Below are 120,506 nucleotides of genomic sequence, written 5' to 3' on the forward strand. Positions count from 1 at the left end.
CTGTCCAAAGTCAAATGAGTACTCAGAGAGGCCTAATAGGAAGGCTAAAATGGCTGACTTCACTCTAATATGGCCTGCTTTGTCAAGTACTGAGAGTTGGAAGTTGGTGGCATTAGTGGAAATTGAACTGGCATGGGAACAAGACTTTGCATGCAGCAATTTGCAATTTGATTTTTGTGACCTATAAACATTATACTGTATCTCTTGCACACCATGTATTTAAATGTTTTCTTTCTTTATTTGTATGTATATGGTAAATTATTATTATTATTATTATTATTATTATTATTATTATTATTATTATTATATTGGTGCCATATTAGTTATCTGTCAAAATTAGGGATTTTTAAATTTTAATGGTACTGTCTGTATTTGACACCATCTAGATTATAAAATTAATTTGTAATCTTTAATCTAATCTTTAATGAATTATTATTTTAAAGAATAGATACAACTAGAAGAAGAAAAAAATATTCTTCAGAAAATCTAAAAATTAATATCCATTTGCATTATCCATTCCTTTAGTTTATTGCATTCGATCTATGTAATTATTATTTATAAGATGCATGGTATTATCAATATCAATGTGCATTGTTTTGGATGTGTCATCGCTGGACAACAAGCATTAATTTGAAGGAAATGAGACTTTCACATTTAAGAATAGTATGACAAAGATACCATAATTCATCACAGCACTTCATTTACCATGGTCAAAATTTAGATAAAACACACATATTGCCCCTCTTTTTAGTATATATTTCAAATTTAATTTAGCAGAATTTATATATTTATTGCTGAAATATAAATGTTAAATATCCTGTTTAATTTTAGAGCTCTTGAATGTTTTATAACACATAATAAAACAACTTAAATTTACCATTAAGTAAATTGTGGGTATCCCCCTGTATTTGTGAGTCACTAAATTTGTTCATACCCCGTCTTTAAATAGGGATATTTTGAATGAGTAAAAGCAAGTGGTAAGCAAGCTCTCTCACATAATGTACATTTAAATATTTAGACTGCAGTCACTGAATGAAATCCTAGGTAGCATCATCTAACAAACATTTGTGAATTCGTAAAGTGCTCCACCGTGATGCATTTCCATTTCACCATGTTTTTCTCCAATACACACTTCCTGTTATACTACAAAAATATGATCACAGGCAAGTGTCCATCTTAAAACAAAACAAAACACACACACACACACACGCACAGGAAAAAATATACACCGTTTTCTCCATGCATATCCAGTAGAAGTGAACTGTAATTATTCCTTTGTAGCTAAAAACAGTATCATTAAGAATAATGGCATCATTAAGTACTAGAAGCTATTACTGTGGGTGAATTTGCTGCATTGATAATGAGGCTTCAGACAGGAAATGAAGATACTAATTATGGGATAAAACGCCTACTCAGTTAATTGGAAGCAAAGAGCGAAGTGAAAAGAAAAGCATTTGCACAGAAAGGGAAAAAAACTGTACAAGATAAGTTCTTGACCTTTTCTAGCATGAAGTAACGGTACAGTAGAGATCACAGCCCATGATTCAGCTCTGCATCGCAGCATCACAGGGTGACAACCTCATGTTACACTTTATAAAATGGCAATGAACAATATGCTGTCCTCAGTAAGATTGTCCTATCACTTACAGGACACATAGTAAAGAATCCCTCAGTAGTTGATGCTTTGTCATTAAATGTGATTGAGGCATACAATCTAAATTGACAGGTAATGTTAGGCTGTCATATGTAACTGGATTATGTTCATGTAATACACAATTGCTGAATAGCTATTTAGGCATTATTTTAGCAACTCAGCCTAGCTTATTCACAATCCATCCATGTATAGCTTTCATCTAAGATTTTAAACGGATTTGCATTTTAATAAAAATATAAAAAATTTTTTTTTTTTTTTTTTTTTTACATTTTATTACATTAATATTATTATTATTAGTAGGTTTTTTTTTTTTTTTTTGGGGGGGGGGGGTGGTAAAACCAAAAAAATGTCTTGCAATTTACAAATCCATAGACAAGCTCTTCACTTGTAAATGACTGATTCTGTCTGTATTTCATCTGTGCTTATTTTTGTCATCCAGGAAGACCTGTTCCTGTGACAATATCTCCAAAAACCAATGACAGGTCTTCAGTCCCCATCTGTGCCCCAGCCTCTTTAAGGTGTCAGATGCTTCAAGCAACCCAAGACGGAGAACTCCTAACCTCACCTGCTCTGCCTCCTTTCATCTTCTGTGTCACTCAGGAGAGGTGTCCAGTAGTGACACATGCCAGAGGCCATCAGTGTTCTACTTAATTTTTATTTTTTTGCTTCTGTCATATACTCAAGAATGTCCTTACAGTTGACAGCCTCAAAGATTACCATTAATTTAATGCACCATATTACTCAAGTTACTGAAATAGACAATAGATGTTCTGCTTAAAACTAAGTATTTGAATACATCAGGGTTGTCAGTTTTCATGAAATGTCCATTTTTGTTTAATTGTTCATCCCTGTGTAATTGAGGGCTATCGGAATAACTCATAATCATATCGATTTCTTGCATTCAGTGCTTCAAAAGGCAATTTTGCCAGTAAGAAATTTGCAATAAATAAAAATAGTTAGCACTGTTCCAAACTCGCCACAGACCGATGCAAAACATGGCATGTGAAATGGAATGTAAAAAAACAAAATGAGAGAAGGTCAGCCAGGAATTCAAATGGAAGACATTTGCAGTTCCAACAAGACCGGGAGTGTGAGCACACATCTGAACCTCAGTCCTTGCTGGAATAATTGCGGGAGCACATCTGGTGCACTTTGAAAATGAATTGGCCCAGCACTGCTATGATAATGACTGCACGGTAGTCTAATAAGTTAGGGAATGCTGCATTCCAAATGTCACCCTGGGTCGGTCCAGCACTTACTTAGTTCATTTACTTGCATAGAGTTTGATTCCAGCTCCCTTCACGACAAATTCGGGTCCGTTGCATTTGCGTTGCAATTAAACGTTGCAAAACACTTTTTTTGCTTTTGATTGCTTTTGCTTATTGTTTGTTTAAACTATCAGTAAACGGAAGCAGTAAATAAATAATTTTGCAACAGAAAGAAGTCTCTCACCAAGGCTGCATTATTTGATCAAAAATAAGAAGTACTACTGTGCAATATTGTTACAATTTAAATTATTACTATTTTCTATTATAATATATTTACAAAAAAAAAATTATTGCAGTCATTACTTCAGTCTTCAGTGTAACTGTCCTTTAGAATGATGACAACAGTTACTTAATATTAACTTAATATTTTCGTGGAAACCATTGTACATTTTTAAAGGATTCTTCAATTTATAGAAAGTAAAAAAAAAAAAAAAAAAAAGTGGATCTACAGTGGATTCAATCATTTTTCCCACAAAAACATGTAGGCTTAGCATAATCTCTGTGAGTAAAGGTTTTTAAAATGATAAATATTCATTGAGTCTTAAATGCATAATGTGGTCAGAGTATATACGTTAATGTTATTGCCAAATACCCATCTTAATTTAAAATTGATCTTCATTTAATTAATTAAAAAAAAAGACTAGTTTTTATTGGTGCGTTGGTCTATTTATAGGCTAAATGAGCCTATGACTGTTTAGAGTGCTGAGATGTTAAGATGTCACGGAGGACTTATTTTATTTCTTTATTCCAACTTCCAAGTGGTCTAGTCTACGTTATGAATAAATAATATCAAAACATGTATAAATGACTCATTCTTAACAAAAGGCAAAAGAGCTGTGTGTGTGCGCACATTTGAATAATGTCGGGCTGTAAACGGTTCGGGATTTTAAAAAGCTGTCAATCAAAATGTACTTGTCGGGCTTGGGCCGAAACCTGTCGGGGCTTGGGTTTTGTCTGGCCTAACTTTTATGGCCCGATTACAGCTCTAAAAAGAGTTACACTTCCACAAATTGCTCCTAGCCAATCATACATTCCTTCACATTTATTTCATATTCACTGCACCAGAGTGAATTGTATTCTATTTTCACTCGAGGCCTGCAGTTAGGGTCCTTTGCATGGCTGTTGATCTTCAGTGAGCTGGTTACGCTGTGGCGGATGCCCTAAAAGCAGTTACAGTCCCAGTGAGTCCCAGTGAGTCCCACCAGTCCGCCGCGCATTGCTTGCGCTGCCTGGCAAGCATCTTCAGCTCACTCATTATCTCGTCCACTGATGTATGTATTCTTGCAAGAAATCTTGTCAGGCTGTTACTTGCCATCCAATTAGACAGCTCATGTGCACTTACTCACCAAGCAGAAACGCTCAACAAGGCCAACATGCATGTAAGTGAGATTTGCGTGTTTGCGCACGTGTGTTAATAACGACCTGCGGCGCCACCTGCTGTAGGGAGCAGTAGCCCTGTGTCACAATGCCTTCTCTCGACAACATCTGGCTGAGCCCAAGGCGCCTGGAGAAGAGAGCACCAGAGTGGAATAAGGAGAAAGAGGGTTCCCTCGTAGCCTTGCGCAGGCCCAGGCAAGAACCCCTTCTGTCAGATAGCACTGCCATTGATGTGTCATTCCCCTTGTTGCCTCCTCGTTAGTCCATGCAGTAAATTAATACAATTAAGCACAGTTTTTCTCCAGGCCCACGTGGGTATTGTTCTGAGTGTGTGCTCATTGAAACCTCAATCCCCCAAAGCTCATGTGTTTTACAAGGAGAGAGCGAGCGAGAGAGAATGGGGGATAAGGTTAGCTGAGGAGGCCAGCCGTTCGCTTTCAATGTGACACAGATGCGTTCATTTGTAAGATGAGCATTAAGTGCTCACTAATTTATCTACATTTGGATACATCTGGCAGACATCAAGCAAGGTAAATTAAACAGCAAAGTTGCACTCACAAACTTAGCTAAACCCTCACGCTTCGCCTCATGTGAAATTGTCCACCGGTGAGGCGAACGAGCCATCGTTACGGAAAGAATTTTCACCTTGACCTTCTCGTGCCGTGCTATCGGCGTGCAAATCTGGCCATGGGAACTTTGTCTACAGTGCTTTGTAAGACGTGCAACCCAATCGATGAGGAATGACAGCACCTTTTTTCCCCCGATCGAGTCAATATCGTTGGCCACCACTCCCTGGGTACTTAGCAGATGTAAACTATCCCACGGTCAGGCTCATGCTAGCCTTAACCTTCATTTGCTCAGTGTGTATTTAAGTGTGTCTTTTTCACCCCGCCAAGAGCTATGGAAAGCGATAGCAGTCAACAAAAGACACAAACAGTGTGAAGCACTTAAAACAAGCGCTCCTTTCCAGGCGTGCACTACTTCCCCTTTGGCTAAAAGCTGCCAGGACACTGGATGTACCAGGAGAAAGTGGTGTAAATAAAAGCCACCCCCTGAAGCCTGTAGCTTGGATCATACTGTGTCAGCTCTCTCCAAGTATAATAGAGGTAGAAACCCGATAGCAGACGAGACTATGATGCCACATAAAGTGCTTTGTGAACAAACAAGACGTGCGAAAGCGGAAAACAGCGGCTGTTTAATACGGTGAAACCGGCGCAGCGTATCGCAAGGTCCTCGGAGACTATGTTGCCGTGCAGCGGCTAAACGTTGTCGGGTCTCTCGGTTGGGGAGGTTGGTCTTTTTTGTCCCCACCACCCCCTCTCCGCTGCTTCCTCTGCCCCTGACAGAGAACAAAAAGGTCAGTTGTACCCTCGGCTGCCTTTGGAGCACGCTGCGCGCCGTGTTTATCAAGCACGCTAATCTATTCTTGTTACTCTCCACTTCAGAGGCAGGCACTCATCTGCGCCCTCCCTCCGCCCCAGCCTCCACCGGTCCCCCAGGGGCGGCGCTGATGGCATCTGGCCGGCGTCCAGCCAGCGCGGGAAAGATGGCACGGAGCTGCCATTAAAATCAATTACATGGGTCAATGTTTTTATTAGAGGATTTCTACTCAAACTAAGTCATCAGGATGGCAACGCAACTGCTGTTTTCCTCATCGCAAAGCCCCCTCCTCACCCCACGACCTTTCTGTACCCACCGCTAAAGACTTGCTGAAGTGGAGGCAGGAGGAGGATCTGAGGCCATCGAAGGTTGTGGCGTTTTTTCCTTTTGTTGTCAGCTATGTGACTCTGTGACTCAGTGCATGCTGTTGTCATTAGCATGTCTGAACTAGAACTTGTGTTTTAAAGATATCATCCATCCTTCAGGATAAAATAAATGTATTATCCCTGTTGCTGCCCTTGCGCATTGGTGGATGATATTCCAAACAACTGTTGTTGTTTTTAACCTCCACCTTCAGGTAAAATATGGTACATCAAACACTATTAAACAAACTGCACACACTGTGTTATCAGAGCAGCGGTGGGGCCTTGAATTAAACATTTTACTGTTATTATAGCAACAACAGTTTTTTTCTTCTTTTTCACATACGGATGTTGAAAGCCAATTACTCGCCATGGAGTTTCAAGAGGGTTTGCGATCACCTTCCTATTGTTCTAGACATATTCACAGAAGCACACACACATACACGCCTGGTAGGTGTGAATCTAAAGAGGCGCTTTGACCAAAAGAACACTCATGGACTATTGTGGTCCCTCTCTCTTATGTTCCTGTCCCTGAAGTACTTCTGTTGAGCAGGGACAGGTAACGCCGCTACCAGTGCCTGGATTCAAACTGCAATTATTCTTCTCTTATGTGTGTAGCCATACAGTGTGATTCACAAAAAGATCAACTAGACATGTTCTTCCACACCCATGTGATATAATTGTTGTGGTATTCATTTCCTTTCGGCCCATTGTAGAGCTGTTCATTCTGTAGTCTGGGAGCGAATTAGCATTGTCGCTAAAATGAGCTTTATTCAGCTAATGAGTAAAATAAGGTCTAGCATTACTTGTTACTTGAAGAGGCTTTCACATTTTGTTCTACTAGATAATTTTAGTCAAGTAAATTTTGAAGATGTATGTTTTAAAAAGAGCTGGTGTTTTTTGGAGAACTGCTGTCAGTCTTATGCTAACTTGCTAGCATTAAGTAATTTTGCTAAGTTATTTTAAAACCCATTTGAAATTCCCGAAGGAACCCATGTTGGATTAGTTTTTAGAGCTGGCTTAAAGATTGATGACATGATTCCATTGGAATTTCTTGCCAAAATCATACACTTTAGTTCTTTCATCCAGGTACAGAAACCACTTCATGCTGAGATCTTGTGTGGCTCAAACTGGACACCCAAATAGAGGGTAGTGGGATGAGGTCAAGGAGGTAAATAAATGGCCCTGTCCGGGTCTTCCAAAGTCATCAGGGCCAGCAGCCGGGGGTGCAGGAGCGTTTCTTTCCCTGTGGAGATCACCCCTCCTGTGCTCTGCAGAAGGCCATGCTTCAAACAGACGCACTCAGAGCCCTGACCTTTGAGAGGGAATGAGCGAAAGCAAAAAGGGAGCACAGGAAGTTGTGAAAGACGGGCTGATATGTAGAGAGAGTGAGCGAGGATGGACGAAAGTGGGAAAGGAGGTTAACACCATATGAGATTTCGCAGCAGACACAAAATTTGTCAATAACTCAACATGAGAACTCTACATTCTTCCCTGAGGCGCTGATAATGGCAATTTCGAAAGAAAATACATTTTGAAGTGCCTGGTCCACAGAGTCAACACTGCCAGACATATTGTGTCCGAAATATGAAAATGCTCCCTCTAGAAACAGTATACGGATTTAGGAAGGCATTTCCAATCAAATGTTTGCATTACATCATGTATACAAAGATGTCTGGGCCCCATTCTATATCATTTTTTTATTGTGCATTTAATTGTTGTTGCTTTTATGAATTCCTGGATTGTTCTGTTCAAAACAGAGATTTTTTTCAAAGCAACATTTTTTTCCCTTAATTTTGTGTACATACAGGATTAGATGCCATTAGAAAAGCATCCCAATGCCCAGTATATGCTCAAGTGCATCACTTTTGAAACTTAAAATAATAATACTGAGATAATGAAATTATGTTATTAAAAATAATGTAACAATAACATTTAACATCTTTCTCCTTATTTTTGTCTTTATTTTCTTTTTTGTAAAGTCCAGAAATGTTGTTGTAGCCTTGCTAAACACTTTTCTTTTTGATTGCTCTCAGTAAATATCAAAGGTTTTGAATATGATTAAATGTTTACCTTTATTTAGCTTTACAAAGAACATAAATATCTTATATATAATTATAATTTATATGCATATTTATGTATTTATTTCAAAAGTTTTAAGCCTGTATTTTTTATGCATTTGCATAACATAAGCTATAACATTGCTGTCTTGTTGACAACAGATCGCTTCATTGCTGATTGTGGATCCATACAATATAACTTGATGCACTAATCAACTGAACAGCTGAGAAAAATGATCACATTAATAAGACCTAGAATATGTCAATGTATCTCACTTCTATAACTGTAAGTGACATACAAACAATAGGATTGGATCTGTTTAGACACTCACACAATCATTTGTTTTGGCAAATGCTTAAGATTTACATTTACTTTTATGCATTTAGCAGACATTTAGTTTGAAAGTATTTACATTTGATTTGGAATAATTAAAGTTTTAAAGGAGTGAGTTTATCTATGGATATCAGTTGTTTACCAAAAAAAAAAAAAAGTTTCAAATCAACTTTAGGCTTGATTTTTACAGAAACATAAGCATTTACGTTGCTCACTATTTTCTTGGTTTTCTCAGGAGGTATCTTCGATGATGGAGTGAGCTGTAATCAAGGCTGTCCTTCACTCTAGCTGAAGGCTTGTCTTTCTCTATCCTTGGCCCATCCCAGTCGTCGAGCTGCTTACAGCATATGTGACTTTCTCCGCTCTCCGCATCTGGCCCCTGACCCATTCTGTCTCTCTTTTTTTGACTCTTCTAAACAGGTGTTCGCTAAATGATTATAAATTGGTGGCTGAGTAAACATTCATCGTGGATCCATGCAGGGCCTTGGCTAATATAATTAGAACCCAAACATCAGGACAGTGAGGCCTCCCCATCTGTCCATTTTGTCCTCCGCCATGCAACTTTAAGGAAAAACGGATGAAGGGATGGAGAAAAAAGATGAGCGCCCGTCCCCTGTCGCCCTCTGCCAAGGCATTGAACAGCATGCTCGATTTGTGAGATGTGGCAGCTGGCCTATACCTGCGAGCATCTTGAGGAAGGACGGTAATTGTCTGGAAGAGTGTGTTCGTGAGAGTGAGCACGTCTAAGTGAATGTGTGTGTGAGCTGTGTGTTTCCAGAGGATGGGCAAGGAGATGGCAGGTTCCTAAGGGATGAGGAGGAGATCTGTCTCAAGGACACACAGCGCTCATCTCTCTAGCTCACCTTCCGTTTATCCCTCGCTTTCCTCCCTCATCTCAACCTCACCTTGCCTGCATTAAATTACACTCTGTCAAAAACTTATTTTGGGCCCTGTTTCCCAAAAGTGCTTGGCTTCGTAAGTCACTTTCACAACATGAGGGAATATAATTCAAACCCATCAAGCCAATTTCAAAGATTTACTAGCTTAATTGTTTGGATAAGGGCAATAAAAACAGGCCATTGATAAAATAATGTTGAAAATGAAATGGAAAATAAAGCCTAGATCAAGTATAGGCTGGTTCATCAGGAAGTCAGGCTAGTCTGGTTTTACCAGTTTAAGTGAGGTTTTGGACACTCACTAGCTCACTACCAATTAGACCAATTTTTTTAGCTACTTTAAGTTGTGCTTAAAAAACACCATAACCAGTGGTAAATAAAATAAAATAAAATAAAATAAAATAAAATTTAATTTAATTTAATTTAATTTAATTTAATTTAATTTAATTTAATTTAATTTAATTTAATTTAATTTAATTTAATTTAATTTAATTTAATTTAATTTATTCAGTATTTTTTTATCTGAATAAAAAAATCTATATTTATTCAAAAACAATTAAAAATATTTTTTTGACAGTAGCAAGAATGATTCAAACCAGCAATGTCCAATAAGAAGTTTATAAATTAATAATAATTTGAATAAACAGCTATTCTGACAAATAATATACTGAATGTTATATTTCAAGTAATATGTACACTAAGTGTACAGTTTTATGGTGCATTAATACAGAATTTGTAATAATAGATGATGATTTTACAAAAGCATGTACTGTTACTCATCCAATCAGAATTTAAGTATTTTTTGAATTTTCGTATTGGTTTTAACATGGCTGCATTGTGTGCAACAGAACTGCATAAAACCAGGAAGAGACTGGACTGGAAAACAACAATTTCTAAGCTGGTTTAAAAAATGTATTTATTTTTTTTAACAAAAAAAAAAAAAACAGAAGATATTTTGTGTTGTTGTATTGAAGAAGATTTATCTACTAACCAGCAAAAAGCACTTTGGTCTTCTGAAGGCATTTCAGTATCTATTTCCATTTGTCTCACCCTCTGTTTCTTTCTCGCACCAGAAGAAGCTCTTCTGCACTGCTGAGTCTTCCTCTGAAACACTCAGGCAGAAAAAAGTTGGGAAATGAACACCAGTCTGACCAGCGGAGGCCTGAAGGTCTGCCATCTGCCACCATGCCTGAGTCGCGGCGGCAGCCACCTTCAGAACATATGCATCAAAGCCCTGGGTGAGTGGACTGAAGGAGTCCCGCAGAAAGCCAGCAGAAGTCCCACCCCAGGGCTGAGGACCGAAACCAGGCGGCTCAGCAGAAGAGGAGCTGATGGCCATCTTTTCCATCTCTTTTCTCCAGTAAGGCCCACCAAGGTCAGGAGGACAGCATGCCGGTGAGGGCCCGCCAGCAAAGGAGGAAGAGAGCTTGGCAGCGACTGCTCACTCGCTCTGTACCTCTCTGTGTCTGTCAGGGCCTCAGGCGTTCTCCTTAACAAAAAGCTCACAGAGGGGAAAAACTGCAACTCTTTTATCTCTCTTTATCTTTCTCCTGCTAACAGAATGTAGAAGGAGGTACTGGGCATGCCATGACAGCAGTGGACCCATTTGTTTAAATTACAAAGGGATTCTGTTATTTGTTGTTAAAGGGATAGTTCGCCCCAAAATTTTAATTTGGTCATTATTTACCCTCATGCTGTTCCAAACCTATACTTTTTTTTTTTTTTTTTTATCTCGTGGGTCCTAAATGGGTAATTTTGTCAAATATTCAGACAGATATTTTCCATACAGTGATAGATCATGACCACATCTATCAAACTCAAAAAAGGACCAAAAAACTCCCCAAAATGCTCCATACGACTTTAAACTATCTTCCAAGTTTTCACAAGCAACACTATGGATTATGAGGAACAGACTGAAATTACTTATTTAATATATATATATATATATTTCTAAATAAAACTTTTCTTAAACTTTTGGCTACAGTTTTAAAAAAGAGGAAAATGTACTATGTAATGCAATAATATATATAATGCATTTTGAACATATTTGTAATATATTAATTATACTTTGTAATGCGCCCTATATAATGCATTGTATGGGCTGATGTATAATTGTAACTACAGTTATAATACATCGTAATACATATCTATGTATATATATATATATATATGTATATATATATATATATATATATATATATATATATATATATATGAGATTATACAACATCTGAAAGATTAATAAATAAACTTTCCATTGATGTATGGTTTGTTTGACCGAGATACAGCTATTTGAAGATGGTATCTGAGGGTGCAAAAAAAAAAAAAATTACATTGTGTTATATTTGCGATAGGAAATTTACAAAATAATGATTTTTGGCATAACATGAATAGGTATTATTTTGTCCATGCAATGTATTATTGGCTATTGCTACAAATATACCTGTGCTACTTATGACTGCTTTTGTGGTTCAAGGTCACATATTATAAATGTGTGTAGTGAAAATAAAGTTTTTTTAATAATAAAGTTGCATTTATAAAAAGTTATATTCATGTAGTCTTAAATGTGATACATAGAGTTACAGTATATTTTATTCACCAATTGCTGTCCAGTGATCCACTGTTAACTGGATCATCGAGCCAGTGAGTTGAACCTGAGAATTACATATGCAAACAAATCTCTATTTTCAGTCAGTTCTATTCTAAGCGTTCAGCTCTGGAATCAAACTGATCTAGACTGTGTTTACCAAAACATTGTAAGCATGGGTGGACTGTAGAAACAATTGCCACAGCTGGACTCTGTGCTTACACAATGCTTCTGGTAGACACAGTTCTGGTTCTTAAGTTCAATCTAATAAAACAGTGACTTAAGATATAATAACTGTAGTATCTAAAATTGTTTAAAGACAACACATACTTCAAGTGTATTTGTAGAAAAATGACAGTATAAAACAGCCCAGTTTCAATGTGTCATATATCCTGACAGATTTTCTCTCTCTTTGGAGAGGGTAAACTGGTATTGGAGCGTCTCCTCAGAGACAGATGGGGGTTTGTGGGTGGCAGGGCTGTGGGCAGTCCTTCCTGACTTAAGGGTTAATAGCCAGTCCACAGGGCTGATCCACCTGCTTTTTAATTAGTGTTTTCAGTGCTCACTCGCCCATGCTTATGTGTCAGGTTTGAGCTAGTATTACAGGTTCAGTGGTCAAGATTAAGTTATACACTAAATCAGTGTGACAGCTGATAATATTAAATAAACGAATAAAAAGACAAAAAATAAATATGAAAGTACTCATCATTGAGGATCGAAATGAAACACAGCATTGTGTTTTAAATAGTCCATTTTAGTATAGTATAGTATAGTATATTGTGTCTTTTAAGATTATTTGTGACATTTAAGGTGTCTTTATGTTTTATTAATTATTAATTTATCTGTTCTTTATTGATTTATCTTTCTTTTTTTATTATTTCAAATTTACAACATTAGTTCTACAGTTATGCAGTCTGTGTCAATTTGTAAATATTTTGCAGAAAAATGACAATTTGGTCATTTTTTACTCACCCTCTCTTGTTCAACACAAAATATATTTTGAAGAATGTTGTTAACCAAACAGTTGGAAAAATATACCATGGAAGTTAATGGCAACCAGCAGCTGTTTAGTTATTAAAATCAAAATATCTCTTCAAAATATCTTCTTTTATGTTGAACAGAAGAAATATATTCATGTATTTAATTTTTGGGTGAGTACCCATGTATTCAGCTTTTCTTTTTCTGCAGGAATGTATATATAATGAATATATATAAGGATCTTCAGATGCAGCTAACAGAACAGACCAGTTGATATAACACCTGCCTGCGTTTAACTGTTTTTTATAAATCACAGGAATACAGTGAATATTTTATTAAAATATTGTGGATTATTATAGCCTAAATATGCCCACAAAGCATAATCAGGTAAAATAAATCCATTGAATATGTAGGTTTTTATATACATTTGGTGTAATGTATTTTCTCAATGTCCAATCATGTTCATAACATACAGAACCTTTTTCTATTCTGCAGCACCATCCTTCCAAATTCAAACAACGATTTTCTTTTTTTTTTTCTTTTTCTTTTTTTCTGTAGAGTGCCAGAGGGGTACAGGTGAAACGCTTGCCCTATGTGGCACTAAATAAATCAGCACAACCTTTGGCTTGACCTTTTTTCATCCTGCGAACTTTTCCTGACCTTACAAGACATGCTTGGATTAAAGGCTCTTTCTTCTGGCTCACCGGTGACCCAGCACCTCCGCCCCTCCGCGCCCTACCTATCTCCCATCTGACTTCACTCCCTTCCCTCCCCTGTAGGCAGATGAAGTTCAATCCATCCCTACTTTTGTTTCATATCCTTAAGATCTATCACTTCAAAAGCCCTGGCTCACTGTGGCCACCACTGAACACCGCGAGAGGCCACTCAAGAATCACCTCCATCAACACTGTCAGGACCCTGAAGACCTTCAGCTCCACGCCGGGGGCCCCTTCGTCTGCCTCAGGGGGCCCCCTAAGCCCCGTGGCACCCAGGGGACCTGTAAAGGATATCAAAGATGAAACATCAATGGGAGCCACTTGAAGGATGCACAACAGAGCTGGAGAAAAGGCCACATTAGAAAATATGACGCCAGACATCTCGGCGGGAATCGAAGAGAGAGGAGGCGTCCTTCTTTTGAAACACCCAAGTTAGAATCCTAACACAGGAACGTCACTTACTAAAACAAGCATGCAGGTCAGCATACTGCCTGCGTTATGTCAAATGTTAATTATTAATCATTTATGCAAAATGTATGCAATTTTGTTTTTGTTTTTTTGCTTCTTTTTATATATATATATATATATATAAAAATGTATTTTACTCAGTTAGGTTGCATTAAATTTATCAAAAGTGACACTCAAATATTTATAATGTTACAAAAGAACTGTTATAACTTTTCTATTAATAAAAGAATCCTTTAAAAAGTGCCAGAGTTTCCAGGAAAACAATTGCAATACAACTGTTTTCAACATTGATAATAATGATAAAAAAATAAATAAAAAAAAACACTGAAGTAGTGGAGTAGTGACTCCTCAAAAGCAGCTTTCCCTTTACAGGAATAAATGACATTATATACATATATATATATATATATATATATATATATATATATATATATATATATATATATATATATATATATATATATATATATATTATTGTAATCATATTATTGTATATTATCGTAATAATATTTCACATTATTTTCAATCACATAAAATATACTTTTTTTTTTCTTTCTTTTTTTTTATGAAAATGTCTTAAAGGCCCAAATGTTTGTCAATCAATTAAAATCAAATGAGTTACATAATGAATCACATATACAATAGTTTAACATTCATGTGGCAGATAAAAGCAGGAATACACAAATGCCACTGTCCCATCTGTGTAATTTTTCATTGCTGTTTATACATATGCAGATTTGGGCTGATGAGTCATATCTTAAACCATGAAAATATCTATGTAATTTATAGAGACATGGTATTTTTTTTTATCAATGTAAAATAAATAAACAAACTAACTAATAAATAAATAAATCACACTAAACTATGGATTAAATTGGAAGTAATTTCATAGAACAATGTATTTTTTATTTACTTTAAATTTTTTAGTTTAATTAAATTCCAGTTTTAATTAATTAATAATAATAATAATTGAATTACATACTTGTTTTGTTAACATCTGTCACATAAAAATAAAAGAAAAGAAAACCAGTCAATAAGTGATTCTAAACATGGATTACATCTTCTGGAGAAAACAGGCAACTGTTCTGTCCTGAAAAGGCAATCCTCTCAGTCTTTTGTGACGGCCTAGTTTATCTGAAAGTTGTCCCCAAGCAGCGGCTAAAGGAGTCGGTCCAAGCATTTGGAAAGCTACTAAAGGATCAGAGGCGTCTGATTATGATCCTCTGCGCTATTCTACTCCAGCCTTCTGGGACGCCCTGCTTACTTCCTTTTTTGCATTTAGACGAGTGAACAAAGCACAGATCTGGCATTATGGACTAGCAATGTACCTATTTACCTGACTTGGAAGCTTGTAGTGGAGAATGTTTTATCTGACAGTGCTTTCCCATTAATATGGCTTCTTTTGTTTTTACAGCCTTGTGTCCTATTTAAACCGGAAGGGCCGAACGATCTGCTTGGCTGGTCGCTGCACCTCCCCACAATCCTTTGGAGGGTGCAGGAGGATCACCACAGAAATACACTGATTAGCCGATTGCTAACACCTTCAGGGGTGTCGGAGGGTTTCTCTATCTTCTACATAGTCTGCTGCTGTCGTGATAACATTGTTAGCCAGTCTGGATGTGTCAGTAAAACCATTGCTCCAAATTTGCACATCGGCTGAATGCTCTCAACACTACTCCTCAAAAGCAGCTCATGATTGAGCGAAGGAGGGGTGGAGGCCGGGCAAGTGAGCGGGCCATGTGTTTGCGAGAGGAGATGGCTCCCTTCGCACCGCCACACACACAGACACACCAGCCAGCCTGCACTGGCCAGGATGAGCGGCTTTTCTGGAGCCAACGGAGAAAACATGGCACAATATGCTGGGAAGTCTGGAGGTGACGGGAGAGCGAGCTGATAAAGGATGACCCGTGAAATCCTGCATTTGCAAACAAACACACGGCTGTTTGATAAAGCTTAGCGAAACACAGCAGGCGGGGAGAGGGAAAACAGATATTACGATCAGGCCTCTTTTTCAGTATCTCTCTTGTGATGCCGAGATAAAGCCTCGCTTCTGATACCATGCCCAAACTTCCAGCCAATGAGAGCAGAGCAGAGTTCTACACGCTGAAATTGAATCTTCTTCATTGTGATATTTCAATTGTCACCACTGTGTGTTTGAATTGGGCAGGTTTGGCCTACAGGGAAAACGGTCGCATAAAAATACAAAATAATGTCTGAAATTGCAGGAAGAGTTAGATTTAGAGGTGCATTTATGATACAAATATCATTAGCTCATCAAAAAAAAAAAAATTGTTTTGTCTGAAATATAGATTACAGCTCATTGCCGAAGAACTTTGTTACGACAGTTTAATTCCTAACCTGAATACACAGTTCAGTTACCCAAATTTCATAATCTAAACTTTGGTGTTCATTGTGTCTATGCAAATCTAATGTGACAGCAAGAGCCTTTAAGATAATGTTCGCTAAACCCAGAACATAAATTTCCCATAAAAAGGAATACACGTCCACAATCCAGAAATGTAAAATCTTAGCAGTGCCAACGATATCTTTCCTCCTCGCTTCTCTGGCTGAATGCTCCCTCAGCCAACATGGCTGCCATTCAGAATAGGCATGAGAGAATATCAATATTAGCATTCTACTACACACAGACAACCATTAGATGAGAGAGATCGAGTGTGTGTGTGTGTGTGTGTGTCCCAATTTCAGCAGTTTTAAAGTACAGTCACATTCATTTGTAAATTCTGTGGGTCTCATCCACGTCCAGCTATTTTTAGATGTACAAAACAGTTTGGTTTTTCTGATTGATATTGATAATTGGTGTGTCTTACCATATTATTTGAATGTATTACCTTAATTATGAACAAATAGTTTTAACGTTTACTGTACGTTGTTATTCTTCTCGTTATTTCCCTATAGCTGCTATTTCGGCCATAGGCATACTTCCAAATTAAAAAAAAAAAGAAACATTTCAGCAAAATTTTGTTTACAAAAGAAAAAAAAATATCTATTGTCCATTGTCATTAGCATAGTGGAGTACAGCTCACACATACATCACTTTCAAAATATAAGCAGCTTTCTTTTGGGATTTCAAATGACTTGATCAAAATCTGTGTGGGGACATTTTTCGCCTTCAAATGAATTTCTCTGATATTTCAATGGATCTCCCCCAAGAATTGGAGCAAACTTTAATTCACATACAGTATTACGATAAATCCAACAGTCCTTTTTTGCTGAATTAGCAAGGCTACTAAAATCTGTTTTGCACCTGGTGGTAAAGAGAAAGCCACATGAAGAATCATATGTATATGAATATTTTTACTTGTTCTTTTTAACTTGTAAAACCTATACCACAATTATTAATCTTTACTTTAAAAGTGTCCCAGCTTTATTTAAAACACTGCAGGATGTTTTATTATCTAATGCATCTGTTTATTCAAGAAAGGCACCTGTACTCTTTCTTATAATGATGAATCTGAAAAAAAAAATAATTCTATCCTCTTTCGTGCTGTTGTTTTAACAACAACTTTCACATTGAGACAAAATGCACGCTCCCATCATCCGCGAGGACGTCTGGAAGGCTAAAAGGCACAATCTGTTTCCCTTTGTTAAGATCGGCGTTAAAACAAAGCTGTGTCGGCCATCCACTTCACCATGGGGAAAAAACAAAACGCTGTTTTCCTGCATTGCAATTAAGATCTTTTAAAAGAAAAGCAGCAATGGAAAACAACAATCCTTCAACTGTGAGGCATCATCAAGCACCTACGATTTGCACAAATAAGCATAAAAACAAACAAATAGTCCATTATCTCCTTTTGAAATCTATAATGTGTAATTTCTTTATCTTCCTGATTATGGTACTTTGTGATGCTTGAATGGGAAGCCTTGCAACCTCCCCCTTTCTCGCCACTACAACAAACCGCCAAAAAACGGAGAGTGCATTGAAATCCACGTGGGTAGAGAAATTGAAGGGGTTAGGGCGAGGAGCAGGGTGTAATGATAACCTTGTTGGGATGATCCTTTCGCTTCGGTTCCATTTTCTCCAGCTGCATCGCTTCGCTCTCTCTGCATGAATGAAGGTAAATCTACAAGAAACCTCCCACTTATTTTATTTTCAGCTCACTTTCCCATAATTCCTCCCCCTAAAATTGTTTGCACAACAATGCTGCAAAACATCTGCAAAAACAGATAATTAATGTGTCAAGTCAAACTAATGCATTTTATATGAAGACTATGCTTCACTGGTTGTAATTATAACACATCTCTCTCTCTCTCTCTCTCTCTCTCTCTCTCTCTCTCTCTCTCTCTCTCTCTCTTCCCACACATACCTTCCACCCCTCTGAAATGATTACTTGTTTGATAATGCCTGGCATCACAAGGAAGCACTTATTCATGGAGTGTGTGTGCTCAAATGTGTTAGCCACCTCCACCTTGATTGTTCGCCGAGCAGAAAATACAGAGTGTCCATCTCCAAACCTGTGCTCAGTGGTCAGTCTGGCCACCCATCAGAGAGGATGAGCTACAGTTCCTTTTGTTTGAGGAAAACACGTAAAAGCAAGCAACCAGTGCAGACGCTTTTTAACCATTTTTGCAGTTTTCACTTTTTCTCACAAGTGAATTTTCACTGTAAGAATTTTTATACTAATAATAATTATATATATTTCTGAATTTATCTGGGGGAAAATCCTAATATGTACCATATGCCAATGTTATTTTAGTTTTAGTATTATTGAGATACTATTTTATTAATCTTTGAGATACTGTTTAATTAATTTGTCAGGATTATTATAGGTCACTAAAACTGAAATAAATAAAAAATTACTTGAATCATCTGAAATGATTTTACGTATGTTGTATTTGTATGTCATATCATCTCTGTATGTACACCACCTGTTCTTGAAAAAAGTGATATATATAATTTACATTTTTATACATTTTAATATACATCTTAATTTTAGTTTTAATTAGTTGTGCTTTTGTTATTATGTATATTTTTTATTATGCATTTCTTTTTAGTTCATTATTTTTTACTCATTTTAGTTTAAAAATGTTGACTTAGACATCAGCTGAAATAGTTAACTGATATCATTAAGAAAATATATACTTTTAGTTAACTATATTATCCACGACATATTCAAGAAGTCACTTTTAATCACTAAATCTTCATTTATTTGGATCAAAAGTACAAACACTAATATTGTGAAATATGAGTACTATTTAAAATAACAGTTTTCAGTAAAGCCATTACTCCAGTCTACAGCATCAATATGATTATATTAATATCAATGTTGTGAAGCTTAATATTTTTTTGGAAACCATGATACTTTTTTCAGGATTGTTTGATTAAAAAATTTGTATAACTAAAGGTTAAAAGAACAGTCTTTATACTTCTTTTTAATAAATATAAATATATTTAGTGTATAAACTAATACATAAAACTGCTACCTGAATTATTAAACACCACACAACAGTGTTTATATAAACCTCAGATTTTCTCTACATCAAAAATACCAATTGCTTCTCATATCGCACAAATAATAGAGTTCAGACAGAGTACAAATTCACATCTCCAGGTGTGAGAGGCATTCAATGTGTGCAGGAATCTGAGGCAGGCAGGTCCCCGGCGAGTGGCTCCTTTTCACCCGGTCAGCAGGACAGGAGCCGAGCGAGCCAGCGGACCAGCAGGAGTGAGCCCCTCCTGGGGTAAAAAGCAGCTCCTGCTGCCCCTGCCGCACAGCACGGCTCCAGAGCTGGGGGCGAGACAGGGGGAGGCCACTTCTATTGGACAGGAGACTCACCATCAGCCAATAGGACAGCAGGGAGCAGTCCTATGCCAGGTGCCTCATCTCCGACTACAGGTGGCTGCAAATACATAATCAATTCTGTCATTTCTCACCTACAACTGAGAGCTTGGATCAGTATTAGACAGCTTGAGGTTTGTGTAATGAGCTTGTTGGATGGATATTGCCTTATGTGTGTGTTTTAAGATTCTTAAAGGATATTCATCATTTTCAGCCTATAGTCCTATTCATTACTCTTCATCAGTATGAATAATAGAGGATTCAGAAAGTACAGTATCTGAATTTGACCTTCTTTACATTAAAGGGAAAGTTCACCCAAAATTTTTAATTATGAAATCTTTTAGTCACCCTTATTTTGTTCCAAACCTGTGTGAGCAGTATGGAAAAAGCATGGAAATGTGTATATTCCATGCAGAAGTCAATACCAGCAACTGTGCAAGGTTTCCAACATTCTTCAGAATATCTTCTTTCATGTTAAACAAAAAAATAAATACGTACAGTTTTGGGACAACATGAGGGTGAGTAAATAAAGAGTTTTTTTTTCATTTTGGGGTGAACTTTTTTCATATTTATTTATTTATTTTATTTTATACTGTATACATAATGTATTTAGGTTAGGTTATATTTGTAATATTAAAATGAAACAAAATAATAAGTAAATGAAGATTAGTAATTCATTAATATATATTTTACAATTTTGTTTAACTTTGCATGCCTATATATATAATATATATATATATATATATATATATATATATATATATATATATATATATATATATATAGTTTCTATAGTATTCACACTGAAAGGAAATGCTGGCAAAATATAACAAAAATAGTTGTTCCAAAAATATGGATTTCATAATTTATCTTATTTGTGCCTCCTATAATGATATTATATTCAGTTCATTATTATTAATATGCTGACTCAACCTCTTTAATTAAGCAATACATAAAAAGAAAGAAAAAATAATTAAGTGTTTTAACTGATAAACAGTGGATAGTGGCCAATTGTCAACATTTTGAATCTTAAAAGCAAGTGTTAAAAACTGAACTGGATTGTGACAACATCTCTATATAGAGTCACACTTCAGATAAGCTTTATGATGTTACAATGCTAGTATTCCTGTGGTATGATTCTCAGAATAAATCTCTATTTATTTCTATTAGTGGCCACATAATCTGCAAAGTATTTTTTAAACCAATTAGATTACTTAGATGCAGGCGAGTCACACGACAGTGTGTCTGTTTTGAAGCAAACCTGCATGTCAAAACAATTATGAAACCAAATCTTTAAATAAAACATAAGATAAAGATTACTGTTGAACCCTTTTTATTTAAAAATACTTGTCCATTTCAAATTGGTATAGGTTTAAAATGGCTTTAAACTGACATAATGTTCTCAACTGGACTGATGTCTACACATCAGGAACCACAGATTGGGCTAAATATGAAGTAACATCAAGCTGTGTTTACTGATATAATACACCGCTCACTCTGATGCCTGTCAACTAATGATCCGTTCTGCATCAAATACCCAAATACTGAGGTTACAGGCAAATTAATGAAACACAACCTACATGTGTTAGCCAATTAAAGAGGAGGTCAACCTCGAGGGAGGGCCTTTATATATTAATGGACTCCTCTGGTCTGTTGTATAACGAGTCAATAAGCTGCCTAGACGTGCAATGTTGAACTGGAGTAACATGGAGGTATAATGCATGGGAGAGTGAGATTTTTATTCAAGTACACCAGGTATTTTTAAAATATACAATGCAAAAGCAACACATGCCATTTTGAATTAGCTTCCATTTTTGTTAAAAAAAAATGAACTGTTTACAACACCTTTATTGTAGTATATTGAAAAATATAAGCATCTGTTCCCCATATATGGAAATGTTTTAAAAATGCATTATATTTTCAAGTATATTTCCAATTTTTGTTTCATAAGGGGCAGTGCCACTGGATCATTCTCCAAATCATCAGAGTTCAATGCAAAGAGAGATTTGCAATACAAGAACCTTTTGAAGCTCACTGCTGCCACAGAAAACGCTCTCCTTATAGCCATTGTCTATGACATTTTAGGTGTCCTCAAAACAAAACTTTTTAAATTTATATAAAAAAATAAATAAAATACACAACATTTTTTCTTTATTGACCTATCATTTGCAAGGGTTTCTGAATGGCACATCTGACTGGTTATATTGCTGTGTATAAGTTTCCATTCACGCCAGCATAATTCTGAATGTATTGATCGGTCACCAGGATCGCTGATCAATGTTCTGAACTACTGTAGGTTCCTGCACAATAAACGTCTCTCACGAAACAAAAACTAAAGTAAATGAAACCATAATTAGTCTACATCATTACTGCAGTGTTCAGAAGCGGCGAGGAAATCCAATGGAAGAAGGGAGGGGTTTGTTTACTGAGATTTATCATCAATATGAAAACTTTGCTATTAAACATGATGTGGGTTGAAAAGTTTTATTATTTTTTAAATGTTGGACTTTAATGGTATTTCCACAAAATGGGAACAACTTAAACATACATCTGGATGAGGTATGATGTGTTTACTGAAATTCTGAATGTACCTGTAAGTTAAAGGGTAACAGTTAAAAAGACACAATATTGCATAGTTTGTCTTTTCTTCTGTCTGGTTCACCTTAAAAGCAAGCCAAAAAAGAGAAAAATGCAACATGTAATCTGTAAAATTAGAGTTTGGGATGTAAACTAAATATTAATGATAGAATAAATAGTATAAAACTGTGTATATCTGGATTGCAATGTTCAGATCAAAAATAGAAAATGAGCAAAATCACGGCCTTGATACTGATTACTGATGTTGCACCAGCAAACTGCATTCATTAACCATTTAATGAAAATCGTTTCTAATCTAAACGAGTGTTGATCTATTTGATGTGCATTAGCCTTTTTAACACTAAAGGAAGAGACTACACCTGCGATGCTCTCAAAGATATCCCATTGACACAAGTGCTCTGAAAACTGAACACAATGAACTTTCTGGGACACTCAATTCACCAAAAGTAATTCATGACCTCTGAATTTTCCTTGGCAACACGCGAGTATTGATAATTAATATGCCTGGGGTAATTTGCAGGTGCGGATCTTGATTTATTCTTAGCCCTTTCAGGATACAATACCTCTGAAAGAGCAGGGGCAAATAATCAAAGAGCAACATTTCTGAGTCAATGAATTCAGGTTATATATAAATATATATAAAGCCATTTTGGCTGAAGAACACTTTAATAAACTAACTGTCCACCCTTTATTTGGGATAATGTATTGTGATAACAGAGGTTAAGCGACACACTCAATGTTTTATTAATCAACAATATGCAGATAGTTACCGACACATTAAAAACTAGAAGCAGTTCATTAAATCAAATTAAAGTGCATACTTCATCTGTTTTTGTAAGCTATTAACACCTCATAAATAATACATAGTACATGGGACTGATGCTCACAGCCACAGAGACCAGAGACTGAACAGACTGTGTTAGAGAGACCTCTACTGTTCTATGCTTGTAAAAGCAATTTCATTTCACTTATGGTTCATGAGGTTCATTTTCACTTGTAGAGTGAATTAGGCCTATTATAAATAATTAAAACAAAATAACAATAATAATAATAATAATAATAATAATAATAATAATAATAATAATAATAATAATAATAATAATAATAATAATAATAACTACAATCAGTAATGATTCTTGTAGAAATTTTGTGAATTTTTCATAAAATGTTAGATATCTTCAAACTGTATTTTCACTGTTTATGTATATGCATCACAGGAGAATTTGTGATTTCTCTCTCTTTTTCTCATTCTCGCTATCTCTCTCTCTCTTAATTTATTTATTTATTTACTATATATTTATTTAATTACTTTTTTTAATATGATGAAACACCGCAGTGTTGTTTCCACCTCATAATGATGTATTATGGTCTATATATATATATATATATACTAGTCTTACTAAGTAATTTTTCAAAACATACCATTTCATGTATCCTAATGCACTTTTGTATAATTTGACAAATTTCCAGCTTAATTACCTTTGATGTTCCTTCATTTTCACCGCATCTCAAATTCATAATTGTATTTGCATGCTAATATTTAATCTCCAGTTCTTCCTGACATTATTGTCTTCTTCACTTACAAATAAACATATTTTTAACTTACATATTACAAAGGTGAAATGGTATTATTTTATTATTAGAATTATATTATGATTTTTTGTAATTATCATTTAGAATACTATCCTATATTTCCTTAAAGATGGATTTAATGAAACAGCAGAACAAACATAATGTGCAAATTGCAAAATGTAAAATACCATTTCTCTAAAGTTAAATTTTGCTTTTAAAAATGCTAAAACACGATTTATAGTATTTCTAATATATATATATATATATATATATATATATATATATATATACACACACACACACACACACACAAATATACATTTTCAACACTTTCAACATCATTGGACAGTTATCTCTTAAATTTAAACTATTAAAATTTATAAAACCCATATTACCATTAAAATGCGATGGTGGAGCTATCATTGATAGTATATTCTTTGTGTAGAAGTCGAATATTGTCAAGTGATTCAGTTAAATATAGTTGCCGATGTGAGTGATATTTCATCATCTTTTTCTGTTGGGCAAAGTTACACACTGAGAGCACACATTAACCCCGAGAGCAACAAACAAAGATCACAGAATCCAAAGGGTGTATTAAATTAGCAGCAGCCCAGACGTCCTGGAAGATCTTCCAGCACCTGCATCTATCTCTCATTGACTCTCATCTCCCCTCACTCATCAGTATTCCCACACAAGAGAGCATCTCTGTTTGGGTGTTCTCCCTTCTGTCTCTCCTCAGGCTGATGTGGAGGACAGTGAACAAAAGTAGAACACAATCAGTACTGAGCAGCTGCTGGCATCCTGACCCCCGACCCACCCAACCCCTCTGTCTCCCACTCCCTCGCTCAGACACACACACAAAGCCTTGAAAATGACCACATAACCTTCACCAAACTGGGAATCTCCCTAGGCAACTGAGGGAGTTCTGCTCCGGTGGGACTCTATTCCAGTAAATCATCGGTGTCAGGAGCTTACATGCACACACATTCACCTACTCCAAGTTTTCCAAGTGTGCTCGCAGTCTCTGCACTCAACTTTACATGTATAGACAGACAGACGGATGGATGGATGGATGGATGGATAAATAGAAAAAGAGCGCATCATATGGAACCATCTGCTGTGCAAACAAATCTGATTAATCTATGCGTTAGGTTTAATAAACATTCTAAATCATAAACATCTTAAAGAGATTTTCTACATGTTTTTTTAACATCTGATCAGAGACGTATTGCAGACAAGCAAACACTCTAAAAATGTCTTCCAGATGTAAATGTACATCAGATAGACGTTTCTTGTATGTACTGTTTGTGTGCTATGTGTGTGTGCTATGTGTGTGTGTGCATGTCTGTTTTATATATTTACATTTTATAATTTAATATTATTATTATGTATTATATTTATATGGGGAAATGTAGGTACAATTTGTGTGTTTCAAAAAGTTTCAAAAGTACACCAAAAGTTCAATTTTGTTATTAAATATGGTCCAAAGAATCAGTACTGTCTAGTTTTGGTTGTGTTGTTGTTGTTGATTGTTTTTTTTTCTTGTTTTTGTTTTTTCACTACTTTCACAGATAGACAAGCAGAAGTCAGGTGCAGCTTCCTCGAAAATAATATACCAAACACGATATCTTCTGCAATAATGAAAAATAAAGAATCTATTTTGACTCAAAATATCAATTTCTCACATTATATATTTTTTATAGGAGTTATAAGAGAAAGATTTGTGAAGAGACAAATGGCAGTGACCTTAAACACTGTACTCAGTTTTATATATATATATATATATATATATTTATTGTTGTGTGCACTCTAAATGTGACTTTACTTTTAAAGACCAGTAGATGGCAATCTAACCTCATTATGGGTGTACACATATTTAGTGCAGCTCCTTGTTTATATTTTCTATTTTTTCTCGCCACCATTCTTACTCTACCTGTCTTGCAGTGGCAGTGAAGTCCTTCCCTGAAGAAGCCGTTCGTTCAGTAAACCTGCTCTGACACGCCCAAGCACAGTCACAAACAATATTTCACTGCTACAAAAAAGATACGATTTTATTTTATTTATTTGTTCAAATAAATAAAATAGCTTAATAACTAATAAAAAAATATTCATGGTAATTTCGATGTCTAATACGATTTAAAACATTTAAATAAATCCTGAAATCCAATGTCTCATGATTTCTCTGTTGTTTACTTGAGCTTTACTGGGCGGTGTGTGTGTGAGTTGGAGGAAGAGCTGCTCTGACAGCTCAATAAGCCATACATTTTAAGGCCAATGTGCTGAAGTTTTCCGGGTCTGAGTTAGGGAAAGAGGACGAAACATCTACATTTTCAGCGTCAGTGTTTCGTTATGTCGGTCAAATAACTGGATTTTATCGAGCTATGTTTTGCTAATCTAGAGCAGTCACTGCTGCAGAACACAAAAACAAACGCGTCATTTTCGCTTCATTTAGGGAAAGAAAGCTTTGTTTTTACTACGTTTTGTTTATTTTAAGAGCACATATCGCATGTTAATGGTGATTCAATTATTGATACCACGATGGCAGTGAAGGTAAGTTTTGGCACAACACTGGGATAAACACTATTATTGAAATGACTGTGGCGCATTCGTCTCATACGAACTAACGACACAGCCAAACAAACAATTCATGCTGCATCGTTGCACATTGTAGACAAAGTTCATCAGTGTACTTTATTAATGGACTGTATTTTAAGTAAAATTACCACACGATAAAAAAAAAAATATAACAACAAGAGTTGTATTTCAGTGAAACGAATTCTAACAAAATGTTCATTAGTTAAGCAAGAGATTATTTATAGATGATTTCACTAGTGATTTGAACTGTATCATACACTGCTGTACACGGTTTGCAAAACCAGTACTGATTCCCTGTTCCTAAACGAATTCAGGCCTCATTAATGAATCATTTGAACGGTTTGGTCATTCAATGACTGACCGGTTCTCGAGTCAAGAAAACAGTGACATGTCCAGCTCGTAGTGCTCGAATCGAAGATTTGATTAATGGAGTTAAAAAGTTACTTAATCAGTATCAGAAATATGTACTGGTAAATATGTAAAGTAGCCTACAACATAAGTGTGTGGCAAGTTTATGAACACACGATAGCGTTTAAAGGAGCATAAAAGGTTTCAGGCAACAGTAAATAGAGAACTGTTATTTAATGTTAATCCAAATTCTATTTAGGTTAAATATATTAAGCTCTGAACTAAACTGGGACAAACGAAACTAGAATTATGATGTAGCAAGTGATAAAGTTTACTTTTTGGAATTTATTTATTTAACAGCATGTATACAACACCAGGGTGTCAGGGAGCACGTGTTAACTTAATTACGTCACAATGTACAATAATTGCATGATTTTTTTATTATTTATATTATTATTATTATTATTATTATTATTATTATTATTATATAGAGACATTATTAAAATGAAGTATTTTATATTGTAAGTATTTTGTTTTATTAAGCCCAACCCTAATTGTATCACGTGTTCATTCATAATTTCAAACTTTACAAAACCGCAAAATAATCATATATGCAGGGGAAGTATGATTTAACAATAACCATAAAGATCAGTTAGATTAACTGAATAAAATAGTTAAATTGGTTACATTTATTTAAAGGGTGGGGGGCAGATGCCAATGAAAAGTTTAGCTAATTGTATTATGAAAGACTGTTACTTAAAGTGTGTGTATATGTTACTATTATCTCTTGGGGATTAGTACTAAACATGTATTATTGAGAAGAGTTTTGATAAAATCATCCTTTAACACTTGCTGTATTTCAAAACCCAGCTGAATTAGTAGTATTCTTGGACATTATATGCAGGTTCTTAGTCATCTGGGTACAAATACACACAAACAGTCAGCTGACTCAAAACCCACCTCAAAATACTGCCTAGGTATACACCTCACTAGGTCACAATGAGACAGTCAGTGTCGCCTGTATCCACCTGCTGTGAACAGGAACATGGTGCATCCTGTCAGAAACAGAACCCAAGGGAACATGTCATTCAGTGTACAGTGGTTGGGTCAGCATTATCATTCAAGTAAGCACGTCCTTTTGATATAGAGAAACACTCAGCACACTAAATTTGGAAGCTGAGCTTGGTTTGAGGTGGTTTGACACACAAAACCAGTTTTAATGTTTTGGTGTACATGTTGGCTGTGTTGTGTGATGGCTGGTCATGCAGGAAATTAGGTTATAAAATCTTCCTGCATATATACAGTAGTATGATGAAAAAGTGACATTGGACAGAAAATATATTATTAGTAATATTTTCATTTGGGCCCTTTGTATATGCATCAGCAAAAATGGACATGTGTTTGTATTACTCTTGGAGCAGATGAGGAAGCTTAGCTTTATTTTTATAATGTCATACAGAATTGTTAGTCTTTTTCAGTTTCAAAATGCAGAGGAGAAAGTTTTAGCCATGCCACACTGAAATATTCATGCAGTTACTGTTCTGTGTTGCCCATATGTTTGCTGTTTTCAGGCTCGGGTATTATATGACTTCACTGCTGAGCCTGGCAACAATGAGCTGTCTGTTCAAGAAGGAGAAATACTCACGGTCACTAACCAGGTAAAGATATACTGAGCTTCAGCATCAGCACTAATGCTTCAAGACAGCCACTTGGCTATAGACAATATAAAGAAAATATTATATATGCAGTACCATTCAAAAAAACTTTTTTTTTAAGAAATTGCTACATTTATTAAGCTACAATGTATTAAATTGATCCTAGGCCTTGGTGAGACTGAATAAAAAAATCTTACAGACCCGTACTTTTAAATGATATATATAGAATTTCCCCCTCTGTTTCTCTTTATTTTATGTAGAATGTAGGCGGTGGCTGGGTAGAGGCTCGGAATTCCAGAGGAAATGTAGGCCTCGTGCCTGAGGACTATATTGAGGTAAAAAAATACCCTAATCATCAGCTTTGTTTTCGATTTCACTTCTTTATAAAGAGCATTAGATGAGATTAGAACATTTTTTGTGTGATTATTTTTAGAACTTTAGAGAGGGGAAGACAAAATGAAAGCAAACTTCTGATTATCTAGACCACATCAGTGAGCAGAGTGCAATTTTTTTTTAGATTTTCTTGTGTTTTTTTTAGTAGTATCACAACATTGAAATCAAGGGAAATCATTCAGTGTGTGTGTTTCCTGAGTTGTATCCTAATTAGAAGATACAAAATGTAATGTAACTGATTAAAGATTTAATTAGGTATTTAGCATATTTAACTCCAGACAGAGAATATTCCCACATGTTCTGTGCAGTAGGTCTGTCTTTGTACCATAATTACAAAGATGTTTAACATATTCCCAGTGTGGCCTTCCTGTAGATACACAGTCAGCGTTCCTAAGGTGAAATGACATTTTAATTTTTATTTGTCATTGAAAGTTTGAGCTATGTATGCATGGCCTGCAAAAGGCATGGACTGGATATGACAAAAATATACATTATTTCATTTTTTTTTTTTTTTTTTTTTTTTTTAACATGGATATATTCATGTACCTATTATTATGTTTTGCAGATTAACCCTGGTTCAACACAAGCATCAGCAACAAAGTACATTGATGCTCAGAATCAAGGTTACAACAGCAGCTCAGCAAACACTCAGGTACCACATCAACTACCATATAATCTTTGTTCATAATCCCACATTTGGAGAAGTTGTGGTGGGCATATGTTGTATAAAGTTCTATCTCAAATGTCTGAAGTACGATAAAATATGAGTATCTGTGTGTTCCACGGTTCCTCAAATGAAATGTAAAGTAGGCCTGAGTAAAAATAAGTAGCCACAACCAGCAAAAAAACCCACTATTCAAATAGCAGTTTTGCTTCTTCATTTTCACAGCCAGCATTTACTAGAAATTCACACTCATATAATGAGAGTTCTGCTGAGCATAACATGTACAAAGGTCCTATGTGTCATCTGCAGTTGAAATTCATTTCCTGTGAAAGCAGGAGAATGAGAGTAAATGGGCCTCATTATAGCTCGGGACATTATGCTTGAGGAACTGTCTTTCTTTCTCTCTGTTGTTCGCTCTGGGGCAGTTTCTCTAGTAGGCTGTCAGATGTTCACACTTTGTGTTGTGTACATTGTCATTGCGCATGCAATAGTGTTTAAATGCTTAGCCATGTTTAGCAGTTTGCAGATAGATGAGAAGTCAGATCTGTCTCCCCATTAAACACTAAACAGGCTCACCATCTGTAGACATTTTTGGTAGAATTTTAGAAATATTAAATTCTGGACAATGCCTAATATATAAAAAGTTTATGCTTAAATACTTGATATTATTCACATAGACAAATATAAACATAAGAAATCTCTTTTTTGACATTTTGTATATTTATTTTTTATTTTTAGCATTGTAAGGAAAAGTAGTTAACATTGTAGAAAAATGTTCAAAAACTTTTGGTTGTCACAATGATGTCATTCATTTGTGTTATTGCAGTGTTTTGTATCATTATAAAAAGTTTAAAAGTTATAATATTAAAGAATAATTAAGTATGTCAAGAAAGGACTGGTAATGTATATAGATTCCCCCCAAAAAAGGTTTACTATAATCTGTGGTTTTTGTGTGATCATTTAAAAAAGATGCTTAAATTATACAATTATTTATTTCTAAATAATAATAATAATAATTATAAACATAATGATATAACTATTATTAAATAACTAGTAAGGGTTGTTAAATTATTTTGTTTTATGATTACATTTAAGGATGCACCGATATGAAAATTTTGGTCGATAACCGATAATTCCTTAAATATATTAAAGAAATAAATCTAAATCCACATTTTTACATAATATTTCAGAGCCCGATTACCAAAAAGGTCTCACCATTAAAAGGCATTAAACACTTAATGTGCATAAAGCAGCCTTACAAATAAATAAAATAATGCTTAAATAATGGAAACAAGTTACTGGAAAACATACTTATATATATCTCTTAATAATACTCGAGCGAACACAGATTCCGTCACATTATTTTACAGTAGCTAATAATCTCATTATAATGTGACACACTTGCCCTGCACATGTTGCAGTTCACTGTATTTTCCTTTTTCGAAGTGTTTCCAATGATATTTCTAGCAAAAAAAAAAAAAAAAAACATTGTGAACAGTCCGCATCTGAAGAGTCTCTGCAGGAAGTAATGCATTATTTATCTGCTCTAAGATATCGGCCAAATTCACTTATTGGCTCGATAACGATTACAGAAAAGTTAACCTTGAACAGCCGATATCGATATGGTGGCTGATATATTGTGCATCCCTAATTACATTCAATTACTCTACATTCGTCAGTAAATTCTACTGTACTCAATGGATGGCCATATACTTATTTTACCTCCATGAGAAGAAGCTGGTCAAAAGTACAGACACCCTTGCAAGAAACTGAGTGGTACAAGTGGCGAAATGACGTATCTAATGACTTAATGTTTCCTTAGGCCTTCAAAGACTTTTAGACATTTAGAGTGATCCAAAACAGCAAAGTACTAATAACAATAAACACATGAGTAATGTTGTTCTCAGGGAAAATTGGTATAGGCGGTCTTAATTGGTGAGCCCAGGAAGCGAGACAAATGGTTTTGCGTGGCTGGAAGTTAGTTTTTAGAAGCACCAAGGTCAGGTCTATTGATGGAATTGGCCATTAAGTCTTAGACTAATGGACAGAGATGGACTTCACTCAAGAGCCTTTTAGTTCTTAAAGCATATCCAGACCTTTTGTGGCAGATTTGAGATAACTATATTTTTATACCGTATATTCAATTAATTTGTGACCATTGGCCATTTATACATGAAGAGAAACTCATATATTGTTGTCATTGACTTTTCATTAAACAATGAACATAATAATGGTTTCTGCAAACATTTTCTATGTTTTTCGAATATTAATAAAGAGAGGTTTTTTTTTTTTTTGGTTCTGTTTTTAGTTGTGTGATTCATTGTTTGTAAAGTAACCTTTAAAATAGCAGGGCAATTCTCATTATTGCTGCTTTTACACTGTTAATTCAAATAATGTTTCTAATTCATTCCCAAACATGTGCTTATACTGAGTTAGTAAATATTTGAATAATTGCCTGTAGAAAAAACAGCTAAAATGCCAGCAAGAACTAATAATTTCAAGTTTTAAGGCAAATGTTAAAGTGCAGTATGTGTTATTAGTAATCTTGAAAATATCTTTACAGGAATATCTTTAGTACTGAAATATCAACACTGCGTTAGATTTAAGTGACATTGGCCGGTCTGTTTTGTATGTTATAGGTCAGACATGGTATCATGGGGTGAATGGAGATGTACAGTACAATCAAATATTATGTGAGAATTTGAATATGAACAAGGCAGCTTCATTTTCTTTATATGGCCAACCCAGCAAGAGTGAATCGCTGTAATCTAGTTGTAACATATGAGTGATAAGTATGGAAACTATAAAAGGAAGTGGGTGGAAGGAAGAACCTGATGTTCCTTAAATTGTTGTGAATTTGGTTATTCATCATTTGAGCATAGTTCCAGCACAAGTATGGGTAGGGGATTGTGGGGAAAAAACTATAAGAATCCATTTTAAACTTTAAAATAACCTGTATAATTTAGGCAACCTCAGTACCTACAAAATGGCAAAGCAAATGTTTTGATGATCAGCATGGGTGTAGATTTGTTTAAAAGAATGTTGTATTTTATGTGCCTGTAGGGGGTTAATGGAAATGAGGCCTGGACTGCTACGACATGGTCCAACAACAACCCTACAGACAACTGGAACTACGCTGAACAGGGACCAACAGGCAATAATGGTAAGTGGACATCCTTCATTAAACATTTATGATTATCTTTCTATATATGTACTCTTCTGTTCCAAAGTTTGGGGTCAGTAAGATTTTTATCCAAAGAAATGAATACTTGTAGGTAGGGGTGGGTGATATACCGGTAGACAGGATTAACCAGTAGAAATGTGTCAACCAATAGATTTTAGTCTATCGTCTCTTATGCTGTTACAAGCTCACATGACATTGCTGTGCTATGTGGTCATGAAGGTTTATCATTTGTACATGTTTTTAATCATGAACACTGTAATTTAAGTCTTAAGTGAAAGAAAACAGTTATAACAGTATATTGGATCTGGGTAGCTCTTAAAGGACAGCAGTCGTTCATGTTACTCAAAAAACAGAGAAAAAGTCTCTCACTGCTCTTGACTAAATCACTTTTGTAAATTTAATAAGAAGAACTATATATTTAATTTACACAGTGAATAATATACATTTGATTACTTTATAGAATGTACTGTATGTATCCTTTATTATTTATTAGTTTTTTTGTCCAATTGCTTGTTGTTTTTTCATATTCTTTTTTTTTTAATTGCTGACTGTTTACTTGTCTTCAGTAAGCTTGAGGTTTATTATTATTATTATTATTTAGGCTAGCATTAGTTTTCTGTGATATGGACATTGGTGAGAAGAATTATGAAATGGTATTAAACATTTTGATATCATAAGGACCTTGTTTTAAGCAAAAATTAATAGGCCTTTTGAAATTGTTATCGTGAAATAAAATTACTCATATCGTGATATAAGATTTTGGTTATATCGCTCACCCCTCTTTTTAAGTAAATTGTATACAGGAGCGGATGGCAAATTAGATGGATACCATTGCTTCCTGCTGAAATTCAGCATTACCATCACAGGAAAAAGTGACATTATAAAATATATTCTAATATAAAACTGTTATTTTTACAGTATTACTGTTTTACTGTATTTTGTAAAAAAATACAGCCTTGGTGAGAATAAGATACAACTTAAAATCTTACCGACCTCAAACCGTTGAATAGTACCCATATAACCAAGCTCAAGTTTAACTTGCTCCTGTGTGAAAGTGTGACGTATTTGTTATTAGGGCACATGTAAATCTTAAAACAGAAGCATCTCATAAGCAATGTTGCTGCTTTACTGTCTACAGCACATGGGATATTCATGTTGTCTGTGTTATCTGCTTTGTTATGAGGACTTTGAACTTTCCATAGAGCATACCATAGATAAAGTCATAAATAAGCCCTCTATGTACTTTAGGTAGCCAAGTAATGTATGTGGAAGTAAGTGGATCTTTTCATTGGTATGGGATAGTTGTCTTTGCCTGTTACACAGCTGAGTTGTTCTGAAACGTGCTTCCCACAGCGAGAGGCTTTTCTGGCCCCTCCATATGCATTCCAATATGAATACTCTTGTGAAAAAGAAGTACACCTTAGCATACTCATAAAAAATTGTGCATTATAGACATAATTCTTTATTGTTTCAACTGTCTTTTTGGAATATGGTTTAAATCCATTGCTGGATCTTCTGAATCAGTATCTTGGAACAGCAGGAAAAAGCATTTTTGAATTATGAGTAAAAAGTTTAGATTTCAGTCTGCTATTTTATTACTGTATGTGATGGTGATTGTTGTGTCATGTGACCGTAGGTTCTGTCTATTCCTTTGATGAGGAATGGGACGATGATTCTGATGATGGAAAGTCAACAGCCGGTTATGGAGGTTCACAGATGGAAGAGGGCGGAACCATGCAGCGGGGCGGGGGTCACTCTACTATGAAAATATCTCTCAACAAGTAATGGTTTAATTTTGATAAATGCCAATATTAATATTTCATTAAAGGGATACTGCACCCCAAAATGAACATTTTGTCATTAATCACTTACTCCCATGTTTTTTATACTTTTCTGGACTTTGACAGTATAACTTGCTTGGCAGTCTATTGGATAGTCACAAGCCTCCCGGTTTTCATCTAAAATATCATAAATTGTGTTCCGAAGACGAACAAAACTTTTACAGGTTTGGAACGACATGGGGATACGTGATTAATAACAAAATGTTCATTTTGGGGTGGAGTACCCCTTTAATAAAATCAACTTTAAAAATACTAATCCCATCTTTTCCCATAGGTTTCCAGGGTTCTCCAAGACCCCAAATCCAGAGGTATATCTGCTTACCAAGAGCATAGCTAAAGGAAATGACAAACTGCCAATTTATGTAAGTTATCTGTCTTTGTCAAATGATTTGATCCCATGTCTGAATATTTATTAGAGAGTTAGTTATTCTCTGTAACAGTATAATCAAACAATCTTGGGTTTGTTTTAAGTGGTACGGTGAATGGATACATTAACATGTTTCTGATTCTTTGAAAAAAAGGCTGAATGTTTATTTTGCAGGGGGGCGAGGTGGGCCCAGTATGGTTGTATCCACAAATTCAGTTAGACTGTGTTGTGGCTGATCCCAAAAAGGGGTCAAAAATGTACGGCCTGAAGAGCTACATCGAATACCAGATCACACCTAACGTAAGTTCCTTTGAAGCACCTCTCAAGACTGCTTAAAAAATATTGACTTACTGTAATTATTTTGGAGTCTTGGTTTATCTTTATGTTGAACAATTTTTTCAGACTACAAACAGACCGGTCAACCACAGATACAAACACTTTGACTGGTTATATGAGAGGCTCGTGGAGAAGTTTGCCTGTGCTCTGCCAATCCCATGTTTACCTGACAAACAAGTTACAGGTGAACAAAGCAAAAAATAATAGTGATCACTTTAGAAAAGCTTCTTGTTTTTTTAATAGTCACTAATAAACAGTGTTTTTGCCTGGTAGACTTCCTAACATCTGTCTTCTGTTTCTCTATAGGCCGATTTGAAGAGGAATTTATCAAAATGCGCATGGAGCGCCTGCAGGGCTGGATGTCCCGCATGTGCCGGCATCCGGTGATCTCAAATAGTGAAGTTTTACAGCTCTTCCTTAACTACAGAGATGAGAAGGTGCGTTTGTTAAAATATATATAATAGTAATGGACATGTAGTTTTATATACTGAGTTAAATACATAGTCCGACAAGAGCTGTACTGTCACGTATTGCCAAATGTTTGCTGATTTTGAGATCATGTCCTTTAGAAGTGTGTTATAATTAATATTTTATATTATATTTATAATTATATTAAAAGTGTTCACTTTGACTAGAGAATTGTTAGTTTCTGCATGGCAGTTTTGTGTGTGTGTGTGTGTGGGAGTGTTGCAAGTCATGTTATATTTGTTTCTTTTAGGAGTGGAAAATAGGGAAGCGGAAAGCAGAGAAAGATGAAATCGTGGGAGTGAAAATCTTCTCCACCATAGATCCAGAGCTCCCAGAGTTAGATCCTGGTCAAGTGTGAGATAATATATAACTCCCTTAATTACTTTTTTCTCAACTTAATTCAGTTAATTTTTAATTCATAATTTTTATTTTATAAATGATTATCCATTATTTACATCATATTTGAATATTAATAATTTTCAGTTGTTTTAATAATCAAGAATTATGGTCAATTATATATATATATGTGCTGCCTTTCAAACATTTGTGGTCGATCACATTTTTCTTGTCAAAAGTTACCATAAAGATGGTTATGTAATATTAATATAGAATTATAATTTTCAAAAAAAACTTCTCTTATGACAGTTATCTAAGTTTCCTGAAAAAATATATATTACGGTTTCAACAAAAATATTAGGCAGCAAAACTGTTACAGCATTACAGATTTTTGAAGAATCATGTGACACTGAAATTCAACATTTATTTCATAATCCATTTCATTACCCATTCATTATTATTAGTATTTAAAAAACATTTTAATATGTTTTAAATTGTAATTAATTTCTGTGACACACACACACACACACACATACATACATATATATATGTAAAATAGATATAAAATAAATGCAGCCTGGGTGAGCACAAGAGATTAGAGCCCTGCACAGGCCTCAAATTTAGGCCCTAGCCAGGCCCCTGTCCAACAGCTCATCAGAATTAAAATAGCCTGGTTCAGTTTTTTATACAATGTCAGAGTGATTCTGTTTTGTTTAGTTTTTTTTATTAACTTAATTTGTTTGTTAAATGTATTTTTTTTTGTTTTTTTTTAAATAACGACCAAACAGTCAGCGGCAGACAGTGAGCTGATCGTAGACTGTTTGATCAATTAAGCCTTCTCAAATCATCATGACTTGCCTAAAATAAAATGTATAGATATAATACAGTTCAAGAATATTACAGTGTTGGTTTAAATGTTTAACCTAGATAGATGTGTGCTATTAGACGCATATCAATTTTTGATATGTTTGTTTGTTCAGTGAGCTAAAGTGTGCTTTATAGGACATTTAAGCACCAGTGCGATCACTGAAAACAACTTAAAATATTTTTTGCTCATAAAGGTAAGAATAATACATCAATCGGAAATGTAAAGGGTCTGCTTTCATTTGTGTGCACTCACAATATCAACAAAACACTGTGCTTTTATAAAATAACGGATACATGCAGGATGCGCTTTCTGCGATTTCGGACAGGAGAGCATCACAATGAGCTTGTTGATGAACCCAAACTCAGCGAATACTTGCCTCACATACGTGCTAATTATATCTATAGTAAGCTTTAAATTACTACTTAAAAACGAAATAATTAAAATAAAAAACAAAAGCTCTTTTTACGGATATTATAAAATCTGTAAAGATGCATTTCGCTCTAAAGACCTATCCAATGAGGAGATGGCGAGTCGGGATCGTCATCTTCATCTTTGGCACACAGACTCAGAAAACACTAATTTATTAATAAATAATTTAAATATCTCCTTACTATTTCCCCCAACATATTCATGGTTATTACTTTTGCTGGGGCTTTGTGGCACGCTTTAGACTATTGCGTGCTTTTTTTTTTTTTTTTGCTGTCATTTGCAAGGATATGTTTGCAGATTCTGCATGACCAATTGACTCACTGTTTGCCGTCGTAATCAAAACTCTTCCAAAATGCAGCTTTTCCCGAAGCATTTGGAAATTTTAGTAGGCTAACTCCTGACGCTCCCTGATGCTCTGCATGGTCAACTGGTCCTGTATGCTAATGCATGCGTACATGTGTTGCGTATTGCAGGCGATGTCATTTCATAATTTCTTATAATGTAATATATGTATTTAATAAAACAATTGTCTTATTGATGTGATTGTAGGGAGCAAAAGTATGAAATGTATAGCCAGTTTACCAGATCTATGGACAACAGTGTTAAAGAACTACTGGCTGTTGGGCATCTTCACTGGAAGAGATGTACAGGCCGTGAGTTCGCACACTATATTTCCTCATTACTACAGTAACTCTATACTTAAGCAAGTACAGTCAAATATGTAGAAAATTTAATTATTGCTACTGTCTTGTGATTTGTCCATAGTAAAAATCTTCTGCTTTTAAACCAACAGCATTACAAAAGGAGTATCGGCAGATTGGAAAAGCATTTCAGAACCTATCATCGGTTTTCAACACTAGTGCATACCCAAGTAGGAAACTGGAGCTTTGGTCATTAAAATGCTCTCATAGACATACGCAATATTTTTGATTACCTAATGATTCATCTAATCATGTTTTGTTGATGGTTTCTGTGCTAATTTTTTTAAGGGGAATCAACTCTGACGGAAGCATTGAGCGCAACAGGAAAAACGTATGAGGAAATAGCAGAGCTCGTTGCAGACCAGGTATCAGAAGTACAGTATTTCCTCACATGAATACTTCAACCAGCCGTCCAGTCCTTGAACCTCTACCAGTGTCATTTACTCATCATTAGCAAGTTTCCTCACATCCTGTGCTGTTGAGAGAATTGTAACCAGAAGGCTACCCAGTGATAGCAACATCCATGATAGCTGTTTTTAGCATTATCCATTAGTTAAACTTTTGTTTCAATAAGATAACATTTGTTTATTAGCCAAAAAAAGATCTACACTTCCTGATGGAGACAAACAACGAATACAAGGGACTACTGGGCTGTTTCCCTGACACAATAGCAGTTCACAAGGTAGAAACCATTCTCCTTTTGCCATTCAACATTTAGTGGTTTCCTTTTTTTTCTTTAATTAAATGTACATTTTGGTTCTAAAAGAAATGAAAAATAAGATTGTTTTTATTCAATTTTTTATATTTAAATATTTTTCCCCATAGGCTGCCATTGATAAAGTAAAAGAGGCTGATCATTTGGTGACAATGAATAAGATTAGCCAACAAGATAAACATATTATGGAAAAGAACCTCAGCACCATGTCTTACGCATTGCAAGGTACGACCCAAGTGTTGACCCTGAAAGACCCTGTGTCACTTTTGTACATGCACCTGTGTGCTTAATTGTAGAGTTTGTCACACACATGTAATCTTAGACTTGCCATCTGTTTCTCTAGCGGAGATGAATCACTTCCATAGCAACCGTATCTATGACTACAACAGATTCATGCAGTTCTACCTGGAGGAACAGGTGAAATTCTATGAAACGGTGAGTGATGGGATTCTAGTTTGGATGGACACCATAAACATGACATTTGTAATGCAACATACTATGTATGTAACATTCTTGTGTGTTCTGATTGGATAGATTGCTGAAAAGCTGAAGAAAGCGCTTGGTCAATATACCACCATGTGAGGACTCGCTCTAAACTGTGGAACTTCAAAAAAGGATGCTGCTTTAGCTTTTTTTAACGCTAAATCACAATTAACCATCTTGTTTCCACAAAATTCTGTATCGTTGCATTGTATCATATATAAAATATAGGTTATAAGGGAACAAACAATGTAAGATGTGCAAATCATCATTCACCAAATGTTTTGTTCACAGAAACAAGTGAAATACAAATCTTATTTGTTACTTAAGCTAATGTAACACTCCCCAATGTTAAAAGAATAGTTCATGCAAAAACGAAAAATTTCTAAAAATTTGCTTTCAAGGTGTAGATGAGTATATTTCTTATTGGAGAATTTTTTTCAATACAGTATCTCACTTGCTTTTACTTCACAAGACATTAATTGATGGACTGGAGTCTATTTGTGAATTATTGTGATGTTTTTATCAGCTGTTTGGACTCTTGTTCTGACGGCACCCATTCACTACAGAAGTGATATAAGAAAAAATGTTTCTCCAAATCTGTTTCAATATAGAAACAAACTCATCTACATCTTGGATGGCCTGACGGTGAGTACATTTTCAGCTAATTTTCATTTATGAGTGAACTATTCCTTTAAGAATAATAATTTTCTCTGTGTCAGTTGAGGTCTCTCAGGGACTCGTTCTCTTAGACTGGGCCTTCTAAACCAAATCAGTTTATTAACAATCTTAAAATTGTCTGACATGATTTTATTTTCTTGTAGTACAGTATGTGAAATTAAATATATCCGGTATTTAGAAGTGTTATGTATTGAATAAAAGCAATAAGGACATTATCTTTTACCTGTGGTAAAATGTTCTATTCAAAACAAAATATCTCTTCGTCATGCTCTGTGTATAAAATGTGTTTTTAACTAGCCCTCCAGTGTGTAATAAATCTGTCTTTATACCTTTTTCAAGTTTGTGAGGAGAGTTGTGATGGCCGTGAATGCTCTGCATTTTTTGGCCTAGTGTCAAAATTGATTTTGCAGATCTAGCAAGAGCACAAAAAATACCTTTTTTTGAGAAGATGGTAGAAATATGAAGTATTTATGCTAGCTCAGGGTCCATATTCTTTCTTTGAAAGAGGAAACAAATTCTTGGCTTTAGAAAGGAAGATGAGGAAATGAGCATGATGACCTCAGTTCATGTGAGAGTGACCTCAATCGAGGAAACACTTTCTCCTCCTATTCTGTTTCCTTCCCTTAAACATGAGGCGGCTTGTTTTCATTCTTCGACCATAAGGAGTCTCTTGTTTTATCTTTGTTCTGGGACTTTGTAATGCAAATAATCATCAAATCATGTTTCAGTGCCACCTTCATTTGCTGGTCTGTTCCACCCTTCCTGTTAGTGTGTGATAAGCAGAAGAGTCTTCATGGATGGTGCAGATATGTTTATCTCATTATAAAGTGTCTGAAGCTTAAAGCAGAGAGGTAAAACAATAGCAGGACTTTTTTAATTGTATTGTAAAACATTAGGCATTACAAGGATGTACATTTTATGTTACATTCATTATTTGAGTACCTGTTACTGAATTACTGAGGCTGAAACAGCAAACATATTTGCATGTGCCACGTGTGGGAGGATATCTATTAATAGAGCTTTATCAAATGTGTTTTTTTTATGAAATACAGACGATGGCTGCAATAAACCCCTTAAAATAGCCTAATAAAATTCTTAAGAATATCCTTACAATTATTTATTGACTTATTTTTTAAATTATCAAGATTGGTTTTGATCATTAGTTCGATTTTTTTATTATTATTATTAAGAATTGTTTTTTCAAAAGTTTTTCTTAAAGGGATCTTGCACACACACACAAAAAAAACAAAAAACAAATTCCGCCATCATTTACTCAGCTTCCACTTGTTCCAAACCTGTATGAGTTTTTATTCTTCTGTTCAAAAGAAGATATTTTAAAGAATGTTTGTAACCAAATAGTAGACAATATCCATTTTCTTCTCTAGTATTAAGGGGGGAAAATACTATGGAAGTCAGTGACTTGTGTGCTTACCAACATTCTTCAAAATTATTCAACATTCTTTTTTAACAGAAGAAAGAAACTCATACAGGTTCGGAAGATGAGTAAACAATGGCAGAATTTTCATTTTTGAATGGTCACAAGACTTCTTTAAAAACATAATCAAAAAAAAAAAAAAAAAGAATATATCTAGACAAAGAAAGTGTAACAGTAACACCAATTAACATAAAATGTGTATCAAAATTATATAATTTTCTGAATTATTTCTAATTGAATTAATGATGATCCAAATCAAATACATTTTTTTTTAATGATCCATGATAATCTAATAATGCATGTTGTTTTATAATTTATTTTAGTTTACATTGAATGGTTAAGTGTGTCGAAGACCAAGATTGTGAGACACGTGTGCCCAAAATCTTATCTTGAACGTTCAGATGAGACTTTCCCTTTAACCACAGTTTACGTGATTGCATCAATGACCTGATGATGACACTGCAGTACTGTTTTACACAGGCCCTAAAGCTGTGTTATGAGAGAGACTGGGCCTGTAGGTCCGTGGGCGGATCATCATGCTCACCCTCTTCAAGGAATAGTAATCGGAGTCCTTCCATGAGAAGATTCTTCCCTTTGGCTGAGTAACGCCCCCCCTGGTGGTCAAGATAAACACCGAACACAGATAAGATGGCTGGACTCATATTGCATATCTCAGAATGGTTTCGTTTTTGCTTCATTTGTGTTAGACCTTATAATACACTCCATTGAGGTTGACAAAGAAGCACTGATGGTACCACCTGCCTCTGTGAGATTTCTCAGCATAGACGTCACCTGTGTCTGGAGTGCTGAAGCTTTGCTTGTCATGGTACCAGCCAAACGAGTCTTCAACTGTACCACTGAATCCTGATACATGGAGACGGTAGAGGTTGTCCTCGTTCTCAATCCTGCCAAAGCAAGAATTTTTGCTAGAGTGGTTTAGAAAAAGCACATTTGTTTTGTTCAGAATACATCACTTGTTCACCAATGGATCCTCTGCAGTGAATGGGTGCCGTCAGAATTAGAGTCTAAACAGCTGATAAAAACATTACAGTAATCCACATAACTACAGTCCATCAGTCAACATCTTGTGAAGTGAAAATTGCATGATTGTAAGAAACAAAAAAATCAAGATGTTTTAACTTTAAACCATTCATTCTGACGGCACCCATTGACTGCAGAGGATCCACTGGTGAGCAAATGATTTATTGTAAAATTATTTTAAATCTGTTCAGAAGAAGAAAAAAAAAAAAAAACTTGGATGGCCTTAGGGTGTCAATTTACAACAAATTTCCAGTTTTGGGTGAACTTCTGTTTTTATTGTGGAGCATCTGTATTGTTGGATTTTCTTGTAAGAACATTTAAGGAATGAAAATAACACAACATTTCAGACCAGGTTCAAGAGAAAAAGAAAACATAATGTACTATTAATATATAATAATTTTATATTAATATGTTATAGTTAAATAATGAATCTGTATATTTAATATTTTATAAAATATATTTAATATAACTGAATATTGCTGTATTAAAATTTTAATAATAAAAATGTCAGATATTTAAATGTTAGTGTATTTGAAGTTTAATATTAACATTTAATATTGTTTACAAATGATTTCAAATATTTTGCATTTAATATAATATTTGTATAATATTTCTAATAATAATTAAATGTTTTATTAAAGTACACTGAAAACAAAAAATAACTAAGTGTTCTTAGAAAAATTCTGATATTCTTTCCTAATGTTTCCCAGAAGTTCTGGTACAGTGCGTGTTTGTGCTTGTCATTCCAGTCCTCAAGGTCAATACGAAGGGAATACTGTCCGTGGCTGGAGATATCATGAATGTGATTGTTTCCTAGCCGGAATTCTGCACGCAGATCTCCGAAGCCATCTCTGTATTCTTTCCATTTGCAGTCGAAGTTGACCTTTCCATCCTGTCGACACTGAAACATGGTCCATCCACCTCCTGGTCCAGAGAATGGTTCTTTAATCTCAGGTAACATCCACTAATGCCCCTAATTTAACCAAAATCTCCTTTATATAAACACAAAAATGCAAACCTTGGGTCTCCATATCGATCGTATCGAAGGGACTACAGTAAAATCCCAGATCTGTGGACTCCACTGTAGTACAGAGATGCACAGTCAATTGGGCAGTTCCTTACATGCTGAACCTCTGAGGAAACTTTTGTTAAAAAAATAAAAAAAAATGTCCAGATACGTCAGCATGGGTTCTTAGATGGCAATGACCATTTTGTATTATTTTTTCTTATTTGAGGGCAACCAATTTTTTTTTAACCATATAATGAAAGTCAGTGGGGTCCAGTGTTGTTTTTGACTTTCATTAGATGAAATATATTATTTATTTTTATTATTATTATTATTATTTTTTTTTCAAAAATCAAATTTTTTGGTCAGAAAGCCATACTAGTTTGGAATGACATCAGGGTGAGCAAGTGATTGAACTATCCCTTTAACGATCAAATAACCACTAAAGATGAGTTTACGCCATACTTCTCATGCTGCCAAATCCAGAAATCAGTAGTTAGCAATTCAAAGCAGAGTGCACTTTGAGGACACAGCTCATCTATTGTTTGCAAACCGGAAAACACATGTAAAACTAACACAGCTTAGCTTAATCCAATAACAGCACTCATTTAAGGATTCGAAAGTGACCCAGCAAAACAATATTGTTCACAGGGGTATGAAAAGTAAACCTAAAAATGCATTGAAATCAAAAAGTGTGCAGCCAAAAATATTTAAAATAAACATGAACGTCTTCATACATTACTATAAAGCATATACAGAAGACATTCTCTGGATTTCTGGAATGTATTTGTTTTCTTTTTAATATCAATTATCAATAACCTAGTAAGACAGTTAAATTACAACACAAAGATTTAATAACAGAGATTTGTTATTTTCCAAGGTGTGTCTTTTTTTTTTTTTCATCATTTTCAGGTACTGCTTCGGTAGTTATTCTTATTCTATTTTACTGTATATTTGTGTTAATTTATTCAAGTACTGCTTAAACTGAATGTTAGTACTCTTAATTAACTCTTAATTTGCTCTTAATTTCTTACAGTAGGTCATTGTGACTTAACCATGTGACATATACAGTGCCATTAAAAGGTTTTTGCCCCTTACTGTTTTATTTTTATTAATTCAATTTTGCACACTTAAAAGATTCATATCATTACACAAAGATAATTCATACAAATACAAAATGAACTTTTGAAATGATGGTTTCATTTATTAAGGGAAAAAAGCTGTCCAAACCTGCCTGGCATGATGTCCAAAATGAATTGCCCCCTCCTGTTAAATCATGAAAGAACTGTGATGAAACACAGATGATGCGCTCCATCAGAACATGGCTCAAGAAAAACAAAATTAAGGTTTTGGATTGGCCAAGTCAAAGTCTGGACTTAAATCTGATTGAGAAGCTGTGGCATGACTTTAAACAGTCCATTCATACACGAACCCTTCAATGTGATGTGTTAAAACAATTCTGCAAAGAAGAGTGGGCCAAAATTCTTCCACAGTGATGTGAAAGACTCATTGCCAGTTATCGAAAAAGCTTTATTGCAGTTGTTGCTGCAAAGTGTGGCACAAGCAGTTATTAGATTTACTTTTTCACATAGTGCCAGGCAGGTTTGGACAGCTTTTTTTTTTTTTTTTTTTAATGAATGAAATCATTTTCAAATCAAATTGTTTTATTCAAGTTATATTTGTGTAATATTAAAATTTGTTTGATCTGAATCATTTAAGTGTGACAAATATAAAAAAGAAAAAAAGTGGAAGGAGGCAAAAAAAACTTTTCACAGCACTATACATACATGCATACATACATTTTCTATGTTTATTGTGTGTGTGTGTGTGTATTTATGATATTTATGAATTAATAATAAATAACATTTGTATTGAAAACTGCATATATATATATATATATATATATATATATATATATATATATATATATATATATATATATATATATATATATATATTGCAGTATACTGTATATATGCAGTACAGACCAAAAGTTTGGACACACCTTCTCATTCAAAGAGTTTTCTTTATTTTCATGACTATGAAAATTGTAGAGTCACACTGAAGGCATCGAGGGCTATTTGACCAAGAAGGAGAGTGATGGGGTGCTGCACCAGATGACCTGGCCTCCACAGTCACCGTACCTGAACCCAGTCGAGATGGTTTAGGCGTGAGCTTTCTTAAAAATGCTATCAAAGGTTTTCAAAGTCAGGAAAACAACATAAATAAATAAAAAAAAAAAAAGAATTGTGTATATGTAAATGTAAGCTGTAATGTAATAAATGTAATAACTTTACTTAAAGTTGTTATGCACATGTGCTAATAAAATGCATTCAATTCTAAAAAGCACTACTGTATAATAAAACAAAATAAAACAGTCAAGAGTGATTCTGTATTCAAAACACTTCTGATAACGCACTGGGCTTTCATGTTATGGCCCACTGTACTTCCATTTGCAGTTGTGTAACCCAGCAGCTTTAATTAACTGGTTGCTCAACTTTAACGTTCTGTTCTGTTATGTTAGAATTCGTATTTGATTTGTATGCGGCTTTGTAAGATGATTATCTAAAGGTTCACTCCATATTTATATATACTCATGTTGCCCCTAATCTATAGTAAGTTTTGATTTTGTTAATTTTATACATAAAGTAGTAATACAACTGCATTCCAACTTATCATAAAGTGCATTTAAAGAACATTTGAGTAAAACAGATGCAACTTAACAGATGCGCACATCAAGAATAAGCAAAGGCTAAAATAAAAGCCTCTGCAAATAAAAAAAAAAAAATGAAATGAATGAAAGGGCAAAAATAAATGAGATTACGAAGTTACCTTGTACCATGCAGGTAAATCCTTTTGTCATTCAGAATGTGTTAAGAAAGTATATCTTCCATTCACTCACTCACTGTTGGTAGGAAATGCTGTGCTATTAACAGTGTTACTAGGGGTTGACATCCTCCAAATCCTCTCTAATAGGATAAGATTCACTGTGCAGTGAGGGTCAACAATATCCTGTAAAGAGACCGCAAAATATACAACAAATGATATGCTTTGCATTTTAACTGATTGTATCATATTTTTTCCTTAAATTAAATATCATAATTTGTCCAAATGTGTGATATTATAATTTCCATCACCACTTTCTTTGCATTGTTTATGTTTATTTGTTATTAGCTATAGATAACACCATCTGGAAAATTACATATGAAAATGGCTAACATTTTTATTGACCACTTGCATTTTATTTATATCTGTAAATATAAGGGCAAAGTTGCTCACACACTTTTGAATCCAGAACCTTTTTTTTATTATTATTATTATTTTCCTCATTTGACCCCAGTTTTCTCTTCTGTGACTTTCTGTCTCTGAGAACTCAGTGTGCCAAAGAGACCAATAGCATAACATAAAAGCCAGCAAGGTCACAACTCCAATATAATGATGGGGACTTAATGGAAAATCAACTGCCCCTTAGAATCGTTTTGCTCCAATGTAGAAACCATGTTTTGAATGAACAGAGTCACTCAGCTGAGAGAGTGAGCCTGGTTGATTGAAATTTAGGACATGCTCTTTGACAATTTGTCAGTATTTCATTCTTAAGATCTCAAATATATATATATATATATATATATATATATATATATATATATATATATATATATATATTTGTATAACAATTGTTTTATGCCTTAAAGCAGGAATGAATATGTGGATGTTGCGGTTTAAGGCATACAAGATCAGATTAAAATGTGCACTAAAACTGACAGCTAAATATAACACATTACAGGGTGGCATTTTGATGACTGTATTTTGACATTAAATTATATAATGTTAATAAAATAACTGAGCTAATAGGTATTATTAAAATATCTGCAATTGTTTCAAATAAATGATCATAATTTACTGTAAAGCTATACATGTTGCATAGTGAAATGGAATCATAGATAATATAATTTATTTTACTGTATTTCTAATATATTTAAATAATAATAATCCAGCAGTTTTCAGGGTATTTCTTCAGTGACCATGTCTTCTAAAAAAAATATTGGCCTTGTTATGTAAAAATGTGTATAAATATGAATTAATATAGCAAATAAAACATTTAATTAATATTAATTTATATAAAAATATAAATATAAGTACTTTTTTTTTTTTGCAGTTTTTGTTTCCCATATTTCTCACATATCTACTGTGTAGCTCTCCCTGAACAGCTACCAATGAAAAAATGTCTACAATAACTTGCTAATTTTCAAAATGAGATATTATTACTGTATAATATATTTTTATAAATATATGAATTATATTAACTTTAAATTATATTAATTATATATATATATAAAATATTCTGCTAATATGAACTGTTTTTATTTTTCCATGAAGAATTTGACTTATGTTAATTGTATTTTTCGTCAAAGAAACAGCAATACAGTCTATATAATACCATGATTTTATGTTTTGTAATGTTCTGCTCAACCTAATCTGTTATTGGCATTCAGTCTGATCAAACCATGGTCATTTTGTATTATTAGCTTTTGTTCTGCTTCTACCATCCCGGATGTTCAAATCCCTCACCTTCCAATTCATTTCAACACAAGATTAGCACCTATGTGCCCTAACACACACAAAAAACATGCCCTATAACTGATTTGAAGTGAATTTAAACCTTTAATCACCTAACTCATGTAAACCGACACGTATGCCCTTAAACGTAATGAGAAAAACCGTCATAATTTGATAGAAGATCCTAATCCTGCACTCATTCACAACTGTCTTTTCACCGTCGACTGACAACCTCTGATGGATTACTCATCCGTACCTTAGATGATGTGCCGGGTTTCCTACCTGCACCACCCATTAAAAGTGACAGAGTTTGGTGGCCTTGGGGAACTGACGCACAGGTAGCTTATAAAAGATGACTAGATGAGGGTCTCAGACATCAGAGACAAGCAAACGTACACATAACCAGACAGATCAGAGATCATCAGAGAGGAAAAACTTCGGTCGGCTCACTTCTTTTTGCACAACAGGTGGGTACAACCACTGAGGTTCAGCTTTACATGTTTTCAGTTGTTGCAATGTCTGATAATTCACACATTCATGTTTATTAATATAAAGCATTATTTCACAGACATGCATTCTGTTCACAATGTTTTCTGAAATGAAATAATGCATTGCATAACTGTGTATGCCTTTAATGTGATCGAGTATGCATACATGTGAATATTGCTATTTAATTAATATTGGCATGAATGATTGTTTCAGACATGGTGAGGGGAGTGAGGATGTTGTGTCCCGCTTGGCTCTTGGCTCTGGCTGTTCTGTGTGCGGGTGGATCTGAAGTCAGAGCTCAGTGTTGGGAGGACGCCCGCTGCAGAGACCTCACCACTGACGAGAACATCTTGGTGAGTTACACTATACCTTGCACACATGACTGCTTAGCTGCTAATGTTTGTTCTTTCAGCTCAATCTGCAAGTTAGCTCGCTAGTACAATTATCTTATTGATTAATAGTGAGACTAACATAATGATTGCTAATTGTTTAGGATAAGGCATTTGAACAAACCACAACCCTGAATGAGAACTCAATTCATGTGGCTTGCTGAGAAGAGGTGTGCAGTTATTAAGTTATCAGATGCCAAAAAAGGGCAAAAAAGACTTTAGAAACATATATATATATATATATATTAGTTTTAGTATTTGTTTTATTTTGTTTGTTTGCATTTGTATTGTTCTATGGCTTTATACTGAGTATTGACCATTTTTATGAATAATTCCACCAATTTCCAGTAATGTGTTAGGGTTAGTTTTTTTTTTTACATGCCCATATTATGCAAATTTACATGCACATAATCACCTTACCTGAAGAAGAAAAAGTAATAATAATTAATGTCTCTTTAAAGCTCACCGTTCCAAAAAGCCCAGTCTGCTCTGACTGGTCAGTTGCTTAGACCATGTGCCAGAAATGTAAGATCCCTTACCATAATTGAGCTCATTCAGCTAGCAAGACTCCATAAGAAGCTTTAGCAGTATTTTACCCACTTACCGAAAGTACATAATTTTTTTATTTTTTATTTTGTACTCAATTTTTTATTTTATTTTTTGCTTACCCATTCAGAATCTACCATAGCAGTCAGAAGTTGGCATTATGCAAATGTTTAACATGGTGCAGTAGTTACAGAAGTAATGGCAGGACTATCAAACATTTTGTGTAAGCGTTTCCTGTTGAAGAAATCAACTAAATTTAGAGTGGTCCATTTACATGCACAAACAGCAGTATTACTCACTAAAGAAAAGGTTAACATAAAATCAAAACATAATAAGTGCCCTTTAAACAGCTTCTCTGATTGATCTGATTTCTCGTATTTTATGCTTAGATTAACAAAAATTATATTAAATAAAGTTTGAAGTTGAGGTTATGAAAACTGGTAGTGTGCAGGATTTTTTCCTCATGACGCTATTTAAAAACCTCTCAAAATGCTGCACAGCAACACAACAACATTCTCTCTCTGTTTTTTTTTTTCTTTGATAATGTAAAACTCTCTAGTTTCTTCTTATTTTCCTCTTCCCAAGGACTGCATACAGTTATGCAGATCTGATCTGACAGATGAAACCCCTGTCTACCCTGGAGAAAGCCATTTGCAGCCTCCCTCTGAGCTGGAGCAAACCGAGGTCCTCGCACCCCTGTCCCCAGCGGCCCTCGCTCCTGCTGAGCAAATGGACCCCGGGTCCAGCCCTCGGCACGAGCTCAAGCGCTCCTACTCCATGGAGCATTTCCGCTGGGGAAAGCCAGTGGGTCGCAAGCGCAGGCCTATCAAGGTGTACACCAACGGCGTGGAGGAGGAATCCGCCGAGACTCTCCCAGCTGAGATGAGGCGCGAGCTGGCCACCAACGAGGTCGACTATCCTCAAGAGGAGGGCGCTTTAAACCAGCAGGATAAGAAGGATGGCTCCTACAAAATGAACCATTTCCGCTGGAGTGGGCCGCCTGCTAGCAAGCGCTATGGAGGCTTCATGAAGTCCTGGGACGAGCGCAGTCAGAAACCCCTTCTCACGCTCTTCAAAAACGTCATAAACAAAGAGCACCAGAAGAAGGACCAGTGAGGGGGTTTTAATGGGAGAAGTGGATAGGGGATTGTTTTTAATATATTTTCTTCCCAGCAATCTTATCATGCATAGTAAACAAAAAGAGGGCAGGTGGTGTTACCAGTAGCACTTAATTCTTGATGCTTAGAGTTTATTCACATTGTATTCAACAATAAATTCTGAATTCTGTACATAGAAATGCTGTGGTGTTTCAATACTGGATTAGAGGCTATGGAAGCATTTTAGATTGTTCACTGAAATGTATTATACTGTAAATTTTGAAAATGTGACGATTGTTTCAAGCAGAAATGAACAAAACGGTTCATTTCTGAGAAACAAGCATTGGTTAGAATCATTCAGATGTATGTGCGGTTGCCAATAAAGCTATAAACACAGGTCAGACTTTGAATTCATAAAAGTAGTCTTTAATTTATATTCTTATTATTCACACCACATATGTACATCACTTATTGATTTCATGTAGGCAAACATTCACAGAACACAGTTCTGAAGTCTCATGATCCTTTTACAGTGGCGGCACCTAAACACATAACAGGAACTAAGTTGACTTATTACGGTCCACAGTGTTGTGATGATTCCACGTAAATGTAAAAATGGGAAAAGCACAGACAGAACACCCAGTGCATGCAGCGGCTGACAAGGGAAGACTAAACTCTGATATTTCATACATGCAAAATCACCTCACATGTAAGCAGTGTAGAATATTCCAGCATAGCCATATAAACAGAGAAGATAATACCGATTTATTTTTATGCTTGCAAATAAATTCAAGGTATCCCCAAAGATAAAATACCAGAACATGTAAACGTCCATGTTTTTATGTGGAACCGGAACAATATGAGATGACAACAGATTACACACCATAAAAGATTAAATGTAAAGTATCATAAAGTATATTTTCCAGCATACACCACATTTACACAGTGAGCATTAAAGTGCTGCAGGACAACAATATCTTGATGTAAACCTGAAATTATTTACAAATGTAAGTAAAATAAAGGACTCGTCACTGTACAACTGTCAAATAAAACACAAATCATGGTGAAAAAAGGTTTTACCTTTTTAGGGTGAGGTTTTTACTTCTGTAGCTTTTACTTTTAATTCTGCAGGCAAAATGCCATTATCTCGACAGGAATCCATGAACGAGAATTTCCTGTGAGGTGGCATGAGTCGGCCAACAGGAAGCTGTTTGGTTTAAGAGAATATAGCAAACAGTTTCAATATGAATACATACATTCACATCAGAGCAAAAGATTTCCCCAAGCAGATTTCGCAAAATGAGTTCAAATTGGTTACGCAGATTCACAGAAATCTGCTTGGTTCGAAAGTGATTTCTGTGTGTACTGTGCTTTATACATTGTGACACCATTGCCAGTAAACAATGGACTTTTTTTGCCTGTGAAATTTAGCTAATTTCACCAATTATAACATTAAAGTTACGGAAAAAAAAAAAAAAAAAATTAAGCAATCAAACATTATGCAAATAAAAACCCTTCACATATGAAACTGCATCAGCAAGAGTATAATAAATAATGATAAAGGTCTGTAACACATTCGTTTCTTATAATATCATTAAGCCATCAGTTCTGACTAAGTTTCTGAACTAGAAACTTAGTATTTGCTTAGAGTAGAGTTTTTACTTTTCAATTCAATAATTATTGCTTTAAATACAACTGTTATTGCAGCATGTAGAGACGATTTAAACATGCAAACAATGCTTGTATTTAGCTAAACTGTCCATACCCACATGTTGAAAAAAAAAAAGGTTTTGGAAACACATTTGGGACATTCTAGGACAAATGTTCTTAACTTAAGATACAAAATTTAAGGCAGCTTTACTCTTTAGTTGTATAAGAAAACGAATTACAAGAGACTGCACACACTTACACAGTAACCTAACCATGAAAACCTCATTCTGCTCTCTACGCTCTTAGACAACATACGATCATTTGTCGATAAATTCTGTCCTTTCTCGTCTAGACTAAGTGCATATTTAACCAACATATGGCAAATTCTCTTGGTTTGTTTGTCTTTGTTGCCATAAATAGACTTCAGGATAAAGTACAGCCGTAATCCTTATCTAAGTTCTGATATTATACTAGAGAACGTAGTTTAGAAGAAACCTAGTTACACCTCAACATAAGAAGCAGTGATAAAAGTGTGATGAAAACAGCTGTATATGGTGACTAGGGCTCCGGGGTCTCTCAATATACACAGAGGTCTGGAAACTTCATTTCATAGACTGGTATGGAGTGGCTCCGGCCGTGACCATTCCCAACAGAGCCAGACGGACTCGGTGGAGGCCTGTCCAACAGAGAGAGAGAAAGAGAGATGGAACAAGTGTCAGTCACATGAGAGAGAGAATAGAACCTTTTTTTCCACTGTAGTGGTTTGCTAATATTTGTATTTTTATATGGTTGCTGCATTATATATTCATATTTACAGAAAATGTAATGTCATAGAACACAGTTTTATAGTTTTATATTATGTACCTGATTGTGATTTCGAAGACTTGGTTGAGTTTACTCTGCAACAGGGAAGCCTAGAGAGAAACAGTAAAGGTGGAGGGTTCATGCACAATGAAAAATAGAAAAGAACAGATGTAGGAGCTGAACAGAAGAGCTGTGCTTTTTGATGATAACATTAGAATGTGTATGCTCACCCTCGCCCCGCAGTGGGCTGCTATCTCCTCAAACGGGGCGGTCTGAAACCTCTCCACCACCAGCCTTCTGCGCTCTCTCTCCAGCTCCTCCACATTCACGCTGTCTCCTGAACAAACACAAATACAGAGGTGCTAACTGACTAAATGCAGCATAGAACATGTCTAAAATATTATCTCAAAACTGTTTTCATTCATGTTCAAATTTAGAGATATTACTAGTAACACATTTTTTTGTACTTTGAATTACCGAATAAGGATTATTTGAAATAATATTACATAAAAATCATTAATCAGAGTGACAGTTCTGTAGCAGTACTATAATATAATAATATAATATAAAATGACACTAATACTGTACCGTAACGTAAGTATGCTGTGTATATTAAATATATGCATGTACAGTATGTGTGTGTGTGTTATATATATATATGTATAGTACAGACCAAAAGTTTGGAAACATTACTATTTTTAATGTTTTTGAAAGAAGTTTCTTCTGCTCATCAAGCCTGCATTTATTTGATCAAAAATACAGAAAAAAAATGTAATATTGTGATTTTACTATTACAATTTAAAATGATTGTTTTTAAATGTATTATACTTTAAATTATCATTTTTCTATAATTATCATATATTTCTGTGATGCAAAGCTGAATTTTTAGGATCATTATCACACGATCCTTTAGAAATCATTCTAATATGATGATTCATTATCAAAGTTGGAAACAGTTCTGCTGCTTAATATTTTTTCAGAACATGTGATACTTTTTTAGGATACTTTGATAAAAAAAAAAAAAAAAGAAGAAGCTATGTTTTTAAAATATAAATATTTTGTAATAACAATATACACTACTGGTCAGTAATTTTTGGGTCTGTATTTTTTTTTCTTTCTTTTTTTAAATAAAATCAATACTTTTATTCAGCAAGGATGTGTTAAATTAAAAAAGAAAATATATTATTAGAATATATATTATTCGAATTTTTTTTATTTTGAATAAATGCAGTTCTTTTTAACCTTTTATTGATCAAATATATTAGACAGTAGAACTGTTTCCAACATATCAGAATATTATAATGATTTCTAAATGATCATGTGATAGACTGGATGTCACATGTGACACTGAAGGCTGGAGTAATGATGCTGAAAATTCAGCTTTGCATCACAGGAATAAATTATTTTTTAAAAGTATATTCAAATAGAAAACTATTATTTTAAGTTGTAATAATATTTCAGAATATTACAGTTTTTTCTGTATTTTTGATCAAATAAATGCAGGCTTGATGAGCAGAAGAAACATCTTTCAAAAACAAAAAATAGTAATGTTTCCACACAGTACACACAGTAAAATGAACTTTTATTTAGATTAAGTGATTTGACAGCGCTAGTAACAATGGAACTTTTAATCAATTTAATGTATCCTTGCTGAGGAAAAGTATTATTTACTTTTCTTTTTTTTTTTTTTTACTGACCCCAAACTTTTGAACAGTAGTGTATATACAATTTTAATGCAAGTAGACTTTCAAATTATGTAAGACTTACCAATGGCTTGTTTAAGAGTTTCAAACGTTATCTGCTCTGCTGTGGATCTCTGTAAAGACACTGAACGTAGGTTAAACACACACACACATATACACACTCGTGTGATGAAGATTAGGATGGTGTACCTGCTCTTTCTCTGGACTGTTTCTAGACTCCATCTCTAACTGCAGGGAAATGGTGTCTCCAATACTCTTCCTCTTAGACAGTCTGTCTTCATCTGCGTTAGTTACAATAATAATATGTTTTTAATGCACTGTGTTATGAAGAACTCATGAAAAAGCTCAGCTGTACTACAACATTTAAATGTGAAATGGCCTCACTTTATGTGTCTCATGAAAACACTGTATCAAGAAAGGCAAAAATATGACAGGACATCCTGTTTCAGCTCATGCTGAGGGTCAGACCTGTGATCTGTGGGATGTATGGAGTGGCCAGTCTCTCTGTGTTGTATCCACTGCCACCCAGCATCTCTGCTATCTTAGCCTGCAAAAACAGCACCTCTCCCTCCACCTTCTCCAGCTTCTCTGGGATCCTGAAAGAGAAAGAGGCTAAAGCTATTCTTTAGCTTTATATGGAGGCAGTAGAAACCAGTTCAAACAAGAGGTCTCTGACTGTTTTGTGGGTTTAATGACTTTAATAATCATTTGCTGAGCACATCACATCTGAAAATGGTCTTAAAGTGAACCCGAAAGACACTGAACTTCATAAAAACTGTACGGTATGTTCTCAACCCAGTAAATATATTTGTAAGAACTGAGAACTAAATGTTTCTGTAGGTTTATTAGTGTGAACTATGACATAAAAGCTGGGTCTCTCATAATGGTGAGAAGAGCATTATGATATTTTGAACAGTATAAAGAAGTGTTGCTTACTTTGAGCTCTCAACAAGAACATCCTCTGGCAGCAGGAAAGGGACAGATTTCTTTCTCGATGCAATCACCTGTGTGTAGAAACAGACTGATAGATAGGTCTATAGAAACAGTAAATAGAAATAGACATGTGGATTGATGGACAGACAGACAGACAGACAGACAGATAGATAGCTCTCACCTCGTGGACGTGTTGGCAGAAGGTGGGCACGGTGGTCAGCTGACTGATGAGGTTCAGGTACACGGCTGACAGAGCGTGGATGGCACAGCGGTTGTATGAAGGAAGAGCCTCTTCAGTCAAGGCCAGGTCCTGAGGAAGAGGACGCATCAGGGAAATGAAAAAAAGAAATACACACTTTATGACTTGTATGTAAGACACATACTTGAGCGTAATGTAAAGAGATGATGCTGAAGTAAAAGTAGACACCTGTAATGCCAAAGCCAGTCGGATCAGGTCCACCACCACCTCCTCATTGGCCAGCTCCACACAGATCAAGCCCAGCAGTGTATACAGAGACTCAAAGTGCCGCTGGACGCTGCTCTCCTCTTTGCAGGCCAGGTAAATGTGGCGGTACAGCCTCTGGCTGTGTTTCTTCATGAACAGGTTATCCTGCCTTGAGCACTTGTCTAATTTCAACTTCAGTACTGAGATATCTGAGATAATTCTGTTGAAAACAATAGAAAGATGTACTGTGATAAATCAAGGCTCAAGGACCTACTGTAGCAAAACACTTTGTGAAATTAAATAATATCCATATATAATAATATATGATAACAAAAATAGATTTTTAACCACTAACTAATCAAAAGCTAACATGGAATATATTAACTATCTTTAAGGGCAGTTTGGCCACATTTTAACACAACTTCATGCATTACAATGCAGAGGTAAATGTAAAATGTGACAGGTACACTGTAAAAAAATATGTAGACATATTTTTTTTTTACTAAATCGTAGATTGTAAAGTTTTCTTTCAAGAGTGTTAGCGGCCCCAACCTGACAGGGGAGAACTTGTGCCGGTTGTCATGGCGATCAATGATGCTGATGAGGATGTCAAGAAAAAGTAGACGGATCTCTGCGTCCTCCATCAGCGTGAAGGACAAGAGCGGGTCCAGGAATGAGGTGGGAAGTGCCGTCAAAATGTTTGTAGACTGGAATCCTGCTGTTACCTAAATGAGAAACGGGGAGACTGACGTTTCAAGGCACACGAGACCATCAGACAGTTTAGACTGCATCAGCAACTGTGGATCTCATGAAACAGCAGGGGGAGTAAATAGCCTCTGCACCTCCCAGCGGGAGATCATGACTGACACAAACCAGCTCACCTGCAGCAGAGACTTTAGCAGCATAATCTGGATCATCCTGCTGCCCTCAACCCTGAATTCAGAAACAGACACTTATTGACAAAATACAATATTCTTGCAATGCTAGCATTTATCTTATTAAAGGGGGGGTGAAATGCTATTTCATGCATACTGAGTTTTTTACACTGTTAAAGAGTTGGATTCCCATGCTAAACATGGACAAAGTTTCAAAAATTAAGTTGTACGTTTGAAGGAGTATTTCTGTTCCAAAAATACTCCTTCCGGTTTGTCACAAGTTTCGGAAAGTTTTTTTCGAGTATGGCTCTGTGTGACGTTAGATGGAGCGTAATTTCCTTATATGGGTCCTAAGTGAGCGCTCTTCTGCCGGAAGAGCGCGCGCTCCCATATAGCAGAGCACTGAGAGCACAACAGACATTCACCGATTAGAGCGAGAGCTATGTATTTTTACAGAGCATCAACGGAGTTGTGCAAGTGTTTGTGTTTGTTCCCTGCATTTCGAAAATGCTTGTTTTACAAACAAGGCCCAGTTTGACGACGGATTTGCGTATCGTTTATTTCTTAAGGATGATGCAATCCCAACGAAAAAGGGTCACGATCGTGTGTTGGAACCGCAGGCGGTGAGTAAAGCTACTTCAAATATCTCTGCCTCCTTGTTAGTGTGTCTGCCTCCCATCAGAGACCCGGGTTCGAGCCCCGCTCGGATCGAGTCGTTGCTGATGCTGCTCTTGTTAAATTTCAGCCTCTGATCTGATTCTGGATCATGAATAAATGGCTGAATCTGACTGTAAGCCATGGTTTGTTTTGGATGATGTTTTTTTTCCTCAAGGTAATGTCACTCCAAATGCTCTCAACGCAAAAGCCTACTTGCGCTCGTGATTCTTTAGCTCCGCCCACACGTCACGCCTCCAGTCGGTCGGGTTTTTCCGGGAAAAATCGGTACAGACAATTTTTCTCTTATGAATATAATAAAACTAAAGACTTTTTGGAGTTATGAAGGATGCAGTACTACTCTATAGGTACTCAAGATTAACAGGATATTGGGTGAAAACGAGCATTTCACCCCCCCCCCCCCCCCCTTTAAACGCTAGCGTTTAATTTGCATTTCATCTTGGGCCAGCAGAAATTACATCGTAAACATGTCTAATTGATAAAGTCTAGGTTGTAACCCTGTCTCACCCGGTGTTGGCCGACCCCAGAGCTGGATACATGCCTGGCACAGGAATTTTACCAATGATGAACAGCATGACTTCTGAGCGTTGGTAGGTGGGCAGTGTGTTTGCAAATGTGCCTGTGAACAAAGAAAGATAAGTAAGGAATCATGCACAGTATCTATCTAACCATATATCTATTTAAAAGACTGAGCAAAGCTATGTAGAAAATGATTTGTTTGAGCCAAGCCAATTATAGTTTAGCCACAGTCGTTTTATAAAAATACTTGACTGCCACGAATGTCAGATTTACTCACAAACATTCATTGTTCACCCACCAATAGTTTTGATGACAGCTTCTTGGAGTTGTCTCTCCTCGTGTACTTTAATGACCTTGGAGCCCAGGTTTGCAAAAGAGTCGTAGGATCCTGTGAGCTCGTAGTCCACACTGAGCCTGAGCTGCTTCAGTAGAGTATTAAACACTTCCAGTACTGTGGGTCCTGTGGAGAGGGACGGCACAGAGCCAGAACTAAATAAAGGAGGATAGTTCTGCCAAAAATTTAAATTAGGACTTAAATACTCTCCCTCATGTCATTTAAAACCTGTAAGACCTTCGTTCTTCTTTGGAACATGAATTATGATATTTTTTATGAAATCTGAGAGTTTTATGATCCTGCATAGAAAGCAACACAACTGAGACATTCAAGGCCTTCAGTGACATCAGTAGTCCCACCATAATCTTATGAAGCTACAAGAATAATTTTTGTGTCCCCACCCCAAAAGAAAATATTTTATTTAAACACTTCTTTTCTTCCGCGCCAACAAAAAGTATTCTCATAGCTTCATGAAATTACAGTTAAACCGCTGAAGTCGCATGGACTGTTTTAACAAAGTCCTTACTACCTTTCTGTGTCTTAAACTTGTCAGTTTTGTTGCTGTTTATGCAGGGTCAGAAAACTCTCACAATTCAACAAAAATATCTTGTTCCAAAGATCTTGATGACATGAGGGTGAGCAATTAATGACAAAATTATCATTTTTGGGTAAAATATGCCTTTAAGGAACATTGTCGATGTGTCTGATTTCTACTGTATAGAACATATGACCACTTGAGACATATGAAATAAGCAGTGTGTATATCACTTTTTATCTGAACGAAAAAAGTAATGAACAAATATGGACAAAGTGTTTTCAGAAATAAATCCTTTGAAATGCTCGTCTTATGAGATGGTTTTAGTGCTCCCTCTGGTGGTCTAAAGGTGGTCTGTTACCTATGGATCCACTGGCCTCTATGACAGCTGCCTCTGAGATCACCTCCACTATCCCAGCACGCACTCGGGCTGAATTCTTACTGTTGGCATCCAAATGGCCCAACAGCTGCTGAATCACCAGATGTGAATGTTGGGACTGTCAACAGAACCGTACATGAGTTAATATCACAGTAACACACTACTGTCCTGAGACTTTCAAAGCTGCAATATTTTAAAGATATTTCAAGATGTCCCCAGACAATACATAATTATTTACTGGCAAACGGCCATTATCTACAGTGCAAGTGTGCCTTGCATTGTATTTTGTGTCAGACACTTTTACAATCAAATTTCAGCACAGTTGTTTGGACCTACCTGTATAGAGTACATAATGATTTTGAAACAGCGCACTGCAAATGTTTTGCTCTCCCAGAGTGAATGGTTATCAAGATGCCTGGAAATATACATGTGAATTAATGATTAGCTTCAGCAAACAGAACTAGAGCAGCAAACAGCAGACAAAAAATAAATAAAAAAATACACTGGCAGAACAGATACTACAGTTACACTTACTTTTACTGTGAAGTATGTTTTAGGCTAACAATGAGGACAATTTGTTTAATTTATATTACATTTATATTAATTTAAAATTATATTGATTTTTATATTATATAAGTATTACTCCAAATAAAGTTACATTATAGCGTTTACATCTGTAAGTCTCAAATTATTTGTTAGTAAATATGTTAACAGATTTTAATAATAGTATGAAATCATACAATTTTAAATATATTCCTTTTTTTCTTCATTTCTACTGGGGTATAACATAAACCCTCATCCTGACATTCTACAATGACATCAATTAATTTATATGTATGAATGGAAACCTCTGCTGAGGTCAGGTATTAATAATTGATCCACGCATCCATGTCATTATTCCATTTTGCACCCTACACATGTTGAAGTTGGTAAGATAAAAAAGTAATATAGTGAAATATTATAACACCTTTTTTATTTCTTTAAAAATCTTACTGACTCTTTCAGTGGTAGTGTATGTGCATTGTTTTGCATGAATTATAAGTAGTCACCACAATCTTGATTCATATTATTGTCAAATGCATGTCCCTTATTCATTAAAATTAAATAAATAATAAAAAAAGTTAAATGTTAAAATATACATCTCGTATAACTACTTTTATAAAATGAACTAAAAAGAAAATAAATGTGTTTCTGTGCTGCCCTCTTGTGGTGGATCGTGGTAGTGCATAAACACTCACATGAGCACAGGCTTCACAGCGTTCTTGATGTTGTCGTAGGCCGCTCGTCCTAGCAGCTCTCGAAAGCATCTCTCTGTCAGTTCCACCGGACTCTCCTTCTCCTTCTCTGTCTCTGGAGAAGGAGACCTATCAATAAGAATCAAAAACAGAAAACAAACATAAACCACGGCTGATCAATAGGCCGGTTGTTGTTGGCAGTACTGTTACTTGTGGTCAGTTATTTCATTTATTACAGTAGATGTGAAGAGTTTTATGGTTCTGAGTTCACTACACTGAGTCTGCCTCTGCCCCTCAGGGCTTTGGGTTTATTAGGTTTACAGGCAGTACAGCAGCTTCTAGAATAAATGACTTTCTTATTACACTTGAGAGTCTGACACCTCAGTTGTAGTGAGTCTACTGTTATATCACACAGTTTTCATTAGCATTCGATTAGGAGTTCATTAGCTTAATCACACAGACTGGCAAAAGGCTATTAGCAAGACACTGTTTCTCTGAAGGAAAATTCACATTTCCATTAGACTAAAAGTGTCTGTGTCTCTTCATGTGTGTATGCGAGCGTGTAAGTGTGTTTCAGACCTCTCTATGGCTTCTTCCTGTTGGAGGTTGAACAAGAGAGATGGCACGATTTTGTCCATGTGTTGAGGGTCCCAAATATTTGCCTGCAGTTCATCATTGACAGTTTTCCTCACGACCCCCTGAAGACCCCTGATTCCTGCCATACGAATCCTTACACACACACACACACAACCCAAACAGACATTTATAAGACATGTGGATTTATATATATATATATATATATATATATATATATATATATATATATATATATATATATATATATATATATATATATATATATATATTGCAATGTTTATTAATGTGCACTACATGGAGCAGTTCACCCCCTGATGTATGGATTATTAAATCCAAAAGGGAAAAAAAAATGTTTCCTTTTAGAGCAAAAGCGGAATATATCTTTTCTAATCTTGTTCTACTTAATCCCTAAGCAGAAAATATTAAATTGTATCAGTATCTGAGGCAAAATCTCACCCACACACTCTCATGCAGACACGTGCACATACTCGTGCATATCCTTTTTGAATATTTCTATTGCTCTATTTCTTCAAAGCCTTAATGTTCATAGTAAGTCATAATTATGGATAATACAGTTTAATTATGAACATTATTATATGCAACATTATTATTATTCGTAATATAAATTGGACTTTTATCTATTATAATATATTTAATTTCAAGTTAATGTTGCAGATATGTTGTCTTAAAAAACACCATGACGTTTCACGATAACGGTCACTTAAAAATATAAATACACGTTTAACAAAATCTATTAAACTAAAAGCGATGCATAATTGTCAGTAAAGCATAAATGAAATGATTAAGAACCAGTTAAGATATTGTCACTAAAAAAAATCATGACATGATTTATTATTATCTATAGCATCTTATTTTACCATATTTTCAAAATGCATTTAACATGTTTATAATTGCCATAAATCTGTTCATTTTAAAAACAGTTACATTTATTAAGTTTGAAAAGTGTTCATGTTTTAACATGGCTAGCAGTGGAGAAAGTAATATTAAATTAGTTAAAATTAGATTAAAAGGATGTTTTAATGATAAATATAAACCTTATTCCTTTATCAATACTATTACAGAAATTAAACAGAAAACCTGTTCATTTGCTTTATGTAGAACTGAGATTATCTAGTAAATCTTTAGCATGGGGACCAATTCTCACTATTAATTAGCTGCTTATTTGCATGCCTATAACATATTGGCTGTTTATTAGTACTTATAAAGCACATATTAATGCCTTATTCTGCATGACCATATCCTACCCCTTACCTAAACCTAATAACTACCTTACAAACTATTAATAATAATAAGCAGTAATAAGGAGTTTATTGAGGAAAAAGTGGTAGTCAACTGTTAGTTAATAGCGAGAACTGAACTTTAATATAAAGTGTGACTTATTAATGCTTAAAACTGTATAATACAAAAAACAAGGAGGAACTATATGTTCAGCATTCATAATTTTAGGATGTTAAAATCTCCCTCTGTTTGAAATACGAGAAAGAGGTGCTCACTTTGTGCGAATATCAGGATCCTCATAGCTGGAATGGCACATCTCACTGAAGCGTGACACAAAGAAATCGTAGCTACGATGGTATGATGCCGTGTCCTCCTCTATGTTCGCAAACTTCACAAACTTAAAGAGAAAGAGCAGAAAAGTAGAGATAGTTTGATTACACTTGATATTAGGTGGCCTTAAGTACTGTGTACTAACAGAACAAGATCATGGATTTCTTGGAAAACTACATGTTGTTCTGAAACACTCCTACAATGAGTTTCAGGAGTCGAGGTATGGTTAGCTAAGGCTTGGGTTACAGTTGGGTGTTTAACTGTTATTACAATGCACCAACATGTCTGTACATAATATCTTTGTTTGTTTGTTTTGCATTGTATCACATCCTCTATGGACTAAATAAAGTGATTTTATAGGAGCTAATCGTGGACAGGTTGTGTGACATGGCTTTGTCTTCACAAACCATGAAAATAATTACTGAAAATATGACACTGCTTCATTAAACAAATGTAGTCCTTAAGCAAAAGCAGTTGAGAACCGCTGCTGTAAGGTATCCTGATCTGTACTTATGCAGTTAATGCACATTACAGTACAACAGATTAGGATCTTCCTGATTAGGATATCTGAAGATTTGAGATTAGCAGCGGTTATCCAGTGTGCTACTACTGACCACACTAAAGTAGCACACCAACACAAAACCTACAGAGTACCGCCAACCCCGATGAAAACTAAAACATTCGCACAGCTTTCAACATTTGTGGGCACCACGCTGTAAGCCCTGCCCCATCTGGCCTCTATCTCTGAAAGTAATCTCTTTTTAATCTTTAAGCCTTTATATTTCAGAAGCATCAGATGTGAGCCGTGTTGAAGTTGAGAGCTCTCTATATTGCCATAAGCATGCGAGTTGGGCCAGGCAGTGGAAAGCTTTCAGGGACTGTGTTGAGGTTTCACATTACTGTACAGAAGATAAATTCATTTTTGTTTTGAAAGCTTGTCAAGTCAAATGAAATAACATTATACAGAATGAAGATGGCCTGTATAATTCAGGTAAATTGGAAGTGCAATATGTAAATACAGAACTAATAAAAAAGTACAATACATATGAAAAGGTTTAGATCAGATTTTAAACATACAATACGTGTTTAGAAAAAAAAAAAAACAGCAAAAAATAATGTAATTCTAGTATTAAATACTATTGTATTATTGATAAAGTAAAAAAAAGTGTAGCTGTAGCCTAATCTTCTTAAGTAATAAATTAATATACATTTTATATAAATATATACTTTTTTTATTACAGTTTTAAATAGTTTTTTTTATTTATTTAATGATTACCTCGATGGTCAGATTAGATTTAAGATTACTTTTGTGGTTTAATTTATAATCTATACTTATAAGTGCTGTCAAACGATTAATCACGATTAATTGCATCCAAAATAAAAGTTTTTGTTTAAATTATTTAAATAAATATTAAATTATATTATATTAAAATAATTGTTGCTATTTTGATCTTTCTATATACTGTGTATGTACTGTAGTAGCGCTGTCCAACGATTAATCGCATCCAAAATAAAAGTTTTTGTTTACATAATATATGTGTGTACTGGGGATATACGTATACAGTATATAGAAAGTTCAAAATAGCAATATTTATCTTAAATAGAAATCTTTTGAAACATCACTTTTGTACAATTTAATGCATCCTTGCTGAGGATATATTTTATTTTAAGACTAGACGAAGACTGAAAAGTCTGCTTTGTCATCACAGGAATAAATTACATAAAAAAAGTGAAATAATATAAAAAAAATGTTTTAATTAATTACACGCTTATATATATATATATATATATATATATATATATATATATATATATAACAAATATATATATATATAATATATAAGATATATCTGAACAAGAGTGAAAGCAGCACTACAGTATATTTAGGAGATGTGACACTGTGGGGATTTGATTGGAAAGGAGGGCTTTATATTTAATATAGTTTGGATGTGCTTGATTGAGGTGAAGACAAAATGTTTCAGCTTTGCTCTCTGTGTAATCAAGCAGACTGAGCTTTTGAAACTTCTCAGTTTTGGTCTGATCCTCCGAGATCACTGCAAGACTGACACCTGAACCCATGGTGTTGATGCAGCAATGTACTGCAGTACATGTACTCAAGCTAGATTTATCAAGTGATCATTTCCACATGTCGTTTTTAAATCTGTAACTACATCAATAAGGGCTGTAAGTGAATTTCACTGGAGAGTAAAGGCAGTAAATTTTACTCACTGAGTTAGTGCCCAGAATCTGTAAATTGGGTTTGTCTGCTTCCAGCAGCTTGCGCACCATAGTAAGGAAACTTTCCACAAAAAGGTTTATACTCTGACAGTGACAGGCCATCAGCAGCTGGTCCAATGCCTCCATCGCAATACAAACATACCTGTGAGACATACACAAACATGACACTGCCCAGTGATGATAACAGATTATTATAGCAGGTATAAATCACAGAGCCAGACAGAAACTATCACTGCATTTTCTTCCACTTTTTGTTTATACCCATATCTATGCCGGGCAACGTCTCTGGACAGTCTCTCTGACAGGTAGGCACCGATACGGTCTAGTTTCTCCGGAGCAGACAAGGCGTAAAAAGTAAGCTTCTCCATGTTAGCTTTCACCAAACCGTCCTTTACACAAAAACACAAGACAGGCAGACAGAGAGCAAGAGAACATTGAAAAGAGGCCTATTAGAGAACATAAGAATTAGAAGAGAATTTGAGACATAAGAAGAAAAATTAACCATAAAATCCTAATACATTATTCAGAAGACAGAGAGATTTAACAATTTCCATTTTTGTGCTCCAACCTCACGTTCTTTATAAAATTAGGCTTTTATTTGTAACCTGTTATATAGTTTGCATTAAATTATCAGTGCATTTTTTCATTTTACTCTTTTAAATTATTTTATAGTATTACCATATACATCACCTGTCTTTTTTTCCCCCCAATATTACAACATTTGATAAACATTGTTAGTGCAATTTAAACTTTTCTATTAAACATCATTCCAAAACGGTGAAAAGGAAATATATTAAAGTTAAATTCATACGTTTAAGTAAATAATTTTTTTAAGCACATTTCACAAGATAATAAATTCAGTTTGTTTTTTGTTTTTTTAGATTACTAAGGAAGCTAAAATGGAAAATATGTGAGTTGTAAGAAATTAACCACAAAAAAACACACTTTTTAAAATACCTTTTGTAAATTCTTTTTATTTTCTCTCATATTTCCGAATCCTAGCATGAAAACCCCTGAAACAGACAACTTGTCTGTTAAATCAGGCAGACAGGTGAGCATGAGTGGCTCTAAAACTAATGAACGTCACCACTGAAAGCCCATGTCTACATCACTGCATTGATCACGTAGGACTGAGAGCCACTAGAAACCTAGTGAAGCATCCCTTTCTCTGGCTCAGCTTTTATTTCATCTGACCTTACCTCAGGGTCCTCAGGAAAGATGTTATCCACCAGCCTCTTATAACGGGGTCTCAGGGCCCCACAGCATCCACAAACACCTGACACAATGGGAGACAGTCAGTTAGAAATAATAGATGCGAAGTCAAAGGAAGTTCAGAAGGTTATCTCTCCAGACTGCTATGTTTTACTCATCTCCGGGATGTAGGGCAGTATTGATTAAGAGTCGTTGTAATTATACTCAATGTGAGGTTTATTTATTGCATCGACACATTAAATGAATTAGACCTGTGTTCTGTAATCTAGTAAGTGGAATCAGAGGAAAGACATTAATCTGTATTTAGGAAACGTCTGCAGCTTGGTGTGCCAGTTAAATGGATTTGAAAAGAATCTGTTGAAAGCATTTAGAATTGTTTTGGCTTTAAACCGGCACTTGAAAGCCCATAAAAGGCTTATACAGACATATAAAGGGACACACTGTAAAAAAAAAAAAAAAAAAGGTAAAAAGTATCATTCATCAATTGTCAATAATTTGATGCAAAATTATTTCAGGACAATAATAATATTTGAATTTTAAAATAAGATTGAATATGTAACATTAGTTACTGTTTTCTGTAATATGAACTATCAATGAACAACATTATTTCCAGCATTTATTAATATAGTTTAATCAGTGGTATTTTATAATTATTTTTATTACTATTATAATATTTATTAATGTTTTAAATTGGTTTTTATTTTTCTGTTAACATTTAAATACAATTTGAAGTTTTATACAGTTCGTGTTCTTTTTTTTATGTGTTATTAATTCTATCTCGTTTTCATTTATTTATTTTTTCATTTTAGGACTAAAACATATTTATTTTATTTAATTACCAATGTAACATTTTTACGTTTTTCATCTGATATTTACATTTTATTTCAATGACTGAAAATTATTTTAATAGTTTTAGTTAATAATAGCAACACTGAGATAACCTTGACTATAGCAGTGTAGCAATATACTCCAATATACCCCATCTATCCATTCTAAACTTTTTTTTTTCATATAATTATATTTTAATGAGTTCATATCAACTGAAAGAGACTACATGGAATATGTATATATGTTATTGCATGTGAATATGTAATATACAGTCATTTGTCATATGTGTTTGTCATACTGCAGTGCTATTTAAGCATCCTGCGGGAAAGTTAAATATGATTAAAATTGTTGAGACTGACCAGTCACTGCATCTAAAGTACACTTTACCTTATACAATCATAACATAAAGTACTGATGCTGTTGCTTGTCATCTACCCAATTAAAACTCCACAAGCATGGTTTTTCAGACACACACAAACCCCCATCTGGGTGGATGAGTCAGAAGCAGCACCTTGGCAGGACCCCTGGGGAGGACAAGGCTGTTTACACCACTACCATAGTGAAAGAGCTTCGTCATGGAGGAAAGTAAACAAAGCAGAGCAGGTGGAGCGATCAGACAGCAGCGCTCAGCCACCCACACAAAACTGACAAAGGCAACAAATATTAAGGATCATATCATACACGACTAACATCATATGACCAATACGAGCAACATAGTGTGTATAGAACGATATGATAGAGCAGACAGATGTTAAACTACCTATCTTATATCTATCAGTAAGAGCATCAGCCTACAAAACTCACTCGACTTAGTTTTTCAAATGCAACACTAGGTAGACGTAGGTTTATTGACTCAAGCCTGCTGTCCGACTATTGTCAATCTTCCATTTACTGAGATCGTGATTGGCAATTCTGCAGTGATTGGATGGACGGGAGAAGAGCTGGAGTGTGAGTCACACACTGGCGCACCTGCTAGTGTTCTGACACTTCAGCGTGACACCTCTACACCTAAAGCAGCTGAAGCAGAAGCAAAAGAAAAAACCCTGACAGTCGACACTGAATATTTCCACCCACACACTCAAGACTGCAGTAGATTCTCTAATGCTCTCGCCGTTTCTCACTCCCAGAGTGATTCTGCAGTCAAAAAAGTGGGCCATTAATGACTGCAATGTGCAATAACTTAAAAATGCACAACCACAGACTGTTGTGCATTATAATTGACGTGGTTTTACTGCTCAGTTGTTGGTTTAGAAAAATACTTTCAAAACAACATATTAAATAGGTTTTGACTGATAGCCATGCCTTGCAAATAAACAAATGTAAATAAAATACAAAAATACACACACACATATATATAATTCATGTGATATTACAGAAGACATAATTGTTAATGAACTAAAACCAAGACAATTGTTTACAATTACAAAAAGTAACATACTTAAAAAAAGCTTTTATTTTCACTGAATTAAGCCAAAATGAATTAGTCAAACAGATTTATTCATTTTATTAATTAATTTATAATAGTAATAAAAAAAAAATGTTTTGTTTTTCATTTATTAATTATTTATATTTTATTTCATTCATTAATAATGTAAATTGAATAAACTAGTAAAATATCAGTGCATTAAAACAAGATATATAATAATGATATAATAATAATAATAATAATAATAATAATTAATATTATTATTAAATGATCGTTACATTTTTTTTACCATTCTCAGTCCAGCTCAGTCTCCAAAGAGTTTATCCTAATAAAAAATATAATGTATAAAATATTTAGATATTTTGAAGCATCCGCCACATTTATGAATATACTGTCAGTGAATCATCATGCAATGTTAAGACAATTACAGGAGACAAAAGAATAAAGAACAAACATTTACTGTAAGTTTTCAAAAGACAAACAAGTGATTTGCAAGAAATCAAAATCATCTGTCCATTTGTGCTCCCAGAATGGAAGGTCTTGATGAGCATCCCTTCAACACAGCAAGAAGTAAATATTAAGTCCAAGCTCCATACAAGATGAGCATCCCTTCAACATAATCATAAGTAAAGCAAGAGGTAAATATTAAGATCATTAATCCAAGCTCCAAACACAAGCTTCAGGGACTGCTTTACTAGCACTGTATTAGCTACATTTATAAAACGCAAGTGCTATGGCATTCTGTTTCTCAGACAGGGTGGTAAATATAACCTTCACAGTTCCCCATGGTTTACAACCCTCATAACTCTCTGATGGCTGTGTACTCACCTCTATCATTCACCTGGCACAATCTACTAACACTGGCCAAAATACTGTTACTGCTTTTAGCTTTAGTATTTTAACTCACTTTATCAGAATGCTACATTTGATGACAGTGTTAATAAATAAATGTGTAATGTTATGCTCAAAAAGCACAAACTATATAATTTATGTCAGGAGTGTAGCATCATCACTAGGGAAGTAAGTACATACTTTGTTGCCAAGAACAACTCTATACACACATCTGCAATCTGCATACGCTGCAAAACATAGGCTATAGCTGGCACAGTGACAAAGATTATGTCATAATAAAGAACTAATTGTGCTCAGATGTACTACTAGGGCTTATATGATATCCTCCAAGCTGGCAGGGATACTAGAAGACATCCAGCTTTAATAGGGCTTTGTTAAGAAATTACATAACACCCAACTCACCATGCATGTGAATGCATATCCATGTTATGGTGGCTACAGTATGGGAAATCAATCTTTCCGAAACACAAAACTCAGTCTCCGGTTACTGTTTCTCTCGTCATGTCGCGGTCACTCTAAATACAGTTCTCCTGAATTGTTGGAGCATCATGAGATGACAGCTATATTTAAGTGAATTGTCACAGGGAAAATAACTGAACTACAGAGAGGGAACTTCATTCTAGGCCGTATAATGTACCCTATTCATTTACTTCTTTAACTTCTTTTACTTCCATGAGCATCTAGTTAATCTAAAAATATTATTTGCATATGGGCTCTGTATGAGAATGAGTTCTTAGTTAAAATGTTTCAGTAATGCTATTAAAACATTACACATTATGCCTCAAAACAGTGTGCAGTAGAGGCCAAAATGTAAATCTAAATAACACACAGTGAGGTCCAAATCTCTGAAAAAGTATTGAAAATCGAGGATTCAAAATATAATTTACTGGTTATAATTTGAATATATCTGTAATGGCAGAGCTGAATTTTCAGTATCATTACTCAAGTCTTCAGTGTCACATGATCATTTAGAAATCATTCTAATATACTGATTTGGTATTTAAGAAATATTTTTCATTATGATCAACTTATATCAATTATAACTTAATGCCGTTGTGGAAACCATGATATATATATATATATTTTTTTTTTTTTTTCAGGATTCTTTAATAAACAGAAAGCTGAAAATTTAATTGAAAATTGTGAGCAATTTAATACATCCTTTTTGAATGAAAGTGTTTAAATTCCTTAATTTAAAAAAATTATAATAATCTTACTCCCCCTAAATTTTTGGATTGGTAACATATGGTATTCTAGGCCACAAATCCATATTTGTAACACTGACCATGTGAAATGATTTTTAAATATATATTTTTTAGTCAATTCAATTAGTTTTGTTATACTAGTCAACCATAAAAAATATTCACATGATATGTCATTGCTGATTAACTAATCTTTGTACTCTTTAAATAAAAAAGGCATAGCTTGACATAAAAGGCATAGCATACATAACTGACTTGGTCCATCCGTCTCTCTGAAAGCTGATTTACCTGACATGAACGGAAAAATTTGAGTGAAATAGTCAATCTGTTAAAAATATAATCGATCTGGTTTTGAAGCGTAAAAGCCAGTCGCACATCTCTAAGGCATCTACGCTGTGATATATCAAAGTCGCAGTCGCATACATGCTGGTCAGAGAAAATAATATGAATACAGCAGGAAATATAATATGTGTACATGAAAATGCACAGATAGTGTAAATAACTGAACGTTGCAGTAGATCTGTGTGTTTTAGTAGTGCGTGTTTGAATATTTGGTGCAAAGCAGTGTGGATGAACCTAAGTCAGTGATGCCTGAAATGAAAGATGAAATTAAACATGCACAATAAATAGAGCAGAGCTGCAATACTGCATGCAATCTGTTGCTTCAGCATCATTCTGCTGTCACAGCCATAATCTCCTGTGATGCACATGAATCTTTCCTTCCTATAACACAGGCAGGGAATTACCATCTACTGTATACACATAATCATGCACTCACACAATCGCCCTTACCGTACATTGATGGAAAACCTGATGAAATTCTGTGCTCTTTGCCTGAAGCCTCTTTCTCTATCACATAGCCAGGGAGAGAGGGAGAGAGAGAAACACACACGCTCACGGACACTCAGTCACACATGCACGCTCTCATACGGCGCATGTGACTAGGCTCAAATGACCTTGGATTTTCCAAACAGCACCGCACAGCTTTCCCTCTATCAGGAACAATGCTGTTTTAAAACACAGTTCTGCACACACGCACACGAATACACACTCACACACACTCCTGCGCACATACAGCCCCTCCTCAGTAAAGATGAACACATTCACACACCTCCTGACCATTCAACAATGAGAGAGGCAGAGGGGGAGGGAGATGAGGAGGGCGTTAGAGCGATGGAGAGGGTGCAGACACAGGATGAGAGAGGGAAGGAATTAATTGGTGCAGCCATGTGTCAATCAACTAGAACCCCGCCTCCAGTTGCCCATCCTCTCTAGTAATATTTGATTTTTTCTCCTGTTATTTTTGCTGTCATGTTTCCATAATGAATAAAACATGCGTGATATCTTTTAACTGCTATAAAAAGAGTCTAATAAAAGACTGATTTTGTTTAGAGACTTTAATATTAGATTTGATTTAAAAAGGAATGTTGTGTACATCAGAAGAACAAAATTCCACTTTGTCTAATTAATTGAATTTGTGGCTCTTTTGCTTATACTATTGTTAACCACATGAAACTATATTAATAAATCTTTATTTAAATAAATAAATAAATAATCCATATCTACAGTATAGTATACTGTGTTTTTTTCTACCCTGAGCTGATTAGAGAAGCTCTAGCGTCTGATCCAAGGCATGTGAAATGGCTCAGTGTTAATCTGACCATGTTTCAGCTTTAGACACAAAACTGTGAATTATATATGAAAACATAGAGCTGGTTGAATTATAGCAGCATATTACCAAACACCATTTACTATTTTTTTGCAGTTGTTAAATGTTGTACGAGCATTCTTAGATCAAAAATTAATGGATCAAATTCAGAATCAGGCTATTTCAAAACATCAAATGTAAATAAAGTGTTCATGTGTATAAATGAAAACATGCAAAAACAACAAAAACAGAAATATATGGTGAAGAAATGTGCTTACCACCTCCAACCTGATGGTCTACCAGAGTACTGCAATCCAAGAGGAGTCGTCTTGGATTTGGCAAATCTGGGAGACTTGAAAAATTTGGAAAACATGGAAGTGGCATCTTCTCGCTATACTAATGTGAACAATATATACTCCTATAATCGAACTTATACTATATCTTAATCCTTTTTGGAAAGCATGGGAGTCTTGGACTACTAGTTTTGGACCTGTAAACTTTCATGATAATGAGAGCCTACCTCCCTCCCTCAAGCCTGTTGGTTTGTTGCACTCTATCTCTCTCCATCCCATTGTGACTCACTTGGCCCAGAGTTCCAGAAGCTTTTTATTTTCCTCTTGTTGACTATAGATCTTATTATAGGACATCAAATTTACTGTCAAGTTTCCTAACCGACACCGCAAATTTGTTGATTTCTACGAGTCGGTTCTTCTAAACAATTCGTTTTATAGAACCGGTTCTAAAATAATAATAATACTGAATCACTCTGAAACATTAAAATAAAACCATTTGTAATTAACATATTCTGTTAATGCTTGTTTTATTAAGTGTGTTTAATGTGTCCGAGTTTGCACGTATATTAAACACTAAACACTTTCCTGAAAATATTCTGAACGATTAAAAAATATATATGCGATATTAAAAACAACTCGTATGCACATTTTTATGATCAAACAACCATACCTTCAAATCGTAAGCACAAAATCAGCTTTAAAAGTAATTAACCTAACTTAATTGTCAAATTTTCGGTTCACTAAAATTCCTCATATTCAGTTTACTCATCTTTTCTGGACACATTACGAGTCGGACATGTTAGGAAGAGTTTTTAATTCAGTCATGAAACATTCAACACCGATAGGTTCTATCATGATTTGTGAGTCGGTTCAACTGATTCATCCTTTTCAAAGTAATGATTCATTCACGAGTCGGACATCATCAATTGACTCCCCACTGTCGAATCTGTGTATGCTGTATCTGCTGTCGCCATAGAAACCTTAATCTGTTTGCGGTTTTTATTACACAGATTATGCTTATTTATAATAATTGCCGTTAACTTCTTTATGAAAAATATAACGTAAAATGCGGTTTTAAAACCACGTGTTTATATTTTTATATTTATGTATATGGCACAAAGCTTTGCTGAATCTGTTGTTTTTAATCGTGTACGTTAAACAAATAGTCGTTGCTAAGGCAGCTATCCCGTTAGCATGTCGAGTTTAAATCATTATACCTGCTGAAATATAACAGTTAACATTATGCGGGTTTTTATGGGTAGAAAACATGCGTGAAATGTACTTTCGGTTTATGGAAAAATGTTATCCATAATATTCCGTGTCACACTGGCTCTCTGTTAGCCACATAGCCAGCTGCTCTTTCTCTCTCTCTGTTTACTGTCAGACTCAGACACAGTCACACGTGAATTCTAGAGATATTTCATCTCCTCCTTTGGACGAGGTTCGGGAATAAGTGCAATATGGAAACGAATGTTCAGAAAAGACGAGAAAACAAGAAGTCGTTACGGGTTAAGGTCATTAGTCTGGGAAATGCAGAGGTGGGGAAGGTAAGAACGAAGTGTTTTGAACCATACAAACATCGAATTTAAGAAACCAAGTGGTTCTTCACCTTTGTTTATTGATAAGATCATGTATTGTTGATACGTATATGTTTGAATATATCAGTAGTTTGATGTTTACTTCATTTTCTCTCTAGGAAGTAACTGCTTTCCATTATAATTACATGTATTGTTATGTATTTGATATAAGTTACATGGATAACGTTTCTGTAAAATATTCGTTGCTAGTAATCTGTTTGTGTTTGATTTAGGAGCTCTGTTCATTTATTATTATTATGTTTTTTATTACCCTGCATAGGTATAGAAGCATACTATGTAGGACATGTGGAGTATTTCATAATATTTCTGTTTGTTTCAGAGCTGCATTATTAAACGATACTGTGAGAAGCGGTTTGTGCCCAAGTATCTAGCCACCATCGGGATAGATTATGGTGTGACCAAGTAAGTGGTGTGTGTTAACATTGTTTCCTCAAATATGGCCTTCAAATCATTTATTCTTGGTACATAAATACCTATTTGTATCCTGTCTTGTCTTTTCTATTGGCTCAGACTATTATTTACTTTTATTGTTATTTATTCATCACAGCGTACCATTCTACAATGATGCTAAATAGTAAATAATATGATTGTAGTGGTTGCAATTGTGCATACCATTCGATGCACTTATGCCCATTAATAAAGTATGATTACTGTGATTCACTGATGAAATGTAAATTAAATTGTGTTTTTCTCCCATCTCAAGGGTCCAGGTTCGAGACAGGGAGATAAAAGTAAACATTTTTGATATGGCTGGACACCCTTTCTTTTATGAGGTATTGCTTGATTTATCATGTGCATGCACTTGATTAAGTGTGTTTAAAAAGCAATATAATGTGTAGACAAAAAAGTCTCTTGTAATGGAGTATTGTTTTTTTGTTATTGCTCTATGCATACATCTAACTAACCACAGTGTGGAAGTATTGAGTTGCTGTCCATGTGACGTCCTCCCTGAAGAACCTGATGGCATTGGCGTTTAACATTTTTCTTGTTGTCATCTCTTTGTCAATAGAAATAGATCACAGGTTTGTGATTCTATGAGAGTCTGTTGTTGGAGGGAATTGATGTTGTGTGTTTTACAGGTCCGCAATGAGTTTTATAAGGACTCTCAGGGGGTGATTCTAGTCTATGATGTTGGTCTGAGGGAGAGTTTTGATGCTCTGGACAGCTGGCTCACAGAGATGAAGCAGGAAATGGGCTCACAGGCCAACATGGAGAACATCATCTTCATTGTGTGTGCCAACAAGGTGTGTGTGCCACTAGTGTTTAAATATCTATTGTGATATCTGTGATTTCTATGTGAGAGACTGTTATAAAGTGTGGTCTCTGACCCGTTAAGGTTGACCTGACAAAAAGGCGAGTTGTGGATGAGAGTGAGGGGAGACTCTGGGCTGAGAGCAGAGGATTTCATTACTTTGAAACCTCTGCTCAGAGTGGCGAAGGCATCAATGAAATGTTTCAGGTCTGTACTCGCATACAACTCTTTTCATTTGACTACCCTGCTGTTTGTTTTTTTATAGAATGACTGTTCTTTATTTGTTATGTGTCCACCTCCACAGGCCTTTTTCTCATCTATAACTGATATGTGTGAAAATGGAGGCAAGAGACCCACTCCAGAGGTCAGTGTAGGTTTTACTAAAGAGCAGGCCGACACCATCCGACGCATCCGCAACAGCAAAGACAGCTGGGATATGCTGGGGGTTAAACCCGGGGCCACGAGGTAAATTGTATGCTAAATGTGTCTGCTTGTGCTGCTGAACTTTTGTATATCATAATCTGGATGAATGGCTATTTAGATATTACCTTTTGCTCTGTATAGTGGGTTCTGTTGCACAGTATCAGGTTAGTGAACTAAATCCTTTCAGCTTTCCTCCACTCACATTTTTAAAACAGTTGTGCTGCTTAATATTTATGTAGAAACTGCTATACGAATTTTTCAGGATTCTTTGATTTATAGAAAGTTAAGAAAAACAGTACTGATTTTATACTTCGGCATTAAAAGAAAAAAAAAATCTAAGATTAACGTAAGTAATTTTGACTTTATTCTCAAAATATTTAGACTTTATTCTTGTAATTTCGACTTTATTCTTGTAATATGACTTTAATCTTGTAATCTTAGATTTTTTTTCACCGTTTTTACATTTTAAGTTGTAATTTTAAATAGAATAGAAATCTTTTTTAGAATTATAAATGTCTTTACAGTCACCTTTGATCAATTGAATTCATCCTTGCTAAACAAAAGTATTAAAAAACAAAAACTTTCAAACAGTAGTGTATGTATATATGGAGTGTATATATTAGGTTTGGGTCTGTTGCCAATGGCTGACAGTCATCACGATGTTGAGATGACATCGTGATTCCCCACAAGATAGCAGAGATCACTAGTGCAAGCCTTGTTGGCGTTGTATTTGGATTAGGATGTTGATTTGGCTCTGTTTTCTTAAACCCCACAAGTCAATTGATGTTAATAGGTTAGTGTGTTCCCATCTTTGTTTAACACATACACAATGCCCACTAGTGACAGAGGACATAATGTTGCTTCAATAACCATTAAGGAAACCAAAGTTAGTATTTACTCCCAGGTTCAGGTTCGCTGGAAAAGTTAGTAGAATGCCAGATACTTAAAAGCAAGCAACAAATAGCTGTTACCGATTAATACTGTTATTTCCCATTTAATTAAACTTTTGATACAACACTGCTGATTTTGTTAGCTTGGCAGGTTTAATCATGTGGGTCAGATCATTGGAGAATGCCTCCAATCCAATTACCTCCCTAAATTCTCTCTGCCAGCTTAATCAGCCTCTTGTATGGGGCCAAGCCCATCTTCATTAGCTGATTCTTCACCGTGATTCCTCTTTAGTGGGACCACAGCAGTTTGCCATATCAGCATTTTAAAGGCCTGTTTGATGTGTGCAATCTGAGGCTAATAGGTTTTTCTCTTTTTTTTCTGCTTGTAGGGAGGAAGTCAACAAGGCATACAGGAAGTTGGCTGTACTGTTGCACCCGGACAAGTGCGTGGCCCCAGGCAGTGAAGATGCCTTTAAAGCAGTGGTTAACGCTCGCACATCCCTGCTCAAGAATATCAAGTAGGAGCATGTGCCCACACTCAAGTGCATTTCACATGGTTTCCATTTCAAACACACCCTCCACACCGTGTCTGAGATTTGCCGGATTGTTTTTGTCTCCGTTGTGCCATCTGAATATTAGTCGTCGTCGTCTTTTTCTTTTCTTTTTTTTTTTTCTTTTTCTTTTTTTAAGAACATTCTTTTTTGTTTGTTTCGGTTGCCTGCTGTGGTGTTTTGTTAATTGAATTTGTATTAATTATATATATATTTATTTATTTATTTTAATTATTAAATGTGCATTGAAAACAGTTGTCAGGGTAGTTTAAATATGTTATCAAAATGTTTGAAGTACAAATAACATTATAGCACCACAAAAGTGTTTTCTTTTTCACCTCAAGATTTCGTCAAAAACCGACAAATGACTCTCTTTAAGGCCAAAACTTAACCATGTTCCCTTGTTTTAAGTTGATCAGCTTCACATTGCCATTAGTTGGAGTTGGAGAATTACCTCACATTTGCAGAGTTCCCTTCTCAGTGTCGAGTACGCTTAAGGCACATGGAGAAGCCTCTGGACTCCAGCAAAGACTTCGCAACAGCTGAGTTTGACAGTCACCAAAGCTGTCTTGTTTATAATGTAATATACATGTCAATGTCCAAAGTTGTTGTAGGGAAACAACAATAATGCTGTAAAGTGCGTATCTGTCAAGCCTCAGCCCAGATCATGTGCACGTCACATCATCTTGGAGTGTGAAGATGACATTGGTGGACCCTTCCTTTTTGCAGTCTGTCCTGTGACTGTTGTGCTGCTTTTTCCCATAGATGTACAGGTGAAAGACCACTTATTTACCAACTTATTTCTGAGTCAGACTTGTTTAATCCCGACGAACCTCACAGTGACACCATGACCTACATGGATGATTCCCAGTTTTTCCTCTGCTTCACCTTAGCTCACTCCAAAGAGGAGGAAGAGCATGAGAAGAAAATGTTACTTGTCTAATACCTTTGCATCAGTGCAATATAAAAGTGCATTATTTAAAATAAAAATAAATTCATAGTTATTTTTATGTAAGTCTATTTAGTTTTAACACTAGATGTCTAGTATTTAGTTTTAACACTAGATGTCATGCACATGCAGTTTGTTAATTGCATGTTAACTTATGGGTACTACATATATACATATGTAGTACCCACCTCTAATATATATATATTAGAGGTGGGCATAGATTAATTTTTTTAATCTAGATTAATCTCACTGTGATCTTGAAATTAATCTAGATTAATCTAGATTAAAATGGCTCATTCAAATTCTGCCGAAGGCATTCAGAATATGTGTGTTACCCAAATAAAATTGACAAACAGTAAGTCTTTGAGAAGGGGTTTATCAAGCTAGGTGGTGCATTAGAAAAGAAGCTCATCTCCTGTTTCCAAAATGCATCACAAAGTGCTTGAGAAAGCTGTAAACTAATTCCACATTGCACAAGGTGCAAACAACATTACTCGTGTTTCACACCAATGTTTAAGTTTTTTTTTTTTTTTCAAGTTTGTTGGTGTCAAGGTACAGAAACCAAATAATAGCACTGGATAGTCTTCAATGAAAAAATTAAATATACAATCAAACTTATATTTATTCAGACACCTTCAACATTTCTCACATTATTACAGTTTTGCTATATATATCAAAAATTATATCTGGTTCCAGTTATATGTTTGACTGTTAAAACTACAAAGAAATTCAGTCAAGAGCAGTGAGTGATTTTCGTTTTCATTTTCTTGGATTAACATTACAGCAGCCAGTAGCTAAATTAGGCGCGGTCACTTTAAGAGACGATGAACGCATCCAATATTATACACGTCCCATTTTTATCCTCAACTATTTACTTTCACTTAAGAAATAACTGAGTTTTTTCGAGCATAATTTCCAAGGTGGATATTTTGACATATTTTGTATGTATTTGTCGGCACAAGAGCAAAAATAAGCAAATTCGATGTTCTACTGTTTTGAGACCCCTTTCTCTGCGCGAGCGTGAACACCAGAACACCGTGGTGTTGAATTGGGCTCTTTCACATCTTTTTGTTTGTTCAAACTGCGATTTGCATTTGTTTGTTCGGGTGCAGGAGGAACTTCGAGGTGAACTTCGCAGAAGAGAGCTCGGTTCAGTGTCGCTGTCCGTGATACGCGGCTCTCTCTCTCTCTCGTGCGCACCTAACGGCACGCGCTACTCTTTTCAGCTTTTCCCCGTCTAGTTTTTGGATGCTTTAATGTTTAAATCGACAAGCGGTACGGCTTAACAACACGTGAGAAAGATAAGCTTTCCTGACGATGCACAGCAGTGGCCCGTCAACTGTCCTGAGCATCTTTTTAGGCTGGCCTCAGCCAGTCAGTTATATAAAATATCAAGGTGAAAGTCATCATAGCTTGCTTAGTCCCAACCCAACTTTGAGAATAGATTAACGGCGATATTTTTTTTATCGCCGATAAGAGTCTCGCGTTAACGCAGCACGTTAACGGCGATAATGGGCCGTTATCGCCGTTAACGTGCTGCGTTAACGCCCACCACTAATATATATATATTAGTGGTGGGCCGTTATCGCCATTAACGTGCTGCGTCTTTCTCTGCGCGAGCGTGACCACCAGAACACCGTGGTGTTGAATTGGGCTCTTTCACATCTTTTTGTTTGCTCAAACTGCGATTTGCATTTGTTTGTTCGGGTGCAGGAGGAACTTCGAGGTGAACTTCGCAGAAGAGAGCTCGGTTCAGTGTCGCTGTCCGTGATACGCGGCTCTCTCTCTCTCTCGTGCGCACCTAACGGCACGCGCTACTCTGTTCAGCTTTTCCCCGTCTAGTTTTTGGATGCTTTAATGTTTAAATCGACAAGCGGTACGGCTTAACAACACGTGAGAAAGATAAGCTTTCCTGACGATGCACAGCAGTGGCCCGTCAACTGTCCTGAGCATCTTTTTAGGCTGGCCTCAGCCAGTCAGTTATATAAAATATCAAGGTGAAAGTCATCATAGCTTGCTTAGTCCCAACCCAACTTTGAGAATAGATTAACGGCGATATTTTTTTTATCGCCGATAAGAGTCTCGCGTTAACGCAGCACGTTAACGGCGATAATGGGCCGTTATTGCCGTTAACGTGCTGCGTTAACGCCCACCACTAATATATATATATTAGTGGTGGGCCGTTATCGCCATTAACGTGCTGCGTCTCAAAACAGTAGAACATCGAATTTGCTTATTTTTGCTCTTGTGCCGACAAATACATACAAAATATGTCAAAATATCCACCTTGGAAATTATGCTTGAAAAAACTCAGTCATTTCTTAAGTTAAAGTAAATAGTTGAGGATAAAAATGGGACGTGTATAATATTGGATGCGTTCATCGTCTCTTAAAGTGACCGCGCCTAATTTAGCTGCTGGCTGCTGTAATGTTAATCCAAGAAAATGAAAACGAAAATCACTCACTGCTCTTGACTGAATTTCTTTGTAGTTTTAACAGTCAAACATATAACTGGAACCAGATATAATTTTTGATTTATATAGCAAAACTGTAATAATGTGAGAAATGTTGAAGGTGTCTGAATAAATATAAGTTTGATTGTATATTTATTTTTTTCATTGAAGACTATCCAGTGCTATTATTTGGTTTCTGTACCTTGACACCTACAAACTTGAAAAAAAAAAAAACTTAAACATTGGTGTGAAACACGAGTAATGTTGTTTGCACCTTGTGCAATGTGGAATTAGTTTACAGCTTTTTCAAGCACTTTTTGATGCATTTTGGAAACAGGAGATGAGCTTCTTTTCTAATCCCTTCTCAAAGACTTACTGTTTGTCAATTTTATTTGGGTAACACACATACTCTGAATGCCTTCGGCAGAATTTGAATGAGCCATTTTAATCTAGATTAATCTAGATTAATTTCAAGATCACAGTGAGATTAATCTAGATTAAAAAAATTAATCTATGCCCACCTCTAATATATATATATATATATATATATATATATATATATATATATATATATATATATATATATATATATATATTAATTTTATATATATTATTCAGCGTGGTTGCGTTAAAGTGCAAAGACAATTACATTGTTACAAATTATCTTTGTTTCAAATAAATGTTGTTCTTTTGAACTTTTTATTCATCAAAGAATCCTGAAAAAAATTTATCATGGACAAAAATATTAAGCAGCTGTTTTCAACATTGATAATAATAAGAAATGTTTGTTGAGCACAAAATCTGTATATTAAAATTATTACTGAAGGATCATGTAACTGGAGTAATGGATGCTGAAAAAATACAATTTAATATAAGTTAAACAATACTGTATTTTGCAATTTTACAGTTGAAAAACATATTTTAGATCTTTAGAGACTTTCAGAAACATTATACCTACCCCAAACTTTTGAACAGTAACGCTAGAATAGGTTGTGGTCACTAGTGCCAAGACTATTTAAAAATCTATAAAAGTGCTGTTTTCCAGTCTTTACACAATATTTGAGGGTTTTGCTAAGTGCAAAACTAAAAATGATATCGTTATTCATGTTGAGACAGTAACTTTATTTTTATTTTTAATAGATTTGGTTGATCTGTAAATCTGTCACAGTGATGGTATCTGGTCCAAGGATAACGCAAGAAAAAAGGGGCTTTGTTTACACCAACACTGGAATAAATATAACAGATAAAACTGTTACATTAGCAGAGCTGTGTAGATGTGCCAACATGCATTAGTACAACAATGTTTTGTTTGGCCCTTGTATATTAACACTTCCATGTAGGTAACAATCACTGTAATGCAAGTGTATCAAATATTGTATTTTTTTTAATGGAACTGTGGCGTTTACAACACAATGTGAGTGTACATGTGCAACGTAACCATTATTTTTAGATATGTATCTGAAAGTACACGTTTTGTGATCTCTATTTAATTAGTTTTCAATCATTTTCAAGAGCATTTGCTAATGTTCTGCCTTGTTCGCTACAGTATGTTCGACTATGTAACAATGTTAGAGTTACATCATCTGTAATGCTGTACTCCTAAATGTATCATTATCTACACACGCTACACAATACTGAATCTTTTGATTGGAGTCACTTTTGTTTTGATTTTGTATGTATTGTGTGACACTGATTTGTATGAGTTAGGCATGAGTAAGAAGCATGTTTGTGATTATGCAGAATACAAAGATGAGGCCTGTTTACATGAATGTCAAGGCCATTGCTCAATGGGAGAAGTGGCTCTGTTTTATGCACAGAAGCATTTACTTTCCCCATTCAGCTTAAACAGCTAAATAAAGGAATAATTGTAAATCACTTTTTGCCTTTTTTTTTAAAAAATTGTATCGTAACCATTGCATTACAAACTAAAAGAGACTAAACTAAAGACAAACTACAGTTTCCCAAAAGCTACAGAATTCACACAGAATTAATTTGTGTTCACAGTGGACTGGGAAAAAAAACCTGCAAGAGGTGTTTTCATAAAAGTTTAATACTTTTAACTCAGTGACATGTTTTTAGAATGCCATGATACGTGAGACACTTCAAGACACAACAAGCGAATTTGTCTGTTTAGCAGAAATTAACATAGAAAAACAATGGGAAGTTGCACAGTGGATGCAAAAATGCATTCAGAATAAATTACATTTAGACTGTTGTGCGCTATATAAATATTGTAAAAATTGAGCAAGCAGGTAAATTCAGCTAAAACCCTGCGCTGTCTCTGCTCAAGAGCAGTTGTCAACTATCACATTTTAACATTAACCAGCCTATAATAATGTCTAAACACATTTGTATTCTATATAATCTAACAATGGGGCATGATGGCCTGAAGATATGGTAGATATCTTTTTAAAATAAACAAACTGCTTTCCAAAATGCTTTTTCAGAGCAGTACAATTACCTCAACAAATAAACTCACCTGTCACGGACATTATCCTGTTAGCTGTGACCATGAGGCCTTAATGGATCGTATGCTTTTGCATACGTTTAATCCCTTATATTTCAAACTGTTACTGCTTCTGTGTGTGTGTATGTGTGTGTGGGTGTGCATTAGATCCAAAGCCCCTTTGACACTGGCTCAGTGTAAAGTTCAAGTCCACTTATTTTTGCCTCTAAACATTTCCATCAAGATTTTTGATATTTAATAGTCTAGATATTTGCTTGGATCTGGATCAGTTTAACTGGGCAACTGTTCATGGATGAGCAGATGCATGCATTGTTACAAGATTTGTCAAGCTTTCAGCACCACATCAATGGCAAGTATCCTTCCATTTACTTTTATTGCATTTCTATACACAGTTTAAATCGATTATGTCTTCTACAAATCATTCAGGATTAGTAGTCTGACCTTTTGCGGCAATAGTCTTAGTGCACACATTGCATGCATTGGAGGTATATTGAGGGCATTACAACTTGTTTTGAAGTTGTTTTGAATTTGTTTTGGTAATTGTTAAGTGGTGTTGAACTTATATTATTCTTGAAGGTAAAAAAAAACCTACTTTGGGGTATTGAACTTGTTTTGGGAGTCTTTTGGGGTATTGTACTTGTTTTAGGAGTATTCATCTAATTTTAAGGTATTCCTGTGTACAAACTCATTTGGGGGTATTCTGGGGGTGTTGAGTCTTTGAAGGTGTTTAACCTGTTTTGGAGACTAATTGACTTGTTTTGGTGTAATCTGGGGGTACTGACTATTTTTTGGGGTATTCTTGGGGGTAAAGAAACATATTTGCTGGTATTGTGAGGGTATTTAATTTTTTAGGGGTATTTTGGAGGCTACTAAACTTGTTTCAGGGTACTCTGGGGGTACTTATCTTATTTTGGTAATTATTAATGGGTATTGAACTTGTATTATGGGAATTTTAGGGAATATTAAACTAATTTTAGGGTATTCTTTAGGGTAAAAACAGGAAGGATCACATTTGGGGTTACATAACTTGCTTTGAACATGTTCTTGTGGTATTTTAAGGGTACTGTGCTTGTGTATTGTCATCTTACATATAGTGTTGTTTCATGCTAAAGTTTGCTTTTGGGCTTCATTGTGATACAACTTCAATATTACATCCAGACTATTGAATCATTTTCTTTTCTGTCTTCTTTCAGGTTTGTGCTTTTGATAGGGGTCTTGAGTTGAGTTTTAGGATCTAAAGCCTGTTCAGATCAGGTCCATATCATGGCTTTGAGTTCTACAGAAGTCACTATTCCGCCTAAAATATGCACAGCTATGCCCCCTTCCCCCAACCTGAAATGCAAGCAGCTGATGTGGCAGAATGCAGTACATCACATTATCGACCAACGAGGAGTGCATCATGAGGGGTGAACAGTCAATTCTCTAATAATCATTGTTACAGACGCCTACATCAATGACATCAACAGGCAAATTCATAACAAAGATGCACGGGGTAATGCAGGCATGCATAAGCTGCATTCCTCAGCAGCCTGCATCCACTCATTGAGCACAACTCCACCTACACACGGAAGTCCACGACTCGCTCTGTGATGCTGACTTCTTTGTAAGCTGGGGCTCCACGGTACATGGCATCTTCCTTCCGGTTCTCCACCACAAGTTTAAATCTCATGATCTCAAGCATCTGTACCAGCAGCATTCATCTGGTCAGCGCCGAGCTTCTCTTGTAGTCACTAATGTCATTGATTTCCTTACCAAACTCCATATTCTCTCCATGCCTCCACCAACCTACAGAAAGCTCTTTCCAAGCCCCTTGAAAGCCGTGATGAGGTCAAAACAAAATGGAGCGGGTCTGATTTTATTAAGGCCTTCATCAAGTTCCACGGCCATGTTTATCTCTGCATAAGCAAAAGAAGATTAACCTTTGAGTTTCACAGGCAGTTGGAAAAAGGGATAATGTCTTACTGTAGTGTACTGTATTGGAAGCAATGCAATGGTGGAAGCTTACTGAACGATATCTTTCTATATTTTAGGAGAATCACTGCATGAGGATAAAGATTCTTGGAGATTGTTATAACTGTGTGTCCCTAAACTGCACATGCTTGCTGCTGTGTGGACATGGGTCTGGCAATGATCAACACTATACTCTGTGTATGTTACGTGATTTGTACAACTACTTAAAGGTTTTATGTATAATTCTCAATGTTTCTCCTTCTCCCAGTTTAATATGCAGAGATTATAAGTAAACCCGTTCATACGTTTATTTCCTATAATGAGTTGCTCTTGCACCTTCATAGATCTTTTGTTGATGTGTCCAATCCTTCTCCTGGAGGTCCATTGTCCTGCAAAGTTCAGGTCCAACCCTACTTAAGTACACCTTAACCAACTTAAGTTTCCCTCTCTCTTTGTCAGTTTTGTACGTAAGGAGCAGAAGAGAGAAGTGGACATGCGTATCGGGATCCACTCGGTTCTGTGTGGGGTTTTAGGTCTGCAGAAATAGCAGTTTGATGTGTGGTCTTGGGATGTAGATGTTGCCAAAATGCTATACGCTGAAGGAATCCCAGGGCAAGTACCCCAGTTCATTAGAATGGCTAGATTCAAGATTTTTAGTTGTCACATACATGGTTATATGGAGAGCATATGACCAGAAGTGAAATGTAAGGCAGTGCAATTATTAAAGAATGCAAACACAAGAAAATTATACAAAATAATAAGATATGGAAAAATATATTTTTTTAAAAGAATAAAAAAGCTTATGAAATAAAATGTGCAGGACAGTATACTGTAGACTTAATGAATATTAAGATGAGCAGGAATGTACAAGAGGAGAATGAGCAAACAGGTTATACAGGGTATTTATATAGCAGCAATGGAGGTAAAAAAGTAAATAAATCTAAATGAAAATTATAGAAATTGCTGTGTGCAAGTGTCAGTGTCAGTATATTCAGTATCTTACTGATAATTAAGTGAAGTCTTGTAGAGGTTAAAATGCTGAGTTTGAGTTTAGGAGCCTGATGGCCTGGGGCAAGAAGCTCCTCCTAGTCGCTCAGTTTTTGCCATCAGGCTACGGAAGCGCTTACCAGATGGCAACAAAATGAAAAGAGAGTTACCAGGGTGATTTGTGTCCTTAATAATTTTGACACCTCTGCTTTTGCAGCATTTGAGGTAGATGTCCTGCAGAGAGGGGAGAGCAGACCCTGAGATGCGCTCAGCTAAGCGCACAACTCTCTGCAGTGCTTTGCAATCTTGACTGTACAGTTGATTCCAATTAGAGTATCAAATTGTATAATAATAGGAGGATTCATACTGTATATCACATGCGACCATGGAATGTCTAGATGGGGTAAATGAGATGGAAGGTCGAGACTATTGAGCGGAATTAATTTTTTATGACAACAAGAAGCCCCCTGAAATACAGAGGACCAGCAAAGATGAGATGACATGGAGTGCTGAGCTTACTTTTGATAACATCATTGGAATGAACTGCGTGAGTCTCTGTTGGTTATAACCTTCCTTAGATCTGAATGCCCTCTCTAGTTAGTCATATAAGATTTAAAGTTATCAAATCTGTTAAATAGTGCCACACTATGCTATTCAGGTAATCCTTTAGTAACTTTATCACCTGCATCAGTGGCATAGTCCATTACATTAGAAAATAATTTATAAGTAGTCTCATGTTTGTTAAACCAAACATAAACATGTTTACTTCATGAAACTTCTGTCATCATTTATTAACCCTCCACTTGTTTCAAACCTGTGTGAGATTTTTATTATTATTATTATTATTATTATTATGTAGCACACACACACACACACACACACACACACACACACACACACACACACACACACACACAAAGACATTTTGAAGAATGTTGGGAACCAAACAGCTGACGGTAGCCATTGACTTCCATACTATTGAAATGAATGGCTACGAGCAACAGTTTGGTTACCAGCATTCTTCAAAATATCTTCTTTTGTGTTCAACAGAAGAAAGAAACAGGTTTGGAACAATTTGAGAGTAAATGAAGACAAAAAAAAATTATATTTGGGTGAACTGTTATTTGAGTTATTTGTCTATACTGTTGTACTAATGTTGGAACTATTTTTCATAGTTATGCATAACAGACATAAAAAAGTGTTTAAATTCTTTATATTCCAATATCAATCAGTATGATAAAAAGAAAACTAATAACCATTATTTTTCTCTATTAACGTCTAACAGCAGCTCTCATGTTATTACTGCAATGTATTTTAAATGTGCAAATGCTCACTGCTTTATCATAAGATACTGTATTAGTGACAAAATGTAAATTTCAGAGACAGGCTTAATCTTTTTGCCTTTTTTCCCCTTAGCTACTGGAAGAGCATTACTTCCAGGACATAGATAAAATCAAAACCATTGGCAGCTGCTACATGGCTGCATCTCACCTGTCTCCTGAAAAACAGGTGTGTGCTACATTTGACATGTATGCCTGAGGAGATAACTAGATGCATGACATGCCAGTGACCATATCAATATCAGTCAGTGTTGCTAATAGTATTATAAGCATCAGTCTGATTAGATAAATGTTGGAATCAGATAATAAAAAGATAAATAAAATAAAAAATATATACAATAATAATAATAATAATAATAATAATAATAAAAACATTGGCCAGGTTAGTCAGGAAAAAGCTTTAAAAAGTATTCATAAATGATCATGATTATTAAAAATTAATAAACATAACTAGAAATTAAATAATTAAGTAGTAACTGAAAATGTATATTTTTAATCAATCAATCAATCAATCACCTTTAAACAAAATATATTGCGTCAAAGCAACTGAACAAAATTCATTTGGAAAACAGTGTCTCAATAATGCAAAATGATAGTTAAGGCAGTTCATCATTGAATTCAGTGATGTCATCTCTGTTCAGTTTAAATAGTGTCTGTGCATTTATTTGCAATCAAGTCAATGATATCGCTGTAGATGAAGTGACCCCAACTAAGCAAGCCAGAGGCGACAGCGGCAAGGAACCGAAACTCCATCGGTGACAGAATGGAGAAAAACCCTTGGGAGAAACCAGGCTCAGTTGGGGTGCCAGTTCTCCTCTGACCAGACGAAACCAGTAGTTCAATTCCAGGCTGCAGCAAAGTCAGATTTTGCAGAAGAATCATCTGTTTCCTGTGGTCTTGTCCTGGTGGTCCTCTGAGACAAGGTCTTTACAGGGGATCTGTTTCTGGGGCTCTAGGTGTCCTGGTCTCTGCTGTCTTTCAGGGATGTAGAGGTCCTTTCTAGGTGCTGATCCACCATCTGGTCTGGATACGTACTGGATCCGGGTGACTGCAGTGACCCTTTGATCTGGATACAGACTGGATCTGGTGGCCACGGTGACCTCGGAACAAGAGAGAAACAGACAAATATTAGCGTAGATGCCATTCTTCTAATGATGTAGCAAGAACATAGGGTGTTATGTGAAGTGTTTCCGGTTCCGGTTTACCTAATTAATGCAGCCTAAAAATCCTTTAACAGATTTGGATATTAAAAGCATATTAGTATGTTATGTGTATGCCAGGTTAAAGAGATGGGTCTTTAATCTAGATTTAAACTGCAAGAGTGTGTCTGCCTCCCGAACAATGTTAGGTAGGTTATTCCAGAGTTTAGGCGCCAAATAGGAAAAGGATCTGCCGCCCGCAGTTGATTTTGATATTCTAGGTATTATCAAATTGCCTGAGTTTTGAGAACGTAGCGGACGTAGAGGAGTATAATGTAAAAGGAGCTCATTCAAATACTGAGGTGCTAAACCATTCAGGGCTTTATAAGTAATAAGCAATATTTTTAAATCTATACGATGTTTGATAGGGAGCCAGTGCAGTGTGGACAGGACCGGGCTAATATGGTCATACTTCCTGGTTCTAGTAATAACTCTTGCTGCTGCATTTTGGACTAGCTGTGATTTGTTTACTAAGCGTGCAGGACAACCACCCAATAAAGCATTACAATAGTCTAACCTTGAAGTCATAAATGCATGGATTAACATTTCTGCATTTGACATTGAGAGCATTGGCCGTAATTTAGATATATTTTTTAGATGGAAAAATGCAGTTTTACAAATTCTAGAAACGTGGCTTTCTAAGGAAAGATTGCGATCAAGTAGCACACCTAGGTTCCTAACTGATGACGAAGAATTGACAGAGCAACCATCAAGTCTTAGACAGTGTTCTGGGTTATTACAAGCAGAGTTTTTAGGCCCTATAATTAACACCTCTGTTTTTTCTGAATTTAGCAGTAAGAAATTACTCGTCATCCAATTTTTTATATCGACTATGCATTCCATTCGTTTTTCAAATTGGTGTGTTTCACCGGGCTGCGAGGAAATATAGAGCTGAGTATCATCAGCATAACAGTGAAAGCTAACACCATGTTTCCTGATGATATCTCCCAAGGGTAACATATAAAGCATGAAGAGTAGTGGCCCTAGTACTGAGCCTTGAGGTACTCCATACTGCACTTGTGATCGATATGATACATCTTCATTCACTGCTACGAACTGATGGCGGTCATATAAGTACGATTTAAACCATGCTAATGCACTTCCACTGATGCCAACAAAGTGTTCAAGTCTATGCAAAAGAATGCTGTGGTCAGTTGTGTCAAACGCAGCACTAAGATCCAATAAAACTAATAGAGAGATACACCCACGATCAGATGATAAGAGCAGATCAATTGTAACTCTAAGGAGAGCAGTCTCAGTACTATGATACGGTCTAAATCCTGACTGGAAATCCTCACATATACCATTTTTCTCTAAGAAGGAATATAATTGTGAGGATACCACCTTTTCTAGTATCTTGGACAGAAAAGGGAGATTCGAGATTGGTCTATAATTAATAAGTTCTTTGGGGTCAAGTTGTGGTTTTTTTATGAGAGGCTTAATAACAGCCAGTTTGAAGGTTTTGGGGACATATCCTAATGACAATGAGGAATTGATAATAGTCAGAAAAGGACCTATGACTTCTGGAAGCACCTCTTTTAGGAGCTTAGATGGTATAGGGTCTAACATACATGTTGTTGGTTTAGATGATTTAACAAGTTTATACAATTCTTCCTCTCCTATAGTAGAGAATGAGTGGAACTGTTCCTCAGGGGGTCTATAGTGCACTGTCTGATGTGATACTGTAGCTGACGGCTGAATGGTTGCAATTTTATCTCTAATAGTATCAATTTTAGAAGTAAAGTAGTTCATAAAGTCATTACTGTTGTGGTGTTGGGAAATATCAACACTTGTTGAGGCTTTATTTTTCGTTAATTTAGCCACTGTATTAAATAAATACCTGGGGTTATGTTTGTTTTCTTCTAAAAGAGAAGAAAAGTAATCAGATCTAGCAGTTTTTAATGCTTTTCTGTAGGATACGTACTTTCCCGCCAAGCAATACGAAATACCTCTAGTTTTGTTTTCCTCCAGCTGCGCTCCATTTTTCGGGCTGCTCTCTTTAGGGTGCGAGTATGCTCATTATACCATGGTGTCAAACTGTTTTCCTTAACCTTCCTTAAGCGTAAAGGAACAACTGTATTTAAAGTGCTAGAAAAGAGAGAGTCCATAGTTTCTGTTACATCATCAAGTTGTTCTGAGGTTTTGGATATGCTAAGGAATTTGGAAACATCAGGAAGATAACTTAAAAATCAGTCTTTTGTGGTAGAAGTGATGGTTCTTCGATACTTGTAACAAGAAGTAGAATTTACAATTTTGGCTATATGAAGTTTGCACAGAACTAAATAATGATCTGAGATATCATCACTTGGCTGAATAATTTAAACACTATCAACATCAATTCCATGTGACAATATTAAATCTAGAGTATGATTTCGACAATGAGTAGGTCCTGAAACATGTTGTCTAACACCAATAGAGTTCAGAATGTCTATAAATGCTGATCCCAATACATCTTTTTCATTATCGACATATATATTAAAATCACCAACTATTAAAACTTTATCTGCAGCCAGAACTAACTCGGATGTAAAATCACCAAACTGTTTAATAAAGTCTGTATGGTGCCCTGGTGGCCTGTATACAGTAGCCAGTACAAACATAACAGGGGATTTATCATTAACATTGGTTTCTCTGGATAATGTTATATGAAGCACCATTACTTCAAACGAGTTATACTTGAAGCCTGCACTCTGAGAAATCCTCAAACGTTGTTATAAATTGAAGCAACTCCTCCCCCCGCATTTTAGATGCGGCTCATGTTTATAACAGTAATCTTGGGGGGTGGACTCATTTAAAATAATGTAATCATCAGGTTTTAGCCAAGTTTCTGTCAAACAGAGCACATCTATATTATGATCAGTTATCATATTATTTACAAAAAGTGTTTTCGTAGAAATGGATCTTATATTCAATAAGCCAAGCTTTATCATTAAGGCAAAGTTTATTAATGTGTATTTTATAGGAATGTGAAGATGAGTGGGCTCACCTCAGTATGTGGTTCTATATGCTTTGGCCATGGAGGAAACTCTGAAACAAATAAACAAACGTACCTCAAACAACTTCCAGTTGTGTGTCGGTAAGACTGCTATTCTTTCATTTAACATATACTAATAACACACAAAAATCTATTTTTATTTGATTTTTATTTTTATTTTATTTGATTCTGTCACTTGTGCATGTTTGAGAACTACATGCTATGTACTGCTTGGAGCCAATACAATCACAATAAGGATCTTAAACAAGACCATCAGTATGATTTTAATGTGATTTAATTGGACAATTAAGATTATTATAACAATAATACAGTCTTTGCATTTGAATTTAAAATTACAACATACAGGTGCATCTCAATAAATTAGAATGTCGCGGAAAAGTTAATTTGTTTCAGTAATTCAACTTAAATTGTGAAACTCCTGTATTAAATAAATTCAGTGCACACAGACTGAAGTAGTTTAAGTCTTTGGTTCTTTTAATTGTCATGATTTTGGCTCACATTTAACAGAAAACCCACCAATTCATTATCTCAACAAATTAGAATACTTCATAAGACCAATTAAAAAACAACAACAACAAATTTTTAGTGAATTGTTGGCCTTGAAAGCCCAGGTTTCTTTGACAGTGGCCTTCAGCTCATCTGCATTCTTTGGTCTCTTGTTTCTCATTTTCCCCATTGATAATAAATACCCCATAGATTCGCTACGAGGTTCAGGTCTGGTGAGTTTGCTGGCCAGTCAAGCACACCAACACCATGGTCATTTTTACCAGCCTTTGGTGCATTTGGCAGTGTGGGCATGTGCCAAATCCTGCTGGAAAATGAAATCAATATCTTCAAAAAGCTGGTCAGCAGAAGGAATGATTGAATTGCTCGAATATTTCTTGGTAAACGGGTGCAGTGACTTTGGTTTTCAAAAAACACAATGGACCAACACCAGCAGATGACACTGCACCCCAAGTCCTCCAAGACTGTGGAAACTTAACACTGGACTTCAAGCGGAACTCGACGAGGGAGAGGGTATCAAACCCGAGGCTGTGAAACAGCTGCGGCGAGCAACAGATTTGGCATTACGTGCAAACAAACATACTGCTCGAGCAGCGGGTCGTTCTATGGCTGGCATGATGATGATTGAACGCCACCTTTGGCTTAATCTCACCGACATTAAGGAAAAGGACACATCTTTTCTTAAGGATGCTCCTATTTCAAAGGACAGTCTGTTCGGAGAGGTGGTCACTTCGGTGGTGGAAAAGTTTAGGGCATCGAAACAGCAATCAGTGGCTTTCCGGCATCTAATTCCCCCTACCAGGGAAACTGAACGGCGTCAGGCTCCAGCGGCGCAACATCCTCCCACCGCCAACGAGTTGCCTCATGAAAAGAGCCTTCACCTATGGCACCCCCTCGTAAGGACTGGGGTCCTAGAGTTTTTCCACCAGCTCGCCAGCGACAGCAAAAAAGGTTAGACCTGAGCTGAACAACAAAAGCCTTTCGTCCTTGGGCCCCTAACAGCAGTTCCTGATACTCTTGCTGTTCGCCAGGGACTGTGCCCACCATCAGAGAGCGCTGTTGAACCACTAATGCGCATCCAACCCTCTCACTGCAGTCCCCATGTTCTAACATTGACTGTCTCACCGCAAAAGGCGCCTTGAGCAGCATTGGATCTACCACTTTGAGTGCCCCCTCAGACACTCTGCGCAATCCAGCCTTCAGAATTCGAGGGAAGGCCCAGGGGTCTGGTGAAGATGGCCTATTTTATGACGGCTCACAGCTGCCGCATTTTCGCTAGTTACGGGACCTGATGTTCATCTTGTTGGATTAAATCCTGCAGTGGACACGCTTCAGGATTATACACAACAAAACACAGCGACTTTGACGCATACACTTCCCTTGCTTACGGAAGCCGTGCGCCTTCCGTGCTCGGACATTTTAATGCATATGGAAATGCTGCAGCAGGCGGAGGCTTTGAAACCACTAAAGTGTTTCTGGGCCGCATGGGAACGCTTGCCTGGCATTTCACAATAGGTGACGGATACACCATTCAGATTTGTGCTTCCCACGAGACTGTCACGACGGATGTGTCTTTGACTGGTAGGGGAGCTGTTTGTCAAGCACGCCCAGTACACACAAATGGCGACACAACGTGGCTGACATATAAACAGGTTGGAACTGCTGGCAGTTTTTCTAGCTCTCCAGTATTTCACGAATCTTCTGATCGGCGTCATATACTAATCAGGTCAGACAACATAGCAGTCGTGTCGTACCTGAATCATCAAGGAGGATTACGCTCTCACCCCCTGTTCAAGCTGGTGAAGAATTTTCTTCTTTGGTCTCAGTACAGATTTCTGTAGATCTGTGTGGTTCATGTCCCCGGGCACTTGAACTTGGAGACAGAGCCTGGAGGAAGTGGAATGGAGGTTGCACCCCCAAACAGTGAGTCTCATATGGTGAGTATTTGGAGAAGTGAAAGTGAACTTACGACTATGCATTGCCAGCTGTGCTTCTCCCTACGCCCTCCATTACCCCTAGGCTTAGATGTGTTAGCACACAATTGGCCAAGGACCAGCTTATATGCTTTTCCTCCAATTCGACTAATTCCAGGAGCGCTATCGAGAATACGGCTGGACAGAGTGGAGCAGCTGTTGTTGGTGGCTCTGTGGTGGCCCACTCAAACGTGGTTTGCGGAACTGGTTAATCTGCTAGCAGGCTCTCCATGGGAGATTCCCCTCAGACAGGACTTACTATCGCAAGCAAGGGAAATTATTTGCCACCCAAGGCCAGTTCTGTGGAAGCTTTGGGCATGGCCTCTGAGCGTAGTGAGTTAATATGTCCCAGTCTTTGTTGAAACCACCGAGACTGTAATGAATTCTTGGGCAGCTTCTACGAGACGCTTATATGCTTTCAAATGGAAACTTTTTACTGCCTTAATTTGTAATATGAATCCAGTTTACTGCCCCATGGCATCAGTACTGGAGTTTCTTCAAGACCATTTTTCTGATGGAGTAACTCTTAAACTCTTAAAGTTTACGTGGCAGCCATTTCAGCTAACCACATATACATAGATACTTCAGTGGGCCATCATCCACTGGTCTCTCACTTTATACAGTGTTCGCAACGGCTGAGGCCTTTTTCCGCCCTGCGCAAGTTCCTTCATGGGATTTATCCATTGTGTTGCAAGGTCTATCAGGACATCCATTTGAGGCCTTGGAAACTGTATCGGAAAAAAAACCTGACTTTAAAGACAGTTCTTCTTGTGGCTTTATCCTCCCTCAAGAGTGTTGGGGATTTACAGGCTCTTTCTGTTTCACCCTTGTGCATGGACTTTGCACCAGGGTTTGTGAAAGTATTGCTGCTACCGAGGCCTAATTATGTCCCTAACGTTGGCTTAAACCTTTTTCACTTTCAGCAAGTGGTCTGGGAAGCTTTCCCCCCTGCAGAGGCAGGGCTAGGAGATCTGATTCTTTGCCCTGTCAGAGCGCTGAAGACTTATGATCGAACAGCTCCATGGCGTGAGTCCGACAAGCTGTTTGTCTGTTTTGGACACAAAAATAGAGGCCATGCTGTCACAAAGTAATGCATGTCCCATTGGTTGGTTGAGGCTATATCAGAGAGAATCCAGGGTGGCTTGTCTCCAAAAATTTGATTGATGAGGTTTCATAAAAGCCATCTGTTCTGGACACCTGTTTGTACACCCCCCTCCCCTCCCTGTACACCCCAGTGACCTAAATATGAACTTATGAACCTAAGAAGGAATTTCGGAGGGAGAGAGAAGTGTTGGGATCTATCCTTTTTTTAAACTCTGAAAAGGGTAAAATCATGAAAATGGTATAAGGGAAGATTTTATTAAGGTTTTACGTACACATTGCATTTCAAGAAAAAGGTTATAAAAACAGACAGAAATGGAAACAATAAACAATGTAATGATCGTTTTTTTGTCCTACTTGGAAAAGTGTAAAAACTTTACAAATTAAAAAGAAAACTATGTTACTGGTTATTTATCTAAAACAACCAAACAAGTAAAAAAAAAAAAAACTATCAGATAAGTTCCGTTAAGCAACACGTGAAAAAGATATGAGAGCTTGTAAAAATGTAAAAAGCTGTTTTGTTACCAGGTAGAAAACTAGGTAACAGAGTTTTAGCATTTGTACCTAACCTCATACTAAAAAAAGAAGCGAATGTAAAGCAGCGATACAAACCAGAAAAGTTGACGTTTGTCTCGATGAAAAATTAAAACAAAAGAAAAAAGATGGTAGGCATTTACGCGGATCTAAAATAAAATCAAGATACTTGTCAAATCTATGCAGTACTTTACCACTAACTACAATTTAAAAAATCGAGACTGTTACTGACAGAGTTAAACAAAAGAAAGAAAAAAAGATCTCACAGCAAAGTGTTACGACGTCTCCGGTAATGTTAGATCGACTCAAACTAAAAAAAAAAGCTAACGTAAAGCAATGTTACAAACCAGAAAAGGTGCTGTTAGTGACGATGTTAGAAAAAATTAAAACAAAATAAAAAAAAAAAGGTAGGCATTTACGCTGAGCTCAAAGAAAATACATCGGACCCCGTCTTTAAAACATCAGCACAAGATAGTTGTCAAAACTATGCTGTACTTTACCACTACTTTAGTTAACTACAATTAAAAAAAATCTAGACTGTTACTGACAGAGAGTTAAACGAAAGAAAATAAAAAGATCTCCCAGTGGAATTTGCGAAGCCTTTGGTAAAACAACCTCCCAGCACCGCTCACACACTCAGAATGCTTACGTCTGGTCCCACTCAAACCACTCCTTCTTCCTCTTTCACGCAAGGCTTTAGGTGCATTCACCGCCACCTACAGGACAGGAGTGTGGAGCATTGACCTTAATGAAAACTAACTCAAACATAAGAGATACATAAGAAATACAAAAATAAAATGAATGATAATAATAAACTTAGTAGTGATTCTTTAAAACCTATTTATCAACTCTTTGAGATACTTAATCATTGAAACATTTCTATAGTCACATCTTTATTTAACATTTTCTAAAATAAGATCTGATTTATTTCTATAATAAGTGCTTGTGTAAGTTGTAATCTTTCATTGTCATATCTTTTACATTTTATTAAAATAGGTTCAACTGATTCAGGAAGATCACATTTAACACAAAGTCCAGACACATGTTTTTACTCTTATAAATAATAACTGATTAAGTGCAATGGGTCCAATTCTATGGCAAGATCTGCCTTTCTATCCCCCAAATTCTCCTTTCATTTCCAACTGTTCTTTGAATATTATATAAATGTCGTCCTTTATTCTCACCATCCCATTTAATTTGTCACGTATCTTTTTATTTTTTTATTTTTTTTTTAATTAGTCCTTTTATTTCTAATTTACTAATTGGAGTATTAAATACGAAGTCTGGCATTTTAAAGCTTTTATCTGATCCACTATTCATTACCTTCTATTCCTATATGTGCAGGTATCTATACAAAATAAATATTTGTTTTTGCTTGTATTCTGAACAAACTCTGTAAAATGACTGACAAAATGTCTTGTCTAGTTGAAGATTTTTAAGACTAAATGGTTCAGATTGTTTAAAACAATTGAGTTTATGCATTTCTCTTGAATGTGTGTATGGTAACCATTGCATACATGAAGCAGAATAAATACATAACCTCATTGGGTCTCATTCATGAAACATTCGTAAATATACAAGTAAATATCTCCAACACAGTCTCACTCTCTACTCGTCAAATGTCTGACGCATGGTCAAGTGATCTGGCGTCACTTTTTTGACGCACTGGGTATACCTTTGGCGTTATTTTTCAACGTGCAGGTTAGTCCGATAGACTTCTATAGAACTCAGCAGCGTTTAAATTTGACGTCTTGGTTCAGCACACCGCAACTACACTGAATAAATAAAAATAAATAATAGGCTACAAAAAAAATTATATATGACAGAGATCGTTTTTATCTGGCCCTCCAACTTGTTTTTAAGGGTTTAAATATTCTCGCAATCTGATATCAAAGTGATCTCTGTGCCAAAGCTTAGCGCGTTCATCAGTGGTGAGTTTAACAACACTCAACTGCAGGTAAAACAGCACTCAGCGGTGAGTTTGACCAAAGCAACACTCAACTGCAGGGAAAACGACATAAAAAGGTGAGTTTAACAACGCTCCAAGGCGCGTGCAAGTAAGCAGTTTAACCGTTTTCTTACAACCCATTTCGCTTATCGCTTATTCATAGTTCATCATCTCTATGAAATCACGTTCAAGAAGTCTCATTCAGCACACATCGCGATACTTGCCATCAGTTTCCATGTGCCACAGGGTCGGTGAGTAGATATAATTACGCTCTTTTAATGCCTGTTATAAAATGTATTCTGTCTTTATTAATCAGATTAGCGCCATATTGTTTACTCGCTGTATTATATCAGTCATCCGCGGCTGTCTTTGAGTTTCATTGCGTTTAACTAAATGAACAGACCTGCTAACTAGTGTGATTAAACCCTGTCGGTCACGTGACGTGCCATAGACTTTCAATATATTCATTTCATGTCAAAGATGTAAATTTGTAGTAAAATCATGGTAACCACGACACGTACAATAGCAACAAATTAAATTTGAAGTTAAAACCCAGGAACGGGACATTTACCATGTTTTTGCCACAGTAACTGTAGTTGTACTATGGTATATTAATAACCAATACAACAATACAATAATCATCAAACTAACTTTGGTTGTACAACTGTAATGGTCGTTTTTGATGTGCTTTTATATGACAGATATCACACATTTACTGTATGTAGCCAGGTTTTATAATGAGAAACCCTATTTAGCTGTCTAACCCAGTCACGAAAGGGTTAACTTTCATTTTGTATCTTTGATGGACTTGTGAGTGAGCCAATGGGTGAATTTTATGAGGTACTGAACTGACCAATCAGCTGCCAGCTAGGCTCCGTTACAGTTACGCCTCTAGTTTTGTGTCACTGCACGTTCTTTTGGCGCTTGCATTTGAGCATAGAAGGCTGCGTTATCTGCTTGAGTGCAAACGAAAGCTGTGCCTGAATCCACTGTTATCACGGAGCTAAAAGCAGTGAATTCCGTTAAAATGGTCAGGTTTTGGTAAAGAGTTGGAAACATCGTGCAGAGATCCTTTCCACGGAGTGATACAGATCCACACGTTCCAGACGTTCTCCCAGAGATTCATAGATTCCCAGTCCGGGTGGCTGGGTGGCGAGCCAACCGTGTTTGTGACTCTGACTTTAGACGAACTGCCTGGATCATCCTCTTCATCTTCGTTGTGGTAGGACAAAAACTAATTCAGAGTTTAAAAAAAAGGGCCCCAACGGTGAAACTGAACTTTTGTCAACCAAGGCAAAACGAACCGAGGACGAACTGAGCTCAACGATTCTGATACGAGAGGGTTTTGTTTTGTTTTTGTGCGCACTTTATTATTTTAGTTTGTTATTTTTCATAAATGTGTTTTGCTTGTATGTATGTTTCACCCTGTGAATTTAATACAGGTTTGTCTAAATTGTCATTCTGGTGTGGTATTCTTTTTTTTAATTGATCTTCAATTCTCAGGCTCTTAACAATTTAGCGTCTTCTGATTCTGGTCCAAATCGTATTTATGATAACCTCTATGATTACTTTAGACTATTAAATTTATGTACGTTATTACTACCTCGTAATAAGGGTTACATTATTGGCGAGCCAGCCAGGAGCCAGAGACATTGAATATCAATATTGAAAGAATACGCAAAATGGATTTCATACAGAAGTCAGGTGTTAAAATTCCAAATTCAGTGATCGTTAGTGGGGTAACACAGGTAGCAGATCAGGATGAGCAAGTCGTTGACTTCCTTAGGGAGTACGGTTCCATCGAAGTAGCCATTCTCGTTGATGATTCTAAATCAGAATTTTACCAAAACCTGATCATTGAGTTTTCGAGCGGTTCAGCTTTAGTGAACTTAGAGCCACTTTTGCCATTCACACACACAGTGCAGGGTGATCCATGTGCTAAATATGTTGTAAAAGCATTAAGCAGTGTGTACACTACGCAGATTGGCAGTAATGCTACAAAAACGTATCTAGCTGAGTTAAAGGGCTTAGCCAAGCTAAGTGGAAAAGACTATGGGGAGGTGTTGAAAGAGATGATGTCTCAGATTGGTGAAGATATTGAAGCTATGAAACCCGTAGGTATAGATGTCTCCCCTTCACATGTCGAGACCCCAGTTGTGACACTTCAACCCCCTACCCCTGAAGATCAACAGCCCCTAGTCTCACTCTTGAATGCCCCACGGGAAGGAAATCGCTTTAATGCCACTGATTCAGTCCTGTTCACTAATGGAGGGAAAGCTCCGTCCCTTTCAGTGAGTGACATAAACCCAGCAGAGATACAGAAGGTGGTGGTTGAGCATATTGTGAGGAGTGAAGGTGTTAGCCCACACTTGCAATCTCCTGTAAGGCTTCGTTCTTTTTCTGGAAAAGTTCCCAGACCCAGTAACGAAGCTGATTACGACACTTGGCGCTCACACATCGAACTGCTTTTAAATGATCCTAGCATGTCCCATCTTCAGATCTCAAGAAGAATACTCGAATGTCTACTTTCGCCTGCAGCAGATGTTGTCAAAGGGCTACGGCCTGGATCACCCCCCATCGCTTACCTGCAGCTCTTGGACTCAGCCTTTGGTACTGTTGAGGATGGGGAAGAACTTTTTGCACAGTTTATGAACACCCTTCAAGACCCGGGTGAGAAACCCTCCACTTATCTTCATCGATTGCAATTAGCATTGAACCTAGCTGTGAGAAGGGGTGGGGCTGCACCGGCCGATGTAGATAAACACCTACTCAAACAGTTCTGTAGAGGATGCTGGGACAATTCTCTACTTTCTTGCCTGCAACTTGAGCAGAAGAAAAGCAACCCCCCTTCATTTGCTGACCTCTTGCTGTTACTAAGAACAGAAGAAGACCGACAGTTAGCAAAAGCTAGTCGCATGAAAAAACACATTGGCACCACCAGGCAACGTGGCCAGCTTCAGCTCCAAAGTGCGTGGGCCTGTGCAGAGTCAAGAGAGAAGTCAGAGGTCAGTCTCAGTGTTATTGAGGATCTTGGGAGGCAAGTAGCCAGTTTACAAAGCCAATTAACCTATTTGATGGCACAGAAAAAGACAAAGGGGGCTGATAACAGGGGAGCAGCAGGGAAAAGTCCAGGCAGAGTACAAAAACTTGATCGTGTTGACACAGACATGCTAAAACAGACAAAGAAAAAGCAGACTAACAGACCCAGGCCTTGGTACTGCTTTAACTGTGGGGAGGATGGGCACATTGCCCCAGTTTGCACAGACAGGGCAAACTCTGCTTTAGTAGCTGAAAAGAAAAAAAAGTTAGAGGAGAAGCAGCAATTGTGGGACGCACAAAACAGTCTCAACTTACCTTTAAACGACTAGCAGTTCCTGTTGGGGGACAAACAGGGACTGAAGAGAGTCAACAACGTCCCTCAGACGTAAATGGTGAAGACAAGGCTGAAGTATGTGCTAATCTAAAACACTCAAGTAAGAACCACCCTTTTAAACTCCCTAAGGGGTTGGTTGGTACCAAGAGTACAGCTAAAGTCCACATAAAGGGTGAAGAAGTCAGCTGCCTACTAGATACGGGTTCCCAAGTAACAACAGTCCCCCGGTCATTTTATGAACAGCACTTTCCAGAGCAGGATATTAAGCCACTACATGATCTCTTGGAGGTGGAAGGAGCGAATGGACAGTCCGTACCCTACTTGGGTTACATAGAAATGACTGTAACTTTTCCAAAAGAGTTTATTGGAGCGTCAATGGATGTTAATACACTCGCTTTGGTTGTTCCTGACATTCGAGCCACTTCACAGTCTCTTGTGCTTATAGGCACCAATACGCTGGATGTACTGTATGACATGTACTTCGAAGCCGGATTGACACGCCATCAACCAATCCCACATGGCTATAGAGCAGTTCTTAAATGTCTTGAGCTTAGACAAAAACAGACCAACAACAGTCAACCCAGTGTAGTAACATTGCAAGGTAGAAGTTCTAAAGTCATTCCAGCGGGTGAAACTGTAGTAGTTGATGGAGTTGCTTTAGCTTATTATTTGCAGAATGAGAAGTTTGTAGTCATTGAGCAGCCATCATTACCCTCCTTGCCGGGTGGCTTGTTAGTAACCGCTAGCTTAGTCGACATTCCCCAGCAGCGGCCCTATAAGCTACCAGTAGTCATCAGTAATGAGTCTGACCATGATATAGTCATTCCTGCTAAATGTGCGATTGCAGAGATAAGTGCTTACCAGAGCATCTTGTTACAGGAGCACAGTGTAGTAAAACAATCAGAACCCCTCCCAAAATCACCAGAGGCTCAGTCAAACAATAAGCACAACTTAAACTTCAATTTCAGTGAGTCCCCAATTCCATCTGAATGGAGAGAACGCATCACTCAGCAGCTCAACAACATGCCCGACGTGTTTGCACAACATGACTTGGATTTTGGCAGAACGGATAAGGTGGCACACAACATAAAACTCTCAGATGAAACTCCTTTTAAACAGCGTGCACGACCAATACACCCACAAGACATCGAAGCTGTTCGCAAACACATTCAGGAGCTTCTTGATGCAGGAGTCATCAGAGAGTCTGAGTCACCGTTTTCGTCACCGATAGTAGTGGTCAGGAAAAAGAATGGCCAAGTCCGGTTGTGCATAGACTACAGGCGTCTGAATCTCCAGACCATAAAAGATGCATACTCTCTTCCAAAGCTGGAAGACACATTCTCAGCGCTCAGTGGTTCCCAGTGGTTCTCCGTCCTTGATTTAAAGTCTGGTTATTACCAAATCGAAGTTGAGGAAGCAGACAAACCCAAGACCGCATTCGTGTGCCCACTTGGGTTCTGGGAATTTAACCGAATGCCTCAGGGAGTGACTAATGCACCGAGCACATTCCAAAGACTAATGGAAAAGTGCATGGGGGACATGCATTTAAAGGATGTGCTAGTCTTTATTGACGACTTGATTGTGTTCTCAAAGACTCTAGAGGAGCATGAAGCAAGGCTGATGAAGGTGCTCACACGCCTCAGAGAGTTCGGGTTGAAATTATCACCTGAAAAGTGTGTCTTCTTCCAGACGTCAGTCCGTTATCTTGGGCATGTAGTTTCCAGGAATGGAGTCGAGACTGATCCAGAGAAGATTGCTGCTCTTAAGACTTGGCCAGTCCCAAAAAACCTGCGAGAGCTGAGATCTTTTCTTGGGTTTGCTGGGTACTATCGGAGGTTTGTTAAGGGCTACTCCAACATCGTTAAGCCCCTCCACAATCTAACCTCTGGTTACCCACCTTCTCACAGGAAATTAAAGTCAGATGAGAAAGCAGGTCAGTACCGCAACCCAAAGGAGGTCTTTGGGAGTCGCTGGACACCCGCTTGCCAGCAGGCATTTGACCTGGTGATTGAGAGCCTTACCTCCGCCCCTGTGTTAGGTTTTGCTGATCCCCAGAAGCCCTATGTACTCCACACCGATGCAAGCACCACTGGACTCGGTGCTGTTTTGTATCAGGAACAGGAGGGTCAGTGTCGAGTCATAGGCTATGCAAGCAGAGGGTTGTCAAGGAGTGAGAGCCGCTATCCAGCACACAAGTTGGAATTTTTAGCACTCAAGTGGTCAGTGACAGAAAAGTTCAGTGATTATCTCTACGGCAACCACTTCACCGTTGTTACTGACAGCAATCCGCTGACATACATACTGACCTCAGCAAAACTTGATGCGACAAGCTATAGGTGGCTGGCAGCACTGTCCACTTTCTCATTCAAACTTCTCTATCGTCCAGGAAAGCAAAATGGCGATGCAGATGGACTGTCCCGCAGGCCTCATGGGGAGCTGGCTGATGATCTTAAATCTCAAAAAGAGAGAGAGCGCATAAGACAGTTTACTCAGGGTCACCTCTCTGATCCAGAAAATATAGATGCAGTAGATCAAGCTGTTGTGCAAGCAATCTGTGAGAGACAGCTCATTTACAGTGTCAGTACAGACGGTGTTGCCTTAGTTGAAACTCTTGCCATCTCACCTACTGCTGTGCCTGACAGTTATGGGCAAGAAGATGACCTTGGTGGGTTGCCAGTTATCCCCCACTTAACGGAGACAGAGCTTGTGAGTAAACAAAGAGCTGATCAAAGTATAAAGCATGTCATTTCCCAGATCGAGCAGGGAGAAAAACCACCCCCAACCTTGCGACATGAACTCACTGAGCTTCCACTGTTGTTGAGGGAGTTAAATCGCCTTGAACTCCGTAATAACATCTTGTACCGGAGGCGCCAAGTGGGCTCTCAGACCTTTTATCAGCTTGTACTCCCAGCTGAACTTCGTGACACAGTGTTGACCAGCCTACACAATCACATGGGTCATATGGGGGTTGATCGCACACTGGATCTTGTAAGGACCAGATTCTTTTGGCCAAAAATGGCTTTGGATGTGGAGAGAAAAGTCAAAACATGTGGCAGGTGCGTAAGGAGGAAGGCGCTACCTGAGAGAGCTGCGCCTTTGGTCAACATTAACACCACCAGACCCCTTGAGCTCCTCTGTATGGACTTTCTCTCTCTTGAACCTGACAAAAGTGGGACCAAAGACATACTGGTGATTACAGATCACTTTACTAAGTTTGCGGTTGCCATACCAACACCTAACCAAAAGGCCCGCACAGTGGCAAAGTGTCTGTGGGAAAACTTTATGGTGAACTATGGAATGCCAGAAAAGTTACACAGCGATCAGGGACGTGATTTCGAGTCCCGCACGATAAAAGAACTCTGTTGAGTGGCCGGCATACATAAAGTAAGAACAACCCCATACCACCCTAGGGGCAACCCCGTTGAGCGATTTAATCGCACCCTACTAAACATGCTAGGTACTCTTGAAAGCCCAGAAAAATCTCGTTGGCGTGATTTTGTAAAACCCCTGGTCCACGCTTATAATTGCACCAGGAATGAGGTGACAGGATTCACACCATATGAACTGATGTTCGGACGTCAGCCTCGTCTGCCGGTTGATTTGGCGTTTGGATTGCCAGTGCAAGGGGGTCAGCAAACATCACACGCAGAGTATGTGCAAAACCTTAAGTCACGACTTGAAGACAGCTACAAGATAGCAATTGAAAATGCTGCAAAGATAGCACGCAAGAACAAAGTGAGGTATGACAGGCATGTGACTGCTTCGGACTTGGAAGCTGGAGACCGAGTATTGGTCAGAAACGTTCGCATTCGAGGAAAACATAAGATTTCAGACAAGTGGGAGTCAATTGTCCATGTGGTGGTGAGGAGAGCAGGTACCCTGCCCGTCTATACAGTCAAACCTGAAAATCAGGATGGTCCTTTGAGAACACTGCATAGGGACTTACTCCTTCCATGTGGTTACTTGTCTACAGAGGTCAACAAGGCGCCTGACCAGCAGCCCACAAGGCGCAGACCAGCAACCCGTGCAAATCCTACTGTGGATGAAAATAATTTCTCAGACGATGAAGATGAAATCATTCCTGCTTACTATTTCAGAGAACCCCAAAATGCTCAGTTTCCCACAGTCCATGACCGTCTAGTGCAGCCTGATCCACCTATGTCTACTGTGCAGGATAAACAGCATACTGAACCTCCAAGAAATTGTCCTGTTGAGAGTCCTGTAAATGCTCAAAATGTTGATTGCACTCCTGAGATTAACAAGCCACCTGATATGTCAAATGGTGCCTCAAACAGTCCTCTCACACTTAATGACCCTAACTGTCACCACTACGACACTGAGGACCTACTTACAGAAAGAGTCATGCTTGATGAACAAGTGGATGAAATCGTTATGACCGAAAGTAACTTACCTGCTAGTAAAAACCCTGTGGAGGAACAAAACTTACCTGATGATGACATCCAAATTGAGCAGCTTCCAGTGTTCTCTGACATGTTAGAGAGTGGAAAGGAGATGAACCGTAAAGAACCAGAAGAGGAAATAAAGGATACAACAGTCAGGAGATCAGAGAGAAACCGTCAGCCGTCAAAGAGACTTGACTATACCGAACTCGGAAACCCCTTTGTCACAGTGGTTAAATCATTCTTTCAGGGGTTAACCACAGCTGTGGCTGACATCTTAAGTGAGGGTGAGAACTCATATCCTTCTGTCCTGTACCCTGAGATACAAACAGTTCAACCATTGTCATGTACAGGGACGTACATGAGTTCAAAGGGGGAGAGTGTAGCCAGGTTTTATAATGAGAAACCCTATTTAGCTGTCTAACCCAGTCACGAAAGGGTTAACTTTCATTTTGTATCTTTGATGGACTTGTGAGTGAGCCAATGGGTGAATTTTATGAGGTACTGAACTGACCAATCAGCTGCCAGCTAGGCTCCGTTACAGTTACGCCTCTAGTTTTGTGTCACTGCACGTTCTTTTGGCGCTTGCATTTGAGCATAGAAGGCTGCGTTATCTGCTTGAGTGCAAACGAAAGCTGTGCCTGAATCCACTGTTATCACGGAGCTAAAAGCAGTGAATTCCGTTAAAATGGTCAGGCTTTGGTAAAGAGTTGGAAACATCGTGCAGAGATCCTTTCCACGGAGTGATACAGATCCACACGTTCCAGACGTTCTCCCAGAGATTCATAGATTCCCAGTCCGGGTGGCTGGGTGGCGAGCCAACCGTGTTTGTGACTCTGACTTTAGACGAACTGCCTGGATCATCCTCTTCATCTTCGTTGTGGTAGGACAAAAACTAATTCAGAGTTTAAAAAAAAGGGCCCCAACGGTGAAACTGAACTTTTGTCAACCAAGGCAAAACGAACCGAGGACGAACTGAGCTCAACGATTCTGATACGAGAGGGTTTTGTTTTGTTTTTGTGCGCACTTTATTATTTTAGTTTGTTATTTTTCATAAATGTGTTTTGCTTGTATGTATGTTTCACCCTGTGAATTTAATACAGGTTTGTCTAAATTGTCATTCTGGTGTGGTATTCTTTTTTTTAATTGATCTTCAATTCTCAGGCTCTTAACAATTTAGCGTCTTCTGATTCTGGTCCAAATCGTATTTATGATAACCTCTATGATTACTTTAGACTATTAAATTTATGTACGTTATTACTACCTCGTAATAAGGGTTACATGTACCATGCTTTTGATACCTTTTTATGTAAATCCAAAAAAAGTAAATAAATAAAAGGAAAAATTTTTCCCTTCCTGCAGTTCATTCATATCAGTTTATATTTTAAATATTTTGCTCACAAAACATTATTAAAATTCTGTTTATAATTCTATTTTATTGTACCCCTCTCCCTTTCTTATTTTTATTATTATGTATTTTTTTTTAGCTGAAAAGATGTAAAGGAAGCAGTCATCCCTGTGGTGTTTGTGGAGAGGTTTTCCTTCAGAAATGGAGAAGACTGAAAGCTGCGGAGGCAGACATTTGCAGCAGTAAGTCTGTGTTGTTTTTACCTTTTTATCAAACTGCTGTTATAAATTGCACACCATTTGTTGTTTCTTAAACTTTTGCACTGTCCAAATACCCACACTTGCCATCTTTGCACTTGACCAATCGATTATTTATTTGACATATTTCCTATGTTTAGGCCAAGTGTTCGAGTGAGCATGATGACCACAAGTGTGTGTCGAACTTTTCATGACCTGATGACAGTGGTTCCCAATCCTGATCCTGGAGAACCCCAGCACTGCACGGTTTTGGCGTCTCTCTTATCTGTCTTGGAGTCTTCACTGATGAGCTGATGAGTTGAATCAGGTGTGTTTGATCAGGGAGACATCTCAAATGTGCAGTGTTGGGCTTCTCCAGGACCAGGATTGGGAGCCACTGCCTTATGGGACACACTTAAGTGTTTACAGAGATTTTTAGTTTGATCATTCAACTTTGCATTTTAAAATAAATTAATTGAAAAATTATTTTCAATATCTAATTATTATTATTATTATTATTATTATTATTATTAATATTTTACATACATTGTAAAGGTTTCCGTGACCCCTTGTGAGATCTCGACAAAAGGTCTCACAATTTATTCCAAAAATTGATGCATGATGGGATACACTAAGCCTGGTATAGAGCTCCGGAGCGGTATTGGAGATAATGTGGGTTTAGTGTTCATTAAGGGCACTGCGCTTTGGCATTATTAAGACTTGCGCACTACTGATAACAGTCCTGTTAGCTTGTAATAATTTTTTTTAATATATATATGAATATAGCTGTATAATTACACACACACATACGCACAGTAATGTATAAGATGCATGTAATGTAGTAATATTTTTCTTTCTTTCTGTCTTACAGGATTGTTTGCAGATAATGCTGTTCAAGCTCAACAGCTCTTTTAAGAGCTAACCCTCACAAACCTTCCTAAAAACTAAAAGAGCTATTACTGAGTCTCAGCGAATTTTGCCATGATCAGCTCTTCCCAGGTACATTTGTTTAAAATATTTCTGAATCAACATTTACTCATCAAATGCTCTGGTCTGAATCTTATTTTAAATTAACTTAATTATATGTTTAATGAGCAATGTTAATTGCACACAGAGTAAGATTATCTTGTTTTTCAGAAGAGAAGGAAGACCAAGGAAATGATTTGCTCATGAGGAATGAAGACGGCCATCTTGAGCCCAAACAAAGACTGAAGTCCTCTGGTATGTGTGTGTTGAAGCAATGCTGTGCAATGCTGTGTTATGTGTTACAGCACTTTATGATTTTATCTCACAGGACTGTTCATCTCAGCCGTAATTTATTCTTTCTATGTTTTTATTCTTAATAAAAAAAAAAATATATACAGCTATTACAATTAAATCATGTAGGCAAAGTGTGACCCGAATATTTTTAAACTTTAAGTAAAAAAAAAAAAAAAAACACCAACTGTTTGTCTTAAATAAAAGAATACAAGTTTTATGTAAGTGGTTTACATTATTTCATTGTTTCATAAATGTTGTATTATAAATTGTGGATTGATAGTTGATTGGTTTGAAGCCAGGCCTTACACTAAAACACATTTGTGAGAGAAGTCAGGAACTTTGAAGATAGATTAGAGAGGGGAAAAAAGACACATTTACTGCAACAATAGATGAATTATAGAGGCAAAAAATTCTGTCACATGCTAAGGGGTGTCTCATGAGCAAGTCCTTTGCCTTAATTCTTGCAGAATGAAATTTTTATTGCAGTATTTTAATTTGTACAGATGATCTCATCAGCCAAATGGGGGGTTTTGACCAAGTGATGCTCTTGAAAGGAGTGAAAGAAGAGGATGTGGTAAATTGTCTTCAGAGAAAAAGCTTCTCAAAAGGTCTTAAAACAGCTTGAAGAATGGTAAGTGTACAGTACTACAAGGGTCATAGTTGCTCACCCTGCTAAAATCACACAGAACATAAGCTGAGCTCTCTGTCAATTAAACAACTTAATCTGTATTGTGTGTTTCACTTTGACCAGGTCTGGGATCTTAGGACTGAGAGATCCTCTGGCTGAGAAAAGGCTACACCACACCAGTGCTGGATATCAACCACAAACTGTTTCCAGACACGAGAGAAGAAGAACACGATGGGGAGATGAAACCAGTTTAGATGTGATGATGGGAATCATTATTTTCTGGAACAGTATCACATGTCTTAAATGTATCACATGATCTGTATCACAGTTGACTGGATGGATTATTTTTACTTTTAAGGACATTTCATCACTCATCTGTGTGAACTGATTAATTTATGATATTAATGAATTTTTGATCCTTTATTATTTTCCTTGAACTGTGTTTGTCTTGAAGCTACTTTATCAACTTCATAGTCTATGCTTCAATAAAATTAATATGGTGAATATTGTGTGTTGAAAATTCTTGGTAAATTCATAATTTTACTAGATACTGTAGGCTACTATGGGTTTATTCTACACTTGAAAAACTACATATTAATTACCAGGATTATTTTTTGCTTAAACATTAATGACACCTGGAACAACAATACACCAGAAAGTTAGTATTGTATATATTTAATCACAAATATGCCTATATATATATATCTATATAAAGGGATTTACTAGATGAATTATTTTGAAAAGCCATTTACTTTATAGTTACAAACACTTGAGGGATAACTGAGAATGTAGCAGGAATGATCAACATGGATCTTGTACTGCATTAAATCCAAGAGCACGCACATTACTGATGTTCAGCATCTGAGGACCCAGATAAGGGGATGAGGAGGACATTTTTACACTGATTGTTGCTAATTAGTTAATATATATAGTATTCTGAGTACTCCATGAATTATTCCTTGTGGAATAGTGAAGTATCACAATGTGTATAAATTGTCCTTGATTATTGCTTAACAGTGGGGAATAGATAATGGCATGTTGTTGCAGGTTTATCCATTATATTTATTACTGTTAACTTCAAAAATAAAATAAATAATCTATAATTTTTATTATTAAATCATTTCTTTCTAATTTTGCCATGTTTCATCAGATGGCCTCACCATGTCCTGTCAAAAGCTTTACTGCTCATGACATAAGAATAAGAAAAGGTTAGTCTATGAAAACTGTCAGATATAAATGTGACTCAGCTCAGTTTGTTGTCCATTATGAGGAGAATACATACATGTAGGTTTTACTGCCCTTCTACCCCCAGGGGCCCAGTAGCACCCCCCGGAAGAGCCAAAAACGGTACATTTGAAATGGCTGTAAATCAGAGTCCAATTAATGAATCAAAGAGAAAACCAGAAGAATTTTTACTTATGCTATGCTGATAAAATAATGTCGGGCACAGTTTTCAGAAATAAATGGAAATGTTTCATAAAGCCATTTTAAATATTGCTCCCTCTAAAATACCAAATTTCACTCTGTCTTTCAATTATATCATAGAGGTTTACACAATGAAACTATTCATATATCCAGTTTTCCATTAAATATATTATTTATTTCATTTCGTCAATAAAACGATTTAAACTACATTACCCACAAGCCTCCGTCGTTCTATATATGGAAAGGCGAAACTAGGGGCTGTTTTTTGTAGTTCATCGAAGTTATGATTAGGGTTAGGGTTAGGATCTCGCTAAAGAGGTAATTTTCCTCAACATAGCAACCCTTAATTGTTGACTTAATATATTACTAATGTGATAATAGTAGCAAAACGTTCTTTTGTAACACGATGCGCTGTTTAGTATGGGTTAAAGGATAGTCCAACCACAGACAACCCTGCGATGACAAGGGACATTGACAGCCAATGATATCAAAGCTGAGCAGCGGCGTCACGCTTCCTTATCCATTTATGACCGATGACTTTCGTTTTTCGGCTGAAGGGATAGATTGGTTAACAATCAATAACATTTGCTACCTATTAGATTGTGTTTTATTAACGTCTACACCTTCCTCCAACAATAATGCAAATGCGCTAATTATTGTTTTCAGCTTGACAAAAATTGGGCAATATTGATGAGCACATGGCCAGCATTCGGAGTTCTATCGAACCGATTCCTCTCATTAAATCTTTTTTTTTTTTTCTAAGACAGGTGCATTTTCTAATCAAATGATTAGCTTGTAACATTTAAATTGCATGTTATGTTTTGTTTTAAATCTATAAAAATTATTCACTTTTGTTTTTCTGTGATTTGCCATTCTTTACCAATTGAAATCTAGCAATAAAAACAGAGTTAAAAAAAACTGATTCAAAGACAAATTGCCCATATAACTGCACTGCATCCTCTGTCAATAAGTTGTTTTTGCCACTATGAAGAATAAAAATTCTTTGCAAATACTTTTATTTAAAAAAAAAAGTAAATACAGATAGTCTTTCAGAGAACACTGAAGAATTTATTTGACCAAAAAGTGATACAACACACTGTTTCAAACTCAGAAAATAAAGACCATGAAGACATGCATGTCAAGTGTGCAATATCATCTATAAACCTCCATCAGCACAGCATCAAATAAACACTGATTGTCCGAACAAAGGAAGAAAGATAACGTTCAGGAAAACAAACACCTGCTACATAAAAATGCAGAAATAAAACTGACAATAACATCATTCACTTCATGACTGGAACTAGGGGATGGCTGTGCATGAATACGTCCTTTACGAAAACTCCTGATGAGAACTGATGTTTGTTTTTTTATGATAAAAGCACCAGAAGTAAAGTTTACTGTATGAAGCTTGAAAAAGAGAACACAATGCTTTATCAATATAAAAATACTATTTTCAACCATTGTTTTGATCACTGGTTCTGTATACAATATATGGGTTGCTGGAAGGTCACAATGTATTCATTATAAGCTTAGAACTAAAACAAAACTGCACTGCAAAGTCTAAACACTAATCAAGGGAGCATTTCTGTGTGTGTTGGGAAGATAAAGAGTTAAAGAGGTGAGTCCTTGTGCATGATCGAGAAGAACATCATTATCTGCGAACAATCCTGAAAGACAGAAAGGAAGGAAATATTATTACATGCTACTTTTAGACCATAAAACCAGCCTCTGTAAAGATGCTGTATAATTATATATTAAATGCATCTATTATTAAAAGCTAGTCAATAATAGCAAGCTATATTCATATGAATTATAAAAAAATATATTACATGCTTAAAGGAATGTTATCAGTAGTGTAATTGATCTGCTCACGGAAACCTTTCCAATGTATGTGAAATATTATTAATAATAATAATAATAATAATAATTAGATACTGAGAATAATTTGGTAGTAAAACAAAGTGTTGCATGTTTTCTTGGTGTACAGAAAAGTATATTTTGTACATCATTTGCAACTGCTTTTTTTTCACTTAATTAGAAGCCCCCAAAATTAAATTGTCCTCTGTAATAGGGACTAATGAAAAGAGAATTAGAATTTATTTTAAAATGCAAAGTTGAATAATAATCAAAAAAAAAAAAAAAATCTCTGTAAACACTTAAGTGTGTCCCATAAGGCAGTGGCTCCCAATCCTGGTCCTGGAGAAGCCCAACACAGCACATTTGAGATGTCTCCCTGATCAAACACACCTGATTCAACTCATCAGCTCATCAGTGAAGACTCCAAGGCCTCAAAAGTGTGTTTGTGAGATAAGAGAGACGCCAAAACCGTGCAGTGCTGGGGTTCTCCAGGATCAGGATTGGGAACCACTGTCATCAGGTCATGAAAAGTTCGACACACACTTGTGGTCATCATGCTCACTCGAACACTTGGCCTAAACATAGGAAAGACGTCAAATAAATAATCGATTGGTCAAGTGCAAAGATGGCAAGTGTGGGTATTTGGACAGTGCAAAAGTTTAAGAAACAACAAATGCTGTGCAATTTATAACAGCAGTTTGATAAAAATGTAAAACCAACACAGACTTACTGCTGCAAATGTCTGCCTCCGCAGCTTTCAGTCTTCTCCATTTCTGAAGGAAAACCTCTCCACAAACACCACAGGGATGACTGCTTCCTTTACATCTTTTCAACAAAAAAAAAAAAAATACATAAATAATAAAAATAAGAAAGGAGGAGGGGGGTAAAATAAAATAGAATTATAAACAGAATTTTAATAATGTTTTGTGAGCAAAATATTTAAAATATAAACTGATATGAATGAACTGCAGGAAGGGAAAAATGTGTCCTTTCATTTATTTACTTTTTTTGGATTTACATAAAAATGTATCAAAAGCATGGTACAGTAAATGTGTGATATCTGTCATATAAAAGCACATCAAAAACGACAATTACAGTTGTACAACCATAGTTAGTTTGATGATTATTTTATTGTTGTATTAATTATTAATATACCATAGTAGAACTACAGTTACTGAGGAAAAAACATGGTAAATGTCCCGTTCCTGGATTTTAACTTCAAATTTAATTTGTTGCTATTGTACATGCCGTGGTTACCATGATTTTACTACAAATTTACATCTTTGACATGAAATGAATATATTGAAAGTCTATGGCACGTCACGTGACCGACAGGGTTTAATCACACTAGTTAGCAGGTGTGTTCATTTAGTTAAACGCAATGAAACTCAAAGACAGCCGCGGATGACTGATATAATACAGCGAGTAAACAATATGGCGCTAATCTGATTAATAAAGACAGAATACATTTTATAACAGGCATTAAAAGAGCGTAATTATATCTACTCACCGACCCTGTGGCACATGGAAACTGATGGCAAGTATCGCGATGTGTGCTGAATGAGACTTCTTGAACGTGATTTCATAGAGATGATGAACTATGAATAAGCGATAAGCGAGAATGGTGTGTAAGAAAACGGTTAAACTGCTTACTTGCACGCGCCTTGGAGCGTTGTTAAACTCACCTTTTTATGCCGTTTTCCCTGCAGTTGAGTGTTGCTTTGGTCAAACTCACCGATGAATGCTGTTTTACCTGCAGTTGAGTGTTGTTAAACTCACCACTGATGAACGCGCTAAGCTTTGGCACAGAGATCACTTTAATATCAGATTGCGAGAATATTTAAACCTCAAAAACAAGTTGGAGGGCCAGATAAAAACGATCTCTGTCATATATATATATTTTTTGTAGCCTATTATTTATTTTTTATTTATTCAGTGTAGTTGCGGTGTGCTGAACCAAGACGTCAAATTTAAACGCTGCTGAGTTCTATAGAAGTCTATCGGACTAACCTGCACGTTGAAAAATAACGCCAAAGGTATACCCAGTGCGTCAAAAAAGTGACGCCAGATCACTTGACCATGCGTCAGACATTTGACGAGTAGAGAGTGAAGGTGTGTTCGACATCGGCTGCGGCTGGATGCAACCGATCGGCGAGAGTAGCCGCGTGCAGGTGGGGAGGAGCTGCAAGCGGAGATATGAAGCCGGACACGTTGTGGCTCCCGTAGTTTGCTGCAATTACGTCAGTCATGGCAGATCACGTGGCGATTGCTTACTTGATCGCGTTTAAATGTGTGTATAAGTGGTGTTTTGAAAAAAAAAAAAAAAAAAAAAGTGGTGTTTTGGAAGGGTGCCTTCCAAAACAAGATACCATATTGGATATATACTTTATCAGTATGACATGGGTGTTTCTGCTTATACAAAATGATAAAAGTAACCTATAAAAAAATTCCCTGGTGGGTATGTGTTTTTCAAGAAGGTTTCAGCAACAAGATTTACAGTGCCCTCCTGCTGAGCTTTTTAACATTTTAAACATAACACCACTGATTTTCATATACAGAAAAGCACAAGTCTGTTGGATTTATATTGTGATTTAGACCAACTATTTGAAAGTGAACAGTGTTGTCAAGTTGAAGTTACAGCAAGTTGTTAGCAGTTTGCTAACCACATGCAGGTGAAGTAAACACAGCTAAATAAACTAGAGAATATGAAGAAACCAAACAAATGGAGGAACATAATGTATTATGTATCATTTGTATAGGAGCATTTATGACCACATTAGATTGTATGCTTTTTAGATTAACATTTTAGTTCTTAAAAATGCTCATTTGAATAGGTTATGCTGCTGAATACTGTAAAAGGTCTGTATAAAAAAGAAAGTCATGCAAAATAAACATACACAAACTTTATATTAACAATAAAGTAAATACAGTAAAACAATATTTAATAAATATGATTTATACGATGAAGACGACATAAAAACGTATTGAACTGTTTTTAAAGTCCATATGAGAATTTCTGAAACTGAAGCCGACTCGCAATAAACTTGAAACGCACGTCATCGGTGTCATCAGTGAATCCAGCCAATCGTGGATCAGTTGTGTCGTCATCAGAACCTATGCAGCCGCTCTTCAGAAGCTGCGCTGGCTGAGTTCTCCGGCTACTCTCGAATCGCTCTCGTGGTACTTTGACGGCACACGTCACAGTCACGTGGCGTCAGCGCTGTATCAAGTCGGACAAAATTTCTAACCGGCATGCACTGCTTCAAGTCAGCCGACGATCGGTTTGCGCAAAACTGCATGAAGTCGAACAAGCCTTGAGACTGTGTTGATATCTCAGTGATTTGCGCGTAAAGAGAACTTCCCGAAAACTCTTCTCCTGATTCACAAAAACTTCGTAAACGTCAGATGTGATAGTGAAATGTGTGTGTGTGTTAATGAATTCCAATCAGTCGTAAATGGGACGCGCGTGCACGCTCACTCTCAATTACCATAAATCCCGCCTATAAAATCCGACTGACAACTATATGTGAGCATCATATTATGACACAAAACGAAGGATTTCAACATGTCTTCTCAAAGGCGACTGAAAAAGAAACATTTCTCATCTGCAGAAATTGAAGTTTTATTATCAGAAGTTCATTCAAAATGCCACATTTTATTTTCAAGCGTACTAGTGGCGTATCAGGTCCTAAAAAGGAAGTTTGGCAGCATATTACAGATCCTATTACTGGCTCTCATAATAAAAGTTAAAAGAAAAACCGTATGTAATTAATATATATATATATATTTTTCAAAATGCTGTGTAAATATGTACCCGATTAAGGTGAATTAAAATGCAGCCGTATTAATGAGCAAAACATTCAGAAGTTAAACGCACTATTTACGCGTGGCTGGGAGCAGGTGTAGATTTCTTTCGTACCAACTAACATTTGGAAAATACGAACGTTTTAATGAATCCGAAAATTTACGCCAAAACCACTTTACACACGATTTACACAAAAATTCGTTCTGCTCGTGTTTCATGAATGAGACCCAATGTGTGTGTGTGTGTGTGTGTGTTTGTGTGTGAGTGAAAACCGTGTGGCTTGAAGAAAAATGTTTTAGCTTATATATGCGATTTTACTACAAACTATAAGCATTCTAACTAAGAAACATAATATGTTTTTATTTATTTCTTATTTTCCAACCAAACCGGTTGTTTGCAGTTAAAAAAGTCATACATTTAAACCTTTGAAAGCAGCGTTATTAGGGAGATGTTAGGGGGTAATGATTGTGGGTGTTTTTTATTTATTTTTTATTCGATGCTTTAAACATTAAAAACATAAAGCATACTTTACTGGTAGATTTACAAATACGGTCTGAGATTACACTAAATTTTTGCTCACACTCTGTACATCATAAAACTAAATAAAATGTAAAATAAATATATAAAACAACACTGAAGAAAAAAAATTAAATATAAAGATAAAGATAAAGAACGAAAAAAGTAGGGGAGTAACAGATTTTCACATTAAGAAACCAAAGTCCTCTAATGAAGAATACAAAAATCTGGCTTTGGGACTTTTCATTCCTTTTAACATCTCCTCTTTAAACGCCACTAAATGTGGGGGAGTTTTGAAAACATACATTTATGAATGTAGAATTTCGTGACAGAAGCTAATATTGGCAAAATAAAAGACATATTCAATGATTTAGGCTATTAAAGTAAGTGTGAGTGGCTTATTAAAATAAAATAAAACATAAAAGACTTTTGTTTAGATGAAAAATAAAGAGCATATAGGCTTACCTAGTTTTAAAGTAACTCATATACATAGATGTATCTAAAGATCCTGAAACAGGACACATATGTTCCAAGGGGTTAGGTATAGAATACCAGAATGAACATCTAATCATCCATCTGTTTATACTACAGAAATGATTGTCATATTTTTGGATCTTCAGTGGGTTGAACACATTAATATACCTAAAGTCGTCATATGTTCAGACTAATTTTCAGTACTATCAAGTTTAAAGAGTGGCGAATCTTCAACTAGACAAGACATTTTCTCAGTCATTTTACAGAGTTTGTTCAGAATACAAGCAAAAACAAATATTTTGTATAGATACCTGCACATATAGGAATAGAAGGTAATGAATAGTGGATCAGATAAAAGTATTAAAATGTCAGACTTCGTATTTAATACTCCAATTAGTAAATTAGAAATAAAAGGACTAATTAAAAAATAAATAAAAAATAAAAAGATACGTGACAAATTAAATGGGATGGTGAGAATAAAGGACGACATTTATATAATATTCAAAGAACAGTTGGAAATGAAAGGAGAATTTTGGGGATAGAAAGGCAGATCTTGCCATAGAATTGGACCCATTGCACTTAATCAGTTATTATTTATAAGAGTAAAAACATGTGTCTGGACTTTGTGTTAAATGTGATCTTCCTGAATCAGTTGAACCTATTTTAATAAAATGTAAAAGATATGACAATGAAAGATTACAACTTACACAAGGACTTATTATAGAAATAAATCAGATCTCATTTTAGAAAATGTTAAATAAAGATGTGACTATAGAAATGTTTCAATGATTAAGTATCTCAAAGGGTTGATAAATAGGATTTAAAGAATCACTGCTAAGTTTATTATTATCATTAATTTTATTTTTGTATTTCTTTTATCTCTTTTATCATCTTTTTTCTTTTGTTTTCATTTTTCATCCCAACGTGACAAACGCCAACTTTTCTGGTTTGTATCACTGCTTTACATTCGCTTCTTTTTTTAGTATGAGGTAAGGTACAAATGCTAAAACTCTGTTACAAAGTTTTCTAACTGGTAACAAAACAGCTTTTTATCTTTTTCACGTGTTGCTTAACAAAACTTATCTGATAGTTTTTTTTGACTTGTTTAGTTGTTTTAGATAAATAACCAGTAACATAGTTTTCTTTTTAATTTGTAACGTTTTTACACTTTTCCAAGTAGGACAAAAAAACGATCATTACATTATTTCCATTTCTGTCTGTTTTTATAACCTTTTTCTTGAAATGCAATGTGTACTTAAAACCTTAATAAAATCTTCCCTTATACCATTTTCATGATTTCACCATTTTCAGAGTTTAAAAAAAGCACATAGATCCCAACACTTCTCCCTCCCTCCGAAATTCCTTCTTAGGTTCATAAGTTCATATTTAGGTCACTGGGGTGTACAGGGGGGGGGGGGGGGGTACTAACAGGTGTCCAGAACAGATGGCTTTTATGACCCTCATCAATCAAATTTTTGGAGACAAGCTGCCCTGGATCCTCTCTTATATCTTTAGCCTATGAGGCGTGCAGAATCGCTTTGCCCTTAGGAATTAGAGCTCATTCCACAAGAGCAGTGGCTTCATCGCAGGCTTTTCTCAGTGGATCTTCTATAGATAATATCTTTTATTCTCATAAAAATATGTGAGATGGATTAAAGAGCAGAGATAAAAGCATATATTGTCGCAGTCATTGTTTATTTTCATCATGTTTCATCAGTGTAACGTCTATCTGTATTTTATTCAGCTACATCTACAGCGGAAGCTGAATTTCCTGGAACTTCATCAGTGAGTCTCACTTGTGGAGTTTCTGCCCAAGGGCAGAATTTTATGAATGAAAAATACATTTATTTGAGTACTCATTATTGCTCACAAAACCCTAATTTGAGTAAAAATTTAGAAATAATAACCATAATCATTATTAATTTTATATAAATTGGCCAAATTGTGCAGCGGATTGTGCAAGGTTTGGATTTTGGATGCCCTGTACAGAATATTAATGTAAAAACTTTCAGTGCCTGTAGCACCAGTGTGCCCTGTACTGAATATTAAAGGGAAAACATTCAGTATCTGCAGCACCAGTGTGCCCTGCAGGACATTAATGTAAAAATATGCAGCGTCCGCAGCACCAGTGGGCCCTTTACAGGACATTAATATAAAATACTAGTGTGTCCTGTTCAAGACATTAATGTAAAAACATTCAGTGTCTGAAGCACCAGTGTTCCCATTACAGGACATTAATGTAAAAAAAATTCAGCATATGCAGCACCAATGTGCCCTTTATAGAACATTACTCTAAAAACATACCGTGTCTGCAGCACCAGTGTGCCCTGTACTGGACATGAATGTAAAAACATTCAGTGTCTGCAGCACCAGTGTGTCTGTACAGAGCATTAATGTAAAAAAACATTCAGTGTTTGTAGCATCAGTGTGCCCTGTAGAGGACATTAATGTAAAAACATTCAGCATCTGCATCATCATTGTGCCCTGTACAGAGCATTAATGTAAAAACATTCAGTGTCTGTAGCACCAGTGTTCCCTGTACAGAGCATGAATGTAAAAACATTCAGCGTCTGCAGCACCAGTGTGTCCTGTACAGAACATTAATGTATTTGCAGCACCAGTGTGCCCTGTACATAACATTAATGTAAAAAATAAATAAATGTCTGCAGCACCGGTGTTTCTGTATATAGCATTAATGTAAAAACATTCAGTGTACAGAGCATTAATGTAAAAACATTCAGTGTAGCACCAGTGTGCCCTGTACAGAATATTAATGTAAAAACATTCAGTGTCTGTATCACCAGTGTGCCCTGTACAGAATATTAATGTAAAACATTCAGTGTCTGTGATTCAGTGTTCAGTGCTATATGAAAAAATAAATAAAAACAAATTACAGCCCTGGTTTTTACTGGAGGAAAAATAGGAAAATAACAGATAATAAAAATTGGTGTTTTATCTCCATCCTGCCACCAGAGATCACTCAAAGACCAACAAACATATTAGGCTACAATGTTTACAAAATTATAGTGTTTACAAAACTGACAAAAATAAGTTTTCTATGTACTTGTGTACAAATAATTGTTTCTTCTCTATTTGGTTTTCTCAAAAAAGTACATCCATCTTCTTTTTTCAGTTTCCTATTTAATCTCTGTCCTATATGTTGGTTGCTCGTTAATATTCAACATATGATTACCATACTGGGCAGAAATGCAAATTTAAAAAGTACTAGTATCTATTAAGTTCAGGATATCTCTGTTCTAAAAAGTTACTAGTAACTAAAAAATAAGTACTACTTCTTATTAACAAGAAGAGTATAATTAAAAACTAGTCACTATTGGAATGAGTACTAGTATCTAATCTTTAAGTACTAGTATCTAATGAATAAGTACAAGTAACTTTACAAGAGACACAAGTACCTAAAGAATAAACACTAGTACCTAAAGAATAACC

General features: G+C 36.1%; 4 protein-coding genes across 5 annotated transcripts; 3 read left to right on the plus strand and 1 right to left on the minus strand.

The window, feature by feature from the left end:
• Window positions 1-26,246: 26,246 nt before the first annotated feature.
• On the plus strand, window positions 26,247-40,449 carry snx9a (sorting nexin 9a). 2 transcript variants are annotated; one of them, XM_026285794.1, is made up of 18 exons: window positions 26,247-26,598; window positions 28,563-28,649; window positions 28,907-28,981; window positions 29,605-29,691; window positions 32,767-32,866; window positions 34,524-34,668; window positions 35,003-35,090; window positions 35,270-35,395; window positions 35,498-35,615; window positions 35,738-35,868; window positions 36,150-36,253; window positions 38,082-38,185; window positions 38,326-38,403; window positions 38,522-38,598; window positions 38,826-38,915; window positions 39,059-39,173; window positions 39,292-39,383; window positions 39,483-40,449. In XM_026285794.1, the coding sequence occupies exons 1-18, from the start codon at window positions 26,587-26,589 to the stop codon at window positions 39,528-39,530; spliced, it is 1,677 nt and encodes a 558-aa protein (XP_026141579.1). In that variant the 5' UTR covers window positions 26,247-26,586; the 3' UTR covers window positions 39,531-40,449. The 2 variants fall into 2 exon arrangements, with proteins under 2 accessions (XP_026141579.1, XP_026141580.1); XM_026285795.1 differs by lacking the exon at window positions 38,826-38,915.
• Window positions 40,450-48,483: 8,034 nt separating this feature from the next.
• pomca (proopiomelanocortin a) lies at window positions 48,484-51,066 on the plus strand. Its single transcript, XM_026285797.1, has 3 exons — window positions 48,484-48,615; window positions 48,851-48,990; window positions 50,158-51,066. Exons 2-3 carry the CDS (start codon window positions 48,853-48,855, stop codon window positions 50,686-50,688), a joined length of 669 nt encoding a protein of 222 aa, XP_026141582.1. The 5' UTR covers window positions 48,484-48,615; window positions 48,851-48,852; the 3' UTR covers window positions 50,689-51,066.
• A 7-nt stretch (window positions 51,067-51,073) lies between these two features.
• Window positions 51,074-71,832, minus strand: efr3ba (EFR3 homolog Ba (S. cerevisiae)). Its single transcript, XM_026285796.1, has 22 exons — window positions 71,473-71,832; window positions 66,360-66,436; window positions 65,422-65,549; window positions 65,152-65,302; window positions 62,868-62,989; window positions 61,336-61,485; window positions 60,760-60,885; window positions 59,858-59,936; window positions 59,504-59,639; window positions 58,572-58,733; window positions 58,262-58,373; window positions 57,086-57,137; window positions 56,757-56,929; window positions 56,187-56,424; window positions 55,941-56,069; window positions 55,763-55,830; window positions 55,295-55,422; window positions 55,016-55,107; window positions 54,891-54,939; window positions 53,354-53,460; window positions 53,184-53,233; window positions 51,074-52,995 (listed from the first exon to the last, which is right to left on the minus strand). The coding sequence occupies exons 1-22, from the start codon at window positions 71,477-71,479 to the stop codon at window positions 52,896-52,898; spliced, it is 2,436 nt and encodes an 811-aa protein (XP_026141581.1). The 5' UTR covers window positions 71,480-71,832; the 3' UTR covers window positions 51,074-52,895.
• A 1,763-nt stretch (window positions 71,833-73,595) lies between these two features.
• Window positions 73,596-78,532, plus strand: dnajc27 (DnaJ (Hsp40) homolog, subfamily C, member 27). Its single transcript, XM_026285799.1, has 8 exons — window positions 73,596-74,168; window positions 74,539-74,621; window positions 74,923-74,992; window positions 75,299-75,463; window positions 75,556-75,678; window positions 75,776-75,936; window positions 77,174-77,302; window positions 77,747-78,532. The coding sequence occupies exons 1-8, from the start codon at window positions 74,082-74,084 to the stop codon at window positions 77,748-77,750; spliced, it is 822 nt and encodes a 273-aa protein (XP_026141584.1). The 5' UTR covers window positions 73,596-74,081; the 3' UTR covers window positions 77,751-78,532.
• Window positions 78,533-120,506: the final 41,974 nt, after the last annotated feature.

Source organism: Carassius auratus, chromosome 17 (genome assembly GCF_003368295.1).
Source record: "Carassius auratus strain Wakin chromosome 17, ASM336829v1, whole genome shotgun sequence".
In the NCBI taxonomy this organism is placed as follows: Eukaryota; Metazoa; Chordata; class Actinopteri; order Cypriniformes; family Cyprinidae; genus Carassius; species Carassius auratus.

Coding starts and splice junctions, on each gene's coding strand:
- snx9a (XM_026285794.1), top strand. Junction 32,867..34,523: donor GGGACCAACAGGCAATAATG/GTAAGTGGACAT, acceptor ATGTGACCGTAG/GTTCTGTCTATTCCTTTGAT. Junction 38,916..39,058: donor ACACAATAGCAGTTCACAAG/GTAGAAACCATT, acceptor TTTTCCCCATAG/GCTGCCATTGATAAAGTAAA.
- pomca (XM_026285797.1), top strand. CDS start 48,853: ATGGTGAGGGGAGTGAGGATGTTGTGTCCCGCTTGGCTCTTGGCTCTG. Junction 48,991..50,157: donor CCACTGACGAGAACATCTTG/GTGAGTTACACT, acceptor CCTCTTCCCAAG/GACTGCATACAGTTATGCAG.
- efr3ba (XM_026285796.1), bottom strand. Junction 59,937..60,759: donor GCTGTGAAGCCTGTGCTCAT/GTGAGTGTTTAT, acceptor GTATATTTCCAG/GCATCTTGATAACCATTCAC. Junction 58,734..59,503: donor AGAGGCCAGTGGATCCATAG/GTAACAGACCAC, acceptor CCCTCTCCACAG/GACCCACAGTACTGGAAGTG.
- dnajc27 (XM_026285799.1), top strand. CDS start 74,082: ATGGAAACGAATGTTCAGAAAAGACGAGAAAACAAGAAGTCGTTACGG. Junction 74,622..74,922: donor ATAGATTATGGTGTGACCAA/GTAAGTGGTGTG, acceptor TCCCATCTCAAG/GGTCCAGGTTCGAGACAGGG. Junction 74,993..75,298: donor GACACCCTTTCTTTTATGAG/GTATTGCTTGAT, acceptor TGTGTTTTACAG/GTCCGCAATGAGTTTTATAA.